Source organism: Cupressus sempervirens, chromosome 5, assembly GCF_028749045.1.
Source record: "Cupressus sempervirens isolate cs-2001-9-10 chromosome 5, ASM2874904v1, whole genome shotgun sequence".
Taxonomy (NCBI): Eukaryota; Viridiplantae; Streptophyta; class Pinopsida; order Cupressales; family Cupressaceae; genus Cupressus; species Cupressus sempervirens.
In genome coordinates this window covers 938518811-938647080 of record NC_143122.1, presented here as the reverse complement: position 1 = coordinate 938647080, position 128270 = coordinate 938518811, and the positions used below count along the sequence as shown (strand labels likewise).

At 37.4% G+C, this 128270-nt stretch overlaps 3 protein-coding genes across 10 annotated transcripts; 2 read left to right on the top strand and 1 right to left on the bottom strand.

Moving 5' to 3' along the window:
• Window positions 1-27035: 27035 nt before the first annotated feature.
• LOC149559044 (uncharacterized) lies at window positions 27036-105701 on the bottom strand. Of its 8 annotated transcripts, none has more exons than XM_089832996.1 (5): window positions 105440-105701; window positions 105210-105328; window positions 104588-104699; window positions 102884-104121; window positions 27036-27503 (listed from the first exon to the last, which is right to left on the bottom strand). In XM_089832996.1, the coding sequence occupies exon 4, from the start codon at window positions 104010-104012 to the stop codon at window positions 102885-102887; it is 1128 nt and encodes a 375-aa protein (XP_089689122.1). In that variant the 5' UTR covers window positions 104013-104121; window positions 104588-104699; window positions 105210-105328; window positions 105440-105701; the 3' UTR covers window positions 27036-27503; window position 102884. The 8 variants fall into 8 exon arrangements, with proteins under 8 accessions (XP_089689122.1, XP_089689121.1, XP_089689125.1 ...); XM_089832995.1 differs by having other exon boundaries at window positions 104588-104704; window positions 105440-105691; XM_089832999.1 differs by having other exon boundaries at window positions 102884-104168; window positions 104588-104704; window positions 105440-105682.
• LOC149559046 (uncharacterized) lies at window positions 56019-56477 on the top strand. Its single transcript, XM_089831224.1, has one exon. The coding sequence runs from the start codon at window positions 56019-56021 to the stop codon at window positions 56475-56477; it is 459 nt and encodes a 152-aa protein (XP_089687350.1).
• On the top strand, window positions 58723-59585 carry LOC149559045 (uncharacterized). The gene is made up of 2 exons (XM_089831223.1): window positions 58723-59052; window positions 59232-59585. Exons 1-2 carry the CDS (start codon window positions 58723-58725, stop codon window positions 59583-59585), a joined length of 684 nt encoding a protein of 227 aa, XP_089687349.1.
• Window positions 105702-128270: the final 22569 nt, after the last annotated feature.

Below are 128270 nucleotides of genomic sequence, written 5' to 3'. Positions count from 1 at the left end.
CCCCATCAGACGGGTGTAGGCGAGCCAAAACGTTACCAATTGGCATGTGTCTATTTTGAAGTGTCCAGCATAAATTTATTGTGTCTCGCTGAAGTTGTACCGATATTTTTAGAAAGTACCAAATGCTAAGGAGGAAGAATATGCTATACCATAACACTCAAAAGTGTTAATTTTAGGCAGTCTAATTATCATTCCGTTGGTTTCTGTATATTACAAATCTAGAGCATTCTTGTATGCCACTATGATAATATGTTTACTAAAATCGTCTATGCATGAGTGAAATGCAATCACCGAGATAACTCTTATCAATTTCAGATATAATTTTAAATGGTATTTTTGGTTGGGTTCGCCTCATATTGTACTCAAATGTTTTGGCAGAGAAAGCCCAAGTGCCACTGTAATGAACTGCTTCCAGATGCGTTGCTGTTGACTACAGTAACGAAACTCTGTTTGCACAAGGGATTTTCGTTTTTTAAGAAAAATGGCAAGAGGGCTTAAAATGATTTGAAAACAAGGATCATCCATCGGACATTGTAGTTAGATCCAAATATAATAACACCTCTCGGAACACTACAAAGCCATTTTTCATACAGATTGAAATGTAAAAAAAATACAAATAGTATAATACAAAAATACCCATTATTAACTTTTTCTTCGCATTTTTTTCCGTTAGCGTTGGAAATGATTTTTCTAAAAATAATTTGAAGTTTTGAAGGCCAGTTGGTAAATATTGTCAAATTTGATATGTTTTTATCTTTTGCTGATATGTTTTTAGCTTTCATGATTGTGGCTTCAGATACGATGGTTGAAGATTTTGAATTCAAACAGCGGTAGATTATTTGGTAAGTATGGTAAAATGTAACCTTTTTAAAAATGCATATATTGATTGTTTACTCATTTTCCATGAGATGATTTTAAATGCTCGTTTTCCGCCTTTTCTTTTTGGTATACATTTGTTATATTAGCTTTTGATCTTTTACAAAGTGGATTTAGACGTGTGAGAGCATTAATACATCTTGATACAAAAGTGATCGCATTTACTCATTTGATCTTTGGATGTAATATGTGACTTAATTTATCTCTCCATCCTACTTCTATCGTGGTACAAGGTCTGATATAATGTAATAATTCAACCTAATGAATCACCATTTTCACACGTTAGCCATTAATATGCACTTATTTTTTTAAATAGAAGTATTCATACATAGATATGATATAAATTACATCTCATTAATGTCTTTATTTTCTCAGATCATATAATAAAATAATGCAGTTATCCACATAACCTCAAGATCTTGTATATAAACTCTCAAAGTCAATAGTATAACTTTCTTAAATACTTTCATAATAATTATTCCAACAGTAAATGATTGATATATAAATAATCACACCTCTACTATACACATAATATCATTGTTCACACTAAAAGAGGGGTCATATAATATCACCGTTGAGATGATTTCGTGGTTAAATTTTTATTTCATGATATTCTTGTGTGTCTCTCATTCATGGAAAAGATAACCAATATAATGTCTTACCTTTCATGTACTTTACTTGCATGTAGTCACACTTTTCAAGGGAATTTCTAATGATTCCATTCACATGCATGCAAATTGTTGCTATTACAATGATTCAAAACTCGACAATTAAGAAATTCTTCAGCATAAAGATTTCTAAAATTACAAATTATCTAACTTTTTGAAAACTCAAATCAAGGAATAAGATGATGATATTAATGTCTGATAAAAGACGAATGAAGGGTCCAAGGGGTTGGAAAATACAATAGGGCAGAAAAGCAACCTAGCGGGAGCACCAAACGATGTTTAAAAAAAAGCGAGCAACAAAACAAAGAGGAAACGAGAATGAACAAACGATAGGAGTAGATATCCATTCTTGGTACAAAGAAATCCATCAATTGAGGGATAAGACTTGGGGAGACCAAGAGCTCGAGCTCGAATTTGAGTAGGAGTAGAATGTTACTGCCTAATGAATATGTGATGTGATTGAACGAATTTGGTGTGTTTCGAAGCAGGTGTATAAAATGGTCGTTGCTTGTCCTTGGAGGGTGACGGGGGGAGAAGAAGGTAGTGATGAGCTGATCTGAGGTGTGACTCCAAGGAAGCATGAGTTGTAAAGTGTGGTCACGAAGCTGCGAAGTCTCACAGAGGTAGATGGCTAAACACCATTGGTTAGGGTAGTTGAAGAAGGCAAGATCTGCAGTCTCTGATCTCATAATAGATGGGAAATCTAAAGATGAAATGGATCTTGGTCTCCATCTCAGATAGAGTACAATGGTGGTAGATCAAATCATCTCTAACCAAGTGGCGATCGATTTGACAACGCAGCTTGAATGAACCCACTCTAAAGGATCCTAGGGAGATACGAAGGGCATGGCTCCAACGCTGGCTCAAGTAGAAAGGGTGCACAATAATCCCCTCATTGATCTCAAGAAAATGCTCCAAGTAGAAGGCCATCCGTGGGCGCAGGCCCCAGTGTGTGTTACCCCAGGTTGTGGTGGTGGATTATTTGTGAATGTTGAGTTTGACATGTCCATTCAACTCACCCTGTGGGGGGCGCAGATGAGTGGGAGCATCCAGTGAGAAATGGTAAGGAGGGAGACGGTCAATATCAATCCCTATCAAGCTAAGCAAGGCGGTGGCTTGGGCATACTAGCCAATGAGCTTTAGGTCTCATTAAAGTTGGTGATATCAATGGAGGAGCAGTAGGCAAGTTAGGAGTATTTGTGGTGGTCAGCCGTTAGAGTTAGCAAAGCCCCAAACTCAGCCAAGATAATACTGTGTGGTATGTATTGATGACATTTGATGATCCGATGGAGAAGGGTTTGGACTCGCTTGACTGATGCTCAGTCAGAGTCTAGAAGTGAAGGTCCCCAAATTACCGAGTCAAAGAGTTGTCGGTCTGACTAGAGTCCAAGAGCGATAATTTGGACTCGGTGTACTGAAAGTGATGCCAAAAGCACTGTCTCTCCAATAGGGCAAGGGAGACCATCCCCTTGGCAACCCTGGGCAGATAAGTTGGCCTCATGTTGAACCTGGGGCCATAAAACTTAACCCTAAGGTAAGTATATAATGAGACGATCTCAATCCCCATCTCTTGATAGGTAAAGTGAAGATGAGAGGTCTTCAAGCAATTGAAGACCATGGCTGGAGTCTTGCCCGGGTTCACAATGAGTTGGCGACGAACACAGAAAGAGGCTAATCCATCAATACGTCTCTAGAGCCCCTCAAGAGAGGAGGCAAGGAGAACCACATCATCAACAAAGAGGAGAATGGAGATAAGAACTTGGTGTAAGTAGCAACTGTCTTTGGGGAGCAAGGTCTTCTTGAGGAAGGTCTCAAGCTCATCAATGTATATACTGAACAAGGTGGGGGAGAGAGGGCAAACCTACTTCACCCCAATGGTATTGTGAATCAGATCGGAGAAACCCTTAGGAGTTTGGAATCTACTCACCATTGTATCATATAATCTCACAATCGATGTCAAAAGAATGTTTGAATTCCAATGTGTCTTTGAGCCTTTCAAAAAGGGCTCCATGGGGAAAACAATCGAAAACCTTATGGAAGTCTACCAAACAACAATAGATTTTTGCAGCACAATGTCGAGCCTCCACAATGACAACCCACAATGTTAAGATGTGATCCATACTCTAATAATTGGTACGAAACCCGACCTAACCTCTAGCATGGTGTTGCCACCTGTCGAGGTATCTAGACAATATAATATTCAAGACTATGGCATAGAGCTTGGAAAAGGTATTCTCAATCATGATGGTCATGTAGCTGTTGGGGTTTGAAACCATCCCAGACATATATATGGGATAAATCACGTGTCTCGACTAGGAGTCAGGAAACCCAGTGCAAACCACTCTGTTGAAGAGTGTTGGAAGATAAGAACAAAGAATCAGAGTACCGAGCTTGAAGAGCTCTACTTGAAAACCTTCCTCATCAACAACATTGCTGCATCTCATGTGTCTGATACTTAACCTTAACCAAGAATGACATCTATCATAATTTGTGATCACAAGAATAAGATAAAAGTCTTCATTAATGATGATACCCAATTCCACAACAAATGAAAGAATGTTATGAACAAAAGGATTATTTACTACAATAGGTCTCAATAATAGTGTCAATGTAACAAGAAACAATTAATGACAATAAACCTACCTTTGTGAGCATCACGTAGTTCCAACATGTGTTAAATATCTCATTCATTCTCATGAGAGATGAGTTTGTGAACTACTCATGAAATATTGGTCAATGATTTTGACTCGAAAACTACACAATTGAATCTTGATAGCAATATCACAATTTGACTTGTGAAAAATATTTCCTACTTCTCAATTGACAAGCTTAAGTGGCTTTCTAATGAATGGTTCATAAGGCACAACATGGTGAAGGTTTTGCAAATGAGGTTGCAAGCAGAGTGGGTTTGACCATGAAGCAACTCTGTAGGATACTCAAGCTAGAGTAGTATTGGGATGGGTAACCTCTCGGGAAGGCCCAATGCTTCACCTCTATGAGTATCACCTAGATCCAATGCGAGTTAAGTGTTCCATTAATTCTTATGAGAGATGTGCTCTGTAAACCACTACTCATAAAATATGGGACAATGAGTTTGACTCGAAAACTAAACAGTTGAATCCTGAGAGCAATATCACAAATTGACTTGTAGAAAATGTCTCTTACTTATCAATTGATGAGCTTAAGGGGATTTCTAATTAATGGTTCATAAGGTACAAGATTGGGTGAAGGTTTTGTAATTAGGGTTGCAAGTAGCATGGGTTTAACTATTGAAGAAACTCCATACTTAAGTGCACTCAAGTTGGAATAGTATTGGGATTGGTGTATTGACCTATTTTAGAAAGGAAGTGTATGGGAGTTGTATATTTGAATAATCTAGCTGGATTCAACCAACTGCATTTTGTAGATAGAAAAGTGCATGATCTCAACGAATTACTTCTAAAAGGGAAAGCAATCAATAAAGAAGAACTATAGCATTTCGAAATTGATTGGAATTTTTTTGACCAATCCCAACCAATATGAGAAAATCTTTAGAATGGTTAAAGCTAAACTGCTTGAAGTCCAAGCAAAATTGGTACTCTTTCAATCATTGTGCTAATATGAGATGTGTTCAAAGGCATAGTTGGAGATTAATTCGATATATATCATTCATATCAATGGAATTATTCAATATATCTATTGAAAAATAGTCCTAATCTCCAATCCAGTCCAATTTTTGGGGTTTAAATGCAGAACTAACAACCTACACAAAAGTGAATTTATTCAAGAAAAAAATATGAAAAGAAAAATAAAATCAATTGATAATAAAAAACCCCCAAGTGCACTCAAGTTGGATTAGTAACCTCACAGGAAGGTTCGATGCTTCACCTCTATGAGCATCACCTAGATTCAATGCATGTTAAGTGTTTCATTCACTCATGAGAGATGGGTTTTGTGAACCATTACTCATGAAATATGGGTCAATGAGTTTGACTCAAAAACTACACAGTAGAATCCTGATAGCAATATCACAATTTGACTTGTGTGGAAAATATCTCCTTATAAGTTTATTAGCTTAAGGGGCTTTCCAATGAATGGTTCATAAGGCATGCTGATGTTTTAGAGGACCACTGCAAATGTACTAAGCACTGCCATGAATTTTGTATGTGTCTTCAAAGGCAACACTCACTTACATTTATGTGGAGTATAAGCCATAAATTGACATGTCTATTCGTTAATCAAATAATTTATATAATAATATATTTAATCGCACACACACGCACACGCACACATATAAAATATAATATTAATTTCTCTCATATTTATATCTCATAATTTTTTTTTTTTTTGTGTGTGTGTGTGTGTGTGTGTGTGTGTGTGTGTGAGAGAGAGAGAGAGAGAGAGAGAGAGAGAGAGAGAGAGATGCTATCAAACATCCACACACCCTCTTAGCTAGGGAGGATAAACACATGTATTACATCAAAGTAATATAAAGGTATCAACACTAAGGATATCTTTGATCAAAAGATATCCATCATATTGATATCACATTTGATATCAAGAGTATTGATCTCCCATAATACATGATATTCACCAATTACTCAAAAATTGTTTGATATCATGAGTATTGGCCTCCCAAAATATCAATGATATTCACCAATTATTCAAAATAAGATTTGATATCACAAGTGATATCAAGAGTATTGGTCTCCCAAAACATCACTGATATTTATCAAGTACTCAAAATAAGGTTTGATATCACACATGATATCAAGAGTATTGTCCTCCCAGAATATCAATCATATTCACCAAATAATCTTTGAGTAATGTGACCTTCTAGAATATTGAGGTGCAAGACATTCACCATATACTCAATTTGTTTGATCTCATAATACAAGTTATTGTAATGTCGTCACCTTACAGTAACCTCTGCAAATACAAGTGACATCATTTGGAAGTTGTCACTTCCTCATGATGTACGTAGGGGGCAGGCCAATTAAATCATGCAACCATATGCATGATACCAAATGTTCACATGTAGTCAAAACTCCCTTTGATTCTAATATGACCAAAATCTTCAAGGATCAATTGAAACATATGCTTCTTTAGACGAATGTGTTAGACTCGCTTGGATCATTAATGCTTTGAGCTTCTTATCCAAATTTGCCTTTAACAAAGTGCCAAACTCCCTCTGATTCTGACATCATTCATTTTTCCTACAATAGCAATCTCAAAAGAAAAAAATAAGGCAAACAATACTTATAATACAAATAAGAATGTATATTTTTTAACTCATGTCTATTACTAACAACATAATATATTTCTCATTATTATCATGATTCACATTATAATTTCTAATTAAATAAATAAATAAATAAATAAATAAATAATCCACATGTATATATTCAATAATCAATAATAATGGTGAAGGACTAATAACCAATCCAATAAATAAATAAATACACACACACACACATGTTCATATCATAAGATTTAAAATAAAGATATTATAATAATTATAATATAAAGAAAATACATTACCTTACATACTCCGTGAGGCTCGATGCTCTCTTAATAGTCCACTGAAAATTTATTATCATTCATGATTTGAAGTTTATCAATATAACTAACAACAACATAATATATTTCTCATTATTATCATGATTCACATTATAATTTCCAATTATATATACACACGTGCTATATATAATCCACATGTATATATCCAATAATCAATAATATATATATATCATAAATTTAAATAAAGATATTATAATAATGATAATATAAGGAAAATACATTACCTTACATAGTCCGTGAGACTCCATGCTTTCTTAATAGTCCACCAAAAATTTATTACCATTCATGATTAGGAGTTTATCAATAGATAACAATGATATAATTTATTACCTTATGTGCAAAGTTTAGGGATTTATGTGTCTTGTGACTTGGCATTGGAAATCATTTATCTCTATACTTTGGCTTCAAGCATCAATATTTGGTGTCTACTCCTCACATTTCATGCATGCCAAGTAATTTTCACAAATAAGAAAAGCACGCTCACGAGATTATTAAAGAGCATGTCACGCGACCAATCTTAGAAATATTAAAATAAGATTGAAAGCTTGAATCTCATGTTTCAAAGATAGGGAATGGCAAGGGTTCGAGATTGGTTAGAGCGAAAACGATAGATTCGATCAAGTCACTTTGACTAAAGAATTCTCTGAGGTCTCAAAAGCATGATCTAGCGGCTACATATGACATAAAGACCTTCGCAAATACACGCAACATAGGCCTGAAATCTCTTTCGAATAAACCCTTGGAAAATTGTCGTTCATTGTTAAGAGTACAAAACCTGCTACGAATCCTCCAAATTTCAAGGCTTTACGATAGCATGACCATTTCTGCTCAATAAGGGGAGAATGTACTAAACATCATTTCATTTCAACTAACTATTACGTTGCGGAACAAATATAATTATATACTCATATGTTTGATGGAAATTATTCATTTAAGCTCCTCAACAAGTTTCACCTTCTTAACTCCGGCTTCGCCGATTATAAAAATCCAAAGTTCCTTGAAATCAGACAAAACCCGTATAGCTTTAAGTCCACGACTTAACAAAATCAGTTTTGATAATGATATTTACTCTAGAATATAAGATCACGCCCTTCACAATATCAGTTGCAAATATTCTCTCTGACATTTTCAATCATATAGAACATACTATCTTCTGTACTATTTGCTTCTGCAAAATATATATTATCTTGTGATAATATCTTTTATTTTACATGAAATATCTTTTGCGATATATATTGTGATCTCAATGTTGTATATATGTTATCATTGCAGATGTCTCAGTATTAACATGTTTAGGAGTCGTCTACTCTGATACCATGTTGATTTTTTTAGAGGACTGCTACAAATGTACTAAGCTTTGCCATGAATTTGACATGTGTTTTCCAAATGCATTAATCAGTTACATTTATATTGAGTATAAGCCATGAATAGACATGTTCCCATGTCTATTCTAGTATTGGGATGGGTGGCCTCCTAGGAAGGCCCGATGCTTCACCTCTGTAAGCATCACCTAGTTCCAATGTGTGTTAAGTGTTCCATTAATACTCACGAGAGATGGGTTATGTGAACCACTACTCATGAAATATGGGTCAATGAGTTTGACTCAAAAGCTACACAATTGAATCATGATAGCAATATCACAATTTGACTTGCTATGGAAAATAACTCCTACTTATCAATTGATGAGCTTAAGGGGCTTTCTAATAAATGGTTCATAAATAGCAACAATAGGTGAAGGTTTTGCAAATGGGGTTGCAAGAATAGTGAGTTTCACCAAGGAGGGTACTCCATAGTTAAGCTCACTCAAGCTAGAGTAGTACTGGGATGGGTGACCTCCAAGAAGGCCCGATGCTTCACCTTTATGTGTATCACCTAGATCCAATGTGTGTTAAGTGTTCCATTCATTCTCATGAGAGATGGGTTTTGTGAACCATTACTCATGAAATATGGGTCAATGAGTTTGACTCAAAAACTACACATTTGAATCCTGATAGCAATATCACAGTTTGACTTGGTGTAGAAAATATCTCCTACTTATCAATTGATGAGCTTAAGGGACTTTCTAATCAATGGTTCATAAGGCAGAACACTTGGTGAAGTTTATACTAATGGGCTTGCAAGAAGAGTGGGTTTAACCATGGAGGGAACTTTGTAGTTAAGCATGCTCAAGTCGAAGTAGTATAGGGATGGGTGACCTCCCAAGAAAGCCCGATGCTTCACCTCTGTGAGCATTACCTAGATCCAATGTGTGTTAAGAATTCCATTCATTCTCATGAGAGATGTGTTCTATGAACCACTACGAGTTCATAAAATATGGGTCAATGAATTTGACTAAAAAACTACACTGTTGAATCGTGATAGCTATATCACAATTTGACTTGGTGTGGAAAATATCTTCGACTTATCAATGATGAGTGTAAGGGGCTTTCTAATGAATAGTTCATAAGGCACAACACTTGGTGAAGGTTTTACAACTAGGGTTATAAGTAGAGTGGGTTTAACCATGGAGAAAACTATGTAGTTAAGTGCACTCAAGTTGGAGTAGTATTGGGACAGGTGACCTCCCAATAGGTCTAGTGCTTCAACTTTGTGAGCATCATCTAGATCCAATGCATGTTAAGTGTTCCATTCATTCTCATGAGAGATGGGTTTTGTGAACCACTACTCATGAGATATGGGTCAACGACTCAAAAAGTACATAGTTGAATTCTGAAAGGAATATCACAACATAGAGTAATATCAAAATGGGGGAAATTTATTATAATGTTTGTCCACAACCATAGTCCATCCCTCTTCCACCTTGGCAACCTGATTTTTCCAAACTTGAAAATCCACAAACTTGAAAATCCACAACAAAGATAGGTAGGCTAGTACCATGCTAAGAATCAGGGACATCCGAACAAGAACCAACTAAACTAATAGTCATCTTGTTGATTTCTCTTTGTGGTGCTCTATACTAGTCAAATAGCTTATTGGTAGTTATTTATTGAGGGAAAAAAAAAGTCTTGAAGGGGCCTCTAAACCCTTTACATAGAGAAGAGATCCCCACAAAAAACCAAATGTTATTATGAAATAGCAAAAAATATCTAGCAAACCAAAGAAAACATAAGAAATGGGACCAAGGAAAACACCAACCAAGAACTCCTAAGGGACATTAGTCAAGGAGGATAAGCACTAAGCTCAAACTTCCCAAGTAGGTTTTAAAACTAGGATCCCAAAACTTGCTAAATAAAAGGAAAATATATGATTTTTTTTTGCCTCCTTTCTTTTGAGAGAGTAGTCATATCAAAATGGGGGGGGGGGGGGGGGGTGATTTCTTAGAGTGCATTCCTATAGTTGGATTCCAACCCTCTTCTACCTTGGCAATCTCATTCTGCCAAACCTAAGAATCGACAATAGAGATAAGTAGGCCAACACCATGTTGTGATCCAAGGATAGTTGAACACGAATAAACTAAAATGAAACAAAAGAGATGCTAGGGAAACAAAAAATCTATGTACACAACTAGTAGATCCATCCAGAACATGCTTCTTTACCTCAAAATTTCATTAGACATAGCCAACATAAGCAATCACGAAAGTATTACATTGGATAGGGTTGTCAGAAATAGTTCAACCAACATCAATCACTTCCATCATTTGCACAACAACCGATCCAATAAGGGGGGTGTCGCCTCCACCCAAAGCATTCAACACTAGAGCCAAGCCAAGAACCACTAAATCTATACTAGGAAACACCACAGTTTCCAAAGAAGCATCATCTAATGAATTGTCATCCTCTTGAGAAGAATTTTTCGATACTATATAGTGTTGTGCAAAAACTTCCTTCCACCAGGAGAATGACTTCTTAGGTTTAACTCTCTCAAAGCCATACTTGGCTTCTACATGACTTGTCTTGAGACATGTTTTGCATGTTAAGGGGAGTCCTTCGTAATCTAATGTGTGAAACCAAGAACCCTTTGGAGAAAAAAGTTTAATCTTTGTAGGAAGACCTTTAGAAACATATATCTCAACAAGAATTTGAGCATGCGTGGAATGAAATATATCCAAGGACTTTGAATCCACCATTAAAAAATTCTTAAATCTCAACCCACTTTCTTTAGGACGTAATCCACCTAAAGAAGGAGATAAAGGTTAGGAAGTCAGACCCAAATATGCATCTTACAAAAATATTTAATAGCAGGATTAAAGTCACGGTCCCAAGGTTTAACCATTAATGAAACACAATATTTCCATGCATAAAAATTTTCATAAAGAATGGCCCTTGCATCCTTTGAATTATCAAATCTTCCAATTAAGAAACCCTTCGCCATAGGAAAAATATGGACTAAATCCATAATTAAAGGATTCCAATGCTTAGAAATCCAAGTAAGGAATCCTAGGAGAGAACACCAAAAACCCCTTAAACAACAAATGATAACATGAATACAACTAAGGTTTGTTGTTATTATGTATGGGATTCATTGAAAATTTTATGATTTGTAAAGGGTTTCAGGTACCCTTCAAAACTTGTTTTACTTAATAAAAAACATCAATACAAAGTGCCTTAACTCATTGCTCAATATGTGGAATAGTTTCTTCATCAAAATTCAAGGCAATGTAGTGACACACATGGAAAGGTTTAGTATCTACTCAACCAATGGCTTCCCCCTAACCCCCCACTAGCCACCAAACTTTGGGAATATGTAGGCCCATCCTTAGTCACCCCTTACTAGATTCTATAGACCCTGAAGATATTTTTGAGAGACCCAAAATATTTCCCTTTGTAGTCTTATTGTCAGGACCCAAAGAATATCTGGCCGGAGCCTCAACAAAAATCGGTTGGGCCACAATTGGCTCCCAATCCCTAAATACACCACCTCCATCAGTCGGTCGCCCAAAGCCATTAGCTAAATAGACGGGGATACCCTTTGTTCGAATGAATACTGATGGTATTCCTATAGGGAAGTATCCTAACATTGGTAGGGAGACAATACAGTGATCATATGTTGCATTCATGGCAGTGTTTGTCATTGATGTCAACATACATGTTATTTTGTGAGATTGATAGAGCAACAGACAGAGATAGAGGTTGCATGGTTCAAGGATTGCAGATGAGGCTATGCACAATTAGGACATGTTCTATAGAGTGTCTTGATGATTTGGGTAAGTGTGTATTCAAAATATGAAGACAATTGATAGTTATTTGAGATTTATTGAAGACAACGTTCAGACAAAGTTCTTGTACAACAGTTGCTAATGTTTTGATTATATCTCCTAATAGGGATAGGATTTGGTTATGTGGACTTGTACAAAGGTAGAAGACATGATGAAGGTGTGGTGTTCAAAGACACATTCCAATAAGAATCGTACAAAGAGTTATGAAGACTATGAGCTAACAATGTTATGTAGTTGTGAAAATATGTAAAGTTGTAATATAATGTGTAATGTATTATCTTAATTTGGTCCTCTATTATATTTGTAAATTGAGAAAGCCTCAAGAACATAACCAACAAACCATTTCCCAAGATAGAGAATATTCTGAGGTGAGTGTGTTGATGGAACATATGAGACAAACTTAGATAGGCCACTCGCCAACCTTTTATTTTCTTAGAGCTATGGGTTTTTCAAGGAAAACACATGATATATAATTTTGGTTTCAACTTTTGAAAGATGCCTAGAAGAGGTTGGAACCTCTAATGTTGTACAACTAGTGATTGATTGAACTCTTCCTTATAAATTATTTTAGGCCCCATGACGTGTTCATGCATTTAACAATACCTTGAAGGCCATCGGGAAGATTGATTGGTGAAGCTTGTGGTGTCATGGGTCAAAGATGTGTAGATGTTCACGTGTAAGCATAAAACTCCACTTGCATTGTTCACTATCTTTTCTAAACTATTCAACAAGCCTATGGATAATAGATATGCCAAGTATTATTAGAGAGGATGTGTTGTGTTGTATGCACACACCACATTGCGAATGTGAAATCAAATCAAAATAGTAAGAATTTAATGCAAAAGAGGCGAATTACTCGAGGAGTGCGAGAGTGAATAATATCAAAGAAATTATGCATTTCTAGATTTGTATCAATGGGCTAATTTTGAAAAAGTTTCGAAGACAAAATCAGATGTCTAATCCAAATATCCAAATTCAATTCAAGACCCTAACATGAAAATCCAAGGCAAATTCCAATCCCTGATTAAGGAGTCCCAATTCAAGATCCCCTTGCGGAAAGTTTATTATAGAAATTATTTAAAATTCTTCAAAAGTCTAGCATTTTTTCATAATTTTGATTTCTAAAAGTAATGAACGAATGACAATGAGCAAGGAAGCAGACAAAGGGAAGATTCAAGGCAAGTTTGAAGGAGGACAAGACACAACATGGGAAAAATAATTCAAACAAGAAATTGTACAAGGATTACTCTACAAATGAAAAAAGCTACATCGAAATTGGATTTACCTTAGGAATTCAAGATCAATATGGACTCTAGCTATCAAGAAAATATCCAAGGAGACAAACTATATGGGTGAAGAATGATTAGTCAAAAAACTTAAAGATGTTGCTTAGTATCAAGAGATATTCTTGAAAGTGCAAAGACTTCTTTGTGATAAAAGATACAAGATATAAATGTTGAGGTGATGCTTGCTCATCTTCAACCAATCAAGAAATAAAAAGTTGACATGTCCATGTTCATCTAAACTAATTCATTGACAAGTGGGCATGAAGGTTACAACCTATTTTCTTGGTAGTTCATCCTTAAAAAGATAAATATTCTAAGAAAAATATCCTCATCATTCTTATTTGAGCTGTGAGCCTAAACTGACACAGCCATGAGCCATGAGCCATGAGTAGGTCATTGCCACCGTGAGTTGTGAGCAGGTCATCGTCGTGTGTCATGAGCCCTTCTGGTTGCCATGGTCGTGGCGTATGTGCTCATGTGCCCTGTTGGTTTCTCTCTGTCATTGTCGGTGTCCATCCACTATAGGTCGTCTATCTAAGCTTTCACAACAAATTCTGACATTGCTCACTTTGTGGTTGGTCTCCTCTACCATAAGTCGAGTTCTGTCATGCCCTCTTTGCGATTGGTTTCCTCTGTCGTGAGCCGAGTTCTGTTGTGTGCCGAGTTTTGAGCCAATTCTATTGTGGTCGTGGTTTAATCAAGAGTAGCTATTGTTGCTTTGAATCCACTAGTCAATCACTCCTTCCATGTCTTCTGCTAGAGGCTTTACCACAAGGAAATAGTCAAGAACTGGTTTGGTGCCAACATCTTCAAAAAGGCTCCAATAGTTTGACGGATTGTGCATCAAATAGTTGTCTATAAACTATTTGACAAAATGCTTGGTCTATGGTAAGGTTGTGAGCCTATAGGGCTACCTTCTTTTATAAGCTATGGCACCCTTATTTGATCCAATTGCACTCCAGCAGCTTGCTGATCGCTTGGCTACAGTGGAGTCTACTAATGTTGTCCTACAAGGTGTTGTTGCTCAGTCAACTTCATTCTATGTTAAAATACCAGAATGGTTGGCTTTGTTAATTCGAGAACCACACTCTACGAGATACTATGCAATCTCTAGTTGTTGAAAATACAGACCTCAAGGCTAATTTGGAATCTCCTACCATCCAACTCAAGGAGTTAGACACTATCAAGGAGAAACAATTAGAGATCATCGATAAGCATTCTTCACTGTTAATAGAGACTGAATTAAAGGTGAAGTCTTGGGCTTCTTTATGTAGTTCTATAACTGAGGCTCCCCTTTTAGGCGTTGATAAGTTAGTTCAAGGGAAAATGGATGAATAGCGGGTCAGGCAAACTCGTGAACTAAACTTATGAGTTTGTGGTCTCTCTTCCATTGATGATCCCTCAACTGTTAGATACTCTTTCCTCAAGGATCAGCTGGACATTTCAGACATCACTCTTGATAGGTGTTGGTTAGGCCCTGATGGTACTCTCTTCATCCAGTTCCTCTCCATCTCTAACAAGTTGCGGCCTCTTAGAGAAAAGAAAAAGTTATTCTCTCTTTCTCCTAAGATCTACCTAGATGAGGACCTCACCTAATCATAGGTGACAGAACTCAAGCAAGCTCGTGTCCTCGTTGTGGCAATAAGACAAGAGGGTAAATATGCGGTCATCAAAAATCTTAAAGTAGTAATCTGCGACACCTTTCGTATAGGTTGGGATCCGAGGGTGGCATCTAAGGCAAAATGACTAGCTCAGCGGCAATTGAACATAGGCTCTTTGTGTCTCAACTGCTGGAATGGTAATGGTATCCTCTAGTCTATGCCTGGGTTACTTAATGATGCTATTGGTTCTGCTGACCTTCTTTTTATTATAGAGACACATGAGATCCCCATGCGTCCTCTTCCTAGTATTTCTAGCTATTAGTGGTTCTCCTCTTTTAGAGACAAAGTCAAGTGCTCTGGTGGGGTTTAAGGCTTTGGTGGGGTCGCCTGTCTTATTCGGGACTACCTTCTCAGTAATATTTTCATGGTTCACTTTGATAGCTATGTCAAATTCATGTGGATTCACATTGATCAAGGAACCTTGCTCTATAGAGATACCTATATCATTGTCTGTTACTTCTCGCCAACATCTTTGTACTATGTAGTTCACAGCACTGAAGGTGAGGACCCCTATGAGGACCTTCTTGAGTACATAACTAGATTCTCTGCCAGACATCATTATTTTTGGAGACTTTAATGTGTGGACCAGAGGCATACAACCTCCTCTCCATGATCGCATGTATGATACCATGTGTACAACTACTTCTAATCCTGGTTCTATAGGTTTGCTTTGGCTCTTTGAGGATTGTCAAGGGCCCTTCACCAAGTATGGTTGTAATTTGTTATAGCTTTGTGAGTCTTTTGACTTAGTGATCTTGAATGGGCTCTTTGTTTTTCTAGATCTGAACTCTTCACTTGTTGGCCACATGGTGGTGGTGCTAGTGTTGTTGACTATGTCTTCTCTATTGCCTCCTTCATCCCTCTCATTTGCCACTTTACCATATATCGCCTTCCTCTGGCTGACCATGCCCTACTTAGCATCACCCTTTGGGGACCCCTGACTTCTTCTCCCCCTTTCTTATCCACTTCTTCTTGCCTCCCTCTTCCCTCCCCCCATGCTTGCACTTCTTTTTTCTTCTTTGATGGTGGTGCAGAGCTCTTCATCCATCACCTCAGACAACTTCTCCCCCAAGACCCCTTCCCTAACTCTGGGGACATCACTTCCATGTTCCTCTCACTTGCGTATGCCTTGTAGGAGTTTTCCCTTCTCTTCATTCCCCACTGCACCTCCTTGCTCACCCCTCACTCCACTCGTAGGTCTTGCCCCATAAACTAGTGGTTTGATGAGGACTGCAATTCCTTTCATCTCATGCTTCGCTCTGCTCCATCCGCTATTTCTTCCTCCTCTTCCTCTCAGTTGAGGCTTGACTACTGCCGCTTTCTTCACCATAAGAAATGGAAGTTCACTTTATTGCAATGTAAGTCTCTTTGTGCCATGTTCTTCCAATCTCCAAAGCTCTTTTGGCGCACCATGTTTCCTCGCCACCCCCCCTCCCTCTACTCTGGACCTTCACTCCCTTGCCTCCCACACCTCCACTCTCTATGATATTCATGGACAGCCCCCTCTCCATCTCATCCTCCCCCCAACCTATTGTCACCTCTTCTCCTTTTCCCACATTTGTGAAGCAATTAGAGTTATGAACAGTAGTAGAACTCCAGATGAGGAAGGATTTCAAGCTAAAATGATCAAGTTGGGTATCTCTATCTTGGATCCCTTTCTTATAGTACTCTTTAATCGAGTGGTTTGTGTCGGCTTCCCCAACTCTTGGTCACGACATATTATCTATCTAATTCATAAATTTGGGCCAGCTTCTGACCTTGGAAACTATAGGACCATCATGATTGGGCATACCTTTTCCTAACTCTATTTGACCGTGCTAAACAATATTTTGTCTAGTGAGCTCAATCAACAACATTTTTCGGGCTAGAGATCAGGTTGGGTTTCATCAGACTTTTAGACCACTGGTCACATTTTGACTTTACTAGCCATCATTGAAGAGGCTCCCCACTGCTTGGTGAAAGTTTATTGTTGCTTTGTTGACTTTCGCAAAGCCTTTGACTCTGTTCCTCAGGCGGCTCTCTTTCAGTGTCTTAGGGATATCAAGATCTCATAGATTCTTCTTACAACTATTATGAGGTTATATGAGCGTGTAGAGGGTAGATTCATAACTGCATAGAGCTTCTCTGATCTTATCCAGAGCACTATCAGGGTGAAATAGGGTTGTCCTCTCTCCCCCACTCTTTTTGTCATCTACACCGACAAGCTTGAGGCATTTCTTCATGATTGCTCGCTTCTTGTTTTATTTACATCAAGTATTGATCTCTATTCTCTTATTTTCTAATGATGTGATTCTCCTAGCATCTTCTCTCAATGGTCTTCAGTGGCTCCTTGATGGCTTGGCCTCTTTCTGCGACTTACATGAGCAAGTTGTAAATTTGGGCAAGACTTGGGTTATGGTCTTCAATTGTTTGAGGACATCTCATCTCCATTTTTACTTCTAGAGTACCTAGATCGAGATTGCATCTTCATATACTTACTTGGGGGTTAAGTTTTCTGGACCTCGATTCAGCTTGAGACAAGCTATGCAACCCAAAGTCAACAAGGGGCTCGACTCCCTCGCTATTCTTGAGTGACAATTCTTTTGACACCACTTCCAAGACACCATGACTAAGATGTCTCTTCTTGACTCCCTAGTCAAGATGTCTATGCTCTATGGCTCTACTATTTGGGGCCCCTCCCTCTTGGAGTCTGACTAGGCCTTTGTTGAGAGAGTCCAAACTATTTTCCTTCGGCGCATTATCAAATGTCACCAATTCACTCCACACAACATTGTTCTGGCTGAGTTTGGAGCTCACCCTTTTAGACTAGGGACAATCTTTGATTTAGTTTGGCTTCTTCACCGGCACCGGGGCTTTGTCGATTCTTTTGGCAATCGTTGCAAATATTCCTACTTGACTTACTGTTCTTCTATGGAGGTTGCCAATTCAGACTTTGGTCACAGGCCTCGTTGTTGGTACACTCAGGTTTCTACTCTCTTGGGCTCGATTGGTATTAGCTTGGATCGTCTTGCCCCCTTCTAGTTTTCTCTGGATGCTCCAGCCCATCTTCTTCCACCTCAGTGGGAGTTGAATGAGCATGTTAGACTTGATGTCTATAGACAGTATGTTATCATGACCTGGAAGAATCCCATGGTGGGCTCCGACTGCGCGTGGCATTTTATGCTGAGCACTTTCTTGATATCTAGGATGGGATCATCTTATGTCCTTGGTACCTCACTCATCGTTGGAGTCATGCTCTTTTCATCTCCTTGGGATCTTTTAGGGTGGGATCTCACCGGCTACATATTCAGATTGATCACCTGATTGGTAGGGAGGACAAGATCTGTCGGCTTTGTCACCTCGAGGAGGTTGATACCGTGTCTCACTTTATTTTTCATTGTCCCATTTACTATGAGATCCGAGGGAGATTCTACTATTTTTTCAGAGAGTGTCAGTCTCTTCCCTCATTTTTTAGATACATTGACCAACACTGTCGTGCACTCTACCTTCAGGAGACCATGCAACTTCAAGAGCACACTATACAACTTTAGCTTTGTCCTACAATTTTTGCCCGAGGATCAAAGCGGCTTCTTTGCACTATCTCAGTTCACACGAGATCTGTGAGACCCCGTAGAGATTACACTGGGCAACGTCCCTCTAGTAGACCTCAAATTTGACCTTCCAAAGTATTTGATTGCCCTAATGTCCACCTTCCCATTTTGGACTACTTCTCGCCTGTGAGAAGTCCTTAGCTATTGTTATTTCTTTTTCTTGGTTCTTTTGTTGTTTTTGCTTTCACGTTCTTTCTGCGAACACCATTTGGTGCACCCCCTGCTGGTGTTTGCTCTTTGTACTATATCCAGTCCCTTAGACCCTTGTTGGTCTCTTGTTGGACATTAATAAATTTATCTTATCTTCTCATTAGAGGATATTAAATGCATGTAGGTGGAAGTTGTAACTACCCAATTAGGGTTTCATTAAATTATCTTGACCATTGAAGCGAAGTTGATCTAGACCCTTCAGTTGAACTGGAGAGGTCTATAAAAGGCTTTTTCTTCTCATTTGTGAGTCATTAGAAGATTAGACAAGAGCAAGCAATAGTAGTAGCAGGATGAGATCAAAATTTGTTTCCAGATTATGTCGAAGTTAATATACAAATATTCATTGAAACTTTGGTGGAGCTTAGTGTGTTGTTACGACATTTTGGATAGCTTCTACTTCTCAAAGATTGGTTGAAGTTCATCAATTCTAATGGAGAAGTTAGTCCACATCTATAAACAATTTTCTAACAGTTATACAATCTAGAAAACTTGATCTAGGAAACTCCATAAACCACAACAATAATGTGAGATGTGTTCTTCATGTAACCTAGTAGGCACTTTTACAATAACCCAAAAGAACACACATATTGTTGATCATGTAACTACTCATCATTCATGCATTGTGAAATGGCTCTTCGACACTTGCTCATCATATTTTTTGTAGTTTCATGCTTTCATCATATGTTATCTTATTTATCTAGATTAGAGAACCTCGTAAGGTTTTCACATTAAAAGAAAGGTGTTTCCACACCCACAAAAACAATGTCTTTGGTTGCTTCGGGTGCCTGTAGCTCTTGCTCGTGTGACCAGGCTTTTGGTCTATTGTTGTATATGGATGTAGTGGTTTCCCCTCCCTCTGTGTGTTGGGATCTTGTGGGTAATCTTTCTAGTATAGTTTTTCTTGTTTCTCTGGTTAGGCTTGATGTCGATGCTTTGGTTTGGGAGGAGGCTTCTTTGGTGGAGGAAGGTTGGACAAAGGTTAAAGAAAAAAATACAAACGACCCTAACAATCCTCTGATCGACTTCTTGGATCTCACTCTTTTAGGACTAAAGGGTCCTAAATGGTTTTATTAAGTTGTAATGTGGTGGTAGAAGTGAATTGTGTTATTTGTGAGGCCACCCCGGTCACATTATTTTTGTTGGTGACCTGTTTCTCCTCTAGTCTGTTGTATCTTTTGTTTGGGCTCCAATGAAAATATTTTGATCTGTAAAGGGTTTTAGGCACCCTTCAAAACCTGTTTTACTTAATAAAAAACAATGTTTGTGTAAATGGGATTCCATACCACATAGTTCTACCAACCAAATATTTTCTAATATGTAATAGGCTTAATATCACATTTCATTACTTTTGGGTGTTTGTACACGGGTTTGCAATCATGACACATATTCTACATGGTTGTAATCATAGGTCCTCAACATACCTTTCAGAAACAATGCATAAAACCTAATAAACTTGTTGCCGAATAATTCCAAAAAACCACACATTGTATTACTAATTCGGTAACTTTTGTCAACATTGCCAAAAAAAGAGGTTCCAGAAGAGAGGACCTTAGGGAAATTTTTACTTTTAAGATCCAACCTAAATTTTATCTCTAAACAATTTTTCCTTCACGCTACAGTATAAAATTACCTCATATTATTACTTTGAACTCTATAGATGTGATCCCTAACTACAATCTGATCTTGCTTGCAACTTAGACCAATGAGAAAAATATGGTATTCATAGTTACTAATCTTAACATATGAACAATCTTTGCTATCTCCCGCATTTTAGCAGTGGGATGCTTTAAATCTTGAAATTAATGCATAACTAGTGTCTTGTGAAGGAATTTAAATGGCAACATTAATCCATGTAAGCATATATAGGAATGTAGAGAACATAATCTAGATAAGTTGTTGCTCATGACTTGAATTTCATCATTATTATTATTTTACAAATGCTTGATCTTAAGATTTAGTCATTGTATTATGTAATCAAACTAATAACTATGTGAGTTTGAGTCAAACTCATTGACCCATGTTTCATGAGTGGTGATTCAACATGAATCCATCTCTCATGAGAATAAATGGAACACTTAGCACTCATTGGATCTAGGGAAGTCCCGGTGCTTCACCCTTGTGAGCATCACCTAAATCCAATGAGTGCTAAGTGTTCCATTTATTCTCATGAGAGATGGATACATGTTGAATCACTACTCATGAAACATGGGTCAATGAGTTTGACTCAAAATCACATAGTTAATTCCTGATAGCAATATCACAATTTGACTTGTGGAAATTATCTCCTACTTATCAAACTAATAACTATTATGTCTTGCACTAAATATTTCATTGATACAAATCAAAATAGTATTTAACAGACGAAGTTAACCTTAGTCAAAAAGTTTAAAACCTTGTCTGCTTTCTACATTAGAGACATGCAGTGATTTGATTGTAAGAATCAACAATGCATTTACTAGAATCTCTCAACTAGTGTGATAAATATGGTACATTTTCAACACTTGATAATTGTTTGGGTGAATTTCCAATGCAAAAAAACGTGTAAGCAAAAGAGAAACAAATACTACTATACAAGACCTACCAATAGCTAGAAGCTACCAAACAATTCAGAGTAAAGATATTTGCCTCATTTTGGCCATTACACCAGCCTCTTACAATCAACCACTTGGCATATCTTCTGATATTCTATTCAAGAAAATTATGTACAGATAAGTCCCAACTCATTACACACATTCTTACAGATTAAAATATACTTTTCTATAATTTCTATGCACTAACAATACAACCAAGGCCATAATGGCGAACAATTTGCCTGTAAAAACAACATAACAAGCATGTTAATTTTTAAGTTGTTATTTTGAATCGACAAATGCTTTGTTTATTAAGAAATTAGAAGATTATTCCCTCAAAATTCACATACATGCACAAAATTATCAGCGATGTATTACTTCACATCTCCATTTTCACTTCCAGGGTCGAGAAGTTGAGATTACATCATCTTACACATACCTTGGGGTTAAGCTTTTTGGATCTCGTTTCAGCTTGAGATCAACTATTCAGCCTCGGATAAGTAAAGGGTTGGGTTCCCTTGCCATGCTCGAGAGACAGTGCTTCAGACACCACTTTCAGGATACATTGTCTAAGCTATCCCTCTTGGATTCCTTAGTAAGACCCACAGTGCTCTATGGTTCGGTGGTTTGGGGTCCTTCTCTTTTAGACCCGGATTGGGCCATGATCGAGCGTACCCAGATTATGCTCCTCTGTCGGATTATCAGATGTCACAGTTCTACCGCCCACAGTATTATTTTGGTCGAGTTCGGTGCTCACCCATTCAGACTTGCAACCATTTTTGACTTGATCTGGTTTCTCCACCGTCTTCATGGCTTTGCTGACTCGGAGGAAGGCCAACACAGATACCCTCATTTAGCCTACTACTCCTCAGTTGCTATTACTGACTTCGATCTTGCCACTAGAGTTTGCGATTGGTATGCTCAGGCTACTATCCTATTGAGTTCAATGGGGATCGACATTTATCATCTTCCTCCCTACCAGTTCTCATTGGATGCCCCTGCTCATCTACTCCCTTCTTGGCAGGAGTTGAACGGGCATGTCAGACTTGACATTTACAGGAAGTATATCACACGGACCTGGGTGGATCCTCTAGGGGTACTACGTCCAAGGATGGCTTTCTACGCTGAGCACTTCTTAGTTATTCGAGATGGGATTATTGTACGCCCTGAGTACTTACATAGATACTGGACTCACGCCCTGCATATCTCCCTTGGCTCCTTTAGGGTGGGCTTGCACAAACTCTGGATTCAGGTCAATCACCATATTGTTAGAGAGGATTAGGTGTGTACACTTTGTACCTTAGCACAGGCAGAATCTGAGATTCATTTTCTTTTCAGATGCCCCATATACTACGAGATTAGAGGGAGATTTTACTGCCTGTTTAGAGATTGCATATCCCTCTCGAATTTTTTTAGGTACACCAATCAGCGTTGCATTGCACTCTATCTCCACGAGTCCTTACAGCTTCGTGACCATACTTTACAACTTTCATTTTCCAGGAGTCAGACCTAGGCACAGCTTATTACAACCTTCTTCTCGCCCTTAACTCTAGCTCGGGGTGTGAAGCGACTGTACAATTTCCCTAACATAGGCTGTTCTAGATCGGTGAGACCCTACAGGGGACCTTTTTGCCAGCGACACTCCTCTCGTAGCACTCAGCTTCATCACAGGGCTTCTGGTAGCCGCACAGATCAGTCACTGTTGGACTTTTTCCCTGTGAAGACAGATACCTAATCTTTTTCCGTGATGTTTCCTGATTTCTTCTTCTTTTGTTGTGCTTGTTCTTTTTTTGGACATCGTTTGGTGCTTCGTTTGTCTGCTTTTTCCTTATTGTAAGCTTCTAGTCCCATAGACCCACGTTGTGGCCTTTTGTTGGACATTCATAAATTTATCTTTATCTTATCTTTATCTTTATCTTATCACCTATTCGACTCAAACCGCATCTACTTGTTTATGGAAAAATCTTTATTTGATACAAATTTAGATTAATCTCCACCCTTAAATCAAACCATTAGAAGAAAGTTTTGTATCTTGTTTTATTTTTTCTCAAATTCATTTTATATTTTGTAAAGCTTTTAAAAAATATCTTTTTACCACATAGGGTGAGCATTCTAATTTTATTTTTTCTTTCAATTGTACTCACAACTCTCTTATAAATTCTTAACCCAAAAAAAAACATGAGCAATAGTGAGAAGGTTAAAAGTTCAAATGCAATAAAGAAATAGAACTCCAACTCATGAAGTATGATGACCACTAGGGGTTCTTCAAGGAGTGAGAGTGTAACAAGGCCAACAAGAACAAATCCATTCGAATGTCCTTCCGAACTCCTTAAGCTTCTGCAAAAGGTTCATTTGACCCCAAAAACCTCTTACAATTTTTATCACAAATTGATAAGGAAAAAAAGTCAAGGGGTAGTTGAGTATGGCTATATGCCATTTGTGCAAAAAATAATATATAAGTAGCTATACAAGAGTTTATTGTCATCTTTTGTGGATAGGGGGTCAAGGGGTGACATGTTGGACAACAATAACTCCAACTGGGAAGATTGAGGCAACTAGAATGCATAGGGAGTGGGAGGCAAGAAAGATAGAAACTCCATTAGACATTCACAGGCTAGGGTGTTAATGCCTACAACATTTATAGATGAAAGTCAAAAAAGAGAGGGCTCTATCTCTACCCTAGAAAAGAAAATAAGTACAAGTGTTGAAGATATATTTAACATATAATCACAAGATATGGCTACTTCTATTGTCAAGTTTTTAATGCTCATGCCATAACATGTTACAACTTATGGGGCATGCTCACCATACTTTATACAAATGTTTAAAGATGCAATAGTTGGCAATCCCTCACTCGTCCCAAATGAAGAACATAACCAACAAACCATCCCCCAAGATAGAGAATATTCTGAGGTGAGTGTGTTGATGGAACAAATGAGACAAACTCAGATAGGGCACTTGCCAACCTTTTATTTCTTAGAGCTATGGGATGTTCAAGGAAAACACAAGATCCCATGACGTGTTCGTGCATTTAACAACACCTTGAACGCTATTGGCAAGATTGATTAGTGAAACTAGTGGTGTCATAGGCCAAACATGTGCAGATGTTCATATACAATCATCAAACTTCACTTGCTTTGTTCAGGAATTTTTCTAGGAGAAATTCCTCAAGCCTGTGGATAATAGATATGCCAAGTATTATTAGAGAGGATGTGTTGTATTGTATACACACACCCCATTGCAAATGTGAAATCAGATCAAAATAGTAAGAATTTAATGCAAAGAAGGCGAATCTCCAGTAGTGCAATAATGAATTATATCAAAGAAATGTTGCATTTCTAGAATTGTATAAAAAGACTAATTTTGAGAAAATTTCAAAGACAAAATCAAATTTCTAGTCCAAATATCAAAATCCTGTTCCAAACCCTAACATGAAAATCAAATGCAAATTCCAATCCCTGATTAAGGAGCCCCAATTCAAGATCCCCTTGCGGAATAGTTTATCATAGAAATTCTTTAAAATTCTTTAAAAGTCCCTTGCATTTTTTTGTAATTTTGATTTCAGAAAATAATGAATGAATGACAATGAGCAAGGAAGTAGACAAAGGAAAGATTCAAGGTAAGTTTGAAGGGGAACAATACACAACATGGGAAAAACAGTTCAAAGAACAAGTTGTACAAGGATTACTCTACAAATGAAAAAAGCTACATCGACTTTGGATTTCCCTTGGAAATTCAAGATCAACATGGACTCTAGATATCAAGAAAATATCCAAGGAGGTGAAGAAGGATTAGTCAAACAACTTAAAGATGTTGCTTAGTATGAAGTGATATTCTTGAAGGTGCAAAGACATCTTTGTAATGAAAGATACAAGATATACATGTTAAGGTGATGCTTACTCATCTTTAGCGAATCAAGAAATACCAAGTTGACATGTTCAAGTTCATCTAAACTAATTCATTGACAAGTGGACATGAAGGCTACAACCTATTTTCTTGGTAGTTCATCCTTAAAAAGATAAATATTCTAAGATTTGTTGTCTTCTCATTAGTGGATATTAAATGTATCTAGGTGGAAGTTGTAACTACCCAATTAGGGTTTCATTGAATTATCTTGACCATTGAAGCGAAGTCAATCTGGGCCCTTCATTTGAACTTGGGAGGTCTATAAAAGGCTTTGTCTTCTCATTTGTAAGTCATTATAAGATTCCACAAGAGCAAGCAATAGTAGTAGTAGGATGAGATCATAAATTGTTTCCAAATTATGTTAAGTTAATATACAAATATTCATCAAAAATTTGGTGGAGCCTAGTGTGTTGTTACAACATTTTGCATAGCATCTACTTCTCAGAGATTGGTTGAAGTGTGGTGATTCTAATGGAGAAGTTAGTCCACATCTATAAACAATTTTCTAATAGTTATACGATCTACAAAGCTTGATCTAGGCAACTCCATAACCACATCAATAGTGTGAGATGTGTTCTTCATGTAGCATAATAGGCACTTTTACAATAACTCAAAAGAACACACATACTATTGATTGTGTAACCACTTATCAATTATGCATTGTCAAATGGGTCTTCCACACATGGTTGTCATACTTTTTGTAGTTTCGTGCTTTCATTGTATGTTAGCTTATTTATCTAGAATAGAGAACCTCATAATGTTTTCACATTTAAAGAAAGGTGTTTCCACACCCACACAAACAATGCTCGCGTAAATCAGCTTGCTTACCACATAGTTCTACCAGCCAAATATTTTTTAGTTTGTAATAGGCTTAATATCACATTTCATTACTTTTGGGTGTTTGTACACGGGTTTGCAATCGTGACACATATGCCGCATGGTTGTAATCACAAGTCCTCCATATACCTTTCAAAAACAATGCATGAAACCTAATAGAGTTACTGCTGAATAATTCCAAATAACCATACATTGTATTACTAATTTGGTAATTTCTATCAACATTGCCAAAAAAGGGAGGTTTCAAAAGAGAGGACCTTAAGGAGTTTTTGGCATTTAAGATGCAACCTAAATTTTATCTCTAAACAATTTTTCCTTCACGCTAGATGATAAAATTATCCCATATTATTACTTTGAATTCTGCATATTATCCCTGACTACAATGATGATTTTGCTTGCAACTTAGCAGAATGAGAAAAATATGGTATTCACAATTGCTAATCTTTATATATGAACAATCTTAGCTAGATCCCGCATTTTGGCAGTGGGATGTTTTAAATCTTGAAATTAATGCATAACTAGTGTCTTGTGAAGGAATTTAAATGCCAACATTAATCCATGTAAGCAGATATAGGAATGTCAAGAACACACTCTAGATAAGTTGTTGCTCATGACTTGAATTTCATTATTATTATTATTTTACAAAGGCTTGATCTTAAGATTTAGTCACTGTATTTTGTGATCAAACTAATAACTCTTATGTCCTACACTCAATGTTTCATTCGTACACATCAAAATATTATTTAATCGACAAAGTTAGCCTCAGCCAAAAAGTTTAAAGCCTTATTTTCTTTCTACATTAGAGACATGCAGTGATTTGACTGTACGAATCAACAGTACATTTACTAGAATCTCTCAACTACAATGATAAATATGGTACATTTGTAGCACTTGATAATTGTTTGGGTGAATTTCCAATGCACAACAAACCTGTAAGCAAAAATGAAACATATACTACTATACAAGACCTACTAGTAACCACAAGCTATTAAACAATTTGGACTAAAGATATTTGCCCCATTTTGGCCATTACACCAGCTTCTTACAATCAACCACCTCGCATGTCTTTTGATATTCTATTCAAGAAAATCTACACACATTCTTACATATTAAAATATATTTTTCTATATTCAAATTTCTATGCTCTAGCAATACAACCGAGGCCATAATGGCGAACAATTTGCCTGCAAAAACATCACAAGCAGCATGTTAATTTTTAAGTTGTTATTTTGAATTGACAAATGCTTTGCTTATTAAGAAATTAGAAGATTATTCCCTGAAAATTCATGTACAAGCACAAAATTATCAGCCATGTATTGCGTCTACAAAATGGTGTACGATATATGCTCTACTATCCGACTCCAACTATGTCTACTTGTTTATGGAAAATGTTTATTTGATGCAAATTTAGATTAATCTCAGCCCTTAAACCAAACCATTAGAGAAGAAAGTTCGTTATCTTGTTTTTTTTTTTTCCCAATTCATTTTATATTTTCTAAAGCTTCAACAAAACAAAAAAAATTACCAAATAGGGTGGGCATTGTGATTTTATTTTTTCTTTCAATTGTACTCAAAGTTCTCTCATAAATTTTTAACCCAAAAAAAACATGAGCAACAATGAGAATAGTGATAGTGAGAAGGTTAAAAATTCAAATGCAATAAAGAAATAGAACTCTTTAACTCATGAAGTGTGATGACCATTAGGGGTTCTTCAAGGAGTGAAACAAGGCCAGCAAGAACAAATCCATTCAAATGTCCTTCCAAACTCCTTAAACTTCTACAAAAGTTTCATTTGACCCCAAAAACCTCTTACAATTTGCATCACAAATGATAAGGAAACAAAAGTCAAGGGATAGTTGAGTATGGCTATATGCCATTTGTGCAAAAAAGAATGTAAAAGTAACTTCAAGAGTTTATTGCATGCAAGGGGTGACATGTTGGACAACAATAACTCCACCTGGGAAGATTGAGGCAACTATCGCATAGGGAGGGGGAGGCAAGAAAGATGGAAACTCCATTAGAGATTCACAGCCTAGGGTGTCAATGCCTATAACAAGATTTTTAGATGAAAATCAAACAAGAGAGGGCTCTATCTCTACCCTAGAAAAGAAAATAACTACGAGTGTTGAAGATATATTTAACATATAATCACAAGATATGGCTACTTCTATTGTCAAGTTTTTAATGCTCATGCCATAACATGTTACAACTTATGGGGCATGCTCACCATACTTTATACAAATGTTTAAAGATGCAATAGTTGTCAATCCCTCACTCGTCCCAAATGAAGAACATAACCGACCAACCATCCCCCAAGATAGAGAATATTCTGAGGTGAGTGTGTTGATGGAACAAATGAGATAGACTCAGATAGGCCACTCCCCAACCTTTTATTTCTTAGAGCTATGGGTTGTTTAAGGAAAACACGATATATAGTTTCAATTTCAACTTTTGAAAGATGCTTAGAAGAGGTTGGAGCCTCTAATGTTGTACAACTAGCCATTAATTCTTTTCTTCCTTGTAAATTATTTTAGACCCCATTACATGTTCATGCATTTAACAATACCTTGAAGGCCATTGGGAAGATTGAATGGTGAAGCTACTGGTGTATAGGCTAGAGATGTGCAAATGTTCATGTGCTATTATCAAGCTTCACTTCCTCTATTCAAGATATTTTCTAGGATAAATTCCTCAAGCCTGTGGATAATAGATATGCCAAGTATTATTAGAGAGGATGTGTTCTGTTGTATACACACACCCCATTGCAAATGTGAAATCTGATCAAAATAGTCAGAATTTAATGCAAAAGAGGCGAATCTCCAGGAGTACAAGAATGAATAATATCAAAGAAATTATGCATTTCCAGATTTGTATCAAGGGGCTAGTTTTGAAAAAGTTTCAATGACAAAATCAAATGTCTAGTCCAAATATCCAAATCCAGTTCCGAACCCTAACATGAAAATCCAACGCAAATTCCAATCCTTGATTAAGGAGTCCCAATTCAAGATCCCCTTGCAAAATAGTTTATCATAGAAATTATCTAAAATTCTTCATAAGTCTCTTGCATTTTTTCATAATTTTGATTTCATAAATTAATGAACGAATGACAATGAGCAAGGAAGTAGACAAAGGGAAGATTCAAGGCAAGTTTGAAGGAGGACAAGACAACGTGGGACAAATAGTACAAAGAACAAGTTGTACAAGGATTACTCTACACATGAAAAAAGCTACATCGAAATTGGATTTCCCTTGGAAATTCAAGATCAACATGGACTCTAGTTATCAAGAAAATATCCAAGGAGGTGAAGAACGACTAGTCAAACAGCATAAAGGTGTTGCTTAGTATCAAGAGATATTCTTGAAAGTGCAAAGACTTCTTTGTGATGAAAGATATAGGATATGCATGTTGAGGTGATGCTTACTCATCTTCAACCAATCAAGAAATACTAAGTTGACATGTCCAAGTTCATCTAAACTAATTCATTGACAAGTGGACATGAAGGCTACAACCTATTTTCTTGGTAGTTCATCCTTAAAAAGATAAATATTCTAAGATTTGTTATCTTCTCATTAGAGGATATTAAATGTATCTAGGTGGAAGTTGTAACTACCCAATTAGGGTTTCATTGAATTATCTTGAACATTGAAGTGGAATCAATTTGGGCCCTTCATTTGAACTCGAGAGGTCTATAAAAGGCTCTGTCTTCTCATTTGTAAGTCATTAGGGCCCATTTGGTTGCAGGCATAGGAATGGAGAATAGGGATGCAATATTAGGAATAGGAATGGTTATTCCAATAACAATTATTTTTTGGAATGGGTATAAGCTCATTTTAGAGGTAAAATGGGAATATGTATTCCTATTCCCTATTTCATTTGACGAACAAACATAGAATAGAAAACGTATTCCAAAATCTATATTCCTATTCTAGCAACCAAACAGGCCCTAGAAGATTAGATAAGAGCAAGCAATAGTAGTAGCCGAATGAGATTAGAAATTGTTGCCAAATTATGTTGAAGTTAATATAAAAATATTCATTGAAAATTTAGTGGATCTTAGTGTGTTATGGCATTTTGCATAGCTTCTACTTCTCAAAGACTGATTGAAGTTCATTGATTCTAATGGAGAAGTGTGGCAATATGTGATGAATTCCTTGGTAGTTTGTTGACAAATTGCAATGCATGGTTGGTTTGAGCCCATTCAAACATTAGTTCGATCATGGATGTTCATTTAGATTGCGTCGATATTGGGTATTTGGATGAATGATGCAATATGAAAATCCTTCGTTACCTTTGGAGATTGCATTAGTTTTGTATATTTGTTTCCTCAAAGTGAAGCAAAGCTTTATTAAGGAATTTATTTATCGAAGTGTTCTCCATTATCATCATTGTCCTTAGGTTTAGCTTAAATTCTCTAAACTCTTAGCTTTTAGTCTTTTATTTGAATATAGAATTTATTTAGCATTCTAGTTTCAGCTACTTTGAGGGAAAAGAAAATTGATAAATTCAGAATGAATAGTAAGTCCCTTTGTGGGACCAGCAAGATCACATCTTATTCACTATTATATCCAAAACAAAGTAGCATGTTTGCAGTGTAAACCTTGGGAGTTGTCTTGATCACACATTGTCACATTGTTTAGCATTTAAGGTTTCCTTATTCAAGAGAGAATATAATACTTGGTATCTTATTTTGTGTTGGTTAGTATCACAAAACACTCATCAACAAGATGCTTGAGCCCTACGAGGCTGTATAATTTAATGGTGGTTAATAAAAGTGGGGTGGTCAGAAGCAAGAATGCCAATGGGAACAAGTGTGAAGCGAAATGCCATTGATGATAAAATGTGGTCCACAATGAGGTAAGAAAACTATCTATTTACTTAGTTGGAGGCTCCAATGTTGTACAACTAGCGAATGATTCAACCTGTGTGTAATTTAGTTGGCTTGACAGTAGAGTGTTCTTATAAGCACATGTTTAGACCAAACAATGGTCATGCATTGAACAATATCTTGAAGGACTTTGGGAAGATAGATGGTGATTGTAGTAGTGTCCTAGGCTAGAGATGTATAAATGTTCGTGTGCAATCAGAAAACTTCACTTGCTTTGTTCACGGCATTTTCAAGGAAGGAATTCCTCAAGTCTGTAGATACGCTAACTATTTCATTTTATTAGAGAGGATGTTTAGGGCATTTTCGAGGAAGGAAGTCCTCAAGTCTGTAGATATGCTAACTATTTCATTTTATCAGAGAGGATGCTTGAGGTCTAGGAGGCTTTATAATTAATGGTGGTTTTTTTAGAGGGCAGATGGTTAGAAGCAGCACACCAAAAGGAATAAGTATGAAAGAAAAAAATCATTGATGATAACGTGTTCTACAATAAGTTAAGAAAATTGCAGATTATATTATTTACTTTTTATTGATATTTTAATATTTCTGAATTGTAAAATATAATCATTCTTTTTGAAGATTTTTATTTTTGTTACTTGTTTGCACTCGTAGACATGTTTGCTCCTTCATTAAGCCTATTGTGTGAGTACAAAGATATTATTGATATTAACCTTCCTAGCCTTGGGGAGATCTATGAAACCTTTGATAGTATGAAGCAAGCAAGCATCATATCTTGTTGGTTATTATTGCATAGGTGTCATACTTTACATTCAATATGCATACATTTATGTCTATACATGTAATATCCTAAAAAATCTGCCCTTTGGCTAGATTTTGCATTTGTGGTCTTCATCCTTTTGGTCTGTACAAATCAGATCTGGCCGAATGATTAGATTTAGTATTTCAATGCAAATGGAAAGTGGGATCTACCCTTGACAACCATTTCCCACATCACATTTTGGTGACCCACCTCATAAGATTTTCTCTTTTGATTTGGTAATTGGATATTCTTTGCATACATTGTACGTTCTTGATGGTTAGATTTTCTTAAGATACATTTTCCTTTGCATTGCAATTACATGTCTCGAGTTACTTCGTATACATTTTGTTAGTCATTGTTTACATCATACCTTTGCTACATTGTATGCATTTAGTTTCACATTTCATAATTACATGCTTAAATTTGCTTCATTTGCATATTTCTTTCAAATTGCACTGCATCTCTCTTTCCTTTCATTCCCTTGTGTATGAGCTTTATCAATTTGATTCCAACCTACTACATTCTGCTTAGAAGTAGTCATAGACTCATGTTCGTTTGATCCCAAGCCTCCCTTCTTTCCTAGGAATCTTGTTGGGACTGTCAGTTCCCAAAACTGCAGATTGGAAATCCAAGAGCTTGCCACTTCTCTAATAGGATTCCGCAATCAATTCTGCCCAATGAACGAAAATCACCTTGATTCGCTTGTAGTTCAAGCTCCGCTACACCTAGGTGGGTATAGCTTCTCCTCAAACATAATCACTTGGTTCAGAGCTTTTGTAAAGAGAATTTAAGGTTTGAAGAGTTCTTTGGTTGGCAAAGTTATTGAACTCAATTAAAACAAAACTGAATGCTGAATGTTTAAAATGGTTGGATGTTTTGTATAAGGTTTGTTAATAATGGGTTTGATGCTTGTAGGAAGGATGTTATAGATTTCTGACTTCAAACATAAATCCAGTAGACCAGTACTTTTAACTTATCTGGGCAACAAAGTCAACTACAGTGAATATTCACGTACAACTTTATGAAGTTCTTATGCACTTGAATTGTCAACAATTTAACAACAAATATGTGACAGACTAAATATTATGCAATCTTAAATTAGTCCAAATTGAATTTTAACTCCTTTGGTAGGAACGCAAACTGGACACAGATACGGAAACAACTATATATTTCACAATATCTATGATGATCCAATTTAGAATGCTAAATGACCATGTCCACTTATCCGACATTAAAATTGCCTACAGAATTTTGAAATATGATTACAAAGAACGATTTATCTGCAATTTAAGTCTCCTTGCCTTCAAAAATAAACAACAGGCCTTTTATTTTATTATTAAAATAAAATAAATAGATTTACATCATAAAATCATATATAGCTCCTTATCCCTCCATACAAAATAATATAAAATGTTCTCTCTTTTGAATATGTGAATGATCGAATATTTTTAATATTGAATATCTCTCCTTTAATAAAAGTCACCTTCCTTATCACACTGTTTAAATAATTTCTTTTAGTTAAATGGCACCTCTTCAGATTAAATAATTTGTTTTTGTCACCTGTGCTTGGACAAAGTCTTAATCGCATCCTTGGTAAAAAATGGGGAATTTTATTATCAATATTTGATTGCTCTAAATATTATTACTATTCCAGTTTTATTAGAAATCACTCCATGGATGCTCTTCGTCTACCGTAGCCTGTGGTCCTGTGATGAAGAGTTTTTTGAGTTTTGCCGCACACAATTTCTGACTGGGATCGCAGTTTGTTTAATTGTTCATTCCTTTATTTCATTTATCAGGTATGATTTTTTTGGAAATGCTTCATCTGCTCAACGGGCAAACTAACTTGCGAGTGTTTACATGCTCATTGATTCCAGTATGATGCCCTCTGTGTTTTGACATTTCGATGCCCCAAGTACCATTTCTTATAAAAGCTTGAACTTGCCAGAGCTGCTATGCAGTCACCAGTATAAAGATTTTGTCACTTGATAACTATGTGGCTTCTTCTGAACAATATCTGCTACAGAAGACCATTGCCCATGGGTCCCTAAGCACTTTTTTCATCAGAATTTTCATCTGCTATTCCCTGGGGTATCTAATATTAGATATTCAACTCCGTTCCTGTGATTGTTCTCTATATTTTGACGGCTCCTTTCATTATTGCCCCTGTGTATGTCTTCAGCGTTCATAACCTTGGATGACATCACAACATTTACATTGTGGGTGAGAAGAATACCCGTGGCTTCCAACAAGAGCCATAAGTCTACGCAATTTGAATGTGCTCATCGGTTCCTGTATGGCATGTGTTACTCCTTCCTACAGCACATATAACTTTGGACATTGTTATTCACCTGTTTTGAACTTTTATGCTGCTAAATAATGATGAAATACTGTCATTGCATCACAAGCCTCTTTGCTGTAAAAATCTTGCCATCAACGTTGCTATTGGGATTAATACAGCTGTGAATGTGTCATTTGTTTATGGGTTAATTGTGTGATTCCTGTATGTATCCTTATCACTTTTCAAACAGTGATATCTCTGCTGCAATTACTTTTATGCTTCTGATTGGTGCACATATGATTTACACCTGTAGATCTGGGAGTACTCATTCTGTCAGCTGACTTTGAGTGCTTTCATATCAATTTAAACTGCTATTGGCCTGAAGAGCTATAGACTTTCAGAATAGTCTTTCATAGAAATGAGGACAGTTTTGGTGAAATTTATTTCTGATTCAATATTTATTAGATGGCTTTGAAATAGCATGCGTCTAGATATATGATATTTGTAGAGACCTTCACAAGTTTCAAGGAATACTGATCAAGATAGTTTGTTTTTACATATTGAAACAGTTCTGGAGCTGAATAGGCCAGGGATGCATTAACTTCTATGTTGTAAGTTGTTCAATCTGTAGGGTTCAGTTATATCTTTCACAAGTGGAATCCAATCTGAAGATGATACTGGGTGATTTACATATATTCACCATATGGTATAGTCAATATTTGCTGTAAATAACACTGAGATTTGTTATCTTCTGTGGTTATAGGCATATTTGATTTCTTCAATACTTTTGTGCATTGATTTCATGATCTAAATCAATAACTCTCTTTGATGTGCTTTTCAATCCCTGATTGATATTGACATAAATGACAATATTTCTTCAAGTCTCCAACATTATGTTTCAAATGGAGGCAAAAAATTTGGGCTCCATCAGGGACCAACATGCATTCTATGATATCAATCTTATCATGAAGAAAAACGCTTCTCATTCTTCTCATGATGAAGATGAAACATTAAGACTAGTTCATCTTGTTAGAAACAGTAGTTGTTACACCAAACAATTGATCTATTAATGCCCATAGAAGCACTAGACTTATAGAAGACACAGAAGGTTGTTAAACCATGTCGTGTATCCCTGCGAGGGACGTTGGCGCACTGCCAACAATCTCCCTCCCAGAGTTACTCGTTGCGGCTTGTGTGGATTTGAACTTATGACCAAGCTTTGATTCTACTTGTTAGAAGTAGTAGTTGTCTTTGCACCAAAGATCAACCTATTAACACTTAATACAACCACTAGACTTATAGAAGACACAAGAAGCTATTAAACCATGTTGCGAATCCCAGCAAGGGGTGCTGACACACTACCAACACTCCTTGCCCAAGTCCATAAACTTACTCATGATTTTGAAAAGTTTGAACTTTGAACAATAGCTAGCCCAAGAAAACCATAATCCCAAAGTTCTTTCTATTGTAGAAGGCTTAAGGAAGCTTATTCGTCATGATGAACACGATGTTGATCTTTTGCATACCCTTTCTCATCTCATTGAATCTAATGTCAAACCCATCATAAAATATGATCAATATTTGGGCTTTGTTCCACCTACTACAAATGTTGAAACCTCTTTCCCTATCTTTATTTCCATTCCTAGTGTCTCCACTTATGCTTCACCTCTTATTACAACTTCTATCCAATCCTACACATGCGAGTCTTCCTAATCCTATTCTACCTTCAATTCCTTCAAGTGTTCCATGCATTTCATTGCCTTCACCAATGCCCACTTATCATAGAGTTCCTTTTCCATATTCAAACTTTCTCTATTTCCAACAATGTTCCTAACACGTCTCATGTTTCTCCTCCAATTCTATCAATTCCACTATCTATAGTTTGGCGCAAACCTTCACTTCTTTGCAACATCAAATTGCTTCCATGACTCAATCCAAGTTCAACATTCCTACATGTGGCATTGCTAGTCCTTTGTCCATGGATATTATCCGAGCTGTTATCCCACAAAGTACTGAGATTCCTCATCTTAAGACACATAATGGTAAGGGTGATCCTGGGACTCAAGTCAAAATTTTCCAAACCTTATGTTGTGATTTTTCACATGACCATAGGTTCATGGCAAAGTTGTTAACTAGAACCTTTTGAGTTAAAGCCTTACGATGGTATTGCTCTTTGCCTCATTATTCTATTGATTCTTTCCATAAGCTTGCTAATGCTTTCATCCAACTTTTCAAAAACAAAATTGGTATTAAAATTTAACTTAATGATTTGATGCATTGTAAACGAGGTGTTAAAGAAAAAGTTAGTGATTTCACTAGTAGATTTAAGCATTTTCATGCTTAGATTGCTTATCATGTGCCTGATGTTGATATACAATACATTTTCATTACTAATTTTCAAAAAGACATCAGGGATAAGGTACTTCTTTCTGTGTTCTCTTCCTTTTCACAATTGTGTGCATCATTATCAACTTCAAGTGAGTCAATTTGAGAACACTCCAATGAATCTTGTTCCCATTGATAAGAGAGATGTTGTATCCATTTTCAACAAATTTTAGAAACCAAACAACTACATCAAAATCAACAATTCATCAAACACTGTTGATGAGCAAGTGGAAACAACATCCGAAGGAGTGGCTCCTTTGTCCTCTACTTTTAGACCTGCTCGCACTTATACTGAGCTTTTTGAATCTTTGCATAATGTGATGATGAAGGTAATGAATGCTAATATGCTAAAACTTCCTCTTATAAAATTAATTAACCCATCCAAACCTAAGTCCAGATATTTTGATCCCAAAGCTTTTTGTCAATACCATCAACTTGATCCTGATACTAAAAAGTCCTTTCAATTAAAAAATGTGGCTCAAGACCTTATTGATTCTAATGCTATATCTGTAGATGCTGATATTAACAATGGGAACATATCAGCTGCATGCTATATTTGTAGATGCTGATATTAACAATGGGAACATATCAGCTGCACTTCCTAATAAAAATTTGCAAATCTACAAGAGTCTTTTTTCATCTCATTCAACCAATACTATTGATTAACCTTCTTTCCATTGCATCGACTATGATGAGAAAGTTAGTGAAGTGACTCATGTTAACTGAGTTGAGCACGTTAAATCTAATCCTCAACCTCCAGCTCAGTCTTACATTATCTTTGATCTAGCTGAGACAATAAAAGATCCCAAAAAGATCCTTTCACTGAACTTCTGGAAATTTTAATTAAAATAATAGATTTTCCTGTGCTTTCCTTGTGGTCTTAGAGAATTAGACAAAAGTTGCAGAAAGATTGTTTTTTTTTTTTTTTTTTGTATTTTCCAGATATAAGTAAAACAACAATTAACAACATCAGCAAATAATATAATATTCAGTCAACCAGAATAGCTACAAATTGTACCAAGCAAGATATGTAATCAGTATGCTTGCAAAGGTGTTTACAAACAAGGAATGAAGACGCTAGCTGCAAGAATGGAACAGCCACGCACCAAAAGGGTAGAGATGGCTGACGTAAACCAACCAACAAATCACGTGCTAGTTGAAAGGTAGTCGTACAGCTGCTATAGTCACACCAAGGCAACAAGAAGCTCCCAATGTGCCAAACAAGACCCTCAACATGCAATGCACAAGCACCCCCAAACGTTGAACTTAACAAACTTTGTCAACTGCTGAAACAATACTGTAGAATGCTGTCGAAACCATCTATTGGGGTTTGTGTCCCAATAGCCAGGCTCTAGGGTTTGCGTCTTAGTCCTCTAGAATCGCTCCTCAAGAGCAAAATTGCAAATACCAAGAATGAAGATGTAAAAGATAATGAAAGAATAGACCAACATCTCCTTTTATCTCCCTCTCAAGGCCAATCAAACCCTAAAGGGAGAATATGCCTTTCTCTTTATTATAAAATGACATCTTCTCAATTAAAAGGCCTTTATGTATAGGAAAAACACCCCTTTCCTCAAATAACATAACTCTAGGCGCTCGAAGGTCTCCGGATGATGAAAATAAGTTAATATAAGACCTTTCCAATGAGCTACAACACATAGGCCTACCTGACCAGATGAAGCCAAAATCCCCTTATTACTCCAATTAGCTATATAGCTTTATTTTAATTTATTTAAACACAAACTTGGGAAATATTACCTTTTATTCCATTGGAAAGCCAAACCAACCAGATAATTAGTGAACGGGTCTTATCACTTGCCTGTGATTGATGTTGAGCAATGTGGGCCAATTGGCAGTCCCATCCTTAAAAACTAGGGATGCTCCTAGAAACTAGGGAATATACCCTCACCTTGAAACTGAAACCGTATACTGGTCCCGAGGAGCCTCAAATCTGATAACTGCTACAACCTCCTAAATTTTGGGAAAATCCCAAAAATAAAGGAACTACCCCAACTGGCTCTCAAATTGACTATAGAACCAACTCTGGTCATTGAGTATCCACTACGAGTCTCTATTCACCATTGCTAGCTTACGAGACTCCAATAATAAACTAACTCTCATGACTCTGCTAGTCAAACTAGAGACGGGACATGACAAACAATTAAAGCACTTAATGCTCCTCTCTACATTGTCGCTAGTGTTGACGACATTCCTTCTTGTAGTACTTGCAATGTTCCAACATACCCGTCAACGCAAACTCAATCCCATGCAGTTACTTCCAAGCTTGTACTACTCCTGTGTTACCATATATGACCGAGAAAAAACAAGTGTAGTATATTTGTTCTACTGTATGGCTCCAATAGCACTGACAACTAAACACTTTATTGTACAGCCCAATTCGGTATCTCCTTGCATCTACCGTATAGTCAAGACGTCTTTGCTTAGCATAACTACCAGATACAACCTTTCTAGCCCTCGTATTACCAACTTCATATTCAAATCTTCGCCATATGAATTTGTCATATGGCCAATAGTTCCTCAAATTACAACCTTGTTAAGACACTGTACAGGCACCCAACTTAATGTTGAAGTCGTACAACCTTAATTCGAACTAGTGAATTGTCTTTTGTATGAACACTAACTTCGTTAGTTTCAAGTAAATTGGAAATTATTGATATATGCCAAAACTAAACAATTCAAGATACAATAATGATAGAGGATTAGATTTCAACAATTTCAGACCTAGAACATACTAGAATAGGGTGAGGAGTTACTCCCATTGAAACAACAAATGCCAAGTAGGGAGGGACTTTCACCTTTGAAATGGCATACAAGTTGAACTTCAATAGGAATTTGCACATACATAGAAATATACCAAATTTGCATACCTATAACAACTAACCCAACCTTATGTATGGCTTCGGGGAAACTTCTCGAAGGATTACAAAAAGCTGTTGGCACTGCTAATACACTATTGATAATAAAGTAAAAAGGGTATGAGAGAGATAATAAATGTAATTTTGAGGCCACACATACAAAAATAATTAAATAATTATTTCATGACATAGGGGGCATCATAGTCCTCTTGCCTCGAGAATTGTTTGCACTCAAAAAATTTTAGACTTGGAGGCTCCAGAATTTCTCGCCACCCCAAGTTGCATCCTCGATCAGAAAATCCTTCTATAGCACAAGGAATTCCTTGACTAGGCGCTATCTCAACTTTTTTTCACCGACGTCGATGATCTCAGCTAGTTCTCATAGTTTGCCCTCTTCATGAATGGGTGACAATTCCTTTGACATAGTGACACATTACCTAATGGCCTCCTTGAGGCGGGACAGATAAAAAATGTTGTGAATCTGACTCCCTTCAGGAAGTTCCAACTTGTAGGCAACTTGCCCACTCATCGAACCACTCTATAGGGTCCATAGAAACATGACTTCAACTTCTCACCATGTCTTCAAGGAGGATTGTCTATATAGTTGAAGTCAAAGGCATACCAAATTGCCAACCTCAAAACTCTGCTCAATCTAGTGTTGGTTGACATACATCTTTTGTTAGTTCTGAGCCCCCTGCAAGTTATCCTTTAGAAATCTTAAGATGTCCAAACTCTCCTATAGCCAGTCTTTAGCCCTCGGTGCACAACTGTCACCCGATGCCAGATCCACAAATGACAAAGGTTCATAACCATATAGTGCTACGAAGGGTAGCATACCTATTGACATGTGATAGGTGGTACTGCAACAATGTTCTCCCAAATGAAACCAATGGACACATGCCTTTTGTTGCACTGAAACAAAGTTTCTAAGATAACTCTCCAAGCATTTGTTACAATCTTCATCTATCCATCAGTTTGTGAGTGGTAGCTTGTGCTTGGCGACAACTCCATTCCTGGTAAGAAAATGGCTATCCCTCCACTCACTATGTTATGCGAAGGCCCATGAAAGCATAATACCTCATGGAAGAACAACTTGGCCACTTACGCTGCATGGTATCTGATGGAGATGACAAAGAAATGTGCATAATTGGTCAAATGATTTACCCAATGGAGATGCAGTCCTTTCCTTGCACTTGGGGAATCTCGGTAATGCAATCCATTGAGATGCTATCCCACTTTTGGTTGGGGATTGACAACAATTGAATTAGTCTAGGGGGTAAGGTGTGCTTAGATTTATTTTTTTGCAAAGTGGAGCATTCCCGCGTGTACTCTAGAAAGCCATTCTTAAGGCCCTTCCAAGAAAACCTTTCTTAGATTTGTCTATAGGTCTTTAGTTATCTTGAATTTCTAGCCAAGGGTTAGTGATGCGTCTCCTTAAGAATTATTTCCTTCATCTTGGACTCGGGTACCAAATAGATTTTGCACTTGTAGTAAATGATGTTGTCAACCATCTTGTATCTATCATCTTGCACTTGACCATCCATCAGCTGGCACACAAATTTGTTATTGGAGTATTCAAGCAACAAAAGTGCCTTCCAATCCACCGATATCTAGGATAATGAACATATGGTAGGCCTTCTTGACAGGGCATCGACTACCACATTATTTTTACCCTTCACATACTGAAAATCAAAATCAAACGCTTGGATTCTACTCACCCACTTTTGTTGTTATTCATTCAAATCCTTCTGCTCTTAGTATCTCAAAAAGTTGTGGCTTGTTCATACAAAAAACTTTGGTCCAATGAGGTACTGTCAAAAACTCATTAGTGCATGCATGATGGCGAAATGGAGTACAACCTTTCTGCTCCTGAGAGCTTCCTACTCTCAAATGCCATGGGGTGATGCTCTTGCATTAACACTGCTCTAATGCTTTCTCCCGATGCATTGAACTCCAAAATGAAGGGCAGAGTGAAGTCTGGTGGTGCCAAAACCAGATAGGAACTAATGACTTTTTTTAGTTGTCTAAGGTATGTTGTGCCTGCTCATCCCAACGAAAAGACCCTTTTTTGGTCAGATATGTCAATGGGGCACTAGGCTATGAAAATCCCTTCAGAAACCTTCTCTAATAATAGTACAATCTAAAAAATTCATGCAATTGCGATAATCTTGGGAGTTGACTAGCCCAAAATATCTTTAATTTTCTCCTAGTATGTCCAAACCCCTCAAACACCAATGATGAGTCCCAAATACAATATTTGCGTCATTTCAAATTCACCTTTCGACCTCTGCCAAACAATGATTGTGACTTCATGATTCCCAAGACTTCGATCAAATGCATCAAACGTTCCTCCCACGTCTTGTTGTAGATGAGTATATCATCAAAGAAGACTGAGAGGAACTTGCACAACTACTTGTTGAAGATGTGATTTATGCAAGAATGGAAAGTTGTCAGAGCATTGTTCAACCCAAATGGCACGACCAAGAACTCATAGTGTCTGTAATAGCAACAAAAGGCTTTCTTCTCTACATCTTCCTCCCTCATGTGAATCTGGAGGTAAACAAGTCGGAGATCTATTTTGGAAAAATAGACCACGTCATGTAATTTGTGCAAAAACTCATCGATCCTAGGGATGGAGTACCTATTTTTTATATTCCTTTTGTCGAGGAGCTCCTAGATTGTCTTCACTATTTTTTAGTCTTTTTGTCGGGGAGCTCCTAGATTGTCTTCCCTATTTCATCTTACTTACTAGCACTATCAACGATGCAAAGGGACTCTAGCTAGGATTGATCCATCCTTTGTCAAGGAGTTCCTGGATCGTCGTCTCTATCTCATCCTTAAACTTCTTAGGATGGCAATAAGGTATGGTGATGATGAGCTTGGCTCCTTCCTCCAACTCAGTGATGCGCTCAAAGCCACAAGGTGGAGGTATGGAAAGTGGGATGTCAGCAAAGACCATACTATGCTTATCCAATGTTGCCTAAAGCTCCTCATCATGGCAGTTAGTCTATTGCCCATGTATAGGTTTTATTGAGACCAAGCAATGTATTGCCCAAACAACATCATGTCTAAAGATTGCCTCCATCCATCATGCCAAGATTTCCTTTGGACTACTATTCGACATCTCTCTTAGCACCACCCTTTTGCCATTCACTTCAAAGATCTCCATACTCTTGAAACTCTGTGTATACACGTCAAGTGTCTCCATCCTCTAGATACCCAATATGAGCTCCAAGTCATCCAAATCTACTACAAAGAAATCATTTGTCACAGTGTGGTTCCCCATGGTAATGCTCAGTTGCAAGACTTGATGCATACATGATAAGAGATTCCATCCTACCACCTTGACTTGGAACCCTTCAAGTGCCTCTGTAGGCAAAACCTTTCAATTCACAAGTGACAATTCAATGAAGTTGAGTATGGCTCCACTCTCGAGCATGACTTGCTGCCCCTTGAGTGTACCTTATAGCCAAAATATAGTGCACCTCAAAATACCAACAAGAGCTATGATGGCCCTTCCTCGCAATACCAATGTAGCAATACTTTTTGCACGGTTATGTTGACCTCCTTAGGAGCTTGTTGACCATCTCCTTCGTGTTCAGTTTCCTCATGCTTCTAGGACATCACCTCAATGCAATGGATTTTTCCTTTGCCTAAGCATGAGTGCCTTGGTTCCCACAACTCTTTACAATTTATTTAGAGCTTCTCCCTCTTGAGCTCCTATTTGGTGGCCTAATCCAATGATGGCTTCTTCAAATGGGGTTTTTTATCTTTCTCCTTTGGAGTGAGGGGTGGCTTGGGCTGTAAATAACTCCTAAAAGAAGAAGATATCACCATGTCACATGCCTTCTTGATTGTCATCATGAGTGTGTTAGGGTTAAAACCCTTGACCAAACCTTTTAGGGGTTTGGTTAATCCATCCATAAACAACACAAATAGTCTTCTCTCTAAAATGTGTGTAACCAACACTAATAGTCTCAAAAATTATGTGATGTAGTTGTCCACTGGTCTTGTTTTCTTTAGTTGTGCCAACTACTTGAAGTTGAGCTCTGGATCCTTTCCGTCAAAATAGTCTATAAGTCTCTCCATGAAGTCAGCATATGAAGTATCTTGATCATGACCAAGGGTGACCATCCCATGTTGCCACCATTTGAAAGCAAAGCCTTACAAGTAAAGTGTTGCAAACTTGACCACCTCTTCTTTAGGCATTGGTTGAGCTGGAAGTAGGTATCTACCTTTTGTACCCACACTCGCACTAATGTACACCCAAACCCATCAAAGGATGATAAATTTATTTCGTCAATCTTTCATTTGTAATGGCCATGTGTCCTAGAATATATCTTTTGCAAATTCACATAATCCTTGAACAGTAGTTTTGCTCCAAACCCAACATCAAACTAGTCTTGCCTAAACTAATCTTGCATTTCCAAGAAAATAGCCTCTTATTCTCTCCATTGTTCAGGTCTTTGGGGAAATGTCCACATCGCTTGCCATGTGTGGGAGTGGTCTTTATTTTATTTAATGACATCGTGGACATCATAGTACCCTTGTTGATCCCATTTGCATGGTAAATGTGATAGCTAAAAAGTGTCTTTTTAGTAAACAAAAGCAAAAGATTTTTTTATGAAAAATCTTATGTCTTCATTCAAACTTGCAATGGTTTCCTCTATCCTTTTCATGGTTCCATTTCATTTCCTATGGAAGTTGGTGGTAAAATCATGGATTCTACTTTCATTGTCATTCCTACTTCCAATAAATTTCAAGTTAAAAGTCTTCCTTGGCTTACCTCCATGAAAATCATAGCTTCTCCTATTCATAAATGTATTAATTTCCCTCTTAATGGAGATATTAGGACTATTAACCATAGTCTTTATCAGCCTTCTGTGCCTTGAGACTTCATTGATCTTGATTTCTTTTGGCCTTCAATGCCCCAACCAACTCAAACTTGTCTTGATTATCTCCTTCAATCATACCAAGCCTACAACATTAAAAATATTTGTGACTTAGCAAACCTAAGGATGATCCAAGATGTGGACTTCTTCCTACACCACCTATACCTCCTTTATATCATTTTGTTCCACTTATTGTTTATACACATCCTCATCTTGTCATCTCTCAACCTAGTGTGGTTCCTTTCATTCTTTCTCCTTCAGAAGAAAACAACCTAATGTTGATTGACCCTAATCTCAACCAAATTTCTAGCAAAACAAAGTATAACTGTAATACTCATAATCATTGTTGCAAGCATCGTACGAGAGCTCATTATCGTGCATCTGAAAACATTTTTCGCCTCATACACCTTTGTATACTTTCCTTTCCTTTGACCAACCCATGCTTGAAGGAAGTGAATTTAAATAAAGTAAAAATGAACAAACATGACAATGTTATTCATATACTAGATTTTATTACAATTGATCTTGATGATGAAGATACTCAATGATGATATTCGTGATACTGTTGATGTCAGTTTTTGTACCACTAGATAACATATTAGCAATTGGATATCTGATACGGGGTATCAAATACACAACTCCTCTCTTGAAAAGTTAATACTTATGAAGACATAAGCAATAACTCCAATGTTCCTTACACCTCTGGATACTAACTCAGTATATTGATGTGATTTTCTGGTAATCATGTAGGTGGGCAAGGCTATTGGCGATGCTTTTCTTATCAAACCAAATCCAAATTTGGGGAGATGCACTGCACCACTATGATTAAGGCAAATGCTTATGCCAAGAGGCGAGGCAGTAATTGCTTGAACAGCGGAAGACATCCAAGGATTAATAGAAAAGGGTGATAGCGAGAACCAAAAACAAATGGCGAAGACGTTGGCAAAGGTAATCAGGAGCGATAATGATGGTCACTGAAAGGTTCAGATTGCTATACCAACAGTCAACAAGGCATTGGATGAGATTGCGGCCCAAGAATATGAGATAGTGGAACATAATTTGGATGGAACACAGATGATATGGAATGTGAAGAGATCCAGGAGGGTATTGCTTCAATCAGAGGAGGGTATTGCTTCAATCAGAGAGAGGTTGAGGAAGGCAAATGAAAGGATCGTAAAGTTGGAGGCCGAGAACAAATATTGGAGAGATTGCTAGCCTATCCAACAACTGCACCGGGCAACCCTTCCTCAAGACAGCAGGATCAACCTAGAAGAGATATCAGCTCAGCTACATGAAGTCAGGGATTGGATCCATAATACAATCCAAGATTGGCGAAATTTCTTGCCTTCCTTTATCTCGACATTTCGGTCATTAGTGACTATTAGAAACAAGTTTAGAGTATTTGAAGAGGAGTGAAAGGATTTCTTCCAGTCAAGGATTTAGCTATTCTCAGGCTACAGGAGTTCATTGGGTTACCGAAGGCATATTTGGAAAGGGCCAAGTTGGTTGATGAAAGAGGATTGAGTACGGTTGAGTCTTGGTTTGTTGCCTTGACTACTAGATTGAGAACACTCGAGGAGATACAGAAGGCAATTGCACATCACAGCCCAAGCGTCGACACTTCCATTTCAACCATGATGAGCGATGTTGGGGTGGCACTTGGTTTTGAAGACATCAGAGAAGAGGACATCGATGAGACAAGACTTGGATCAAGATTGGATGAGTTAAGAAAGGTTTCTATCAAGAAGAAACATTTGGACACCCTTTCCTCCCTCAATGCCTTTATTAATTTTGCAAAAGAGTATGAGAAGGACCATGAGAAGACACTACAGGCAGCAAGCAGCATAATGAAATCGGTTGAGCTCAAGATAATGCATACACCTTGCCCTCCCATGGAGAAAGTCAACAAAAGACTAGCTAGGTTCATTGCCTTAGCTAAAAGAACGAAAGAAAAAGGGACATTTATATTAGAAGATCATTTAATGTAAGCCCAAGTGGCAATTTCTCTTTCTTCTAGGGTAGGACAAGTGTCTAATTCTGATTGGCCACCATTTTGGTGCCTTCTCATTAGTTGCTACTTTTTCACTTTTTTCATTGGTTCATTGATGAGGTGGCATCTTCTCATTGGCCGATGGGATGGCAACCCTAATTAGGGTTTCTAGGATTCAATTTGGATCGTCAATTTTGCCTCTTTATCTCTACCATCGGTTGTACATTTTGGCCTCTATATAAGGCCAGTTGCTCTCATTTGTAATGGTCAGAGAAAATTGTTGCATAAGATAATGCCAAAATCGTTTTTCTTTCTCATTGTTGTGACTTGCATGGTGATTAAGAACTTTTGGCGTTGTTGCATGGTTTCTACTTCCACTAGTTAGAATAAGATTTCCTTTAAAGTTGCTAAAATAGATTTCATTTCAAGTTGCTAAGTAAGATTAATAGTAGATGGATAGTTGCATGGTAGCATTAGTGGATGTTTGATAGGAATCAATAACTAGGCCACTAGCATCCCAGCGGCTTGTTGGGAAGCCTTGTGTGGTAAACTAGTGCATTTTCCTTTGAATTATTACATCTATAGAGGTGGAGCCACTAGTTAACTTTCATTAGATTCGATCCCCATCCATTTGCTAATCTGTCCATTCATAGGAGTAGGAGTAGAATAGCAAGTAGTTAGGAGTTGGAGTTTTGAAGAGGAAAGTTAGAAATGCGTAAGTCATAAGAACATTCACCCTCCATCGCCATCACCTTCTCCATCAACATCATCTGGCATTCACACCAAATCACCATCACCATCATTCCACCAAGACCAAGTTATCTTCGAATGAATAACGTAAGCCCACCTACATGATTACTAGCAAATCACATCGATAATTCAGTTAGAATCCACAGGTGTAAGGAACACTGGAGTTATTCTCATGTCTTCATGAGCATTAACTTTTCAAGAGAGGAATTGTGTATTTGATACCCCGTATCACATATCCAATTGCTAATATGTTATGTAGTGGTACAAAAACTGACATCAACATTATTTGGCGCTAGGAGGGCTTGCATTGGAATTCATTCTTGGGAATATCAGAGCATTATTGGTGGGCATACCCTCCATCGTCGCGCCATCAACATTATCTGGCACTAGTAGGGCCTGAAAATTTATTTTGACGACTTGTTGGCATTCGATTATGAAGAAGAATGGTGCTTCCTAGATCAAATCAGCCCAGAGCAACTTGGAGAACACTTCAAGATCATATTGTACCAAGTTTGTGCTCAACTGCTTGGGAGGAAAGTGAGAACACTAGAGAATATTTGGACACTGTGGATGTATTAAATCAAGAAGAAAGGAAAGCACAAAGACAAGCTCAAACTACTCTTGAAGAAAACTCAAATTAGAGAGTCATTCGGGTTGGGATTATTTTCAATCTGGATAGAAAGATTAGGTCTTTTTCCCCCAAAAGATTCGAGAAACTGAAATCTGATAAGAGGCAGAGGATACTGAGAAATACACCACACTAGGAAGAGGATCTACTTGTGTTAGAATTTCACAAGAAATCAAGGAATCGTTGGGTAGCTGATACCTCAAATTTAGCTAGTCCCTCAAGTAGTCAACCAGTTCAAGCTCAAATCAATCAACCTGATGGAGCCCAAAAAATTTAGGTCTCCATGTTTGAAATAATGTTGAAAGCTTTGTAGTTTTGTCATCGAGAAGTGAATACTTTATCAAGCTGATTCATTTTAAATAAAATCAGATGCATATCATAATAAAAGAAAGAATGTGCAAAGTGCAACATCCACTAGAACTCATAGATGATATTCTTCGGACACACCGTAATCAAGGTGGATATTACCCACTGGGAAGAACAAAAGATCAGATAAGGACAACTCTACGAGTTAATGCTGCATGTCAAGATTTAAAGTTGGATGGACTTGTTATTGGAGGTATTAAATCAAACACTGATGCTGCTCAGTTAACTGAAACATTCGTAGAATCCGGATGTTAAACAAAGACATGTACAGAGCAAACATAATTGACAGAGTTTATGAGGCAATGATATTGTTTCGAGAAGTTCAGTATGGAGCAGCACGAAATAGCATTAAGTCACACTTGTTCAGATCAACCAGCATACCAATCAGAGTCTTATAGCTACAGTTGAAGACATTATATACAACGTTTAATTCATCTATTCTTATTCACAATTCAGCAGATGAGGACTCATGTGGGCAAATATGAATTGGGACGTACAAGGTCAGATTTACCAAGTGTATGGAAAGTGATGAAGGTGTTCCATTTAGATGCTCAACAAATACAAGGTGCTTCAAAACAAGATGACTGATCAGGAAAGCGTGAAATATCTACTGTGTGGTTGATAAAGCATTCTGATGTTCAGTTACATAAAGTCATGGCCAGTAAGATAAAGTATATGTTAAGTACAATTAGATTGTCCGTTTAGAAGCATAAGCAAAACTCGAAAGTCAAAGGAGCACGCCTGCATACTTAAGGAAATACCGAACTTCAGACCAGACTGTATTGGCCTGGGTGATCAAAAGCATAAAAGAAGCATTCTGCACTTGGTTATCCAGTGAATCTCAATCTCAAGACAGTACCTGCACCAGTTTAGAGGTTTCAAAGAATGTAAAGAAACAATGCTGTTACAGTAAAACCGCAGCATACGTAAAAGTGGACTCTATGTACAGTAACGAATTTGCATCAGATACCAATTCATATGATTTTCCATCAACCATGGAAGGGTTTCTTCACACAAACAAAGACAAATGACAGCCTATCGACTTTGGGTGCAGACAATATGAGTCATCATAAGTTTCAAATTCATCTATGCAAGAAGCATAATATAATTAAAGTTATGCCCAAGCGATGATTGGAAGTATTGAAGATTGAGTCAGGATCAATATGGAACGAAAAAAGGGATGTCTATTTTCTGCCGCATCCTCATCTATATGCTAGTCTGAAGCCAACACTGCAAGCTGTAGATTATCATACATATCCTTGTGCGTGGACAGCAGAACAACATTATATACCTTCACAAATGGATGCACTCAGTCGATGTGGAGTCAAAGATGATTCTGAAGAGCCGCCTGCGCAGGGAATCTCCATCAAATACTTAGGAGTTTGATAAATGTTTTGCACGCTCATTGGTATTTTGTTTGATTGCAGGTCTGTGCGTTACGTATTGACAGCGGAGAGCTTGTGTGGATTCGAAGAACCAAAGCAGCCTAGATCATAGAGCCCAGTACAGCATATACTCTGAAAGACAAAAGGATGGATGGGCTTGCCAGAAAAGAGCAATCTCCTGGAGCCTGGATGGAATGATGTGCGTAGGTGTAGAAAAATCCGCCATCTCAGTGAATCATGTTTGAGTCGGGCAGAAGAGGAAAGATGCATATCACGTTCGTGAGGAAGAGGGAAATTGGCATTAACGGAGAGATGCAAGAAAAATTTAATTTTATCCGACTATAGTCTTGAATGGAGTTTGAGAGCAAATTATTTAACTACCGATTATTTTAGTCAGAATTTTAATTTTCCGGTGGTTATTTGTTATGAACGGGTGTGATGTTTTATAAACACCCTTTCAAAACCTATAAATATAGATGTAAAAAACCAAGTGAGAAGGAGAGATACACATTCATATTTTAAAATTTTTGTCTAGCCTATGCCTTATGATATATTATATTTTCTTATCGGCAAAAGAATGACCTGTTGAACTAAGCCTGTGGATGGTGGATTTTTGAGTAAATTTCATTTGGTCCGAACAAATTTGCAGTGGATAGATCATCCATAAGGAGTGTCTCTACTTGTAATTTTTATTTCCGGCATAATTTGTAAGCGCATTTATTTCTATTTGCATTAGAGTTTAACTTATTATTAAATTGTGTCCTTTATAAATGTCTTTTATTTATTTTTTATAAATATTTTAATATTCGGATAAGTGGATTGGATCATTATCGCATTTTAAATTTGATAAATATAAATATTGTGAAATATTTTATTGTTTCCATATTTATGTCTAATTTGTCTCTGTGGGAGTTAAAGTTCATTTTAGACTAATTAAAATTGCATTTAAATAATTGATCCATCGCATCTGATTATTAAATTTGTTTATAGTTCGAATATATTAGACTTTATAAAGTTGTACGTTTCAATTGATAATTTTGACTCTATTGCCCATCTAATTAAGCACTGGTCTTTTGCTCTTAATTCATAATCCATATGCTGGCAAATGTCTTACTTCTTGCCTTTGAGGAATAAATATATTCATCTGTTGCATTAATCTATATTTATACTTTATTTAAAACGTTATTTCAATCATTTTCTTTTGTTCCCAGTTCATAAATCACAAGTTTAAAATTTTCCTATATTTCTTGCCATTTGGAAAACGTTTATTGTGTTCGCGTTCTAATTGATCTGTTTTAAGTGTCTTGGATTTAAGTGTATCGTCCAGGATTAGGTACACTTGCCTCGGTTTTGCAGAGCCGAAAGTGCAGGGAGCTTGGACCGTATTATCCAGTTCCGTCAAGTTGGCCTTAATCGGTTGGATATCCCAGCATCGAGCAGGCAAGGCTCGTAGGATTCCAATCTACGGTTTTGGGAACCAACACAACCAACGATGGCTCAACCACCATAGATTCAAAACAGTGCCTCACCCATTTCATTCCAACAATATCATGATCTACCAAAGAATCCAGCAGTATTCTGCTCCAAGTTCTTTGTTATTGACTCTAATCATACAGCAGAGGAGCATATCAAAGTATTTGAAGATGCACTGTGCAACAGAAGAATTCAACATGAAGATGTAGCGTGCAGGCTTTTCCCTTATTCATTGGGGGAGGAACCTTATTATTGGTTTGTCAATTTGCCAGAATTATCTATAACGGAATGGGTTCAGCTCAGAGAAGCCTTTACTGCGAAATTTGGCATGCCTACCACACCACTGGAGCTACATAGAATGTTTGTGGACATAAGGAGACATGATAGGGAGTCAATAAGTTCCTTCAACGATCATTTCCATAAGGCTTACACGAGATTGTGAGCTGCTTACACAATGACGGAGTCAGGCGCTTTGGAAGCATATTAGAGTGCCTCAGACAGTCAGACGGCTATGTTCACAAGGATGGAAAACCCTGCTCCCGCAACGTTGACTAAGGCTTACACTAAAGCAATTGAAATAGGGAAGCAATTGGAACCCCAAGGAATGGAACCCCCAAGTGCTAGGTGTCTGAATAATCCAGTTCCACAACTTGCATACTAGGCACCTACAAATCAGTTGATGGTACCCCTGGGGCCTCCATTGTCTCAAGCATCGCCATCAATGCCAGTTTATCTTCAAAGTGCAACTTCGTCCACAAGAACGCAAGAAGAAAAGGATGAGATGAAGGAATTGATTGACCAAGTCAAGAAACTGTCTACGGAAGTCACCTATTTGAGAAACCAAAACAATCAACTCCCAAGTTCCCATAGAAATAATCAAGGTGGAGGTTATAAGGAGGGTATCAAAGAAATCATCAAGAAGGCGGATACCAAAGAAATTATCAAGACAAAGACTACCAAAGAAATAACCAAGGTGGCGGTTATCAAAGGAACTATCAAAACAATAACTATCAAGGTAACAACTAGTCACAAGACCAAGGGTACAACAATCAATCTAACCTGAAGAGGACTTGGAACACAGGCCCAAACAATGGAAATGTGGTGTCGCCACTTGACAATCAAGCTTCGGCAGATAGTAGACTAGTGGACCAGATATTCTTAGCTGAGTCCGCCATGTCTAAATATTGCAGATTCCATGAGACTGATCAACATTCGGAGTTCGGATGTGCACAATTCAAGAGGGCATCTAACCTGTTTCAGAATATAATAGATGAGTCAAATAATCAGGAAGATGTTAAGGTTAAGGGGTATGAGATTGTCCCATCCCTGGGATATGATCAATGTTTGACATTTGAGGAGTTTTTATTTCCACTAGAATTTGAAGCATATGAGGAACACCAAGGGAGATTTCCTCCCGAGTCAGCAAACGGGCCAATTGATGAGGTAATGGATCAGAAGGAGTATAACAATGGGTCGGATTTTTCTTTCCCACCTTTGGGAGACACTATTCTAGTTCAAGGAACAGGTGGGAACCAAACATTTCAACAACCGGCTAGCAATGCAAGGTTTTATCAGAGGAACAACAAGAGAAATGATGGACCCTTCACATCCTCCATACCCCCAAATAATTTCAATACGCCTCCACACCCCAATGCAAGTAATGTACCGAATGCTTCAAGGGATGCACCCGAATACAGACATGGGAATCATGAAAATGGAAATGGACAATAGAGTTTTCAACAAAGTACACAATAGAACAATCAAGATACTCAAGGATCGCAGAATGTCCAGTCGACACAAGAAGCAAATAGAGGAAGAACTGGAAACAATGCCGTGAACAATAATGAGTTGAAAAGATTAGGACAAAGTGTAACAGGGGAGATGAAGAAGGTCAAAATCAATCTCCCTTTGTTCGAATTATTGAATGTAGTGGAGATTAGGGATACATTCCTTAATAGTTTGCAAGATAACAAATCACAAGGGTCTCACACTCAAGGTGCAGTAACATGTACTCAAGGGAGGCCTCCTCCTAACTCGATACATGTGATCCAAGATATTCCAGGAGGGAACATGACAAATTCATCTCAAGACATTTCATACGAAGAGATAGGAAGCTCTACACAAGAGATTGAATATGGCAATATCAATGAATTCAACAGACAGCTAAGGCTTCAACCAGTTTATGTGGGTTACAAGATTCAAGAAGAGTTGGCAGATTAACGGATTCCCACATGATTGATTGATTAACAGAGGAGCAAATGTGTTCCTTATAAAGAATTACAAGGACGTTATTTCTAAAAGAAACAACGTAGATTGAAGACGGAATTAGAAACAAAACTAGAGATAGCATAGGAAACATTCCTATCTGGACTGAAGAAAAAAGAGACAATATAGGAAACATTCCTATCTAGACTGAAAGACGAACTACAGACAAGTAGTTGACTATTATAGAAAGTATAAGATATTATCTTAATACCCTCCCTTAATGGTCAACGTACGGATGTCGGAACATTCTATGATAATTGAGACCCTCCTTGGATCTACAGAATGCTGAAACCAAGAAGCTTTGCCAGAAAAGTGCTATGACTCAAAATAGATTACAAAACTTCGTTTTTGTGGAAAAAACAGTAAAACCCAGAATCTCACGCCACCTTGCGTATTACAGACAACATGAAATGATTTTTGAGGAGAAAATCAACAAACCCAGAATCTCACACAACCTTGCGTATTACAGACAACTTGAAATGATTTTTGAGGAGAAAATCAACAAACCCATAAAAACAAAAACAGATTCAGAAGGCTCTGCTCTTGTCGGAAGTCTCATGAAGACCTTTTAGATGTGTCTAGATTTCAGCAACTGTCTTGCTGGATGGAATCTGAGAAAGCTGGTCATCAGCTATGGATAGTTTGAGAAGCATTACTGCCTCTCGATTGTTCAGATCCCATGTATCTTGATCAGGACCCGGAGAAGTCGAACGCTGCGTAACACCCAGAACAAGTTGATCGGTGTTTCGATATTCGAAGATTGCGATGATGCGCTGCTTCCAGGTTCCATAATTGCGACCATTGAATTTGGAATTATGCTCGAGCAAAATATTTGTCAGAGATGCCATGGCACATTTTTCAATGAAAATTTGTGAAGGCACGTTCTTCGAGGCAAAAATATGAAAGACCCAGAAGAATCAGAGAATGACCCAAAAGAGAGCTCGAAAAACCCAAAAGCAATCTATTGTCGTTTTCTGGACCCGCTGGCTCGAAAATCGAGGCACAAAAATCTAGGCACCCAGAAAAAACAGACGACAACCCAATTGAGTTCTCAAAAAACCCACCAAGAATCTCCAAACAAAATATTTTTTCGACCCCAAAAATTAGGGTTTTTGAAAAAAAAGGCCCTGGCTGAAAAAGGCTTGAAAAAACTTCAGATTTCTTGATAAGAATGGCAGATTTTTTTCAAGGAGAGCGCAAATGATGAAGAATGCAAACAAAATGAACTAATCCTTGACCCTACAATCGCGATTTTGCTGTCAAATGAGCTGGAAAATATATGGACGCGAGTTGCTTCAAACGTGTGTGATTTAGACGCGATTTGCAGAAAAAAATTGCGAGCTTTCCCAAGGATACAGGCACGGATTTTGCAGACCAGGAGGCTGCAAAAAAAGAGACGACTGTCATGGTGTGCAAATAATTTCAAAAGAAATTATAAATTTTTCGAAAAATTCCTTATCATGGCTCTGATACCATGTTACAAGATTCAAGAAGAGTTGGCAGATTAACGGATTTCCGGATGATTGATTGATTAACAGAGGAACAAATGTGTTCCTTATAAAGAATTACAAGGACGTCGTTTCTAAAAGAAACAATGTAGATTGAAGACGAAATTAGAAACAAAACTAGAGACAGGATAGGAAGCATTCCTATCTGGACTGAAGAAAAAAGAGACGAGATAGGAAACATTCCTATCTAGACTGAAAGACGGACTATAGACAAGTAATTGACTATTATAGAAAGTATAAGATATTATCTTAATAGCTCAAAGATCAATGCTGATGGAACAACAAACTCAAAGGAGTCAAGACCCAGTAAACAATAAGGAAAAGGTGAAGAAAGAGGAGGCAGCTCAACCAACAGATTTCGGAGTGAAGTCGAAGCAAGTACATAAGACACCCGTGGTGTATTATCAAGGGAAGGATGAGTTGGCCCCATTCCTACTATCAGTGAGGATATTCGGGAATTTGCTTCACAATTACTTGATAGATTTAGGAGCATCAAGTAACGTCATGCCTTTGAACATTTGTAGAAGTTTAGGAATCATGCCATCGGGATCAAACAGAAAGGTTACCCAATTGGATAAGACAGAAGTGCCTGTAGTGGGTGAACTACACAACATACACATGCAATTGGCATCTAATCCGAGGATGGAACACATGGTAGATATCTCAGTGGTAGATGTGGCCGATACCTATGGATTGATCCTAGGTAGAGACAAGGCTAGAAGGTTGAATGGATACATGTCAACTGACTTCTCTCACATGTGGCTCTCGTGGAAAGGACTAGCTAACCAAATCAAAATCGATAGCACCCCAAGGTTGAGATTGACAGTTACTGAGTATGGGGAACCAAATGAAATATTGTTTGTGGAAACAAATATGAACACCTGTAGACCAAAGAAGGCAGGAGTGTTGACAATGAATATCATAAGTGAAGGAAGGGATCCCATTGAGATCCTGATTAAGTCAGATCCAAATGCTTCATCCGACAAGGGTGAAGGCATGTTCAAGAATTTTAAGAACTTTGTGACTAGAACTGTACAGCAAGAAATAGAGTTGGGTAACCGAACATCAGTGAGAGACTTATTATTACCCAACTGGTGCAGAATTCACAATGCATTCCATTTAGAGTTATCTTGCTCCTTGTGCACAGTTGCCTTAGAACAAGTAGAAAAGAGAATCCCAAGGGCTCTAAAACAAGATGATCAGCATGGCAAATAGGGGGTTGAGACTCTACAAGTTGATGAAGCAGAAAGTAGCATGATGGGTGACACAAAGAACCAAATTGCACCAGCCAATGCAGAAATAAAGAGAGGTGGTGAAACAGACGAGTCAAAAAATTCCCAAAAGGAGAAGTATCAAGAAAGCAATGGAGTATGGACTCTAAGGTTCGATGGTTCCAAAACTAAACAAGAAACCGGAGCTGGATTTGAGTTAGTCAACCCAACAGGGGCAACATATTTGGAGGTACATAGATTGCAATTCCCATGCACCAACAATATGGCAGAATATGAAGCTTTGATTTTTGGCTGCTTGTGTGCTATCAAGAAAGGTGCCAAGACACTGCATGTACTTGGGGATTCATATTTAGTAATTGAGCAGATAAAGCATAAGTTTGTTTGCCATGACAAGAGATTGAAGAGATATAGAAACAGAGTTTGGGATTTGATAGAGGACTTCGATGCTTTCAATATCAAGTTTAGCTATAGAGCAAACAATTAGGTGGCAAATGCCCTCGCACAAACTGCAAGCTCACTGGTACCAATTAAGTTGAATGGCTTGAAGAAGTTTAGAGTTGAGTTGGCATCAGTCCCATCAGTACCAAACAATGTCAGGAATTTCCAGGTGTTTGAAGATGACAGACATATCCTCAAGTTCTTGACTAACTCAAATGTCTTCACAGCACAAATCATTGATGGTGAAGTGGATGAAGAAGCAGAGATTGATGTAGAAGGAGTAATGAGCTTAAAGAAACACTATTCCAAAGGGAATGATTGAATTAGAAAGAATATTCGACACAGACCAATTCCACAAAGTGCAATATCGACCTACAGGAGGTGCTGAGTGCAAAAAGGTAAATTTGGGAACAGAGGATCGTCCCAAAATAGTTCATATTGGGAAAGTTTGCACACCTAAGGAGAAAGCAGATATATTGAGTTTGATGAGGGAATTCCCAGATGTAATTGCTTGGGGATATGAAGATTTGAAAACATACGATCCTTCCATCATTACGCACACGATTCCACTGAAGGAAGGGAGTAAGCCATTCAGGCAACGACAAAGGCCAGTCAACCCTTTGTTAGAACCATTGTTATTTCAAGAAGTGAAGAAGTTGTTGGATGCGCGGATCATCTTCCTAGTAAGACATTCAACGTGGGTGGCCAATCTTGTCCCAGTCAGGAAGAAGAACGTAGAAATAAGGCTATGTGTTGATTTCAGAAACTTGAACAGAGCATCAGAAAAGGATAATTATCCATTGCCATCACTAGAGGAGGTCTTGCAAATCATAAACAGAGCACAAATGATGTCATTCATGGATGGATACTTGGGGTACAATCAGGTGATTGTTGAGGAGGAAGACAGATTGAAAACGACCTTCACCACGAAGTGGGGAACATTCGCATACAGGAGGATGCCTTTTGGCCTAATCAATGCAGGTGCAACATTTCAAAGGGCCATGGACTATGCTTTCAAGGACTTAAAAGACAAGTGCATTATCATTTACATGGACGACATAACAGTGTTTTCAAAGAATAGAGAAGATCACATTATGGACTTGAGGAAAGCTTTCACGAGATGTAGAAGATTCGAAGTTTCTTTGAATCTAAAGAAATGTATTTTTGGGGTTACCAAAGGAAAACTTTTGGGACATGTAATTTCAAAAAGAGGTATCATGATAGATCTAGAGAGAGTGGAAGCAATTTCCAAACTTGGCATACTTGCTAGCAAGAAAGAGCTCAAATCTTTCTTTGAAAAGATTAACTTTGTGAGAAGGTTCATATTCGCATTCGCTGAGATTGTAAAGCCAATGAATGACATGTTAAAGAAGGATGCAAAAATGGATTGGACTCCAGCAGCTAAGAAGGCATTTGAAGAGATAAAACATGCTATCATCAATGCACCAATTCTAGTAAGCCCAGATTATGAGAGGCCATTCAATATATATTCTTTTGCCTCTGACCACGCATGTGCGGCCATTTTAACACAAAAGAATAAGGAAGGTGAAGAGCATCTGATTGCATTCATGAGTGCACCTTTCAAGGAGGTCGAATTGAACTACCCAAATGTGGAAAAACAAGCTTATGCCTTGGTGAAAGTGGTAAAGAAGTTCAGGCATTACATCTTGAGAAGCAAAGTACATGCAATTGTGCCTGACATAGTAGTGAAGATTCTTTTGATGCAAAATGAGCTTGGAAAAAGAAGAGGCAAGTGGATCGCCACTATCCAAGAATATGACATAGAGATTCAACCGATGAAATTGGTCAAAGGACAACAATTGGCGCAAACCATGGCATCAAAGGGGCCTGGACTTGTGCAACAAGTTTATGAATTGGAGGATGTACACCCTGATGAATGGTATCAAGACACAATCAACTATTTGTTAAATCACTGATGCCCTTCACATTTGAACCCAATGCAAAAGCGGGCACTAAGATTCAAGAGCAGGAGATATATGCTACAAGGAACAATATTATACAAGCAAAATCACGAGGGGATATATTTGAGATGCGTTGGAAAGGAAGAAGCCAAAAATATTTTAGAACATTTTCATGATAAATGGGGAACAAGACATGGATTAGATCTAGCTACCGCACATTGGATACTAAGAGCCGGATACTACTGGCCAACCTTGTTCAAAGATACTCATGAGCATGTAAAGACTTGTCATGTTTGCCAAACTGTGGAAAAGAGAGAAAAGAACCCAACGATGCCTTTGAGGCCAATTATTGAGGTGAGACCTTTCGCGATGTGGGGACTTGACTTCATTGGTCCTATCAATCCACCTTCCTTAGCACAACACAAGTATATTCTAACCACAACTGACGACTGTACTCAGTGGTCAGAAGCTCAAGCTTTCAAGAATTGCACTGCTAAGACTATCATTAAATTCTTAGAGGAAAAGATCATTGCTAGGCTTGGGTGTCCTTCTGCTTTTGTATGTGATTATGGTTCTACTTTCACTTCTTTGAAATTTCATACTTTGGCAATTAACCACGGGATCATATTAAAATTTTCATCAGGTTACTATCCCCACGGAAATGGCGTAGCAGAATCCACAAATAAGAACCTTTTGACTGTAATTGGAAAACTTTAGATAGGAACCCAAGAGATTGGCACACACTGCTACGATACGCTTTGTGGGCAAACAAAACAAAAGTTAAAGAATCCATAGGAATCACATATTATCATTTGGTTTATGGACAAGCTCTTGTATTCCCTATTCAATTGAAAATTCCAACTTTGAGGTTGATACAGGAATGCTATGATGAGAACGAAGACAAAGTCCAAGTTAGGTTGGCTCAATTGATGCAACTAGATGAGAAAAAAGATGAAGCCTTCGAAAAATTTGCAAAACATCAAGGGGTAGTTAAGCATTGGTTTGACAGAAAAGCGCAAAATAAGGCCTTCAGGATCTCTGACTTGGTCTTATATTGGGACAAAGCTCATGAAAAGAAAGGACAACATGACAAATTTGATAAGCTATGGAAGGGTCCTTTCCAGATATCCGAGATTATCGGAGATAATACATTTAGACTTAAGACACTCACTGGCGAGGATGTTCCGTTGCCTATCAATGGGCAGTTCCTCAAGCATTATTTCCAAGCCTAGGACTCCATTCGGAGCTCTTTTTGTACATAGTTAGAATAGGTTTTCTTTTGGTTAGTAGTTTGTTTGTTTTTCGTTCTTTAGAATAGAGTTTGTTTTGGACCATTTGACCCAAAGGTTAGAGTAGTTTCCCTTTTAGTTGTTTAGAGTAGATTTCTTTTAGTTGTTTAGTTTAGGTGTTGTGAGGGAGCTTGAGCTTGATTTACATTAAGTCATTTGACTTGAAATTTTTTTAGCTTCCCTCAGTTGGAAAGCAGTTTTGGTTTTGGGCCTTTGCAAGAGCAAAGGGGGGTCCATGTTATCACTTGTGGGCGAGGTGTGTAGATTTTACATTTTTGGTGACAAAACGGAGTCTGTCTTGTTCATTTCTCGAATACATTTAACAAGGTTCAAAGATTTAAGGACGTGCTTAATCGTTGGTCTATGGTAGGACTTGTACTAAATTTGGGTTAGACTCGATAGAGGTTCTTGAGTTATCTCTGGCATGGTTACAACATTCTACTCACACTTAATTGATCTGAGTTTTTGATGTTTTTAAGTAATATTGGACTTAGTAAAAATCATACACCTACTTCAGCGCCCTTGTGGTCTTCCAAACCCTTCGCAAGCTTCATTGCTTGCAAGCCAAACAAAAGATTGAAAAGAAAAGAAAAAAAAGAGAAAATATCATGGAAAAAGAGAAAAGGTAGTGTCAAAGTGAAAATAAAGATGAAATTTGGTTCAAGGGTGTGCAATCATCTCTACCGGTGTTATAAAAAGAATCACTAAAGGTAGAACCATGATTGTGGTGCCACAGAGATAACTCTGTCGAGGCTATAGACACCTAACTGGCAGCCGAGCTCTATCCAGGTTGTTTTTGAAGTAAGGATATTATAATAGCTAAGTTTAATGGATTTGAGAGATTATCAAGTTCTTGTCGAGCGGGGAATAAATCATTTGCACACACATGGGTAACTTATGGTCAGGGTGCTTAGGATCAACTTGAGAGTTCTTTCCTTTGTTGAGTGCTCATCCTTAAGTAGATTTGCGGATAGGCCATCCTGAGATTTTTGTTCTAAGTTACTTATTTCTTGACATGTTCAAGAACATTTCTTTGGGTTGATGCTAGATGTTGTGAAGTTTTCACACCATCGCCCCAAAACTTTGGGAACCCCCTTTTTTCGGTTGCCTTGGCAAATTTTTTTGTTGTCCAAAAGTTTTGATTATTTTTGAAAATTTCGAGTCTTGGATGCCTTTAGGCTAGAAGGGAGAGGGGTTAGATTTATTTTCACCCGGTTTCAACTTGATTTTCCAGAACGACCAATTTCATCCTTAGGCCGAACAAATTTCAAAGAACAACACTTGGTAGGATAAAATTGTAAATTTTGTACTTAGACGATTTTTTTCAAAATTTGGATATAATTGTATAAATTTGAATAACTTTCAAAAAATAAAATTTTGTTAAATTTAAATTTTTGAGAAAACCTTGAAAAAAAAATTCGGTGAGAAAATTATTTTTGTGATGATGAAATCAAATAGGAAAATCGATTTTAGACTCCAGAGAAATGATTTACTTTTGTAAAAAATTGAAATTGCATAGCAAAATCGATTTAGATTAAAGTGCAAAAATTGGCATTAAATGGATTAAATCTGCCTTGAAGATTTTAAAATATTTAAAGAAATTAGTAATTTAAAATTGAAAAAATCAATTTTAGCTTGCCAAATCCAATTTTTAATGATATATTAATTACTAAATCGTCATTAAAATGAAAATGTTTAGCATCTCCAAGGCTTTATTTATTTTATTTTTGCAGTTTTGGTCTAACTGACAATTTAAAAATGCAAATTTCATTGTGGCAAAATTAATTTTTAGCTTATCATTTAATCCAGGCCAGAATTGTGCATTAATTAATGTTTTTTTTTTTTTCCCTCCTAGGTGCAAGTCGGCCAGCTAGAAAAGGCAAGTGAATTGGGTATAAGAGGGATCTCCTTCCCCCTACCTCCTCATTCATTCCATCCTCCTCTTCCATGCTGGGGCGAATTTTGAGGAAGGCAGCAATTTTTCTTAAGGAAGGCGATTTTTTTCCAGATTTTGGCATTCTTGTAGAGGTGGATTTCGATTGTTGGCAATCTACTTTTTTTCTATGAAGGCTGCATTTCTGCCCTAGGCAACTTCTTGTGGCAAATCGGAATTTCTTGCCCTAAGGCGATTTTTGTGGAGCCGAAATTTGTGGAAGACAAAATTCTGATTTTCTAGGGGGGCTGCGATTTTCTCTTAGAGATTGGACGATTTTGTTGGTAAAGAAAATAAGTGATAAAGTTTGAATTTTTTTAGCACATGCATGGGCAATTTCAAGTGGACAAATTTTTTATTTCTTCAGCTAAGGCATCAATATTTGCAAGGGGCTTGAAATTCTTAGGTCTGATCCAAAATTCAAAAGAAGACCCAACCATTGGTAAAGGTAAGTTCAATTCATTTAGATTTGAAAGGGGTCCTTAAGCGGATTTCGCTCTTTTGTTCTTGTCTAGTTTTGTTTCCCTTGGTTCTTCTTGCATTCATCATCCACCACTTCATCATCCCATCATAAGTTGAAGATTGGAGATTGATAAGTGTAGAATCCATGGTAGGACATTTGAAAAGGCAGAAACAAGCTAGACCACCCCTAAGTTGAAGTTGGGAGATATAAGTGTAGTCCATCCTAAGGTAAAGGCGAGGCAGAAATAAGTGTTAGTCCCACCTTAGGTTGAAGATTGGAGATTGGTAAGTGTAGTGATAGGACTTGGTGAGACAAAAATAAGTGTAGAATCTATCGATAGAAAGAAAGTTGGAGATCGATAAAGGCAGTCCATATCACTTAGAATAAAGGGGCAGAAATAAGTGTTTAGGATGGTAGATGTTAGTGCAAGCAAGAACTCTAAGGGAACAAACACTAAGAAAGGCAAAGAGGATATGATGCCCAAAACAACTTTCTTCTCGAAAATGAGGCGAATAACCGATACCAATGTCGGTACAATAAATATGATACAGGTAAAGGACAGACTAAATAAAGGACAATCCCCCATGGCAAAGAAGATATACAGAAGTGGAATTGTACACACAGCAACTTTTCCTCTTACCTTGCCTTGTCCAGAATTGGTTATGAAGTGTGCATCCAGGTTTGATCTGATCAGTAAATCCATCATTTTTTATGAAAGGAAGAGGGTGTTGGCGAACATTGGCAGACAGGCGATTGAAGAAGCATTTAACATTCCCTAATACAAGAGCATGACAGTGGTGATGATGGATTAAGCAGCCAAATCATTTCAGGATAACCAGGAAGCTTATTTCATGAATCTAAAACAAGATTGGCTACACGAGGAAAAGAAAGGGGTAACCAGATCATCGAGGCTCACAATAGCAGATTTCAAATTAGAACATGACGACCTCATTGTGCTCCTCAGCCGAATCATGGGCCTAGCTCAAGGTATGCAATTCAAATATTGGATGTACTTCTTTATTGATGAAATTGAAAAAGGAAAAAAAAGATTTGATTGGGCTAGGATCATAAGCAAGAATCTAGAGTTGCAACTTAGAACCGTACAAGGCAAAAGCAATTCTACATGGGATCCTATATGTTTTACTTAATTGCTAGATTGTATAAAAGTTCGGGATTTAAGGCCTTAGGAGAAATTGGTAGTGGGCCAGGGCAATATTTGGTGCATGAATGCTATCCACAACTTCATTTGCACAACAACAAAGATACAAAATGTTTTGTGACACCTTTGCAATGAAGACAATGAGGGTATTACAAGGGACACATGCTAGGAGACTCTCATCGGAAGCAGAAGCAAAGATAAAGAAGTATGGGATTTGGTTCATCCAATTTCCGCAATTCACTTACATTAGAGTAGCAGGAAGCACAGTTTGTCCTAAGAGGCTTCAAAGATACGCACCCGACAAGGTAGTTTTGATGGAATTGGCTAGGCAACTTGAGCATTATGACAGAATAATGAGACTCGAAGGTAAGACAGGGATTACCTTCTCGTGCGGAATTGGCAATGATAGTTGCCCCAATTGTGTCGCCTTTCCAGTTGCGGAGAAGGAATTGGAATGGTATCATCTAGGATGGTACAAAGCAAGGCAAGGATTCGATCCTAATGATCTTATCAAGGTATCTCACGGAAATGCATCTAAACATGTTCTCACTATAGAAAACTTTTGGGCCAATGCCAAGGCTGACTTTCATGTGAAAAAGCTAGCTTTCTCAAGATTGTCGGTGAACATGATGAGAGACATCAAATGGAGAGGCCTTGATATTCTCGATCAACTGGAAGATGATGGAAATGTGTTGAGAGAAGATTATGATACAGTAGAAGGAACAGAGTTGAATCCAGTAGATTGGGATGACCATTAGGATCCTTCCTTGGAGGCAGTCACAAGGGCAGTTGATTTGCATATCGAATCATGGTATAATGGAAGATTAAGGAAGCTACAAAGTCAACGGATTCCCCTTAATTATGAGAAGATGAAGCCAAAAGAGGGTCCAACAGAATTAGTCAAACAGAAGGGTGAAGGAAGTGGCCGGCAACAGGAAACAGTTAGAAGCAAGAAGAGAGCTTTGGAGATTGAGAAGAGCAAAGAACATTCGGAACCTCCAACAAAGAGACAGCATACAACACCATCTAGGGAAAGCATAATTGAGGCTAGAAGCCAAGAGGTTAATTCAAGTGATGAAGGGGCCGTGGTAGAGGTGAGCTCTAATTTAGAGTCAAGTGGTTACAGTGAAAGCACCGAGTACTATCCTCTCTCAGAAAACCAACAAGGAGGTGATATGGCAGTAACTAGAAGAAGATGGACCGATTGATATTGAGGAAATAAGTCAGGCACCCAAGGCCGTTGGGGATGCTTTGCTTATCGAACCAAATCCAAATTTGGGGAGATGCACTGCACCACTATAGTTAAGGCAAATGCTTATGCCAAGAGGCGAGGTAGTAACTGCTCGAACAACAGAAGACATCCAAGGATTAATAGAAAAGGGTGATAGCGAGAACTAAAAACAAATGGCGAAGACGGTGGCAAAGGTAATCAGGAGCGATAATGATGGTCACCGAAAGGTTCAGATTGCTGTACCAACAGTCAACAAGGCATTGGATGAGATTGCGGCCCAAGAATATGAGATAGTGGAACACAATTTGGGAAGGAACACAGATGATATGGAATGTGAAGAGATCTAGGAGGGTATTGCTTCAATCAGAGAAAGGTTGAGGAAGGCAAATGAAAGGATTGTAAAGTTGGAGGCCAAGAACAAATATTGGAGAGATTGCCAACCTATCCAACAACTGCACCAGGCAGCCCTTCCTCAAGACAGCGGGAGCAACCTAGAGGAGATCGGCTCAGCTACATGAAGTCAGGGATTGGATCCATGATACAATCCAAGATGGGCGAAATTTCTTGCCTTCATTTATCTCGACATTCCGGTCATAAGTGATTGTTAGAAACAAGTTCAGAGTATTTGAAGAGAAGTGGAAGGATTTCCTTCCGGTCAAGGATTTAGCTATTCCCAAGCTACAGGCGTTCATTGGGCTACCGGAGGCATATTTGGAAAGGGCCAAGTTGGTTGATGAAAGAGGATTGAGTACGGTTGAGTCTTGGTTTGTTGCCTTCACTACTAGATTGAGAACACTCGAGGAGATATAGAAGGTAGTTGCACATCACAGTCTAGGAGTCGACACTTCCATTTCAACCATTATGAGCGACGTTGGGGTGGCACTTGATTTTGAAGACATCAAAGATGAGGACATCGATGAGACAAGACTTGGATCAAGATTGGATGAGTTAAGAAAGGTTTCTATCAAGAAGAAACATTTGGGCACCCTTTCCTCCCTCAATGCCTTTATCAGTTTTGCAAAAGAGTATGAGAAGGACCATGAGAAGACACTACAGGCAACAAGCAGCATGATGAAATCGGTTGAGCTCAAGATAAAGCATACACCTTGCCCTCCCATGGAGGAAGTCAACGAAAGGCTAGCTAGGTTCATTGCCTTAGCTAAAAGAACGAAAGAAAAAGGGACATTTATATTAGAAGATCATTTGATGTAAGCCCAAGTGGCAATTTCTCTTTCTTCTAGGGTAGGTCAAGTATCTAATTCTGATTGGCCACCATTTTGGTGTCTTCTCATTGGTTGCTACTTTTTCACTTTTTTCATTGGTCCATTGATGAGGTGGCATCTTATCATTGGCCGATGGGGTGGTAAACCTAATTAGGGTTTCTAAGATTTAATCTGGATCATCAGTTTTGCCTCTTTATTTCTACCATTGGTTGTACATTTTGACCTCTATATAAGGCCATTTGCTCTCATTTGTAATAGTCAATGAAAATTGTTGCATAAGATAATGCCAAAATCACTTTTCTTTCTCATTGTTATGACTTGCATGGTGATTAAGAACTTTTGGTGTTGTTGCATGGTTTCTACTTCCACTAGTTAGAATAAGATTTCCTTTAAAATTGCTAAAATAGATTTCATTTCAAGTTGCTAAGTAAGATTAAGAGTAGATGGATAGTTGTATGGTAGCATTAGTGGATGTTTGATAGGGATCAATAACTAGGCCACTAGCATCATAGCGGCTTGTTGGGAAGCCTTGGGTGGTAAACTAGTTCATTTCCCTTTGAATCATTGCATCTATGGAAGTGGAGCCGCTGGTTAACTTGCATTAGATTCGATCCCCATCCATTTGCTAATCCTTCTATTCATAGGAGTAGGAGTAGAATAGCAAGTAGTTAGGAGTTGGAGTTTTAAAGAGGAAAGTTAGAAAGGCGTAAGTCATAAGAACATTCACCCTCCATCACCATCACCTTCTCCATCAACATCATCTGGCATTCACATCGAATCACCATCACCATCATTCCACCAAAGACCAAGTTATCTTCGAATGAATAACGTAAGCCCACCTACGTGATTACCAACAAATCACATCGATAACTGAGTTAGTATCCACAGGTGTAAAGAACATTGGAGTTATTCTCATGTCTTCATGAGTATTAACTTTTCAAGAGAGGAATTGTGTATTTGATACCCCGTATCAAATATCCAATTGCTAATATGTTATGTAGTGGTACAAAAATTGACATCAATAGATACTAACAATGAAATTCATGCTAGTGATTCTGATTACAGTTATGAGACTATTGATGTTGATTAGGATTTACCAGCCATTCTTTCACAACAATTATCTATCACATCTACTAATGAACATGGTGACCCATCTTCATAACATAGTCCTTGTTTGGAACTGGATATTGTTTCATCTGTCGTGCTTGACGGTTGCTCCTCTTGTGAGTTTTCCACCTTTCCTAAACACTATAGACAAAGATAGGGGGCAAATTATCTGCTTGACTAGCTCTTGTGTGGTGGATTCCATGTGTTTTCTTGTTGTGATGTGCTTCCCATATGGTGTGTTGTTTGTTATATGTTTTGTTTAGATTTCTTTAAATGACCCTTGTTGCTTTGTTGGCACAAGGTGATGAAGGAATCGCCATGTCGTAAATACTCTTCTATTTGTATCTATCTTATTCTATATGTCATTACATGTTATGTTGTGCATGTGTCACTACTCATAAATTTGCCTCTATGTTGTCCGCTTGGGATGACGCAAAATGATAGACACCTATTCTCTTTGGTTTCTGTGCTACCACCCCAAAAAGACTCTTCTTCATAACTCTTCCATGTTTTTCTTCCATTGTGTTGTAATTCTACTTTATTTGGGGAATTATGACATTTTATTTTAATATAACATTTCCAATATTATCATATTATCATACTGACCCCAAAGACAATAATTCTCTTTCGTGCTCCTTTTTTTCATGTGCTCATTTCCCTTGATTTGTCCTTTCTTTGGGGCATTTCACAGTGGAAATGTTTCTCATGGATTCATGTACACTCTTTTAAAGCCATTGCTATCGTTAAGGCACTTGCAATAGTTTTAATGTGGGGGCATAAGCTCCACTCACATTTTGCACACGTGCATTGTTTTTTATGCTACTTCACATTTGGATCACTTGATGGATACACTTTCCTTGTGGATAGATCCTTCTTTTCTTTTCCATCACTAAGGAAGCTTAGCTTCCCTAGGGACAAATTGCTCTTTTGGATCCTTATAGATACACTTTCTTTAAGGATAGATCCTTTCTCTCCTTGTTGACTCCCAAGGAAACTTACCTTCCCTTAAGACAAGTCATTCCTTGTCGGATCCCTTATTGGATACACTTTCCTTATGGATAGATCCTTAATGGATTGACTAGCATGACACACAAACCTTTTAGAACTTTCAATGCCATCCTTTTGCAACACCTTCTTTTGTGTGATTCACAATGAGACACACAATCTTACTGGGATAAGGTGCTCTCTCTCTCTCTCTCTCTCTCTCTCTCTCTCTCTCTCTCTCTCTCTCTCTCTCTCTCTCTCTCTCTCTCAATCATCTTAGTTTTGGATTTGATGAGGACTTAAATCACTTGGGGGCTTGATGTTTCCTTGTCTCCTTGACCTTGATGAGATAATCTTATGCATAAGATCTACTTTACTATGACTATGAGTTTGCCTCATGCTCTCACTAAAGTGGGGGCTAAATGTACCACCCTAAAAAGTTAGCACGCATTTATTTGGAAGCTTTAGGACCTATTAGGCCCCATTTTAGTGATTTCCAAGATCTGGATGCATTTATGCTTGATTTCCTAATTGTTTTCTCTTCTTTCCCCAAAACTCTCCTAGACCCTAAGATCATTTTTAAATTTAAGCCTCCTCGAGACTAGGTCAAAGTCAGCCTTGTCCCTAGGACTTGGCTGAATTCGGCCTTGTCCTCAAGGAGTGAATTTTGAGTGGGCTCTAGGCTCGATGCGAAGGTTTTAATTTTTATGATCTTTGTTGTGTCGGCTTGTAAATTTTGAGCCCTAAAATGAGCATAAAAGGGCATGCAAGCTCCTTTTTTTGACACACACACATGCAAATTTTATGCAACCAAGTACAATCAAGAGCTCTTTTAGATTCAAGATTTGAAGGCAAGGCTCCCAATTCAAGATCTCCAAGTCTTCTTCCATTCAAAAGCCATTCATAAGAAAATCTTCTCCCATTAATGTGAGTTTCTCTCTTCCATGGTAGTCAAGTAGAGAAATTCAAAAGCAAGCAAAAATATCCACATGCATTATTTTCCTCTTCTTCTCCATCAAAGTGATCAAGAATACATTCATTTCAAATCTAGGATTTGGTAAGTCTAGATCCATTGCATTTGTGAAGACATGTTTTATTCTACAACAAATTTCAAATAAGCATCCATACATCTTCATGGGTTTATCGGATCCTAACATCCATCCATGAGGGTTCGACAAGCAAGGTGAATACTTACATTTGTCTTGTTTTACATGTTTTACTTATTTCATTTCAAGGTTAATCCTCTTCCCACAATAATTTCCCATTTTTCTTGTGTGCAGGATCAAGTGACAAAGTTACAAATCTAGATTTGTGAAGATTCTGAACCAGTGACTGATCCTACAAAAAACCCTACAATTTTTGGTTCTTTCGAGACTAGGTTAAATTCGACCTGTTCCTGGAGGACTAGGTTGAATTGGATCCCAACTCAACATTTGTTCTAGGACTCTACAACTTTTGCAGTCAAGAATTTCAGGTCTCAGAGTTCCAGATCAAAAATGGTTTCAAGTTCCAACAATTTTTCCTAGAGGTTTTTCTAGATCTGAAGTCTTGTCCTCTACTAGCCCTCAAGGTGAGTACATCATTTTCACTTTCCTTTAGCACTTGCATTGATACATTAGATCTGATTTCATATCTTGTTGGTTATTATTGCATAAATGTTTTCCATATTTTGCATTCCATATACATACATTTATGTTTGTACAGAGAATAACCCCCAGCATCTGCCCTTTAGTTAGATCTTGCATTTGTAACCCTTATCGTTTTGGGTTGTATAAATTGGATTTGGACTAAGTATTGGATTTAGGATTCCAATGTATATGGGAAGGGGGGATCTACCCTTGATGACCATTTCCCATATCACATCATAACTACAAAATTGAACTACTTTTAAGGTTTAACTATTGATGATGAAGTCAACACCCACTCTATGACTATTGTAACCACTTAGTATCAATAGAAAGAAAGAGGGCATTACATCTTCAACATGATATAACTGCATTATACAAAGGTATGGAAAAATAGCTATTACAAACGTATGTTACACCTAGTATTAATCAAACTGAAAAACCTGCAACCAACATATTCAAGCGATTTACTATCATTGTAACCAAATAGTTGTGATGTCATCTTTCTAAAGAATGACTAAAACCCCCAATAGAGAAAAAAACAATAACTCCACTTTTTTGTGGACATAGGCTGCTCCCTAGTTGGAGCAAGAACAAAAATTACGGCCCATCTAAAATATAGTTTGTTCTCATTGCACTTGTTAAGAAAACATGTTCCATATTGTTACCCTCAATTTTCAAATTTTAAAAAATATCCGGCCCTCTCGTATTTAACCCAAGTTCCAGTTCAAATCTTGTTCTTGCTTTAAAACCACATTCACAGTTTCACTAAGGTTTGATTTGTAGCATGTCTTTTGTCCCAACTTTGTACCCAATTAACTAGTTCCTAAGTTCTCAAACCTAGTGGTCGTGGTTCCAAAATTCGTAAAACTGCCAACTCCTCAACAGTGTTATAAGTGCAAGTCTTTATGGTCATTTAATCAAGAGATATCTGAACCTATGTACCGCTAATCTATTATGGTTCCTAAGTTCAAAAAAATATCGATCGTTTGCCTACTCTTTGAGTACGTGCCTCATTGTTTGCATCCCTGTTAGCAAGGGCTTAATGATTGGTTAGTTGGAGGATCTACAAATCCTTGAACTCCTTGGTTATCATTGTTCAAAGGTACAAAATGTTACCAAGAGATTTCTCATTCTCTAATGCGTGGCTATTTTGAGGTACTGGCGAGTAAAATTCATTTATAATTGATTAGGTGGAAAAAGACATGCACATATGTTGAGACACTACTTTTTAGAAAGAATGAAAGTAATCCTATCGTTGAAATTAAATGAATTTAATGCTTCTTCTTGAAAAAGGTGGTGTTATTTCGAAAACTTATTTCATCTTGAAGAGCCAGTAGAGAAAGGTTTCAAGCTTCAACAGTAGAGGAGGATTCGGAGACGGGCCAGACTAGGCTAGAGATTTATTTCCTTTTCCTCTCTTCCTAGATGAAGGTTGGCGATTTGATCCCAAAATATTCCCTGGAGGCAATAAATCGAGAGTTGGTAGTTGTCACTTTACCACAATTCAGAAGCACCTTTGTCTCGTATGTTGTTTGGCAAGATGGGCAATGCGTTATATAGGAGGTAACAGAGATATCGTAACAAAAGTCAAGAATTGTTTTGGTTTTGAAGTAAGATGGATAAGTTTTTTTTCCTGGTTGTTTCTTAAATAGAGTCAATTTGAGCATTTTCAAAATAAAGGCAAGTTTTTCTCTTTGCATAGCACCTCTTCATAGAGGATTTGTTGGACAATATTGAGAGTAATTAGATCCTCTGCGATTAGAAAGGATTGTTTACTCAATTAGGATATGCAAATTATCCAAATGTAACATCTGCTTGGTTGAATAGAAAAGCCCCAAGAAGCTTAATAACCCTAACCTCATAGAACCTAAAGCATATAAAGATAATGCTATGATAGTCATAAACAAATCAGAATATGACCAATATACTGTTAAGCATGAATGTTTGATGTTGTTGTAAGGGGGAGTTTGTCAGTATGTCAGAGAGATGATTGAGTGCTTATGTGTTGCATCAATGATAGTGTTTGTCATTGATGTTGACATATTAGTTTTCTGGACAGTTCAGCCAGAGTTGTAGAGGAAGATTCGTTTAGTGAGGTTCATGGTCAGAGAGTTATGTTTTGCGTGCTTAGAGTAGTATTCAGGAATGTGTTCTGTTGTTGTGTCTATGTTCGCAAAAAGAGATGCAGATTTGCATGACTAACAGAAGATTTTGTGGAGATTGTTCTCATAGTGAATTTCTCGTTAGCAATTTCTGGTAATTGTGTTGTACCTTTTCATTGAGGCTAACATGTTCAAGATGTTACGACTAATGTTGCAGAATCAGATGTTAATTTTGTAATGAGTTGTGAAGTCTGTTCAGCATGTTGTTCCCAGGAAGACGACTATTGTTAATATCATTATGGGAAGTGTTATTTGTAATGTAGGATACTTTTTTGTGGTTAAGTATCCAGTGCAAATGTTTTGTAATCAATGAGATCACATGTTATGATATGTGATCTTTGGATGCGAATTTGGCTAAGATCAGTTTAGAGTTTGATGGTGTTGATGTACTGTTAGCTTCAAAGGAACTATATTGGCACAAGAATTGTTGTTTAGTCAGCTCAAGAACTTGGATGTGTTATCCTGAAGATTGGTTAGTAAAGACAGTCTCAAGGCTATTTGGACAGTTGATTCACTTGTCCTCCTTTCAGCTCCTAACAGGGTTGGAATCTCCTGACAGCGATTCAAGGACTCATATGTATTGATTGTATTTCATTTATCATTTGACTCCTAACAAGGTCACATCCTTTCACAAGGAACTTTCTATATTAGTACACCATCTTGTGGGCATCATTCCCATTAGGGTTTTCCCTTTGATAAAGGGTTTCCCTAGTTAACAAATCTAGTGTTATTATGTATAATTATCTTTCTATAGTTGTTGCATCTTTTGAGTACATGTTTCAGATTTGATAAGGTTATTAAAAGTTGTTTTAAGCACATAACTGATTCATCGCCTCCCTCCCACCCCCTCTCTCCCCCTCCCTCTCAATTATATTGGTGGACTTTACTTTCTAACATGTACATCATATTTAAACATGCTACTAGTGTCATTAAGAACTCCTCAAATTAGGAAATAAAAGAAAGATTATTAACCAACAAAGAAATCACTTTTGAATATTTGTTGCATGGTGTAGGTGTATTCCAACTTGCACCTCCTCTCACACAACCAAGTAAAAAATAAGGGGCAATGAGGCAATGGGATGTAGTATCCGAGTATGCCAACATGGATGCTTTTGTTGCACAACCCTCCTCAGTCTTGATCAAGGATTAGGGGCATAAGACTCCTACATAGAACTTGCATAGTAGAGCTAGTGGGACTGGGGATCCACTGTTAGGGTTGTTGTGGTCTTAACAAACCTACTTATGACATTGAGAAGCTCTCAATGAAGAACAATATGATGAATATTGATTTGTATAATTCAACATTTGACATTGAATTATCAATTATCACTATCAGTTGTCTTCTCAACTTTATATTGAACTTGGCAAAAATGAATTGGTACATTGCTAAATCCAAAATAACTCAGCAACATAGGTAGCGCCCTAGTAGAGAATTGTTCATCTTCAAAAAAGTTGTAATGTCCCCAAATTTGTGTATACCTGATTTTTTCCCTTAGTAAAAATTCCACAACATAAATTGCTTACAAATAATATTCTACAATCAAATCATATAATAGCTATTGAACCCTTTAAAATAAATAAGAAATTAAGTTCAATAACATCATCTACTTTACTTTATAACTCATTTCCAATAATCAACCATAAAAGGGAATGGAGAGGAGAGCAAGATAGGGTGCTCGAATTATTCATTGCAACTAAGACCAAGGGAATAAAATAACAGCCCCTGACGCACAAGTGAACTCTTGTCCATCCAACATGGGGTGGGCTATTTAGATGGGTAAAGCATATTTTCCCTCCCAATCACTTCTCCTTAATAATCCATATATGATTTCTTCTATACTTAAGTTTCACTTCAAACAACCACCATCATAGGGATTGGAGAAGAATGTGTGATAGAGTGCCTACCAACTAAGCCCAAGGGCAATAACTCAAGTGCCTAGCAAATAACACCCATTGGCTCACAACTAGCAATAACTATTGTCCATCCAACATGGAGTAGACCTCACTTGAGGACAACACTATTGAGTACCTTCTCCCTAACACCTAACACCGCTGCATAAACTAACACCATACAACTAATGCATGTTACTGGCAGGTTTGCAATGGATCCTATGTTACTGGCAATAAATAAGGGTCAACCCCTGCAGTCATAGAGATGGGCATCTTTGAAGCTTTGTTGATGGACACCATCTTGGACGGCGGGTTTGAGATAAATGTCCTTCTAGAAGAGACGTTAAAGAAACTTAAGAAACCTACCTTGTGGCCCTTGACATTCAATTTATTGGGTGTCGACCAACAAGGAATCAAATTCTTCGAGGCATTACTTGCCCAACAGGTTACCATAGGAACATAACCGTTCGTGTTGGGCTTTGTTGTGATTCTGCTGAAAAAGAAGGGATACAACACCATTCTTGGTAGGGGATGGTTAGTGACAACAAAGGTAAATCACAATTGGAAGAAAAATATTTTCTTCATGGAAAGCGGTAGACCCAAGTTTGTCATTGACCTTCGTACCTAGATTGTGAGTGAAGAGATTGCATCATCTTCGAAGTCGGAGTCTGATGGAGAGCATAGTGGAGTGAATGAAAGATCAAATGGAGCCTAATGATGAAGGTGTTCTAGAGCTAGGGGAGTGTTTAGAGGATGGCACAAGCTCGATGAATGGACTCTTCCTATTGGCAGATGGAAGACTACGACCTATATCATAGTTACATGTTAGGGGTGGAGGAAATGGAACACGTGTCAGAAAAAGATGTGTTATCGCCAGGGTAAATAAAATAATTCCTTAACCCAAAATATCCATTTCCTCATCATGCTTTGTTCTGTCTGTATACTGTTGTAACTAGAAAACTTGTAATAACTATATTTGTACAGTCCTACACACTCGCATACATCATCATCATAATGTCAAGTAGTTGTACCTAACTTCGCACGTATTTGTGATGTACCTATAAAGCTCACCAATCAAAACTCTATTTGTTCTGCCAGATAGTCTATATGACACTTAAACAATTTTCTAAGTATACATGCAATAGCTTCATCTTCATGATTTGCCCACTTTATATGACTAATATGTTGCCATAAATGACAACATCAAAATGTCTAACCTAGCGAAATTGTCAACAACTCCCCCTATGGCATTGATGGCAACATAAGGAAAATTGGCTAAGTCCCAAAAATAGAACTTCTCAAAATTGGCCTTATCAAAATTTCAAAACTTCAAAAACTGTGGATCATTACATATTTACTATTATTCCTTATATCTCCTACTTACATTATAACTCCCCCTTGATTATAATTCTCACTTCTACATTACTCCCCCTCACTTATACCTTATTTCTCCCTTACATGTATATGTACATAAAATTTTCCTTATCTCTCCCTCTTTGACATCAATGACAAAGGTGTCAAAACTTATATACAAATCAAAGTTTGTTGTCCTCACCTCAAGGTTGATGACTGGTGATCTGCGAGATACAATCATCAAAGTTCTATTTCAAAATGGAGAACTTGATGTCCCATCTGTCCTTCACTACATTTACAACAATTAAAACTGCAAATTGAGCATAGGGTGCTATCTCTACTGCATCTAAGTTTGTATAGGGAAACTTTTCACAAGATGTCTTTGATGATAGACATTCTTCTAGTTGTCTCTATACAAGATCAATTTTCAATGCTAGGTGTTCCCTTAACAATGAAAATCGTTTCAACTTCATCTCCTTCTATAGCTCGAAAAGCCTAATTTCATCATAGATTTTATTGACTCTGCTCTCTAGATCAACAATTTTAGCTGAGGGATTTCGCACTTCATTCATAAGTGCCTTCAATTCTATAAGTTTGGTGCTTAGCTCATCTAAAATATCCTTGATTAAAGTGTGTGCTCCAACACACTTCCCATATACTGTCTTCCTTTTTGTTAGACACTGTCTTAATTCCTTATCTTTTCATCAAGGTTCTTCAAATCACCTCTGATGTTATCATAACGTTTCTGAATATGTAGAGTTTGTACCTTCACAACTACTATATCTGACAAGGTAGTGAACTCAATATCAAAAGCTTGAATTACAACTTTTGCTCTATCCTGTGGATTTGGTTCTGTCATGTGCACTGATATGGTGTTCTGAAGTCTATTTGTCACTTCTATTAAAGAACTCTGAAGACTTTTCACCTTCTTGTTCTTCTCTATGATCTTGCTTAGAGATGAGATCAACTCTACTTGATCATCTGATCTTGTTAAAGTTGTAAGTGCAAGGGGTGTCCTAGAAGAACTAGGTACACTTGTCTTTTTTCTCTTCTTCCTCTTTTTTTTCTTTTCTTCTTCCTCCTTTTTCTTCTTCTATTCTACTTCATTTCTCTTCACTTTTGCTATCGTCTTATCCTCTTCTTCTTTCTTCCTCCTCCTTCTCTTCTATTTTCTTCTCTTCTTCTTCTTCCTTCCTCCTTTTCTCCTCTTCTTCTTTTCTTTTCTTTTCCTCTTCTCTTATCCTTCTTCTAGTCTCTTCTTTTTCTCAGCTTCTTTCTTTCTTTCTCTTCTTCCTTGCTCTTTTCCTCCTCATCTTCTGAACTCATGCAGCTGTCCAAATTGTCAGCATTTGTACCATAATCCTTAAATGGATCCTCTGTCGTGTCTAAGGTGATTATTGTATTGTCCATTTGCATGGTATTAATACCTATAGTAACTTGCGAAGTTGACTCTATTATCACTGTTGTTGTTGTTTCTCCTTGTTCTTGGCTACATGTGGAAGTCATGAATTTTATAATAGTAAAAGATGTGTTCCCGCCAGAGTAAACAAGACCTAGTCCTCTAACAAGGACCAAGACACTATACGGATGTAATAGACTCTAACATGGTCAATATCTTTCACAAGATACTTTTGATTAGTGGATCATTTTGCAGGTACCATCGCCACCAGGGTTTTCCATTGGCCAAGGTTTCCCTAGTTACCAAAATTTGGTGTTATAAGTTCTCTTATTGCATTGTTATGTTTACCATTCAACATAGTTTACTTTCTTGTGCATGTTATAAAGTTGTTAAAGATATCCAAGTTTGGGTTAAAGTTTGTGAAAAACTGATTCACCCCCCCTCTCAATATTTCCTATTTCTAACAAGAAGACATGTTGAAGATGTTGTGGTTAATCATGCACATTCAGATGATCAACGAGTGAAGAGATATTAAGACTATGAGTCGACAGATTGCTTGTAATTGTGAAAAAGATGTAATATTGTAATGTAATGTGTATATATAATATCTTAAGTTTGTCCTATATTATTATTGTCAATTGGGAAAGCCTCAAGGCCAACTAAATAACTTATTCTAGGACTTGGTATAAAGGAAAGGTCATTTCCTTGGATGTAAAGTGTAATATGCGGTCATATTTATTTGATGTATTGTGCAAACTTGCATGCAAACATCTATTGGATCAGAGAAGTGTTTGGTGCAATTCAAGCATGGTGAGCTGACAAGGAACTGTATTTGGTAAAGTAGTTGTTGGACAGTTGTTGATGTACACCTGTATTATTAGTGAGGATAGCACTAAAGCTGTTTGGACAGTGGGTCCTTTTGTCTTCCTTTCAACTCCTAATAGGGGTTCAAAGTCTCCTAACAAGGACTCATTTGTACCAATTGTATTTTATTCACTCCTAACAAGGTCCATCCTTTCACAAAGAACTTTTATATTAGTACATTATCTTGTGGTACCATCTCCACCAGACTTTTCCATCTAATCAAGGGTTTCCCTAATCAACAGATCTAGTGTTATTGTGTATGGTTATCTTTCTGTGGTTGTTGCATCTACCATTTACATGTTTCATAATTAATAAGGATATTGAGAGTTGTCTTAATTGCATAATTGATTCACCTCACCCCCCCCCCCCCCCCCCCCCCTCCTTAATTATCTTGGTGGGCATTACTTTCTAACAATTGGTACCAGAGCACCAGGTCCTTGAAGGTAAAGCTTAACAACTTAAGAAAATTTATGGCACACTTTAGGAAAGAAAGTCTGAAATTTTATGGAGTTAACTGTAACAGTTGGAAATAAAAGATTAAGACACATTTGCTATGGAAGGGTCAGGGTTATTGGTTAATTACTAAAAGTGCAAAGGATGTGATTGAAGAAGACAAGCTTCAAGGTTGTGATAAAAATTAGAAAGACATATTCATGTTCAATATGCTTGCTAGAGAAGCACTATTATTAGCTCTTCCTGAAACTGAATATTCTTAAGTAAAATCTTTGAGATTAGCTCATGAAATTTGGAAAGGTTTTCAAAGTACATTTGAAGGTGATACTAATGCTTAGAAGGTTCAAGATGCTAAAATGATGGAAGATGAATCTATAAGAAGTTACTTTGGTAAAATAGCAGAAATTGATGTAGGAGTTAAGATTTGTGGTGGAGAAAACTCTGAAGGTGAAGTTATATGGAAGTGATGCGGTACAAGGCAGGAGAATCCCCAAAGGAGATGTCCTAGCCCCCAGCAAATAGCCACACAGCGGAATATAAACAATAACATAGAGATTTAGATCCACAACAATAACAATTCTCATAAAAGAATCAGCTGATTTACATCCAACATGCCTGGCTGTAAGGCTTTCTGGGTTATGTCCAAATACATCAGCAATTATAATGATAGTTCTGCAAGACCTCACAAGATCCAACTTTAACCCACAATCTAGTAGAAACTCCAAGAAGAACCCAAACTATAGCTCGCAATCCACCAAGCAATCTTCTTGTTCCCCAAGCCCACACTTAGCTACTAGCATTATCAAACTTCGCTCCTCTCAGCTACTCCATCTTCTCTATGCTGAATGAATGACTCAAGAAACCACAAGACCCTCTACTTATGCTAAACCAAGCCATAAGTTGACCTAGCAAGTTACATTAAATAAACCCTCAAGCCACGAGTCAGTCTGACAACAAATATTAAATACATGAAATAACTAAATGCCTAGGGCAAGCCCCAAGTTTACAATGCATAACTAACTCATATGACAACATAAAAGTATGTGCCCTTAGGCATAGGTCCATGTGCCATCCAAAGATCCAAATCCAAAAGCACACAAGACAGCTCCCATGGACCAAAGCTCGCGGAAACAATCTCTAAAGCATGTACAGATTATCAGGAACACTTTACCAGCAACCACCAAAAAGGCTCTAACTCCAACACAATTACTACGATCATTCTACACACTTAGGACAAGGTTCCCCAATATCTCTCGAACACATCCCTGACCGCACAGACCATAAGTCCACAAATATGAGCTGGAAGCTCTTGCATACAAAATTGTTGACTACCCCAAGATACTCCTACATCAAACACCCCAAGTGTGAAGAAAAGATGTTCTTAACAGCTAGAAGAACATCTTTTAGGGTTTAGCACATATACCCCGAACTGGTGCTTTACAAACATGTCCTCCAAGTGATCAACTCGTACACTCATCTTTGTTCCACTTCTGCAACTCCTTTCCTACAACTGTCATCTTTACATCTGTCCTCGGTGTGCAACAGGTCTACTTGGCTACCTTCAACTCAACTTGGCTACTAAAACTTAGGTTCCTCCTACCAAGTTATGTATTTTGCAAAGGGATCAAGGAATGCTTCTCGCCACCCTTCCCAACTGTAAACACATTCTTGACACAATCATGCATTGTTCTACAACCATCTGCAAAGGTCTACCAAGTAATATGTCACAACTACTCGTGTCCACAATAACACTTGATCAACACATTGTTCAATCTAAAAATTAACAAACCATTACTCTCTTACTTCCAAGGCATGTTCATCTTACAACCAATTGATCCTATAAGGACAAAGATGTCTCATTCTCTATCAGTATTTATCACCACCCACAATCACATTCTAGCATTTACCTCCAAACTTACATCGAGTCTTGAACAAATTCCTCCTTTGACAAGGTTCTAATACCTTCTTACCAAATAATACTCTTCGAAATAGCAAATTATCCCCTCCATCTCAGGCTCATTCACTAAATCCACATTCTCCTTTGCCACAACAACTCTTTTATCAACAACCTTCCTGTTAGTATTGGGACATTCAAAAGATTTGTCTTTCTTCACCACATCTGAAACAAGCACCCTTAAATTCACCATTGTTTGTTCTCTTCCTTTGTTCAATAGGTTTTGGTTCATCCTCAGCAATTTGTTTGTTCTTCACTAAGTGATCTTGCTTCTCCTTCCATTGAGAATTACCTTGATGTCTTCTCTTTAACTTCTCTTCTGCACTCAGAGCATATTGATAAGCATCCTCAACTGAATCAATGTTCAGCATACCAATCTCATATTGAATGTTGAATCTCAGGCCATTAATATATCTAGCCACCTTTTCCTTAGAAAGTTCTCTATGTCCAGACCGAATTGTTAACTTATAGAACTCCTCTGTGTAATCCTTCATAGACATATCCTTCTGTTTCAAATTCTACACAACTCAAGTTCATAATTAACAGGAATGAACTTAGCCTTCAACTTTGTCACCATCAATCTCCACCTAGTGATCTTTGTTTCACCTTCCTCGTCTCTATCTCTTTGCAATTCTTTCCACCATAAGGCAGCATGTCCTTTCAACTTGGTTTGTGCCAACCACACGCTGAGCGAATCTTCAATATCTTCTAACTCAAAGTAGTCTTCCAACTCACCAATCCAATCAATTAGGTCTTTAGGATTCAAAGTACCTAAGAAATTAGAAACATTCATTTTGTGCTTCAATTTCAATTGAGTTCTAGATCTATCCAACCGACCAATTCTGTCTTCCACAAGTCTCTCTAGCCGATCAGTCCTATCTTCTCTATTGCATCTAGCAAGTTCAAAGTCTTCAACAACTTCCTCATAACCATCCTTGGTACCCACATTCCTTGGTACACCAACTATAGCTCTCATGATCTCAACAACCATTTCATTCTTCATCAACTCCATCTTAGATCTGAAATCTACTTTAATCTTCTCTATAATCCTCGGCTCCACAACATGAAAAAGATCTACAATTGCTCTAGGGTTCAATCTTCTCAAAGGCATCTTCCAAGATCTTCGCAAACCCAAAACAACAAATCTACAAGATCAACCAACTCCACAAGCAACTTGCTCTGATACCACTTGATGCAGTAAACGGCAAGAGAATCCCCAAAGGAGATGTCCTAGCTCCCAGCAAATAACCACATAGTGGGATATAAACAATAGCACAGAGATTTAGATCCACAACGATGTTAATTCTCATAATAGAATCATCTTATTTAGATCCAACATGCCTGACTACAAAGCCTTCCCAGGTTACGGCCAAATACTTCAGCAATTATAATGATAGTTCTGCAAGACCTCGCAAGATCCAACCTCTAGCTAGCTCAAACCCACAATCTCGTAGAAACTCCAAGAAGAATCCAAACTTGTGCTCGCAAGCCACCAAGCAATCTTCTTGTTTCTCAATCCCACACTTAGCTACTAGCTCTACCAAACTTTGCTCCTCTCAGCTACTCCATCTTGTCTATGTTGAAAGAATGACTCAAGAAACCATCAAACCCTCTACTTACATTAAACAAGACGGCCTAGCAAGTTACATTAAATAAGCCCTTACATTAAATAAACCCTCAAGCCACAAGTTGGTTTGGCAAGAAATACTAAATACATGAAATAACTAAATACTTAGGGCAAGCCCCAAGTTTACAATGCATAGCTAACTCATACGACAACATAAAAGTACACACCCTTAGGCATAGGTCCATGTGTCGTCCAAAGATCCAAATCCAAAAGCGCATAAGACAAATCCCATGGATTGAAGCTCACGAAAATAATCTCCAAATCCTATCCAGGAAATCAGGAACACTCTGCCAGCAACCACCAAAAAGGCTCTTACTCCAACATGATTACTCCAATCATTATGCGCACTTAGGACAAGGTTCCCAAATATGTCTCGAGAACATCCCCAACTGCATGAACCATAAGTCTACAAATGTGAGCTAGAAGCTCCTGCATACAGGATTGATGACTACCCTAAGATGCTCCTACATCAGGAGGATATTGAAGACTTTGGCACCTACATACAAACAAACACCACAAATGATTGAACAAGTTATTCCCCTAACATCTAATTTTACAAGAGAGACTCTTCTTGGGAGATTACAATTAGTAGAAATGTGGATGAGACAGAATGGAGAATTGCCTAGAGTTGAAACCGCTTTTAGTGCATCAAGTGTTCAACTTATGTTGACAAGGAGTGCAAGTACAACTATAGATTATGCCAGTAGCAGCATAACAAAAGTTGAAGAAGACAATATGATTGAGGAGGGTCTTGCCCTGCTTATAAAGAGAGAACCTAAAGGTAACAAAATCTTTAAATGAACTTGGGCATTATTCTTCTAAATGTTGTAAGAGAGTAAAGAAGTATAAGAAGCCCTATAAATTAAGGATGCCTAAGGATTGTCTTTTTGCAAATGATGGGGAATTTAATGCTAGACTAGAATTCTTGCATGAAAGTGATGATGAGAATGATGAAATAGGATTTGTAGCTATTAAGAAAGAAAGCCTTGAAAAAGAAAAAGTTGGAAAAGAAAAAGCATTAGTATGACAAGTTGAAAAGAAGAAATTTGATTGGCTTATTGATAGTGGTTGTTCCCATCACATGACTGGATATATGAATAAATTTATTGAATACAATAGTTATGATGGAGGAATTGTTAGAGTTGGAAATAATGCAGCCTATCATATTAAAGGAAAAGGAGCTATTACACTTGATGGAAAGACTAACACTGATGGTGTCTACTTTGTGGATGGTTTGAAACATAGTTTTTTGAGTGTTGGACAGCTAGTGGACAAGGGATATCAATTGCAGTTTACAGAGAAGACTTGCATTATCAAAGACAAAGATGGTACATTAATTGGTACTGGTACAAGGACAAGAGGTAATGTATTTCAGTTGAATCCTACTAAGATGACATGTTTAGTTGCTAAGGTGGATGATAGTGGGTTATGGCATGAGATTTTGTCATATCAACTTTGATAAAATTGTGAAAGTCAATACTCCATTTGTAATTAGAGATTTGCCTAAGAATGTGAAACCTACTAACATGATGTGTAAGGAATGTGTAATGACAAAATAGAAGAAAAGCTCATTTCCAAGCAAGAAATTTACTACATCCGCAAAGTTGGAGATTGTGCACATAGACTTGAGTGGTCCTACAAAGACAAGAGCATTCTACGGTGAAAGGTATTTTATGATTCTTGTTGATGATTTCACTAGCATGATGTGGGTAACATTTCTTAGAGAGAAATCTGAAGCTTTTGAGAAATTCAAGATATTTAGAAGTATAGGTGAGAATGAATCTGGTTTGAAGATTAGATGTTTGAAATCTGATAGAGGAGGGGATCTTACTTCAAATGAGTTTAACAATTTTTGTGAAAATAATGGTATAAAGAGACAACTTTCAGCCCCTAAAACACCTGAATAGAATGGGATAACATAGGAACTAAATAGTGACAGAGGCAGCAAGAGTAATGATGTTTGAAAACAATGTATCTAAAATCTTTTGGAGAGAAGTAGAGTACACTATGAACAGAGTACAAATCAGACAAGACATTGGTAAGACACCTTATGAACTTTGATTTGGACATACACCTTCTGTAAAATATTTCAGAATCTTCGGAAGTGTTATATTGAAAGAGATAATGACATTGGAAAGTTTGATTCAAGAAGTGATGAAGGTATGTTCCTTAGATATTCATTGAAAAGTAAGATATATAGATGTTTTAATCAGAGAACTAAGACTATTGTTGAGAGCGCACAAATGTGGGAGTTGAAGAAAGGTTTAGAATTCAAAAAAGAATACTTTATTATAATTCTAATGAAAAAACTAATCCAAGGCCCCAACAAAGAGAATGTTGAACATGAGTTATTTATGAGATTGACACTGATCTGCAGACTGAAATTCTGAGAGGAGTAGAAAAAGAAGAATCTAGATCTGGACCTAGAGCTGGAATCAGAGTTGAAGCAGTGACACCTAACATAAATTTGATAAAAAACCACCCTGCTGAACAGATCATAAAGACGGAGAAGTTATGACAAGAAACAAGGTACAAGAACTATGTTTGATTTCTCACCTAAGAATTCTGAAGAAGCTTGCAAAAATCATTATTGAATTAAAGCAAAAGAAAAACTAGAACAGATTGAGAAGAACAATACATGGGAATTGGTTCTTATACCTAAGGATAAGAATGTTGTTGGAAATAAATGGTTATTCAAAAATAAGATGAATGAACAAGGTGAGGTTGTAAGAAATAAAGCAAGACTGGTATGTAAAGGCTATTAACAGCAAGAAGGAGATGACTTTGAAGAAACTTTTGCACCTATTGCTAGATTAGAAGCAGTGAGAATGTTTTTGGCATGCGCTAACAAGAATTTTACAGTGTATCAAATGGATGTCAAATCAACTTTTCTAAAAGGAGAACTAGAAGAAGACATATACATTGAGCAGCCTGATGGTTTTCCTTTAACAGATCAAAAGGATATGGTTTGCAGATTGAAGAAAGCAATATATGGATTGAAACAGGCACCTAGAGCTTGATATGCGAGATTGGATAAGTATTTGACAAGTTTGGGATTTGTAAAAGGTAATATTGATAGTAACTTATATTTGAGAAAGATTGACAACAGCTTACTGATAGTTGAGGTATTTGTGGATGACAATTTTTTTCGAGGAAATGATGAAGCAAGGCATTTGCAGTAGAAATGAAGAAAGAGTTTGAGATGAGTATAATTGGAAAGATGAAGTATTTCTTGGGATTGCAGATTGTTTACAACAAAGATGACATTTTCATATCGCAAGTTAAGTATCTTAAAGAATTGATGAAAAGATTTGCTTTGGAAAGTTGTAAACTTGTTAGAACACCTATGGTAACTAGACACAAATTATCTATCAAAGATAAATCCCCTATTGTTGAACAGAAAAAGTACAGATCTATGATTGGTGGATTGCAATATTTGACACACACAAGACCTGATATAGCTAATGCTGTTGGAATTGTGGCAAGATTGCAAACAAATCCTAAAGAGATAGCATGCAACAATAAATTTAAAAAATCAGATATTTGAAGGGTACACCTGATTATGGATTATGGTGTGACAAATCAAATGATTTTACTTTGTGCATACATTGATGTGGATTGGGCAGAAAGTGTAGATGACAGAAAAAAACACTGGTGGTGGAGCATTTTTCTTGGAAGGAAGATTGGTTTCTTGGCTAAGCAAGAAATGAGACTTTATTTCATAGAGTACGATAGAAGCAGCGTATGTAGCAGCAGCATACAATTGTAATCAGATTATTTGGATAAAACAAATGCTGAAAGACATTGGGATTGAGTTTATAGAGCCTATAATCATACATTGTGATAACACAAGTACAATGAGTATGTCAAAGAATCCAGTGTTACATTCGAAGACAATGCACATATCTATTATCATTTTTTGAGAGAAAAGGTTGCAGAGCGAAATCATATTGGAGTATGTTAGCACAAAGGAGTAGATAGCAGACATATTTACAAAACCTTTTGCAAATGACACATTTGAGTACTTGAGAGGTATGTTTGGGGTTATGCCCCAACCTACTTTTGAGTAGTTAATGCAAAGATTGCATCAGTCCAATGGTAGCAAAACACTATTTCTTTTATCTGGATTGGATGTTGATGCTTCCTCTATGGGAGAGTATTTGTGTTTGAGCCAAGTCATAAAGGACTCTTGGTAACTGGCATTTTATAGTGCCTTTGGACACTTGAGCTTATTACAAATCATACTTGGAGAATTGACATAATGATACCTTTGTCACTGATGTCAATGAGGGAGAGAGTACATGAAAAACATCCTATGAAAGATTATCCTTTGAGGGAGAGATGAGTACAGTATACAGAAATGGGGAGAGAATAACACATCTGATTGATGTCAATGGGGGAGAGATGTTCCTAAGAGATTCATATTCATTGATGAAGAGGATTTGAAGATTTGATTGATGAAGGGGATTTGAAGATTTGATTGATGAAAATGATTTGAAAAGATGTTGATGTACGAGGGAGATTAACACCTTCCTTGTGCATGTTGGTTATAGTACAGGTGACATTCATGGACAACATGAATGGGGGAGTAAATGCAGCAAAGACACATTTTGGTATTTATGAAACTTAGATGTTATTCATCTATGTTGCCATCAATGCCAAGGGAGACATTGTTAGCATGAATGCGGATGGTATTCCTATGGGGAAGTATCCTAGCAGTGTTGGAGACATGATTCAGAGATTTCGTGTTGCATTCATGACAGAGTTTGTCATTGATGTCAACATACAGGGTATTCTGTGAAGACTGGAAAAGTAGCAGGCAGAGTTTGGCTTCGCGCAGTTCAAGGATTTAAGATCACCTTATGCACACTTGGGATTATGATCTAGAGTATGTCTAGATGCTACAATTAAGAGCGCATATGGAAAGATGAAAACTAGACAGAGTTATGATGGATTTGTTGATGGCAGCTTTTAGATAGAGTTTCAAGAAAGCGGGTACTAATGTTTTGACTATATCTCCTAACAAAGATGGACTCTGGTTGAGCAGACTTGGACAGAGGTAGAAGACATGTTGTGGTTAGTCACGCACATTCAGAGGATCACCGAGTGAAGAGTTATGAAGACTGTGAGCCGATAGATTGCTTGTAATTGTGAATAAGATGTAATATTGTAATGTAACGTGTAAATGTAATATCTTAAGTTAGTCTTTTATTATTATTGTAAATTGAGAAAGCCTCAAGGTTGCCTCAATAACTTATTCTAGAACTTGGTATAAAGGAAAGGTCATTTCCTTGGATATAAAGTGTGATATGTGGTCATATCTATTTAATGTATTGTGGGAACTTACATGTAAACATCTTTTGGATCAAAGAAGTGTTTGGTGCAGTTGAGGCACGGTGAGGTTACAAGGAATTGTATTTGACAAAAAAGTAGTTGTTGGACAGTTGTTGATGTAAACCTGTATTATTCAGTGAGGACAGTACTAAAGTTGTTTGAACAGTGGGTCCTTTTGTCTTCCTTTTAACCCTAATAGGGTTGGAATCTTCCAATAGGGATTCAAAGTCTCATAACAGGGACTCATAAGTACTAATTGTATTTCATTGACTCTTAACAGGGTCCATCCTTTCCAAGGAACTTTAATATTAGTACATCATCTTGTGGGTACCATCCCCATCGAGGGTTTCCCTTTGATCAAGGGTTTCCCTAGTCAATAGATCTGGTGTTATTGTGTATGGTTATCATTTTGTGGTTATTGCATCTAATGTTTACATGTTTCAACCTTAATAAGGATATTGAGAGTTGTTTTAATTGCATAACTGTTTTCAACCCCCACCCCCTCTCAATTATCTTGGTAGATTTTACTTTCTAAAATGGGTGGACGACTTAGACCAGCCCATTTATTTCACTATAGGCTATTGTTGAGGGCAAAGAATTAAAGTATGACGGAGTGAGAGGTCCTCGGAATGGTTTGCATCGTACAAAAGTTCAAACATAGTTGGCGATGGCATTCACGTTCTACATGGAACACCAGGCGCTAACATACCTAGTGAATGAACTAATTATATAGGGGAGGGTGAGCAGATGGTTGTTTGCTACAACAATTCACCTTCACTTTCCTGACGCATGCTAATTTCACATCGTTGTCTTGCCGGAATGGTATAAGGGTATTGCAGAGTATTTCTCAACCTCACAGTTTTTGAGGGACATGTCACCGGGTGGGCAATGAAAGTTGGTACTTAGAAGACAAACCTTTTAATTGATTTGTGGGTTGTTATACAAAATGGGACCCAACCAAGTACTAAGGAGAAGTGTCATGGAGGAGGAAATATTAAGTGTTCTAAGGGAAGCACAAGAAGGGCTAGTCAGAGGATATATGGGACCCGATACCACAACATGGAAGGTACTCCTTGCAAGGTTATGGTGGCCTACTCTGTACAACGATGTCAGGGAGTGGGTCGTAAGTTATGCTAGTTGTTAAAGAGCGGGGAAAAACCAATTGAAAAGAGATTTCATGCCGCTTAATTATTCACATGTGCAAGACCTGTTTGAGCATTGGGACTTGAATTTCATTGGACCTCTGAAGGCAAGTAGAGCTCAAAGGTGTCAGTACATTGTGGTGGCGACAGAGTACCTAACGGAGTGGGTGGAGGCATGGGCTTTGCCGAACAACTCAGTAGTGAGTACAACAAAGTTCATTTATGAGAAAATTATTACACAATAAGGTATCCCTATCCAATTGACTAGTGACACAAGTTACTTCGTGAACCATGTCATCTGGTTGCTCACAACAAAGTTCAAGATCTTTCATTCATTATCTAGTCCATACTATCCCAAACTAACAGCCAAGCGGAGGCTACAAACAAGAGTTTGGTATCGATGATATAAAAATTATGCGGAGTAGGGCAAGTTGACTGGGAGGATAAGTTACCATCGATACTCTGGGCTAGATGATGTTCGGATAGGAAATTGTCATCTCAGCGGAGTTCACACTTCCCAACATCCAACTCGCATTGAAAACATATTGGGGTATATGGAAAGCCTGCAGGAGAGATTGCGACTTAAACAAGTTGGATGAACGAAGGTTGATGATGCAATGGGCCACTAAGGTGGCACAACAAAGACGCAAAGTGTGGCATGACAAGAACCTCAAACGGGCTTAATTCACCCTAGGACAATTGGTATTGAAATATAATGGAAGGAATGAGATGAAGCCGAGAAAGTTTAAGGTGAAATGGTTGGGTTCGTACCAAGTCAGGGAAGTTGGCGACAATGGTGCTATCAAATTATGGACACTGAACACACATGGGATTTTGGAGGCGATAAACAAGTCTAAGCTAAAGCCCTACCATAAAAGATGAAACTGGTGCACAGGGCAATTTGACTTGGAGGGAACCACCACATGAAGTAGCTTAGAAAAAAAAATATTAGCAAAATTAAAAATTAAATTAAAAAAGAATGCTAAACCCTATGGTAGATTCACTGTATAGTGGGCATGCCATGGGGTGAGATTACTATATACGACTCCCACTATAGGGTGGGATACCGACACCCTTTGCTAAAGGGACCAAACTAAGAAACTTCTCAAAACATGGTGAATCTTCTGCACGCACTTTCCTTCATGCCGTTGACATACAATAAAAAAAACACATTGGCAATGCAAAAGCACATGTCGTACGATGATGGAGAAAGATGAGACTTGTGTTGTACAGTGTGTTGGCAATATGGTCAGTTAGATGTCTTGATGGTTGTCATTTATGGCAGCATATACTCAGCATTTCATTTGTGCATTCACAGACAGAAAATTGTCTAAGTATTAGACAGTTTGCAGCAGTATAGTGAACAAATCTTAGCAGTACGGACTATGCCTAGAGAGTTAGCTTATGTGCGGTTGAGGAAAGTTTTGTGACACCTTCATTATGATGTGTACCAGTGCGCATGTGTGTACAGTCAATATGACGCAAGTTACAGTAAGTCTAACAATGCTGGTATTTAACAGAGCATAGCAGAAAATAGAGTTGTACGGCTTTAGGAATTATTTTGGTTTCAAAATAATTACTAAGTCATGTTAAGCCAACTATGTGGATATTATTTTATATTATGTCAAGCGTGTGAAGACATGGAAGCTGACTAAACAACAATTTGTGAATGTGAAAGCTATTAAATAAAGACCTTATGTTGCACAGATAATGGGAAAGTGAGTTGCACAGCAAATGTATGTGATGCGCAGATATTGTGGAAATTGCGTGATTAGATGTGACATGCTAACTATTATGAGAATCGTCCACGAACCTTATGTGATGCGAAATTTGATGTAAGATCAGAGAAAGTGCGAGGACAGCAAGCAAATATTGTATGTATATCTATTCTGTGAAGGAACTGAATTGTATAATTGCATGTTAGGGCAATGGGCTCTTCTTCCATACATTGTAATTGATCTACCAACTCCTAACAGGGTTAAGGCTTCTAACAAGGCCAAGTCCTCTAACAAGGACTCAAGATACTATATGTACTTCATAAACTCCTAACAGGGTCAATATCCTTAACAAGATCCTATTGTTTAGTGAATCATCTAGTGGGTATCATCCCCACCGGGATTTTCCCTTGGCTAGGGTTTCCCTAGTTAACAAATAATGGTGTTATGAGTTCTCTACATGTGGTTTACTTTCATATGCAAGTTATAAAGTAATTAACAATATTCAGTTGTGGGGAAAAGTTTGTAGAACATTGATTCACCCCTCCTCAGTATTCTCTATTTTAAACACGGTGCAGAGGCAAAATAACACGGACGGGTGTGGTGTTGTACGGTATAGGAGAAAAAGCCATCCTTACCATCAACAAGCATAAATAAAAAATCGTCATACGTCCACTACCAAAGGAATGAAATCAATAGAAGGGAGACGTGATCATGGAGAGACTATGAGCAAGCACTGAGGGAATAAATGCGTGAGTGGAAGAAGTAATAACCCACACAAGGAACGCCCATTGCCTAGGACCACGTTGAAGAGAAAAGGATTTTTTACAAAATAAGGTCTAAACGCAATAACATGGGTGCCTACCCAACACAATAGTGGCAGGAAAACGCCGCATGGACATACTGAAACAAGTTGTTGTAAAACGCAACATCAAAATTGTTTCCCAAGTGGTTGGGTTGTTTCCAAACTTGGATAGTCTTGAAGGAGGAAGGATATACACCCTAACGTTTTTTTTGTCCTACTCTTCCACATTAATGACAAAGAGGTGATAGCTACTACTAGATTCAGCTGGAAAAAGAAACTCAAAATCTATGTTGCAGTCATAGCCAAGTAGTTCCAATAGCAGCACGAATAAAAATGCTCAAGTATTACCTTCAAGAGTGAAAGTTGCAGGTAAAATAGATATCACTTCTAGCAGTGGCAAGAAGAAGATGAGGCCCAAAGTTCAGATGGCGTTAGCTCCTTCGAGGGATGCAATGACATAACAGAGTGTGGCATTCGAGGGCTTGAACAGGCTTGAATACAAGAAACAGTGGCAAGACACACCTAAAGATGACCTAATAAAAAAAAGTTTGAGGACTGTACAGGTACAAAGGCAACTCAAAGTGACGATAGAGACCTTCAATAGGCATTCCCGGATAAGAGGATTTCCATATCTCGGGCGGGACTTGAGGGGTTCATTCACAGCCACAAAGTTTACATGAGTGTTTGGTATACCAAGGCGCAATAGAAAAAAGATTGACATGAAGGCATGAAAGATGACAAAAGAGGCAAAGGAATTTTGGATAAAGTTGGTATCTCAAGGCCTCACACCTACAGAGTTGGAACCTGTGGTGAAGCCATCAACAAAGCGAGGGATGAAGAAGTCCTTCATTGCAGAAGGATCGTGGTGATGTATCATAGACATAGTGAAGAGTAGATTGATAGGGTCGAGTCATGTTGCTGATATTGCCCTCCCTCGGATAGTGTTGATGAATGGGCTGATGAATGACACCATATATGATTGGGCTACACTCTTGGTGGATAGAATGTACGAGTTCATGACCTTGCAGCACAAAACATTTTACATGCCACATTATGCCACCTGCCTATTCTTGGATGCCACATGCATATAGATTCCATCTGACTCACTGGAGGTGAGACCTAGCCCCCTGATGCTTGGCGAGTCCCCATCATGTGTTGGAGTTACTTGGACATGCCAACAAGTCAGAAGGTACTTTCAAGGCAAAAGTGGTGAAGGCAAGTTGTCACAGAGTCGGAGTCAAAGGATGTCGACAGTGTACGAGAGGAGATGTCTTAGAGCTCTAGTGCCTCATAAGAGGAGCATAGTCACATGGCTGAGGATGACTTCGTTGAGTCAACAGTTGCCACAGTCACTTCAATGCCCACCCACACCCATGCAAGTTTTGTTCACATGACCTTTATTCTCAAACACTGAACACTTGACTCCACTATTGTCGACGGGATTGGTGACCTCCACAACAATTCCAGCATTTGACCAAATTGAGAATGGCACCCTTGGCAACAGCATCAAAGGTGGTTTCAGCACCCCTAGTGGAGATAGTTTCAATATCTTTGGCAGTGGAGTTATGTTGGTGAACAGATTGGTTCTTTTTAATTTAATTCTCAAATGCCCAAATTTGAAAGAACAACCCAATACCAACAGTTGGATAATCTATCATCAAGTTGATAGATTTCCTCTGAATTGAAAGGTACAGCTCCCTTATGGAAAGATATTCAATGAATCTTGTTTGTTCCTAAACTAATTTTGGTACGTTCTTAACCTGAGAAAGGAAGAGGAAAACCAAGCTAGCCCTAGACAAAACTAACTCAGGCAGATTTTAACTCCTAAATCTAGCCAATGCCAAGAACACACAATTCCTATGACTTCTTGATATCGGTAATGTAATATGAATGTAAATAATGTAAGTGAAATGAAACTAAAATAAAAGAAGATTAAACATTCTAATCTTTGCAATAGAAACAGTTGGAAATACTCTGATCTACAACCCATTTGCCATTTGACTCGAGATGCAAGAAAGTGCTCAAAACTGAATACAACCATGCTTCGATTGATTATAATCAGAAAAGTAATAACCAAATGCTCTGATTCAGCATAAAACCTCTTTTCACATTGAACACAACAAATAAGAATACTCCAACTTTATTTGCTCACAATCCCTTTGTCAAATCGATTACAAAAATCAGAATACAAATCCCCTAAGTACATGAAATGAAATGCATGAATGAAACTACTATCTCCCCTCTACTCCAGCAATACCTACTATTGCAGAAAAGAAGAACCCCGCTTTTTTTCATCAAATTCCTATTTAACATTTCCTTTTTCTGACTGTGGCCCTTCAGTCACCAAAATAACTGATTCTTTCTAATCCAAGTTTTTAATCATTTTTTTAATGATAATCTATTTTCAATCTTTTGGAATCCCATTCTTTTAACTTTAATACCCTCACCATTTTAATGAAATCGCTCTTTATAGTTTTAATGCAAAAGATTCTTCAAAGTTTGAAATTGTCTTCTGAATATTGGTAACTGCTAGGATTCCCTGACTCTTCATTTCCAAAATCTGACTGGCCCAGATTCCTTTACATCTGGTCTAGCACCAATTACAAATTATCTTCCTACCTCGAGCAAGGGAAATCATGATCTTCTACATAATGATTTGTCATGAGCAAAATGAAGAAAATGTTTGATGTTTAAGTTCTCAGTTCTAAATTCAGAGAAGAACATTTTCAAGACATTCTGCCAAACAGTTCATATGTATTGACAAAATGTGCACTCCTTGTATCCTTTACATTTACCATATTTACTTATCAGGCCTAATGTCTGCTTTATAGTACTTGGAGACCAAATATGCCTCGAACACTAGTCGTGGCTTTACAGATTTGTATAATGTGTGTCATGCATGCACAGGGCGAGTTCCAGTGAAAAATGTTGTACAGACCAAGTGCACCAATGCACACAAACCAAGTCACAAAAATCATTCCCATCCTGTGTGTCTCGTAATGTTGAAAGGCAAATAGACAAACCAATATAACACAAGTGATAGGAACGACTGCATATTCATGATGGCCTTTTGTCATGGCAAGTTCAAGCCCTGATACTGCAGAGAAAACTGAAATCACTAGGGTTAATATGCCATCTCCAATCACCATGCAAGTACCAAGGAGAACTGTTATCAACAATGCCATGTGCAAATTTTGTGCCTTTTAAGAATCCAAATTCTTTGTCTCTAAAGGATATTCCAATTTATATGTTGGGACATCTTCATCAACAATCTGATGATTTGGCAAAAGACTAACATTAGCATGTGTGCATAATAAAGAATATAAGGCAAAGTGCCATCGAGCTCTGGTTTAGCAATCACTTGGCAACCCAGTCAAGATGTTTCAGTAAGACCAAAAGCCAGATCTAACATATCATTCTCTTCATCTGTTGGTTCCTCTAGTTTATTATAATAATCCTCATCCATGACAATCACATGACAAGTGGAACACGCAAGCAATCCTTCACAGGCCCCTTCCAGCTCTATGTCATTTTGATGAGCAGCTTCGAGCATTGACATCCCTATTGGCACCTATATTGTCTTTTCCACACCATCTTTATCAACATATGTCACCGAGATTCCGCATTTCCTTGGTGCCTTCTCCCTGGGTATGATTCACATTATCTGCTGCTAATGCAAACCTCTGCTTCTGTTCCGAGCAGTGCCACCAGAAATGAAGTGCCGATGAAATTCGTGAGTGTAGTGGCTGATTCTGCGATTTCCAAATGCATGACCTCATTGAAAAATGTCACAAGGTTTACAAGTATTGGCGGGAAAGCCACGTTATCGAAGAACTGCGTTGCATAAATAAACAATGCAGCTTTTCACTATAGTGATCTTTGCTCAAAGGTCTTCCTTCCTAGTCGGCAAATGTTTCCAACTCAATATCCTTAGATTCATTGTGCTTGCCCCGCGATGCACTTGGTGACTGCCCTATAGCTGAAAATTCATTTTTAGCTTCTCCCGTGGCGGAAAATGAGCTTCTCCCATGGCGGAAAATGAGCAAATAGCTTCTCCTTGCAGAAAATGAACAAATAGCTTCTCCTTGCGGAAAATGAACAAATAGCTTCTCCTTGTGGAAAACAAATATGGGAGGGCATTTTCCGCCAAGGCAACTTCTTCATGCTTGGGTCATTCAACGACCTTGCCGCAATGGATGTGGATGTTGCTCTTTATATGATTCATCTTCACCCTTGCAACGGAGCTCGACAGACGTTATTTCTTGCTCATATGTGAAAGACCTTGAAACTTCTAAAACTCCTTTCGCGACCCCCATGTCTTCACTAGCCGTGGATGTGTCATCTTAAGTATGATGATATACTACTTGAATATACAAGGTTCCATTTTGCAAACAAGGAAAAGTTGGAACTCTCGATTTGCCAAGAACTCACAACTCAGGTGAATGGTATAAACTTCAACATTTTCCATGCCTTCGCTTCTGACTGAATACTAGAAAGTCTATCCATGACAAGCTCCAGTATGAATCTCTTGAACATTCAAAGTGAACACCGCTCCAACAACATTGGGATACTTCCTTTTAATTCGTGAAAGGGGATGGATTGCCGCGTCTTCTGGCGTCATACCCAGCCAGGGAGTTTGACTATAGTTTGCAGTGAGGCCATGGGTGGCACCATTACCACCTGCAAGTTCATCTTCCCCTAAAACAAGATTACTTGCATAACTCATTTTTTCTATTTCTTCAAACTCTCAATTTGAAATTAGCAGAGCTAGAAGCATAAGTCTTGATCTCTTCCTAACTGCTTCTAGATCATTGAGCTTGCTTACCTGCATTACCGCTGAGGGTATATTACGCTTCTCTACAATTTTATTGCGTGCAATGTCTTGTTTTCTTAATTGAGCTTCTATGTCGACCTGTCTCTTTTTCCCATACTTTCCAGCGGCGCATTTTTGCTCTTCCAAGACCCATGGTTATGATGCTGTACACAACTTGGAAAATCGTCAATGTAAAGATGAAAATGAAATGTATATACATTTCTTAAAGTAGGATTTTGCCTGTGCAGCTCCAGATGTGTATGTCTTCCTAAGGGTAGAAGAATAGTGTTCAAACTTATCTACTTGGTGACCCATTGTGATAATATCCTCATGAGCTATTGTTGAGTCAAGCAATCCACTGCCTCTTGATGCAAAATATATACCTCTGCTAAAATTTGCCTTTGGCTCTAGATATGGAGGACTAAAAGTAGGTAGCAAATTGGCATGGTCTCATTTGCTATCTTACCGGCAGCTAAAATAATAAGCCTGCATTAATATGATTATGTCTAGAGATACCGTCCCTAAACTTTCCAGTAGCCAAGGTAGCTTGGAAAACAAATCTGCCCAAGATGTTATCAGCATCAAAATGGCAACTCCATATGTCAGATTTTCCATCACTGCACAGCTTATCATTCCCAATGACAAACCATAGACAAATTTTCTAGACCTTTTTTTAAGTATCTGTGATACACGAGAACTTAGATATAGCATTGAAGAATTCCACCCAAATGGAAATCCAATATCTCTAGTCCATAGTGATGCGGATTCACCGATTGCCAGTAGGGTTCTCTATGAAAGTCCTTGATTCTCTTCTCATAACTCCTTTAAGCTTCTCCCTAAAATAACAAATTCATTCCCCTCTGGAATGGCACTCCTGAAATTAGGAACACTTGAAAAAGAATGCCAACTGAAAGATGCCAGGATTAACAAACCAGTGAAGCAAAAGGCAACCTTGACATGAGACTTTCTTGCACAACAATCTGTGTTCATGAATTTGTGCTTGGAGGTTGATCTTTGAAATTGATGGGCTAAGTTGGAAGCTTAAAATTGGGGTACTAGAAGTACGCCTACAAGTTAGTTTTTAGTTGCACCACCACCATCGTTGACGGAGTTGGTTATAACTACAATACCACAGGAGGTTGGCGAGAGTAGACCTGATATGGAGTTACTAGGTATTGAGCCACAAGGGGGAGACCTCCAACAGGCAAGACATAGGAGAGAATGTTATGTAGAGAGATGGAGATCTTAGGGTGTGGTGAGATGCTCGAGGAGGAGACAATACATGTAAACTCATGGCACCCTCACCTCTCCATGACACAACCCCCCAGCCCCACCAAAAATAGCCGATTTGGATGCTGAGAGTTCACCAATTAGTCCAATGCCTGTGGTGTTGGAGCAAATAATCTTTCAACCCCCTAAAGAGCCAAAGACTCTAGTGGAGTTAACCACTGACCTACTTAGGAGATGTCTGTGACAGTGAGTGTTGAACAAGCCCTTGGATAGGAGCGTAGTGGGATGGAGTCTAGAGAGGTTGACATGGACCAGTACCTGCAAGAGATGGTCGTAGGAGCTACAAGGGAGATAGCCTCTGTTCAGACATAGAATAAGGAGGAGGTGATAGAAAAGTTGGAGAGGCTCTTGACATTTGTACAAGTAGAATATATAAAGCAGTTCACAATGTGCTATGAATCTAGGGGGTGGCCTACGACAAAGTCCTTGGCCATGTTCGAGGATTGGGCACTCCAAGACAGACCAAGAGAGACTCGAGTAGTTGTATTGGTTAGGGAGATTGAGTAGGCTTCAAGAAAGGCTACTACATCTTACGGTTCTCGGAGCATGTCAGCCACACGTGAGACAGCTAGGATGGAGTTGGTGACTAAGTTGTGGATGGTGAAGGGAGATGTGGCTCGAGAGAGAGGGGGGCTTGAGCCACAGAGAGGGTAGTCATGGAGGCCGAGAGGGAAGCCATGCGAACAAAGAGGGATACTTTGTTGACTTGGCTGGAGGAGGCCAACACAACTAAGGTTGTATTGGAGTCATGTGTGGCGAGTTCTATGGCGGAACTTGATACCAAGGAGTAGTTACTAGAGGGAGTTATGATAGTGAAGAGGACGATGGAAAGGAAGTTGATCACAGATCAGGATTTGCAGCTCAGAACATAACAGGTGTACAAGTTGCGGGCTCGCTTACCAGCAACCCCACCACCGTCATCTGTGGCTACAACATCAGGGACACACTCTCAGCCTCCCCTATCCTGATTTTCTTTTCTCTTTGTACAGTGTAGTGTGGGTTGTGAGTTTTAACATCATTCCATTTTGATTGCAGATCGTCAAGAGACAACTTTCTTTTGAGGGGGGGTGATATTGTCAGGTATAATGCTATGCATTGTCTAAAATGTTGTTAATGTTAATCATGTCGTTGGTCGTTAGCGTGGTCAAGGGGTAGGTGATTATGGTCACGATTGTTCACATCACACCCCCTTGGAGGTTATATGTACATGTTACCTCCCAATTTTTGACCTAATTTAAAATATAGCCGTTAAAGTTCACATAAAGTCAGTTGACAGTTAAATTGGTTATAATCCTATGAAATGGTAAGATGGTTAGTCGTTATAATTTCAAGTGAAGATAACATGCTAGTTGATTATTTATCACGAATTCATGTTATTGGAAAGGCAACTAGCCATTATGATTATTTATATCTTGTTATGATAATATGATTTAATTGCGGAGAATTTCCTTGCAGGAAACACGTCGAAGGGATGGAACCATTGTCAGAAATGAATAGGCACAGGAGCATCACCATCATTACGCAGATGGGTTGAGGACCTAGCGACTTGAAACAAGATACATCTGTGGGCCCACATGAGCTATTTAAATAAATAATTTGAGAAACATAAATAATTGGGTCAAAATATAAAACGTATCTCAAAGGATTTAATATGATCTTTTACCATATTATTATAATAGATATATCTATATACGTACATATAGATATAAAAATGAAATGACACCATTATATTATAATAGTTTAATAAGTGATGTCACCCCATTAAAATATTTACATGTTCATATATAATATAAAATTATAATAATATTCAAATATAATAACCTTCGAATTATAATCTTCCAACTTTATTCTTTTCTTTTTAATATTCTTGCTTTTAACCAATTAACATTTGGCATGTTAAATCAAATTAATAATTGGAATTCGAATGGATTTCTTTCTTTGAAACCAATGGAAGTTGAGAAGTCACGGCTAGTTCTTTATAAAGGAAGCTGTGAGGGAGAGACGGGATCACCATTCTCCTTGGTGCCTGAACTTCTTCCACCGTGCTACATTTCAGATTTCCTTTGCTCCATAAAACAATTCGACCCTGCATTGATGCGTTTACACCTTGCCATTGAATCAAATGCAAATTACTATTAAAACGTCTGCAAATGCCCTTGATACGTCTGCAATCTACCATTAATAATTTGCAATTTCCGACCCTGTTCAGTTTTGTGTGTTTCCAACTTAGCCGAGCAAGCATTTCCAGCTAGGGTATTGAGGATAAGCGCTAAAGAATGAGAGGGAGCCGATCACATTGTGGCCTCCATTGTATGATTCTTGTCTTTGATTATTATTTATTGTTCTTGCAATAATATATAATGTTGTGTCTAATATTATGATATAATTACTGCAAATGGTGTCGTCAATGAAGAGGCAATATATACTTGCGACCTGCGAGTAGTCTATGTAGCTGCAGTTCATAAGAATAGTTCCAATAAGGAATGAAATATATTATAAGAAATCTTCGAGGGTCCTTGAGAGAATAAACTGATCACATTTATATAAATTTTGCATTTGCCAATGAATCGGTATAAGGATGAGACACGTCCTTTCATAGTATTAATTTTGAATCTTTGATAGTGCCTTTTCGATTATGAATTGTTAACATCATCATCATTTGTTACTTCTAATACAATCCTTGCAAATAATAATTTACTTGACTTGGCTGCTTGATTGGGCTTAGTCAATAATTTTATCATGCCATAAGTGAGCATGATTGCGTTTGATATCTGGTTGATATTACAGAATTAATTTTCTTTAAAATAGATTAGATCATGGCAAGTGATAACCAAGTAATCCATAGTATGGATCCATAAATCATTATGTCACTAGATATTAGAATTAAACAATCAATTCTGAAATCTTTAAAGAACATAATTATGTAATCACAGATTGTGATAAGCTGGAATATATATATATATATATATATATATATATATATATATATATATATATATATATATATATGTTAATTATGAAACAGTTGAGAATCAACAGAAAGAACCGGTTGTTTGGAGAATTCCGAACACTTGGGACTCACCCGGCTGTATAGCCAAAAAAATGGGTGATGAGGTGAGAGAAAAGAATCCATAATAACATGAACAATATCAGTTATGACATAACAATGTTTATCATTTTTTAAAAGAATCATTTAAAAGCTCATGCATGAACATGTTTACTCTCCTGCTATCAAGTCAAATGGTGTGTTTAGATACCAGGATGCTCAGTGGATGATAAGATGATCCCTGTCTATTCTGGGTAGGGAGGGTCTTTCTCGATAGAGATTGTGTGGAAATAAGTTATGGTCCGAGGTTGGGTGGTTAAGCCCTTGACAATGTTTCACCTCTTCCAAGTTGTCGGACGTACAACAAACAAAGATAAGCTAAACATTCAATTGTTTGTTGGAAATAGGTATTTTTACTTTTATGACGTATATGCAAGACGAAGGTAAGATTAATCGAGTTATATCATCATTACAGTTATTTTACATTTAGTTGCAAGAGATAGATTTATCTGATGGATTGTTATATCAATCTTCCATTTATATGAATAATAAATATGAGCATATTTTCTAATCTTGAATTATTGCCACAATTAAGCAATCGGAAGGAAAGAAATGATACAATGGTATCTAAAGCCCTAATTGGTTCAGTGGTATCTAACGCTCTAATTGATACAGTGGTATCTGATGCCCTAAATGATCTAATGGTAATTGAAACTCTAAGTGATAGTGGTATTTGATGCTCTAAATGATCCAATGGTAATCGATGCCCTGATTGATACAGTGGTATGTGATACCCTATTTTATATAGTGGTATTTAATAGTAATCATCATTTGATTTTGATATAGCGGTATTGAATGGTAGTCGTTATATGATATTGTTATAGTGGTATTTGTGGACTAATCTAGGTGATTGCAGAAGCAGTTTTACAATGATTTATCAGTTCAAATTCCATGGTATGTAGATTTTAGTTTCCATAGTAAATTCATTTATGGTATTTCAATTCTTAGTTATGAAATTTTGTCTAACTAATTTTAACAGTAAATCTCTTTCACATGAACATGACTGATATAACTGTCTTCCTATGAAATTGAAGTAATAACTATATTCTTTGAGTTTGTTAGTTGTTAATTTAAGACCCAGGAAAACTGGTTGTTACAGTACAGTCCCTCGGAAGGAAGAGGGCATTATCATCATCATTATGATTGGTATCACCGGTGTTGTGCGTATCACTTGATGTAAACCGTGATTGATATCAATGGAAGATCTGGCAGTTCTCTTATGTTATCTTGCACTTACTTATATCGGTTATAACTCTTATCAGCATGCATTAAATGACCTATACCTGTAGGCTGTGAAAACTATGTGGCTTGAGATTGGAAAGAAAACATTCTTGTGGTAGGAGCAAAGAAACTAAATGATGGAACAAATAATGAGGCTGAAGTGCAGGCTGCCCTATTAACAATTAAGGTAGCCAAGAAACTGAAACTGGAAAATCTTCATTTGGAAAGGGATTTGAAGATAATTGCAGATGCAATTGTGAAAGGAGAGACAAGTGCATGAAATTTGAACAAATTCTTGATGAAAATCAATACACTGTTGAGATCATTTGCAGATTTCAAATTTTTACATGTAACAAAAATACTGAAAGGGGAATTCTCATAAGACTTTTGGGATTTGGATTTGGAGCCTTTAGAGGAAGGCCACCTTCGAAATGATAGTGGAGTTTGATGATCTTTCGTGCTTTGTTCTTCAAGGGTAGGGGTGCCCTTTCCCATAGGTGAAAGGCGGTAAAGTTTAAAGTAGAATTTAGATTTTAATCGAAATTCAAATACGCAAGTTAGATAACCATCGAAGGGGGGAGCTATGGGCATGCGATGTGAAGTTAAAGATATTTGTGCAAGGCTCAAGGGAAATCATTTAAAGTATATCTAATAAAGAATGATGTTCATTCTCTCGAGGATGGTGTAGGAGATGTTGAAAGTACCTTGGTAATCAAGTAAGGGAAGCGTCTAGAGTCTAGACGAAGCAAAGTTTCTAGCATGTGAGAAGGTGACAGAAGACATTTAAGCAAGAGATTGATAACTTGGTGGGTCATTTCACATTTGGTATCTAAAAGAACAAAGAAGATAGCAAAATGGTGTGTTGTAGGCAAACTTTTCCTTGAGGATGGTGCAATAGCAAACATGCTTCCAGGGGGAGGTGACAAGGAAGCGCATGAAGAGTGCTTTCATGGTGGACAACCTAGAGTTCTGGCAAATCTTGGAATTGTTTCTGGGTCATAAATTCACGTTCATTGATCACAGATACAGATCCAACATTGATATTTCATTGGCTTTACTGGCACGGGGCTTGGAACTAGACTCAAAGGAGATAGTGATATGTGTGATGAAAGCATGTGTTAAACCAGAATGGCTGGGCGGACTAATCCACTTGGTCATGTCAGCTGAGCCAGGTGTTGGATTTAGGGATGTCAAGGGGAATTGAAGGGCAGTGGCAGGTACAATAGAGGAAATTGAACCCTATCTTGTATGGAATGCTACCTCTAGCAGGGAGGAGAGGAGGGAGGATGCCATGAATGGTTGGGCTGTGCTGAAAAAGCATCCACATGAAGGAAGTCGAGAGAGGAAGAAAGAAAGGGAGGCTAGGGTGGAATGGCTAGCAAAGAAGAAGAACAAAGCGGTGGAATATGCACCAGAGGACTACTGGGTGAACAGATCAATGAATAACACAAGGAAAGCATAAAATATGGAGTTTACATAGTCTGTGTTTTGTTTTTTGTTACATCCCCTTCGAATTAAAAGGATATGATAAAGGCCCTGTTGTGTTATATTAAGGGCATAGGTAGTAGATATGTCAGCAGGCATTGTAAAATAGTAGACTGCATTTGGACCTTGGTGTTAATACCAGGTCATTTTGTGTGAAGGGGTTTTGGCATAGACATGGTGATAATCAGATCACACAAGTATGCATGTTTTGTACATTTATTTACCTTTATTAATAAATTAATTTAAAAAAAAAAAAATATATATATATATATATATATATATATAAATCATTATTTTATTAGATTAATTAATATTAAGTCATCATGTAAACGTGTCATCTATTTTTGACAACTTAATAAAAATGAATTTAATTAAAGCCCCATTAAAAATTGGGCACATTTAAAACTGTCCGAACATATGGGAAATTTTTTTAACTAATAGAGGCTTGAAAAAAGTTGTTGAATCTAATAGTATCTTTGCTGGGAGGGGTGTGACAATTCTGGTTGCAACTGTGTATCCTTTATACCTACACTCAGTCTAACAATAAAAAGAAAATTATCAGAATCAATTATAAAAAGCTTCAAGTTTGGGACCAAAGATTTAATTGTGGATAGAGGTAACAAAAGTATCATGGCATAGACATCCAAAGAGATACCACCAACTGCATATTACTGAAATTAAAGTTGATATTTAAACAATAATGCTGTCAACTTATAGAAACAGCTTTTTGGCAGTTCCACAGTAAATTACAGAAATAACGTCAAAAACGCAAATTTAAAAAAAAAATCTTAGAATTCAAGACATATTATGACAAAACTCTATACCAAGTAGTGAGCAAAGTTTTCTAGGTTATTTGGCATGTCAATACTTTAATTACTGTTCAAAGTTTTTAATGCTCACCTTAATTTTCTCGTCCCGGTATGCCTCGAACACTACTATCTGGCTGAGGTGATGATGTTGCAGCAAGTGCTGACTTCAAGGCTGCATTTGTATCACCAAGCTTTTGTTTGCCCTTTTTTCCAGATAATAATCTTGCTATCTGTAATTGAGTTTTAGCTATGATCTCTGTGCGCTTGAGTTCCATCTCACCTCTCCTAACTTCTGTCTCAGCCCTTAATCGTTCTGAGTCCTTGTACATTTCCATCTTTGCTTGCTCAAGCTTGAGGATCGAGTCGGCAAAAGATCTTATACTTTCTGCTACTTCACTGGTTGAATTCTTCCTACGTTTAGATGAAAGGCCCTTTCCTGAACCTTCTCCCGCATTTGCAATTTTGCTTCGAGGGGTACTAGTGTCACTATCCACTGCTGCACTCTCCTTTCTGTTTGGCAAAGTATTAGATCCATCTTCCTGGTTGCTGTCCTGCATTTGCCCCTCTGCTTCCACCACCATCATAACTCGATTTCCTTCTATAAATTCACCCAGATTAGATCGCATGTCTTGTGCTTTCCTGATAACTAGGTCTGAGTCTCCAATTTCCACCTTTGGCAACCCCTGTAATCCCAAATCAGTGAGGACAGGCTGCCCACCTGTATCAAGAAATGCAGTGCCAGGCTTGGACTGGTGCAATGCAGGGCATCTTAACAATCCATCCATACGGGTAAAGAAGGGCCAAGCAGAAGGTCCTGATCCAGGATTGCAAGTGCTAGCAGCCTCTGCCCTATATCGCTTCTTCATAGACTCTATTTTGTTTTTGCATTGTGACTGAGTTTTCATTGATTTGGCTCCAGAACTACGAGAGGAAACCTGTTTTGCAACATCCTCCCAGTCATTTCCTTTGAGCTTTGCTCGATTCCTAAGAAGCCATTTGGACTCATAAGCATCCAGAAGAGTACCAACAGCTCCTTCACTCCATTCATCTCTTTTAATCCTATCAGGCGTCTTTGAGACACCATTTTCTCCTACCCTTGTATTTTGTTGTAACTGTTGATGCTGGGCCTGTTGTAGTGGGATTTGAGCATGAGTCTGCTGTTGCTGCTGAAGTAGATGGTTTCCATTCTGCTGTTTTTCCATTGAATCCAAGTTTCCCATTAACAATAAACATTTACCAATGCTTTTCCTATACAGAGTTTGCTAGGCATGAATACTTCCAACACTTAGCCAGGAAGGGGGCCACCTTAAACGCATTTTCCTTGCTTTCCTGGTTATAAAATCTCAATAGATTCAGACTTCACACTGAACCTTAATCTGTAATTATAAAAGATCATTGCCATAAAAAGTTTGCCGATTGGACATCTAATGCAACTCGACAAGACAAAAACTTGGAGGCTAAATCAATATATATCAATACTACTTTACACAACTAGTAAACTGACATTATAATTTAACGACTTTATCATGTGGGCTGGCAGACAACGCAGGCAATTGAAGAGCAACAGACAACTCTATTTCTAGGTCTAATAGATAACAAAAAGAAGCTTTGATGAACGTACAAATACTAGATGATCCTAAGAACATAAATTAAGGCCATTTTTTGCAAATACTTGGGCAGCAGGAAAAAGTCTTGCTAAAATATTAAACCCATTAATATTCAATGATAAGATCGAGATTCCCAGAAAAATTGAGAACTGAAAAGTCAAAGGAATACATGAGGCATGGCTATATACCTTCGTACAGTGTGGCTGTGGGTAGGACTTCCTAACCAGAAGACTAAACTGGGACCGTAGCCAAGCTTCTCGTCTTCCTTACTGTCTATTCACACAAGCATCAACAGGATTGCTGCACTGAAAAGACGCCGTGAATCAAGGAAATTTTACGGTTTAAAATTTATATGAGAGATTGCGAGCTAGGTAATATAATTAAAGTCTACATAGAATTAGATGATTTATGGTAAAGAGGCTCGGATGCATACAATGCTACAATACAGATGGATCAATACAATTAAGGCTCACTTATAGCCATCAGTCTACCACGAGAGAAATGTAGAAGAATTTTTTACGTATTTCAAACTATAAAGAAGGAAAAAAATAAAAATCCGCGTGCTAAGTGATCAGAACAATGAGTAAAGTGCAAAGATACAGAACAGGAAGAGTTTTTCTTTAATATTAGCATAATTCTTAATGGATATGCCAATTGTATGACCGGACTGGTCTATTTGTCTAATCCACTTAATGAGTTTTGACATACGAAATATGATAACAATTCAAGAAAATGGAACCTCGTTGATGGATGATTCGGATAAGAATTTTGTCAAACAGTTGACATAAGTACCTACTGTTAAAAACATACCTTTAAAAAGGGTTACGAGGTTAAACGAGGAACCTTCGTGCTCTCAAAACAGCTGACTTTTACAAACAACGCCAGATTGACAACACTATAAGCAAATTACAGCTGATGGGTACGCCGATCTGCGAAGAAAAATTTTATATGGATATTTAAAATTGCAAAATTGCAAATTTTGAGATAAACTCTAATAAGTGAGTTGATGTGTATGTGGAAAAAATGGCGGAAAAATGTACCTGAAAGCAGAACGGATAAGGGCACGGTCGCTTCTGAGGAGCGGAGGCTTATCAGACGGTGGCACGTACAAACGCTCGTTTGTATGTTTGTTTATTTCTGTGCGCGTCCAATCCAGTCGACTGAGAGAAGAAAAAAATATCTTCGCAAATCGCCATTGACAATGCCGAAGTAAGAAAGGGAGGATGAGTATCGAGCGCTTAGTAAGAATAGCTCGTGGGGTTAAATTGCTGCCGTTTTAGTGAGTGTTCTTTGTATTTCTTTAACTAGTGATAGATAACTTCATTTCGAGATAAGTTCCATTTTCAGATGAGTGGGCTAAAGTTTTCATGTTCACATAAGTTCCATACAATCTCTTGTAATAGTTTTCATTTCATGGTATAATTAAGAATGTTTTTCAATATATATATAAACATGAAAACTTTAGCTCTTTTATCTGAAAATGTATATATATATACATACACACACACTTAATTAACATACTATGTCGGGGGACGAGCCCACTCCTCCCAAAAGCCCTAACTCCCAGACCTTCAGGAAGTGGATCCGGCCCGCCTAACCCCACGACTATATAACTAAAGATACCCCACCACTCCCACTATAGAAGATAGGCCCAGCCCCTATCTATATAGTTGGCCCTAACTCCCAGACCTCCTAGAAGCGGATCCAGAAGATCAATGGATTCACTCGGGATCGGCCCCCCTGCAAACGTGTAACAGTTGCCCCAACTACAACTATTATGACGGGCAAAGGGTACCTTTATATATATATAGTATGTTAATTAAGTTCCATTTTCAAATAAGAGGGCTAAAGTTTTCATGTTCACATAAGTTCCATACAATTTCTTGTAATAGATTTCATTTCATGGTATAATTAAGAATGTCTCTCTCTCTCTCTCTCTCTCTCTCTCTCTCTCTCTCTCTCTCTCTCTCTCTCTCTCTCTTTATATATATAGAAAAACATTCTTAATTAGCAATAAAATTAAGTGTATATTGATTAGAGTATGTTAGCATTTTAATTTTTTAAGATTACGAGAGGTGTAATGTTATATGATAGCAAAATATGGTGACTAATTTATAGGAGAGAATCGAAGGGAAATAAGAACATTTCATAAAGCTATTTGAGATTAGTATGTACATCCTGTAACAGAGACCTGAACTACTTATTTGAGGAGGATTAAGTAAAGAGATCAACGGCTTTGATTATCAAAATTCAGCGACACAAAGACAAGTTAAGCAAAAGCCTATAGCTAGATTTGATTCTCTCCTTCCTGGTGGGTTTCTTGTGTAGGTCCCATAGGCTACTCTAGCCTCGTGGACGTTATTAAAATCTTTCATTCATTCATTCAATGATTTCTTCAATGGCTTCTAATAAGCAAATTCAAGTACATACTACTATGTCATAAAAGTGGAAAAATTCATATTTGATTTCTACAATTAAAACTTTGAAGGAAAGTGATTGCAAATTACAAATCTAACAAATTTTAGTAGCATTACAACATACAAATTTAATATATTAGAATCATAAAATTAAAAGAATGGCAAATGATAGAAAACATAGATATATATGGGGATAACCTTTCCAGGTAAAAAACTTCACACTCCAAGACATCAAGCTAATGTATTATTCAACTAGTAGTTGCACCATAGGAGGTGTAAGGGAATAGCCGATAGGCAATTTTGTACATGTTTTAATTTAACTACCTATATGCCCAAGTATGTAAAATTGAACATATTATTTAGGTAATTCCTACTGCATGCATCATTTTCCCCAATCAAAGAGCTTTCTTGGCTAATGTAGTCATGGCATGAAAAATAGAGTTTCTCAATAGATAAGTTACTTTGCCACAAATTCTTGGCATGGTAGATGGACCCAATAACTCAAGAAACAAGAAAATGAAAGGTATCTCAACCTGTCCAACTAGTGAAAATTCAAGGGAAAACTACCATGCACTATCTTACTTCTCAAATTTATAGAGAGCATCAAGTCCATTCTCCTTCATTGTGACATTGAAGGATGCCTCTAAGAAAAAGCATTCTTGTCTCCCTTTCCATTTGTCATGGTTGTATTGAGGCAAGAGTGATTTTCCTTTTAAATCTTCAACACTCTTTGTTACAAGCTAGGATTGTCGTTGCACCAAAAGATTGACCTATCAATGCCTAATAAAACCATTAGACTTATAGAACACGAAAGGCAGTTAAGCCATGTCACAAATCTTGAAGGGGAACATTGGTGATTAGTCCAACAATCCCCCCTCACCATCTCTCCAAACCTAACCCAGGGCCAAGAAACAAAAAAATCTTTTAATGAGGTCATCCAAGTTTTCCTTGAACATGAAGCCAGCATGCCCTTGCCAACTCATAATTGAGTAATAAATGGTCCACATATTCTTCATCTTACACATAACACATCTGGAAGGCCCTTGAAAACCTAGCTTTTTTCCTCCTTTTCCCTATCAAGATTCTCCCTTGAACAACAAGCCATGCAAAAGAACTATTAGCCATTTTTGCCACCCCCCTGTTTTCCAAATATTGCCAATCTCATGAAAACCAAGGTGGTGTCCATGCCTACATCCTTGAATTATTCATAATTGTCATTCAAGCATGATAGGGATACGTGAAAACCTTATTCCTTTCTTTTGTATCCCTAAGTTTTAAAATTCCTCATATTGCATGTTATGTTCTTATGAATATTTCAAGTCACGACGATGCGACTACCTTCCATCACTTTGTCACTCTGGTTTATGCCTTAACCATAAGATGGGTTGCGAAGGTGCAATGCAGTCAGGTTCACGGTTGGTGCAACTTCGTAGCAGTTAAATACTAACATCCACTTTCAAGTCACAAAGGTCAAAAGGCATCTGTAGTCATCTTTCCTTTGTCGTCAAATCTCAGCAAATCGATGGTTTGCATTTCCTCAGCTTTCAAAGATGTATGATTTTTAGTCGAAGCAAGAAAGTGAGCATTTGACACGTGGATGTGTGGGACTAGATTTAGTTTGTGGGCCACAAAAGGGAACTATCAGAGCAAGTGATAGATTGGTGTGTTCCAGTTGATTGAAGGTGTTGACTATAAACAAGGTGGATGTTAAGTTGGAGCAGTAGACCTAAGTTCTTCAGGTGAACGCAATAATAGCTAGGATCATTGATCAAATGAGGATTGGTGATAGTCACTTTCCTAAATTCTGAAGATGCATAGAGTTTAAGCAAAGTGAGGAAGCAAGGTGATGATGTGTGTCATGGTGAGACCAGGTGTATGAAGGATTCCTTTTTGCATTGTCACAAGGGTCATTTTCAAAGGAATTGTTGGTTATAAATGCATCTCAGCTTCAATCAATATCACTCCTTTGAAATGTGCTATAGGCTACAAGTTGCAAAGTTTCAAAAGTCAACAGCTTAGTCAGAATTTAGTGCTTCACATCATTGCAAGTTATTAAGGCTAACCTAGGGTTAAGGTGGCAAAGTAGCAAATCCCTTTGGTTGTGGCTTCACAAGGTTAAAAGTTTGGTTAGGAGTTAGGGTTATAGTGGAATGACCAACAGTCAAGCTGACAATCATCGCAACATCGCAGGTTAAATCATAAACAAAGGGTTCAGGTCACAAGGTTGTGAACATGAATGTTGAAGTAGTTAATGACTAGTCATAACATCATAGGGTTTCCTCTACAATCAGGAATTTTGGTTGCAACATTGTGAGGGTCAAAGGCATTAACATTTATAATCTCAACTGTCAAATCTTATTAGATCAACGACTGGCATTTTCCCACTTTCTGAAGTTGCAAAAAGTTTAGCCAATGTGGGAATACGAGCAATGGACACATGTCCCAATGGACCCCATTTTATGAATGTCTCTTGTCGCACCATCACATGCAGTTCAAGTTAACCTGAGGTTTAAGCTGTGAAGTGGCAATTTCCTTTGTCACAGTCTCGCAAGGTTAAAGGTTGAGTTAAAGGTTTTAAGTCCCGAAGCTATGATATGAGCATGAAATAGTTAAATTAGTTGTTGGTGCAACATCGCACGTTCCAGACATGTTTTGTATTTGACGGTTCTAATGGGTGATACGGTTAAATATAGAGGTATCGCAACATCGCATGATTAAGGAAGAGTTAGGTCCTAACTATTGCAAAGGTGCAAAGTGGTCAATTCTATGATGTCTACAAGGACACAATGGCTAGAGGGATAAAGTGATAATGAGTTGTGAGGCAGCGAATAGATAGAAAATGTGGTTGTCATAGTTTCACAGAGTCAGGCAGTTAATGAGGGAAATGGTTGCAAAGCCTATTGCCAAGTTTTAAGTCTTCCCCTTTTTAGCTTGAGGCCATTGGTTAAAGTGAGTAAGAGGTGTCTAAGTCTATTTTAGGTTACTTACTTCTCATCTTTCCCTAAGCACTCTAATGTTTTCATTTTCCAAGCAATACATTTACTTAATCTTCATATGTGGGTTTCCTATTTTTCTAGTGCGCACAGGGATTAGTTGATTTAGGTATGGTTTGGGTGTGATATTGCATCCTCCTAATGAGAAGTAAGTGTTTTGAATTTCATTCTTTGCTATCTTGCCCTAATATTTCATATCTTGCAGATTTTGAGCTGTCGAGTTGATTTCCCCTCAAGCGAACTATACCAAATGTGAATCTGAAGGTTGCAGCCATGGAAAGTGATTAAAAGGGTTATGAATGTGTTTTTTCCAATACGTGAGGACTTACAAGGTTATGGATAGAGACCAAGGTGATTCTCATTCAAATCTGTGGAAATAAGATCAAATATTGCTTTGGAATACATATTTATGGTTTGTTGTTGCATATTCATGGAAATGCGGTCATTTTATTCTATTTCTAAAGCCTCGTGAACTTGAGCCGAATCTCAGTTCATATGATCAATTAATGTCATCATAGTGTTGAAAAAACTACTTGGAGGCTCATAATAAGTGAGGCATGCTCAAGATCTGATTTCAGGGCCATCAAGTTGAAGTTAAAGGTCAAATGTTGTTGGTTGTGCCTTAGTCTGGAAAATGTTACTGAGAGAGGAGTTTTCGACCCAAAGTTAACAAAATGGGCTTCTTTTGTAGAGGTTTTGAGAATTCAAAGTCAAGTTACCCAAAATTTAAATATTCTTTGGATGCCCAAAAGATACTTCCAAAGAAGTAAGTGTTGAACATGCAAACCTGTTACGAAGGAAAAGCAGTGTTAAATGCCTTAGGTAGAAATTGAAAGATCAGAGTGCGCAAGCTAGCAAAAGGATTACTACTTGGGCTATGATTTCCAATAAAAGGAAAACAACTTTACAAAAAAGCTAAGTGTTTCTTTCTCTGTTGCATATGCTAATATTGTTAAAGACATCTTCATTTTGAATTCTAAAGCAAAGTGAGGCACTTCCCATAAAGCCAAGTGTTTGTGGTGTTTAATGACTTTATTCATATCACTTTACTTTAACTAAAGTAAGATTGTTTTCGGGAACTTAATATTTTAAGTGCAAATAAATGAAAAGTTTAAATAGTAGTTACTCATGGAATTAAATGTAAATATGACCATTATAATCATTGGTTGAACTTAACTTCATTCATGTGGAACCAACTTTCTAATTCCTTAAGGCTATTTCATCAGATTTGCAAGCAATTAGTTTCTACAAGTTTATTTAATGGCTATTTATCAAAAATTGCATCTTGTGCAATCTTAGTGAATGAAAAATCAGAGTTGTTGGTTACAAAAGATTAATTGGCTTGGAAAGTGAGTTAAAAGATTTTACAGATACATCCTTCAAGTTATATGACTTGGGTGATCTGTATAGGAGGCTAAATTCCCAACCCATTCACCCAATCACTCTAAAACTCAAAGAGAGTGGATTGGTAGAGGCAGTCGAATTCCCAATGGCAGTTCATGCACTTGAGTTAGTAAAGGAGTGCATAGAGAGATACAATCCAAGAACAATGCAGATTCTGTTTCTAGATCAATCCATTCTCTTGTCAATTAATAAGGTATTGATGTAGTCAACATTTGGAATCCCTGCACAAGAGCAGTATTGTGACATTGATTTTAGGTCCTCTGCATCCATGTTTAATGAGAAAAGGACCCTTAGACGGGAGGACATGCAGAGGACTATGTTCTAGACTACCTGGTTGAAGAAGAGAAAAATATTGAAAACTTTGTTTGGCACAAACCTAAAGTGAGAGATCATGGATATCCTTACACTCCTCCTCAAATTGAAGGGAAGAGAGGAGATTTTGGAGTTCATCAAGCATCACTTTTTCCTAGTGCAAGAAATATGTGCTAAGGACATGAAGATCGATGGGACACACATCATTTGTCATAAGCTTGCTTCCTGGTTGAATTCTACCAAAGGACAAGCAGTTTTGTCTGTCCTCCTATTTTATTTATACTTTGGCAACACACCATTTGTGGTCTAGTCTCCCAAGTATCCCAAAATATGATGTGCTTACCAAGGTCTATGAGTTTTATCTGCATCTACAACTGTAGAGGAGCTATGAGGAGTATGTGGTTGTCAATGATGCCTTTATGATGAGATTGTGTCAGGAGTTGCAAGGTCGCCCTAAGAGGAGATTCTCTCATGAGGCAATTTTGGTTATAAGCTATTTTGGATGCTCATTCCAATTTTTGAGCTTCTCCTATTTGTGAATAGAAGCCTATGATGGATTTCCCAAAAGATTTCCCAGATATCCAGAGGACAAGGTAGTTTTAGTCAAGCTATGTCGACAAATTCTGGAGGTGAACACCCTATATTCCAATGTTAAGAAAATTTTCGAGTTTCCATTCCCTATTGTGGTAGGCTTGTATTCATGTGCCTCCAGATTAGATGCCCAGAACCTGGTAAAGAGTTTTGAAGGTAAGATCAAGTTGTTAGACTACGAGGTACTCAGGCCTCAATATGATCCAGTAAATTTTGTAAGGGATCATTTGAAGTTGGGGTATGCCTATAGGCATGTCCCGAGTATCGAAGATTTTTGGTCTTGGTGTCTTAATGAGTACCAAACTCAGGAGAGATTTTGGTCAAGGTCAATTATTGATGAAATAAAATTGTACAACAATTATGTTGATGTCTTTGATCTTGTAGATGATGGAGCCCACATGCACCCTACGTCTTATGAGAAGATCAAGAACACACCAATTCTATCTACTCCACCTATTGAGCCAATCATTGATATGATGGAGGTTCTTATGCAAGGGATAATTAAAAGAATAGACAAATGGGTGGAGTGGACCTGGGCGAGGAGGAAAAGGACTAGAGCTACCAGTTCAACAAATGGAATATCAATAGGAGTTTCCCAGTAAGTTGTACCTACGACCATGATAGCCACTACAACAACATCTTTTAGGCCATCAAAATCCATTGGCTAAGGAGGAGTCTAGCCTCAACTAAAGAATGTTCTACTTACTCCCACCTACGGATCTGGCCCTCTTCCAAACATTGGACATTGGGAAGACGGGAGAGAAGGAGGATGACAAGGATAAGGGGAAGGAACAAGAGAAATCAATGGCTAAGCCATCTTCCCCTGTTCAAGTCATCAATTTGGATGGCAATACAAATCCCATGGCTGGCCAAGAATAGGAAGCATCTCAATAAGGAGATACATTAGCCCTTTTAGTAACCAAGGTAGTTTCCTTCCCTATTGCTTCCTAGAGCAAGCCAACTCTATTGATTCTGAGGAAGCTATTTGATCCATTTGCACTACAATCTACTATCAATTTGCTCTTTATAGAGTCTTGGCTTAAAGAGACCATTGATAGAAATAAGAGAAAATATGAGGATGTAGCCCGATCAAAAGACTTGATCACACAAGTCACCTTCTCTCAACCATCAAAGAAGACTAAGAAGCAGAAGACAATTGATGCATTGTCTACAAATTTGACAACTGGCCATATGCTAGTTGAGATTGCAGAGCCTTAGAAAGAGGGAATATTTCACAAGCTCTCACAAGATGAATTCCAAATCAAAACATTGGATTTTGGCATTTCCAGTTCATGACTCCATGGTGAACATGTGGAAGTCAACCAATGAAAAGATTGAGGACAAGTTGGAGGAGCTAAGAGTAGAGAAGGAGATATTGAAAGCCTCTAATAAAGAGATGGTAGAGTACATAAATTTTGCACTTGGGAGTACTTATTCTAATCAATTCGACCCAAATGCGCAAGAAAACAAGAACTTACTACTCAAGCTGCAATAAGAGAGACAATCTAGGCAAGTAGGTCAAGCATGGGTAGATCAAATAAAGGCCTAGGGTCCCCCAATAGTTGAGAATCTAAGGAGCTTGGTATTAGATGCTCATAAAATCAAAGAGGCTACCTTAGATCACTAAACAACTATATAGAAGGCAACAGACAAGTTGATAGAGCAATTGGGCCTTTTGTGGAAAGTGATAGATATGAAGACCAATGTGGCCATTACTCATGAGATTCTAAAGACTAGCCAAGAGTGATTGTTCCACTAGAAGAAATATTTGGAGTTGGTCATAGAAAACTCTATGAGATCTATGAGTGAACTCAAGGATGTGCATGACCTTGTGCAAAAGATCATTGACAAGTTGTTTTAATAGTTGAAGATCTTGCATACAGAGTCCTTTGTGTCTATTAATGGCAAGCTAGTGGACATTAAAAGAATGAAGTCCAAATTCTTAGCATTTTTTGACAAAGTCGTTGACCCTCTTAGCTTCCAAGTGGCCAAGATCTAGGAACTATTAACAACTGATGTTGTCATAAAGAGGGAAGTGGAGAAGTTCCAATCGTGGGTGACCAAAATTGATGAACTTACAGAAATGCATGATTATTGGATGATTAGAGCCCACAATATCCTTATTCTAGGTGTTGAAGAGTTGGATAAAGTAATCAAAGCTATGAAACCATATAGGGCTAAATTAGTTACTTCCAAGAAGACATGATGATTCAGATGTTTCTCCAAACATCTATCATTCTTCCCCTCTTCCTTCTTTTGTCATCATTCTTGGCATTTTTCTAAATCTCTGTAATGGACAATGATTCGAGCTTGTCCTATTTTTAGATTATTTTGTTTAGAGATGCTCTGTTGAGCAATCATCCAATGTGCTAGCCATTTTGAGATGGCCTATAAATGTAACCTTATATGATGTAAATAAGATCGACAAAACTTACTTTGGGTAAACCCCTATAGTTGGGACTATTGTGTGAGACTTTGAGTTTATTTTAAGTTTTGTGGAGTTCATGGAATGAATGTGTTACTGCTAAAACTTGAAAGAATGTGAATGAACTTGGCTTTATTTCCTTCCTTAAATAGATTGTATGCTTTACTCTCTTCAGCATGGGTATGTCTTTTGTTCGTCGTAGTCTGTGTGTTTAGTTTAAATTACCTATACAAGGGAGTTGGAAATTCATGTGGGAGAAGTTGAGGAATAGACAATCTGGGTATTGTCAAAACATTGGCTAACTTTGTAATTTGAGAATTGCTTATTTCAGTTTCCTTCCTTTCTTCTTGTTGTCATAGTTAGTCTTGCATGTTTTCATTTGTTTGCATTGCTACTTTGAGTAGATTGCATATTGTGAGATACTTCCCCTCCTTTGCCTAAGTTGTTTAAAGTGTTGAGAAACTTGGTTTCTTCCTCTTCTACCCTTTGGTTAAGAGCATACCCCAAAAATCAAAAAGATAAATTCATTTCATATCTTGCACTCATAAGGGAGTTGTACCTTTCAATTTACGGGTCTTTGATAGATTACTACGTTAACCCATCCTATTGTTAATTGTCTGTGTTTTCCATATGCCATTGGGCAAGTAAAGAGTCAAGGTATAAACCAATATATCAAAGAAGAAAAATTATTAACTAACAAAGCCACGAGGGTCACAACATCACAGGTCAACTTAATGAAATAACAAGATGATTTGGTGATATGCTTCAATGATATAAGGCAAAGTGACGAGGTTGACTATTCAAATGATGACACAACTGACTTGGCATGGTCACAAACACAGAATTGAGCAACTCTTTAATGGAAAACAAGTCCTTGATCACTTGCAACTACTATTTTCAGTGTTCTCCATGCCTGATGAATGTAGATTCCCTCCTACCACCGCCATGGTTGTCCATCTATCGAATTAGAGCAGTTATGGCTGTCATTTTTGTCTCTTCAAGGCTCGAGTTGCACGTAAAGATCAAATTTCCTGCATATGCACATGCACCTAACCAAATCTTTCCCAAATCTACAGTGATTTCTCTCTACAACTTAAAGGCAGTAGTTGATTTTTGGCTTTCGGTAGAAGTTTTCTCAGTTATGCTTGAGCTATAAAAGCAATTTTTGTAACCCTTCCAAGGGTCAGCCTTTTCTTTGATTCTATAGCAGTTGTATTAAATGTTATGCTACTATAAGTTCCTTTTGCCCATGAATAATGTAATTATCTATTGTACCTTATTCTCCATTAATATATTGTGCAATATCTTCTTTCCTTATGTTGGTGTATTGCCTCCATTCTTCAACCATATGATTGTATCTACTTGGCCTTTGAATGATATAGAGTGAAGTTCCTTCCTTATAACATTTTATTAGTCTCTGATCTTCATGTGGTGTTGAGTTAACCAAGGATTAAATTTGTGTATTTTGAGATTATATTGATGAACGATGCATTTCTAGGCAGAGATAAGATTGAACATACTATTTTGGTGTATCATTCCCTCTAGATCAGATTAGGTAGTTTGATTTTCATGTGTGTTCTTCTCCCTTTTCCTCTCAAGAAGTAGTTAGGCGCCCCTTGATAGTAAGCAATCCAACCTTCTTTTAAGACTCAATCTCATTGTTCAAGTCCCACAACTTAGAGATTTTTTCCATGTTTCACAAGGTTGCCTTCAGGTCAAACTTCAGGCAAGGGTGTAGACTTTTGTGACAATAATTTTTGGCGCACTCGGTGGGACGTATATTGAAGCACTTTTAAGTATATTGGTTCACTAGTGTCAAAGAAGAAGAAATTAAAATTAATATTAAGGAGATAGTGTTGCTCTTAGCATTCCAAGCCTTCAAGAGGCTCACATTCAAGCACTTGGCAATTCTACCTCTACATCTTGGTTTTAGACCAAAATTGTTGTGATTCAATCCCAAAGCTCAAACAAGGACATCTTCTAGAGGTACTTTTCAATATACTGAGCTTTTATGTTCAAATCCTAAAAGAAAAAGAAGTAGACTCTCTCTGTCACCAGTTAGGAGTTGAGAAGTAACACATACACCTACTAGATCTCTCTCTACTCCTCATGTTGATAGATCACAACCTAGGGCACCATCTTTTCATCTAAATAGATTATTGTTCCATATAGCCCTCCCTATGACTTGTTTTTTTGCTACCTTTAATGGTGGTAGTCCTCTCATCTTAGCCCAAAGACATGATATCCTAATATCCACTCTTAAAAGTATACCAAGTTTTACTGGTGAAACTTCCATTTCTCCTACAAAACATGTTCAAGAAATTTCAAATGTTTGTAATATACATGGTATTATAGAGGATGAGGTTGTTGTTAGACTTTTAGCCTCATCATTAATGGGAAAAGCTTTATAGTGATATAGGGGATTACCACATAATTCTATCACTAATTGGGATGAGTTAGGAGGAAGGCTTTGTAAATATTTTGAGGACAAAAGTGATCACCTATCGCTTTTAGAGAAGCTAACTACCATTAAGAGAGCACCCCATGAGTATATGAAAAACTTTAACCATAGATTTGAAAAGACATGGGATAGAATACCTACTACAGTGAAGCCTACTCCTGGTAATGTCTTCTTGCATTACCTTAGGGCTTTCAATAGTGATATTGCTACCATAGTGCAAACCATGGGAGGGGATACCTTCCCTGCTACATATGAAATTACCATAAAAGAGGAAAGTATCTTAATTCAAGGAGGAAAGTGAGCTCCAAGTCCTCTAATGCCATTCTTCCTAGATATGCCTACTCATCAACCTATAATAGCCACTATTCCTACCGCATCCACAAGTCAACCTCTTGCTATAGCCCCAATAACCTCTACATCTTCTAGTGGGATAGATAAACCCAAGGCCATGATGCAAATGATTATGCAAAATATGGACAAGAAGCTACAAGATCAAAGTTCTAATCTATAAAAGAAAATACAAGACAAATTCTCAGTGATGCAAAAGATGAGCAATAAGTTGATGACTTTGGAAAGGCAACAAGCTCAAAATGCTAGGCCTCTCCCGCCTCATTTTCAAACCACCGCATATAATAGGTTACCAAATCAAGGTTATGTTCCACACAACCAAAATAGGCTCATGGGTAATTCAGCCCCTACAAGCACAAATCCAAACAAGGCATTAGTCCCTCAAAACAACCTTGCTCATGAGCAGGATTTTTGTCCTTCTTACAATGACTCTTATGAGTATTGTATGTATTATAAGGAAGAATCATCCCAAGCACTAACCACACAAGATTAAGTAGCAGGAAAGCAATGTAATGCCAACCAATCTACTAATGTTTCCCATCTACAGTAGCAAGGTGATTGTTCTTTTATGAACCATTAGCCAGAGGAACATTGTCATGCCAACTATGATGATATAACTCATAATACCAGAAGAAAAAGGAGATTTGTTGAGGATGCTACACATCCTCCACCAAATTAGGCTTCAACTTCAAGTGTTTCTCCTCAAGCTCCAATTACAAGTGCACACCCAAATGTTGCTCCCTACTAGAAGAAAAACATAAGCAATAAGAGATTTGTTTAACCTTAGGCTGCTCAAGTTCAGTCATCAATTCCTATAGTCCCTAGGGCTCTAGTTAAGGTAGTTGGCACTCCTCTCAATGTAGTAGATCATATGAAAAAGACTACTATTAATATCTCCTTGTGGGATGTTGTCACTATGCCACCACAGAAGAAACTACTACAACAAGAGTTAGAGAGCATGGGGGTGGAAGATCAATCAGCCACCTTAGATAATGCAACAAGTCTGGTGCAACCAACAAAAGAAGAAGACCCAAGTAAGAAATGTAGGCCTCCTCCTTTTATGTCTCTTTGATTATAGGGGAAAAACTAGCTCATAAATGCATGATTGATTCATGAGCTAGTAGTTATGTGATGCTTAAATGTATAGCTAACCTCCTTGATATTAAGTATGAGCCAACAGTCAGGGATGTTCTTTAGTTAGATATTACCTCTGTTAAAACTATGGGATCCTAAAAAATGTGGAAATGGCATTGCATGCATGCCCTAGTTGTACTATCATTCAAGACATATTAGTAGCTGAGGTTGAGCCATACTTTGTCATCTATATTTCTAGAGACTTCACTGCACAAATAAGTGGTCATATTGTAGAAAATTGGTCCTATATGTTGTTTAGGACAATATATGGGACACGAGCTTCTTTAAAGGCAAAACCTCTGGCCCTTAATCACATAGAGACTTGAATACCTAGTCTTATGAAAATTAATTGTATAATTCATGAGATAGATGATGATGGCATGACCCATGAACCAACCACTTCTTTGGCAGAGGTGCCTGATTATCTTTTAGATGAATGGGCCACTAAATTTCAGTTTGGTCTAGCATAAGAAGGTCTAGAGGCAAGCCTTGGCACATATTGTATATTGGAGAAAGGTACTCCTATTCCTAGTCTCATGAAAGAAAAAGAGGACATTGATTGAGTATGGAGCATATTCTTTGATGGCTCAAGAAACAAGAACAACTCAAGGGTTGGTGTGATGCTTGTCTCTCCTAATTTGGAGACATTTTACTTTTCTTATAGAATCTAGTTTAGTTGCACTAACAACATAGCAGAATATGAAGCATTGATTTAAGGCCTCCAACTTGCACAAAAGAGGGGAATCAAAGCTTTAAAGTCTTTGGAGATAGTGAACTGGTTGTTAATTAGGTAAGGAATCAGAACATCACAAAAAATAATTTTCTTAAATCATACAAGCACAGAGTTAATTTGCTTGAGGGTTTCCAAGCATTCAATATCCAAAGTGTCCTAGAAGAGAGAACAAACATGTTGATAGACTTGTAGCAGTAGGTGCTCATTATGATGTACCAAAGCATGTTGAAGACAAAAAAGAGAAACACATAAGATTGGTTGTAAGATCTGTAGTCCTAGATAATCATACCAATTGGTAGGTGTTTGACTCTTATGTGTAGATAGTCAACTTTTTGCAAAGTGAGGCAAAATTCTCTAATAAGAATCAACCCATGCTACAAAGCCAGTATGGTGATCAGATCATGAACCTTAGCCCCAAAAAGTTTCCTAAAGGTTTGATCACCTTACAAAGTGTCTTCAATCCTAATGATCAAGCAAGGAGCAAAAATTTGAACCTAGCTACAAATAAAGAGGATCACATACTAGTTGCAATCATTGATGGAAAGGTTCTCAATTTGGGAAAGGTATGCTTTGAAGTTGAACAAGAAAAATTTGTTCATTTATGTCAAGAGTTCAATGATGTATTTGCATGGACATATGATGATTTAAAGGGTTTTGACCCAAGTTTGTTTCAACATACCATAGATTTAAATAATGATGCAAAGCTTGTTAGACAAAAGCAGAGACCAATCAATCCTAAGATTGAAACTATGATGAGAAAAGAGTTATCCAAGCTTATAGAGGCCAATATTATTTTTCATGTTAAGCATTCCTCTTGGGTAGCCAACCTTTTTCTTATTAGGAAGAAGAATGGAGAAATCAGATCGTGTGTAGATTTTAGAGATCTAAATAGGGCCTCTCTCAAAGATCGCTATCCTCTCTTTTCCATGGAGAAAATCTTATCCAAGGTCAGTAGCTCTGAAAGATTTTCCTTCCTAGATGGATTTTCAAGTTACAACCAAGTGTTAGTCCAGGATTTTGATTGATACAAAAAAATATTCACTACTAAATGGGGCAATTATGCCTATAGAAAGATGCCTTTTGGACTAACCAATGCAGGTGCTACCTTACAAAAAGAAATCGAGATGGCTTTCAAGAGCATGATTGAGAAATTTGTGCTAGTCTATCTTGGTGACATAACAATCTACTCAAAGAATGTGGCAAACCACTTTGGTCATCTGAGGCAAGTGTTCATCAAATGTAGGGAATACAGTGTGTCCTTGAATCTAAGAAAGTGTGTGTTTGCCACTAGTCAGGGAAAGTTGCTAGGCCATATCATCTCTGAGGATGGTTTAACCATTGATCCAAAAAGAACAAAGGCAATCCTTGCTCTCCCACTTCCTAGTCATAAGAAAGGGCTACAAAGATTCCTTGGTAGAATCAACTTTGTAAGAAGGTTTATTCCTAATCTTGCTACCATGGTCAAGCCTCTTACAACCATGCTGAAGAAGAATATGATTTTCACTCTAACAAAGGAAGGGAGAGCCAGTTTTGAAGAAATAAAATTAGCAATAGCATCAGCTCCTACCCTTATCAATCCCAATTTTGATAAGGATTTCACTCTCTATATCCTTGGGGGCGAGTCTAGCATATTAACTATCTTGACACAGTTGAATGAAGTAGATGAAGAACAATCTATAGCCTTTTTTTAGTGAAGGGCTAAAGGATTATGAAGATAAATGTAGTTATGTGGAAAAGCAAGTTCTTGCTTTCATAAGAGCCTTAAAGAAATTCAGACATCTGTTATCACATAACAAGGTCCAACTCCTAGTCCCACATGCAAGTGTGAAGGAGTTCCTCTTGAACAAAAATATCAATGAGAAAGGAGCTAGATGGATCACCAAAGTCATGGAATATAATGTTGAAATCAAGATTACAAAGCTTGTGAGAAGCAAGGGACTATGTGAGAAGATGATTTAATCCCAGGAGATGATTGAGGAGGTTGCACTGGTATTGATAAATGAACAAATAGTAGGGGATGAAAATATGAATAGTTGGATTAATGGCATTACAACCTTCCTATTGGGAAGAGGATATCCACAAGTATTAGACAAAGCTAAAAGAAGGCAATTCATATTGTAGTCTATTCCTTTTGTCTTAGTGGATGGGATTCTTTTCAAAAGAGATCTCAATGGGGTCTTGTTGAGATGCATTAATCTTGATCAAATAGATAGAATGATTAAAGAGTTTCATGATAGTCCTGTGGCTACTTCTCAGCTAGAACAACAACCATGAAAATAATGAGATTTGGTTACTATTGGCCAACTTTGTTCCATTACTATTATAAAAATGTGAGGAAATGTTGGAAGTGTGCTTTCTTCTTAGGTAAACAAAGGTTAGGAGCTCTTCCCCTTCATCCTATTCAAGTTAATCAACCATTTGCCTAGTGGGGGCTGGACTTTATTGGTCCAATCAATCCACCTTCTAGCTCTGGTCACAAGTGGATCCTAGCTGAAATAGATTACTTTACAAGGTGGATAGAAATAGTAGCTTTGAAGGATTCCACATAGACTTCAATAGTGGAATTCCTTGATGGAATTGTTACCAGGTTTGGGGTCCCTTCAACAATAATATAAGATAATGACAAATCATTTGTTGGGACTCAACTTTTCTCCTGGGCAGTTGACCATGGTATCTATTTGAGCACTTTCCCAAATTACTATCCCTAAGGGAATGGCTTGGTTGAGTCCTCTAACAAGAACCTAATCAGGATTATCAAGAGGACAATTAAGAACAATAAGGGGTGTTAGCATTCAAAGCTAAGAACAATTCTTTGGGATAATAGGATTAAACCTAAGAGAGCAATTGGGAACTCACCTTCATGCTAGTATATGGAAGGGAAGAAGGCTTCTTATCTCATTGGATTTCCCCTCTCTTAAATTAGCTCATCAATTAGAGCTAATTGAAGATAATACCATGACAGTCAAGATGGCATAATTGATTGAACTAGAAGAAAAGAGATAGCAGGCTATGTAGACACTTGAGACACATCACCAATAGGTCAAAAGGAATCTTGACAAAAAGGCTAAAGCTAGAGTTTTCAAGGAGGGAGACCTTATTCTAGAGTGGGATGTCGATAGAACTAAGCCAAGCAAACACTCCAAGTTTGATGCTATGTGGAGTGGTTTGCATGTTATCACCAATTGTAAGAAGGCCAATGCTTTTAAGTTATCCAAGCCTGATGGTGATATTTTGCCAATTCCAATCAATGGAATTTACCTTAAACCTTGCTCTAGATAAGGTTAAAGGTTTTTTGTACATAATAGAGTAGTTTCTTATTTTCAATAAGTGCACGAGCACAAGCTTTTCTCTGTAAGGGGGCAAGTTTTGAAATTTTTGATGTTGCAAAGGTTGTAATTTTTTGGTTATTTGCAGAGCATGTCTCATTTTTCATGAGTCCATATCCTAATGGATTGCTTAGGGCCACTGGTCCATGCTTAGTAGGCAAGCATCCCCTTTAAGTTGCCAAAAATATTAGCCATTTTTGCCCCCCTGTTTTCCAAATATTGCCAATCTCATGAAAACTAGGGTGGTAGCCATGCCTACATCCTTGAATTATTCCTAATTGCCATCCAAGCATGATAGGGATATGTGAAAACCTTATTCCTTTCTTTTATATCCCTAATTTTTAAAATTCTTCATATTGCATGTTATGTTCTTATGAATATTTCAAGTCGCAATGATGCAACTGCCTTCCATTGCTTTGTCACTCTGGTTTATGCCTTAATTGCAAGATGGGTTGCAAAGGTGCAATGTAGTCAGGTTCACGATCGACACGAATTTATAGTAGTTAAACACTAACATCCACTTTCAAGTCATGAAGGTCAAAAGGCATCTACAATTTTTTCCCTCTACCATCAGATCTTAGTAGATCGATGGTTGGCATTTCCCTAGATTTCAAAGATGTATGATGTTTAGTCAAAACAGGGAAGTGAGCGTTCGACACATGGATGTATGGGACTAGATTTAGTTTGTGGGCCACAAAAGGGAACTATCAGAGCAAGTGATAGATTTGTGTGTTTTGGTTGGTTGAAGGTGTTGACTATAAATAAGGTGGATGTTGTGTTGGAGTAGTGGGCCCAAAGTTTTTTAGGTGAACGCAATAATAGCTAGGATCATTTAGGATTGTGGATCAAACGAGGATTGATGATCGTACTTCCCTAGATTTTGAATATGCATAGAGTTTAACCAAAGCGGGGAAGTGACGTGATGACGCGTGTTATGGTGAGACTAGGCACATCAAGGATTCCTTTTCGCTCCTTTTCGCATTGTCATAGGGGTCAGTTTCAAAGGAATTGTCAGTTATAAATGCATCTTAGCTTCAATCAATATCACTCCTTTGAAATGTGCTCTAGGATTCAAGTTGTGATAGTCAACAACTTAGTCAAAAGTTAGTGCTTCACATCATCGTAAGTGATTAAGGATAACCCAAGGTTAAGGTGATGAAGTAGCAAATCCATTTTGTCATGGCTTCGCAAGGTTAAAAGTTTGGTTAGGAGTTAGGGTTATGACAAAGTGACCAACAATCAAACTGATAGTCATCACAGTGTCACACAGTTAAATCATGAACATTGGGTTCAGATCATGAGGCTGAAAACATGAATTTTGAAGCAGTTAACGACTAGTCACAACATCGTAGAGTTTCCTCTACAGTCAAGAATTTTGGTTGGACATTGCGAGGGTCAAAGGCATTAAAAATTATAGTCTCAATCGTCAGATCTTGTTAGATCGACGACTGGTGTATTCTTGCTTTCTAATGTTGCACAAAGTTTACACAATATGGGAATGCGAACAATGGACATGCATCCTAGTGAACCCCATTTCATGAACACCTTTTATCACACCATCGCATGCAGTTCAAGTTAATCTAAGGTTTAAGCTACGAAGTGACAATTTCCTTTGTTGCACTCTCACAAGGTTGAAGGGTGAGTTAAAGATTTAAGTCACGAAGCTATGATATGAGCATGAAATAGTTAAATTAGCTACTAGCACAACATCGCACTTTCTAGACATGTTTTGTGTTTGACAGTTCTAATGAGGTGACTCAGTTAAAGATAGAGGTGTCGTAGCATCACACGGTTAAGGAAGTCTTAGGTCCTAACCATTGCAAAGGTGTGAAGTGGTCAATTCTATGATGTTCGCAAGGTCACAATAGCTAGAGGGATAAAGTGATAATGAGCTACAAGGCAACAAAAGGACAAAAAATGTGGCAATTGCAGTTTCGCAGAACTAAGCAATTAATGAGGGAAATAGTTGTGAAGCTATAAGGGTTATAATGTTGTAGGTCAACATAATAAAAGAATAAGATGATTTGGCGATATGATTCAATGATATAAGGCCAAGTAGTGAGGTTGACTATTCAAATGATGACATAATTGACTTGGCATGGTCACAAACACGAAATCAAGTAGCTCTTTAATGGAAAACATGTCCTTGATCACTTGAAACTATTATTTTGAGTGTTCTCCATACCTAATGAATGCAAATTTACTCCTACTAGTACCATGGTTATCCATCTACCCAATCAAAGTAGTTGTGGTCGTCATTTTTATCTCTTCAAGGCTCGAGTTGTACATAAAGATTATATTTCCTGCATATGAATGTGCATCCAATCAAATCTTCTCCAGATCTGCAGTGATTGTTCTCTACAACTTAAAGGCATTAGTTGAGTTTTGGCTCCTAGTAGAAGTTTTCTCAATTATTCTTGAGCTATAAAAGCAAGTTTTGTAATCCTTCCAAGGGTCAATCTTTTCTCTAATTCTATTGCAGTTGTATTGCATGCTCTACTACTGTAGTTTTCATTTTCCTTTGAATGAATGTATTTATCTATTGTACCTCATTGTCCATTAATATATTGTGCAATATCTTCTTACCTTATGTTGATGTATTGCCTCCATTCTTTAACCGTATGATTGTATCTACTTTGCCTTTGAATGATATAGAGTGAAGTTTCTTCTTTATAGCATTTTATTGGTCTCTGATCTTCATGTGGTGTTGAGTTAAGCAAGGATTGAATTTGTGTATTTTGAGATTATATTGATGAACGATGCATTTCTAAGCAGAGATAAGATCGAACATACTATTTTGGTGTATCACCCTCTCTAGATTATATTAGGTAGTTTTATTTTCATGTGTTTCCTTCTTCCTTTTCCTCTCAAGAAGTAGTTAGGTACACCCTGATAGTAAGGAAGTTGATCTTCTCCAAAGACTAATAAAAAGGAAGGGGGAGATGGGATCTCCTTGTCTTAAACCTTTTCCCATGTCAAAAAAGCCCTAAGGGCTACCATTAACTATAACTAAAAACCACATTATTGAGATACAACTATTCACCCATTTTATCCATCTAAGATCATACCCAAACCTCTCCAACACCTTCACCAAAAACTCTCTATCCACATCATGATAAACATGTTTAATATCCAATTTTACCACCATTTTATCCATGTTCTTTAAACTTATTGAGTGAATCATTGCATGATCTATGATCACTCCTTCATAAATGGATATGCCTAGAGAAAAGCCACTTTTCTCAATAGAAATCACTTCCCCTAGGACCTTTGTAAACTAATTTGCAATTACTTTTGTAATTATTTTATACAATGTATTACACAACGCAGTAGATCTGAAGTCTTCAAAATTCTTAACAATAGTCTTCATTGACACTAAAGCAATAAAGGTGTCATTAAGATCCTTTAGCATAAAATTTTCTCTTCTAGCTCTATTGGAGATAATTCTTCAAATTGTATATTGTCATTAATTTTACACAAATGTTAGTATTAACCTAGTAGTCGAGAAATGAAGAACATTTAGTATCAACCAAGCAGTTGGGTAATGAAGGGTATTCAATGTTAATCAAGCATTCAGGCAATGAAGTAAATCCAACTTCTAGTATTAACTGAGTGGTCGGGCATCAAATGACTTCCAATGTTAATCGAGTGATCAATCCTAGTATTGACTGAGCTTCAACAGATTACACTTGTCTATCAATTAACTAATTGATGCTAACTATTTGGATGCTTAATGGTTATTTGAAAAGGTATTCAAGCCGACTTGATAAAACTTATGATGTATAAGAAAGGTCAAGAAATGGAGAGAGATGTGTAAGATGTGGAATAAGATGGATATGCGATCAAAGGAAAAGGTAGAGAAGGCAACTGCAGAAGATAAGCTGCAAAGAATATTCTGATTAGTAAGGATCTAGAGGTCAAGCTAGAACAAAGATCTGAATCTGCAAAAAAAAATTGCTTCATAAATTAGTTCAAATTAGTGTTACCTTCTAACCATTGTAGTAGTGAAGAAATATCTTAATAGAATTGACTTAATAGTCAGATTGTAAATCATTTTGTAGACACCTAAAATTGGGCACATCTTTTAGTCAAGGCTTTCACCGAATTAGCAAGGTTTTAAGGTTAAAATTATATGTATTTTGAAGAATTGAGGATAAATCAATCAAATTTGAATTAAATAAAAAATTCAAAGTAATCAACTATTTGAACCCATTTGAAATTTACACATGAAATTCAATTTTAAAGAAATTAAAATGGGCATTTATCCTCGAAAATCAATTTTATATTCAAATATCTCCAAAATCATATTTTAATCAAAGTGAGATCATGAAAATCATATTTTATTCAAATGGACCCAAAATAATAATTTAATATTTGAAGTGGGATTCTCCATTATGAATATTTTATTCAAAGTGGATCTCATGGACATTATTATTTTATTCAAAATAATAATTTAATATTTGAAGTGGGATTCTCCATTATGAATATTTTATTCAAAGTGGATCTTATGGATATTATCATTTTATTCAAATAATAATTTAATGATTGAGTGGATTCTCCATAATGAATATTTTATTCAAAATGGGTTCATGGATATTATTATTTTATTATTTAACCTTTAGCCTTGGTAAAAACCAAACTTTACCCAAGATCTTTGAAAAATCTATATATACAAGTCATTTTTAGAGCAAAGAGGATCAAGTCTTCATGCATTGTTATTTTAGAGAAATTCTAGAGTATTTTGAGAAAAATCCAATTTCATGCATTGTTATTATAGGCATTTCAAGTTCATTGCATAGTTTCATGTTATTTATTCCATAGTTTGCATATTTAGTTTTCATCATTAAGTTTCATATCATTTTGAATTTTCATCATCATAATTACATATTGCATTTAGTTTCATATTCATCCCACAATATCCCATTCTAGGATGTCATTGAGATGCTTGATTTGAGAGCAATTTAGCCATCGTAGTTAGGGAGACATGAGATGCTCTTGAAAGACTTAATTTGATAGTTTGTTCTTCAATTTCATTATCTTTGGATTTTCTATCATTTAAGTTTTTCATTCTAATGTTTCATGAATATGCTTTACATTGATATGTATGTGCTAATCCATTAATCATTTGCATTATCTAAGTTTTGAATTGCATAGGTACATCATTTAAGAGCATACAATACAAATAGATAAAGAGAGCCCTCCGGTGGTCCCTTTCCACCCCTCAAAACTAGAACAACAATTCTCTATGGATTTCTAGAGTTATTTATGTTGCAGAGGCCATGATCGATCCCTCCGCCTTCAACAAATATATCAATGTTATCCTGAAATGCCCAGATATCTGTCGAACTCTTTCATTTCCATCCAACAAGAGCCAAGAATAGAAAAGCATATGTTTGAGAGACCATAGGCCTCCCAAGCACCTTTTTAGGCTGCCCTAGTGCCTTTTTAGGCCCCCAATCACCTTCTCAGGCCCTCAAGCACCTTTTTAAGGCCATTCTAACACCTTTAATAGGCCCAATCGCCTTTTTTAGGCCTCCAACACCTTTTTAGGCCATCAAGCACCTTTTTCAAGGCCCAAACACCTTTTAGGCATGCCTTTTTAGGCCCTCAAGTTCCTTTTTGAGACCCACATGCCATTTTAGGCGTCAAATGCCTTTTTAGGCCATCAAATGCCTTTTTAAGGCATGCCTTATAGGCCCTCAAGTGCCCTTTTAGGCTCAAAGCACT

Excerpts from the sequence above, each read along its gene's own strand:
- LOC149559046 (XM_089831224.1), top strand. The coding sequence starts at position 56,019 with ATGGGTGACACAAAGAACCAAATTGCACCAGCCAATGCAGAAATAAAG.
- LOC149559045 (XM_089831223.1), top strand. The coding sequence starts at position 58,723 with ATGTGGGGACTTGACTTCATTGGTCCTATCAATCCACCTTCCTTAGCA. Across the intron at positions 59,053-59,231 it reads CAAATAAGAACCTTTTGACT|GAATGCTATGATGAGAACGA; the intron begins GTAATTGGAAAA and ends AGGTTGATACAG.
- LOC149559044 (XM_089832996.1), bottom strand. The coding sequence starts at position 104,012 with ATGGGAAACTTGGATTCAATGGAAAAACAGCAGAATGGAAACCATCTA.